Here is a 144,179-nt window from a genome sequence, read left to right on the forward strand (position 1 = left end):
ATTGACGTAGCTGGATTTGAGCAGAGTTCAGTACTTGAACACCTGACTCCTCAATATGAGTCAATTTATGAGTATGATCTATATTCTTTGTTAATTGGTAGATTTATTCCGCAAAGATCCTAAAAGGGGTGGGACTATGCTGGCACAATTTCTCCAAAATGTAGTGAAATAAAGAGTCACAATTTCGTAGACAGTAGTTCAAGGCTTTATGAGTTTGGCGATCTATCAAAAAATTTAAAAGAATTATCTTTACCCATTTAAAAATGTCACTATTTTTAAGACTTTTTTATCTCATACCATTGTATGTAGTGCCACTTAGTGTTAGACTTAATTTTTGCAAGCCTGGAATTCTTACAATGGTTTAAATATTTTGTCAAATGACAATAAAATTAACTATGTGGTGCCTCAAAACCAGACCCATTTTGTGCGAATAGTGCATTATTTTCACTGCTGTAGTCTTTTGAAATAAAAAGATTTGTCTCGGTTTTATTATATAAAAGTTGGGATTTTTATTTATTACTTAATCAGTACATTGCGTATAAAAAGAGAGTTTTTTTTTACTTTTTATAATAGTAAGTCGTATAATTAAATTTACTGGATCATATGTATAAAAAGTATAATTATATTTTATTTTAATTCATGCATCTAATTAAAAGCGGGGTCTTTAATTATCATTACAAAAAAAATCCATCTCAAAAAGGTGTTATTTCTTTTCATTGCAATTCAAATTGGACTAAAAACTAAAAATTGTATAAAAGAAAAGCACCTTAATTTTGCTATGTATCCTCCTCCAAAAGTTTGGAGGAAAAAAACTTGGAGTTTTCTATCGTGGTGTTTTGTAGACTTACTTACACACTAAATTATTACACTATGGAATTCCAAAGACATTAATACAAAGTCGAATATAAAATAAAGGAAAAGCAAAATGTAAATTTGGGAAAATATTTTGATACAAAATTATTTCGAAATTTACATTTTTACTTTTAAAAAAATTACAGTTAGTGTTGTGGCCACATTTGAAAGGGGTAGAGATTTTTTAAAATAAAATAGCGTAGATAGTGAAATAAATAAATTCAATAAATAGGTAAAGCTAAGAAAAATCTAAACTAAATTGTTTTTGTTATATAATACCTGCGTTTATATTTCTTTAATTGTTTTTTTTTTTGGACACAATGCTGGGTTTTAAAAAGCAATTTATAAGGAATTTGAAAAAAAATCTTAAGAAAAATATTCGGTCAAGTTTCTATTTTTGATGGTTTTATGGAAGTTTTTTTTTTCGTTTTCAAGTTCTCCCAAAATCGCTTTTAAAAGCCGGCATTGTTATAAGAAATTAAATTTGTGTTTTGTTTTTCATTTAATTTAAAAATTCTTTTTCCTCACTACATATATATAAAAAGACAATTCTAAATTATTTCCTATTATTTACTAGATATATGTGTTTTCTTGTATTATATAAATGTCGTTTTTTTTTCCTAAAAACTAAAATCCGTATAAAAATATTTTATCATTTATATATTAGTTATAGTCGTAGAAAGAGTCTCTTAATTAAAATTTTTTTAAAATTTTTTCATTCTTCCCCTAGATTGCAAGAGTTTGAAAATTTTTTCCTTTTTTTATAATTTCAAAAAAAAAATTTAATGATTTTTCCCTATTATAGATTTTAGCACCCTAGGTTTTACTTAATATTGCTGTCCATAACGTCCACTCATTCCACTATCATAGAGTTTTCCCAATGTATCACTGGCTTTACCCTGTTGACCATGTGATGAACTGTGCTGTAGATGTGCATTTCCGTACACCATTGTGGGAGCACCATAGTTAACCGATGATGGTGCAGAGTCTTGTTGATATAGGTAACGTTCTTTCTTGGAGCGTTTTTGTACAGTTTTCCAGATTACAAACACAGAGAGTTGAGCCAAAAGGAAGACGGCACCAGCAATAATAAGACCTGAAAACGAAAACAAGTAACGTTGTTAAATATAGGATGTTAATCAATTGGAAAAGTTTGATTTTTTTCTTTAACATAATAAAATATTTAATAATTAAATACTATTTTTTTGGATATTTACTAAGCAATGTTTATACCTCTTCTGTCTAGATCAATGATCAAGATCAATCAATTTTGAAATATTTTCTTTGAAAAAAATAATTCGATTTTTGAAACAAAAATTTTTACTATTTCCTAAGTTTAAAGGTTTGTGCGTCAAAAGGTTTTGAGTACGTATAACCCCTTTACGATAGAACTGTCAGTTGACAAACTGCAGTACTAGGGTTGCCCAATCCCACCAAAAAATGCAACTCTCATAAAGCATCCAATCATGCTCAATTTTGGTTTGTCGAGTTCCAACGTCAGTGCAATTTCTGCTTAGATGGCCTAAAGGGTAAATGGTACAAATAACCTAATTAGGGGCTAATTACGAAAAGGAGCTCGATGTATGAGTTTCACACGAATTACCACAGAAAAGGCACATGTATCGAATTTCTACCGGCAAGTCATGTGAAAACGGTCGAGATCGGAATACTGTGAGCCAGCTGAAACAGACAATATTGATGGTGAAGAAGGTTTTACTTTGTGTTTGGAGGAATTTGCGGAGATTTTTATGGAAGAAGCGGCTCCCATACAGCAAAACTATAAAATCAGTATGAAGAAAGCAGTCGATCAGATGCGACCTATGGGAAAGCGATTTTGTATCTACAGGACAAAGCCCGGTCGCACATATCAGTAGTAACTAGGACTGTCATTCGGGATCGATTTTTAAAAATCCCGGGATTCGGGATTTCAAAATTTAAAATCCCGGGATTTTCCTGGATTTTTTTTCGGGATCCCGATATTTTCGGGATTCTCTAAAAATTTTACGTAATAACAATCTAAACCTATTTAGTTGAATACAATTTTATTAACATAAAAAAAAACAACAAAAGAACATAAGAGTAAATTGAAATGACAAATATAAATAAAAATCATTTCATATCGCTATCTTACTCAGCAAAACATTTTAAGAATTAGGTTAGATTGGGGGTGTTTTGTACACTTGTGATAATCCTTTTGTACTTCGATTTAAGTAAAAATATCAAGGCAACAACATTTTTATCACTTAAAAGCGATTTTGTTTCGACGAACCTTTTATCACTGCTTTTTATTTTATTTATGTGGCAAGAATTCCATTTCATATGAACTCAGTATTCAAAGGACCTTATCGTTTACTTCGATTTTTGATGAAATTGTGCTGTTTAGTATACCTCATGTATAATAAATTCTTACTCAATGTGTATGAAATCTAAAGGCCGTTTACACTGAGTGAAGTCTCTAATTTATTAATAAACAATAAAAACCAATGAAAACCAAAACAGACAATAAAACCCACAATTTTAGCAAATTGGAATTATTTTTTCGGGATTCCGAAAAATTCCGTGATTCAAAATAAAAAATCCCGGGTGACAGCTAGACGTTCTTGGAGGCTTGGTACGGAGGTTCTTATGGGCCAATCTTATATATAGACCGGACCTGACACAAAGTATTTATCATTTGTTCCTGTCCAACATCTATAAGGCATAATGAAGCTGCTTTTAATGACTGCACACATGGAGGATATTGCCAGATTACTGTAGAAAATATCAACCAAATGAGACGATGTATCCATATTACAAATATCAATTATCATGTTCTTTCAATCTAGCATTTAAATTACTCTATTAAAATTTTTTTGAATATTAGAAAAAAAATGAAATGCACACTTGTATGTCGCTTTAAGTTTTGAAAACTCTAATCCAAAGGCTTCTGAATAATTTTTACGGTTTTTTCACATCAATTTTAATTAATTAGTAAGCAATTCAAGAAATTTTTTATAAGTATTTTTAAGCATTTAATAAATCTAGACAATACAAAAAAAGTACTAAGGGAAATAAAAGCGATCATTTGAATTGAATGATGTATGACTAACTTGAATAATTTTATGGTAAAAAAAATTAATACCAATATTTAAATACATATTAATTTAATAATATAGATACTCTGGATTTTATTTTTTGATTTGAAGTCCAGTGTTTTCTTTTAAAGATGTGGCCTTTATTTTCGTGAAATAGATTTGACCCAAATTGTTGAAAATATGGGGTTTTATCTTCAACCACTCCTACATAAATGTCTACGTGCTCCTTTTTTTTCTATTTATAAATTCTTGCCATAGTAATGACTAATAGAAAAAACATTTTCAATTTCATAAAATAAAGAAAAAAAACCTTTATGACCGCAAATTAACAAAATAACTTTGTTGAATTGTGGTAAAGAAAATATTTTGTAAACCATGCCAAGAAAAATGTTTCAATTTTCATTAAGTTTAATAGTGTGTGTACATATTATTGATAATCTATCGAAATTTTTCTTATTATGAGACTGTGTGTGTGTGTGTGAATATTTCAAAGTTTAAGGCTTTTGGCAAAACACCAAATACTCCTCCAAAACAATTGGATGACGAGAATGAGAGAGAGAGTTCGTGATCAGGTCAGTAGTTCAGTGGTTTGAACATGATATGTTGTTGTTGTGGTTACTAATCGTGCCATGGATAAAACAAATGTCTTTTTTCCATCATTTTTTGATTCTTGTGGCTTTTGCAATGTTAAGCCATATTTTCCTCATTTCTTTGAAGAAAACCCCCCCAAAAAAAACCTGACATCTAGTAGTGAAGAACAAAAATCTCTACAGATGACTAAAACTAAACCATAAAATGAAAACAAACTATAGCCGCCAACAAAGACAAGAGCTAGATTTTTTTCCCAAAAATAGCAGAAGCTTCAAACAGCAGCAATATCATCAGCTCAAATAGCAACACATGGCGATGCCAAAAAAAACCGACAACCACATCACACAGCATCCATCCATATTGCTATAGAAAATCTACCATCTATGCCAGTAATGGCCAAAAGCTCTACCACCTGTTGTGTGACTGAACTTCGTATGAATGTATGTTAGCCTTAAAGCAGACTTCTGGTTTAGAACCACAAATATTTTGTTGTGTTTTTTGTAAATTTTCCAGGTTGAATAATTTATTAACATAAGAAAAGAAGTGGAAAATTAAGATTGATGTATATACGTGGGTGTAGAAAATAGAAAATTTATCCCCCTTATAGAAGAGATATAAAATTTTGTTTTTGAGAATTATAGTAAAAAAAATAGTTTTTTGTAGAGGCTGGTTAAATCACTGATTTAGTTGGGCGTTAAAATTGGATAGATATACGTTACAGTATACTAAGCTAAGGTGGACATTTTTTATGGAATTATAATTTGGGTGGTAAGAATTTAGAGTAAAATCTTGATATGTCACTTTAGTGAAATTTAGGATGATGTAATAATCTTCGTTTGTTGGCAGAGTCCGGGGGCCACGCAACAGTTGAAACAGTTTTCATTGGGCAAGCGTGCTCCGAAGACGGCGAAGACTGTTCCACAGGTCGGAAAGTAGTTTCTAGTCTTTATCGATTACCGAATCGAGTTTCTACGTATTTTTCAGACTAATAATAAATCGCCAGATTTCTAAAGGTATGGTAAAGAGTTAATTACCTTCAGTGATGGAAATGGTTAGCAAAGTAGTTACGTACGCTTCTAAAAGAATCATTTACGGAAATGAGAACGGCGTCAACATATCGTATATTTAAGACAATAATAAATCACTACTTTTCGAAAAGTAGTGTAGAGAGTGGATCATCTTAAGAGATATAAAGAGTTTACAAAAAAAGCAGACTCCAATTTAAGGCAAATCGAAAAGGGTTAGCAGAACAGCTTCATAATCCTCGATTTATAAAACCATTCTATAATTTTTCCCCAGACCAATAATTTTTTTTATTCGCAAAATGTCCCAAAAATTTTATGAATTAAACATTGGTATAAAATTGATGTAAACTTCAAAATACTATATTGCAACCCAGGAAAACGGTGCCACCAAAAAAATAGTGCAAATATTTTTGTTGGATCCGGAAGTGGTGCAAAATTGGCGCGAAACGATGAATTTGACATGGGCTTGTCATAGGACGGATTTCCACCATTTCAACAGCCTTTGATTTGAATTTGCATCACTTCTTATGGTGTGATCCGAATTCGGTGTTTTGGATGTGAATTTAAATATTTTGAGATATTTTGCAAAATAATTAATTTTTATAATTTTTATGGATTTTAACGCTTGTCTCAAAAATTCGCAATTTTTCTAGAATGGACTTAACATTTTTTTTTTCGACAAAATTTAAACAATTTGTACCACTTTATTTATTCTTACTCTGTTTATAACTAATTTGAAAACAAAACAAGTAAGGAAAGTCTAAAGTCGGGCGGGGCTGACTATATTATACCCTGCGCCACTTTGTAAATCCACATTTTCGATACTATATCAAATGTGTTGGGTGCTATATATAAGGTTTGTCCCAAATACATACATTTAAATATCACTCGATCTGGACAGAATTTGATATACTTCTATAAAATCTATAGACTCAAAATTTAAGTTGGCTAATGCACTAGGGTGGAACACAATTTTAGTAAAAAAAAAATATGGGAAACATTTAAATCTGAAGCAATTTTAAGGAAACATCGCAAAAGTTTATTTATGATTTATAGCTCGATATATATGTATTAGAAGTGTAGGAAAATTAGAGTCATTTTTACAACTTTCCGACTAAGCAGTGGCGATTTAACAAGGAAAATGTTGGTATTTTGACCATTTTTGTCGAAATCAGAAAAACATATATATGGGAGCTATATCTAAATCTGAACCGATTTCAATCAAATTTTGCACACTTGACTTTACAACTAATTGTACTCCTAGTGCAAAATTTCAACCAAATTCGGCCAAAAATCTGGCTTCTGGGTCCATATAAGTCCACATCGGGCGAAAGATATATATGGGAGCTATATCTAAATGTTAACCGATTTCAATCAAATTTTGCACACTTGACTATACGACTAAGTGTTATGTTTATGCAAAATTTCAAGCAAATCAGGGTAAAACTCTGGCTTCTGGGTCCATATAAGTGCATATCGGGCGACAGATATATATGGGAGCTATATCTAAATGAACCGATTTCTTCCAAAATCAATAGGGTTCTATTCTGACCCAAAACACGAACTTGTGTCAAATTTGAAGGTGATTGACTTAAGCTGCGACCTAGACTTTGATCACAAAAATGTGTTCACAGACAGACGGACGGACAGACGGACATGGCTAGATCGACTCAGGGACCCACCCTGAACATTATTGCCAAAGACACCATGTGTCTATCTCGTCTCCTTCTGGGTGTTGCAAACATATGCACTAACTTATAATACCCTGTTCCACAGTGTGGCGCAGGTTATAAAAAGATAAAAGCGAGTTATAAAAAATTGAATTAAAATAATTTCCTGTGTGGTTAAAATAAAAAAATAAATAAAACATCTTTGGAAGTGTTTTTAAAGTTGTGCCTTTAGAACAACTTCCAAATTTTTTTTGCTGGGAAAAAATAATTATTTTTAAAAAATTTTCTTAAATTTGTAGAAAAGTATTTACTCGTTTTTGTCATATTGGCGTTTATAATATAGTTAAGTTAAAAATCCCTCACATTCATCTACGTTTTCTTTTCTTGTGGGTTCACTTGAGTATAATATTGAACATTTTTGTTACTAACCGTTATGCCATTAAAACCTTTGTTTGAACAAACCAAACAAAACTCCTCAATAAACGTTCATATTACGAGTATTACCACTAAATGTAACAAATTAGTTTATATATACTGGTAGTATTTTTAAAGTTAAACATTTTCTCCGTGGTTAACCACAAATGGTGCCGCCGTTTAGACGAATCAACCCACTTGATGGTAGTATTTTTATATTTTTTTTTTTCACAAAATTCATATCATTTACCACATGTTGCTTTAATGGCGCATGCAATTGAATCTTTCAGCATTTGTTGAAGCATTTCCCAATGGAGTACTTGAACAATAACGTGGAATTTTGTGATAGAAAACCCAAAACAAAAATAAGTAGAACAAACGACCTTATCATTATGTTACCATTTAAGCAAATAAATATACGAAAAAACGCTAAGAGATGAAAATAAATTTTCATCCAACGCCTTTTTTCTAGGTTTTAGAAATGTATGTGAACATCTGTTGAATTGTATTTCTTTTGAAGATCATGGAAGTCTTTTGTGGTTGTCTAATGCTTATTTGATGATCATAATATATTCATGCATGCATTCCTACATGCATCCCATACGGGTATCTTTAATGGTGGTGATGGTGGATGGACAATGAATTTGGTTGCATCTTTGGTCAAGATCATAAGTGTTTTATGTAGGCTTAGTCAAACATAATGGTCATAAACAAATAACATATCTATGGACAGCCAAGATTTAAACACTTTCTCTCTCTCTTTTTCGTTGTGCTAGCTTTTGTGATCAAGGTGACCGTAGAAAATTTGTATTCTTTTCTTGTAGTCTATAATCGATTGTCGTAGGCTGACATATGAGTAGAATTTGTGAGAATAGTGTCACCAGAAATATTTATGTATTTTTCTTTCAAAGAATAGGTTTTGCTTTTTGCAAAGAAAAGTGATGTTCATGCGAATGAAAATTAGATATTGTAGTAACTTGTTGGTATATCGGTAGGTTTGTTACACTGATGTGTATTTAGAAATTATGGTTTTACTTTAAATGACTTTTTCTTGTATTGAGTACAAAGAGATTTCGTCTAGACAAAACAAAAAAAAAAATCAATGGCCAAGCTAAGGAATGCTGGAGAAAAAAATGTCATCTCACACAACTCTTTTCACTAAAATAAAGAAATTTCTCTTAACTTACCATAGCCATTTAGACAAGTGAATGATTCTTCTGTTGTACCAGTGAAGATTTTTTCATGTTCTTCCGATGAATTCAAAGCATTTGTTTCCTCTTGATTGAAACCGAATTTATCTGTAATTTGAATAGATTGCACCAATAGGATATTGTCTTCGGCAGATTTGTGGCTAACATCACGTTGTTGACGACCATGGCGGAAGCGAGATGTAGAAACCATGAATTCAGCTGCAATAAAAATCAAATAAATAGTTAAAATATTTTTCCAAAAAATACAAAAGTTTCATTAGTAACTTACCACCATCTGTTCCATTGACAATGGATCTCTTGCGACGACCATAGGAAACCAAAGATTTCAATTCACCACTCACAGAATCTTCATTGTCGCAAATAACGGGTTCACATCTAGGTATACAAGGGGTAACCAAAGCACGGAATTGCACCACTTCGGATGAGGGGAATTTAAAGGCATCAAATTGTGAGACAAGAATTTTACGATTTTGTGACATTTTCTGAACAGCTCCCATAATATATTGATCGGTGGGACAACCATGGGCATCGATGAGTGTAATCTCAGCATTATCAGTACCATCCATAGCAACCAATTCACGAACGAAAATCTCATAGGGGCTATTTTGATCGGTAATTTCGAATTTCAAAGCCAGGGGATCACCAACTTCAGCAATACGTTTCATGTCACTGCCATCACGAGATGTGATCTTCATGATAATATTGGGTGAATCAATAATGATTTCTTCGCTCAACGATGACTCAATTTCTCCGGTAACACCCAAATCAACATCATTCGATACGGTTTTATTGGTCAAATCGTATTGGCATGAAACGGCTAAACCCAAATCGGACGAAGTAACAATCATATCGTGATGTTGAATAACAATATCATTCATATAACGACCATAGGCAGATTGTCTGACATTACATTCCAAATCATTGTATCCCATACGGAAATCAAATTCCAAAGAGTTATTCACATTAACCGAGCATGATTTGGGAGCACCCTTGGCATACACTTTACCATCGAATAATTTGGATGTGCGAATTTTAGTAATCATTTCACCAGATTTACATTCAATTGAAACATTATAGCAAGAAGACAATTCATAGGTGGCCGCCTCTGGAACATCCAAATAGGGATCCAAAACATCAGTCAATGTGGAACGGGAGTGATGAGACAAACGGCAGACCATATCACCAGTGTCATTGTAGTCGTACGAATGGCATCTATTAGAATGGATAATGAATGAAGAAATCATACAATCAATGTTGTGCAAAGAAGAGAAGTATATATCACAATATATCATTTCATAAAGTACTTTCTTTAAACTCTCTAAACTTTTTTTATTTGCTTTTAAATATAATTTTTTGTGTCAAAAGAAATTTTTGTTATCTAAAATTTCGTTCCTCAGAAACTCTTCTTTCAGTGAAATTGAAGAATTTTTCATTTATTTTACTATAAATTTGTATAATTTGATTTTAGTTAGAGAATATATTGGTCATCCATTTCATTGTTGAATAATAAAAGAGAAATATATGACACTACCCTTTTAATGTTCAATTGTTGAACAATAAAAGTCCAATTGACTAATAATAAAATCTTATAATGGCATGGTCGAGGTATATTTCCCTATTATATAAATAATGTCTCCCATATGTCATTGAAATTCATTAGAGAAAAATTTTGCCATTAACTTTATTACTGAAAAGTGTTAGAGAAATATTACCCTCTATTGTGTAGTTAAATTTTTGAATAAATAAATATCCTCTAAACTAATATATTTAAGTCTTTACTTTTCACGATACTACTAAACTCCTGTTTAACACTAATCTTATTGTTAAATAATCATCAAAACCATTTGTCTGGTGTTTATTTTATTTTCTGCAATAAATCCTTCGAAGATTTATAACTATACTTTATATTAAAAAAAAATAGTTTCCACTATTCAAGTAAACATTTGAGCAATTTACGTTGTTACACGTTTCATATATTGTTATTTACATAATGCCCAATATTACCTGTAGGGTGAGTTCAAACACAAATCTCTGCATTCTTCAATGGAATTAATATCCTGATAAACGGAATCAACTGTCTTTAAGATTTTTCCAGAAATCCTTTTGAATTCACACAATTTGCTGGGTTCTTCGGCACAATTGTTCTCCAAATAGTCGGCACCATCATAAGCTTCAACATTGTTTGATCCAGACAAAGTAATACGATCCATATCACTCAATTCACAGAGTCCAGAATGACGATAATAATTGGCAGATCTAAATTCGAAATAAACGTTTTTTTTTCGGAACCATACACAGAAGAATTGAAGAGATATGAAGTGAGATAGATGTCAGCATGAAAGGAAGAGATAATAGAAAAGGAAATATTTTCAGAAAGAAATAAAATAACAGAAGATAGGGGATAGATTTTTCGAATAATAAAATTGGTGTAATTAATTTGTTTTGGAATGTTATGGTTATGTTGAAATGTTTATGATTAGTGTAATGTAGTATTATTTCTTAATGTATTGTTTTAGGAAAATTAAATGAATTACAATAAGCTACATAGAATAAAGCAATGGGAAAATAAATACTGCAATAAGCTTTTGGTTAGACAATAAATAATTAAGAAATGAATAATTAATATCTAATAATGCAATTTCGGCATGCATAATTATTGAGAAAATTCATGATAGGTTAGGTTAGGGGGCAGCCCGATGTATCAGGCTTGCTTAGACTATTCAGTCCATTGTGATACCATATGGTGAACTTCTCTCTTATCACTGAGTGCTTTCCGATTCCATGTTGAGCTCAATGACAAGGGACCTCCTTTTTATAGCCGAGTCCGAACGGCGTTCCACATTGCAGTGAAACCACTTAGAGAAGCTTTGAAACCCTCATAAATGTCACCAGCATTACTGAGGTGAGATAATGCACCGCGGAAAAACTTTTTGGTGTTCGGGCGAAGCAGGAAGCCGGGCATGCTAACCATTACACCACGGCGGCTCTCCCAATTCAAGATAGCAACTGCATTTGTTAATAAATTTGAAAACCAAAAAATAATTTAATGATTTTCTAATTTTTGAGGGAACAGAAAATTCACTTCAAAGAATTGACAAAGCATGCGATCGCACTAATCGGACTTTGTTTTTAAAATTTCAAATGATTTAAAAATTTTTTTCTGGGTCGGTTAATTGCGTTTTTATGAATCACATTAACTAATTGAATTATCATGAACTTCAACGACTTCGATATGTAAAATTGCAATTTTCATTTTAAGAAAAACTATTCTAAACAAAGAATTTCTTTAAACAATCAGTACAAAAAACAATTATTAATTTGATAGTACTAGGTACGGAAGAGCACCTGGTATTCAGATTTACATCAGAGAAGATCGAGAATATGATGTAATGGCATGTGGTCTAATATGCGGTTTATTGATATTATTAAAAAGTGCAATAATTTACTGGTAGAAGACCGTGTTATCAAAGTGTGAAAATAAGAGTCGTTTAGCTAAGAGACCTGACCAGACCCGTTCCGGCTACGATCTGTTCCAGCTATGATCTCTATAAAAGAGGATAACTTCATGCATGTCTCTTGATTATCTTAAGCTATTAAATAAATGAAAGATCAAGTTGATGGTTTGATTTGTTTTAAAATTACGTGTAGATGAACTAATATGTTAAAATTTTCTTTTTTTTAATTTGGGATGCAGTATAGAACCTTAAACGTGTTTATTTTGCTTCCCATATTATTAAAAAGCATATTCAAATAGTTCATACATATTATAGTATAGATATGTGAGAACTTGTGATGATTTTAATAAAGCCGAAGGCAGGAACTAAAAAAAATAAATGTTTGTGTCTTAAGTCTTTTGTTTTAAAATTTTACCATCACCTTTATGACTAATAAAAAGACATGTAATTTTTGAAACAATGAAAAAAAAAATGATAAAAAATAATAATGGTACATTTTAAGTAATGAAGAAAGTGCGTATGATAGGATTTAAGTGTATGTATTGCGTGAATAAAGCCAAAGTTTTAATGTTTATCATAACTAACTCTTTTTTAAAATAAAACATAATCACCTTGATTGATTTTTATTTGATTATATGTGTTTAAATTTGTTTACCAATTTGGCACGTATTTAATTTATTTATGTAGATAAAATATAATTAATAAACAAAAATAATTGTGTAATAAAATTGTCTAACCCAAACACAAACTTGAATTTCTCAAGATCAATTTTTTTCAGTAGTTTGAATTATTTTTTTTTCTTCTGTCTACTCTCTTAAGAGTGCGTGTGTTTTGAGTGTTTTTGTTTTTGTAAATGTGGGGCTATTTTTTTAATTGGAATTTTACTTTCATTTCGTGTGAAATCTCATACAGTCAATGAATAAAAAATCCATCGAGTAAAAAAAAAATAAAAAATGTGTAAGCTCCTATAGATCTATGAATATTGAAACTTACCTGCATGTAAATTCAGTTTCACCCAAACACAATTCCAAGCAATCGCGTCTTGAATAGACAGTTTGACTGGTCTTAACATGATCCACTAAACGATAGTTTTGTACACGATCAATGCACCAGGCCTTGGAACAAGGACGTACACCCAAACAAGATTTCTGTGCGTAAATCGTAAAAACGGGGAATTGCGAACGAGAAAGTGAACCTAAAAGAAGGAGAAACCAAAAAACGCAACACACAGATTTAGTTATACGAAAACGAAAAAGGAGAAGAAAATGCACAAAAAACTCCATATATCACAAAATATGGAAGATCATGATGATGATGTTGGTTTTTGAGGATGATGAGAATAAAGATTAACTTTCATTGGTAGTTGTGGCTTTGATTTCGATCATGATCATTTATGCTACGCACTTCAGGAATCAACATAAAAAGGAACCACCACTCGTTGGTCCATTGCATTCGCTTATAACTGTACTGTGTGTAAGGGAAGTCAGTCAAGTTAAGTTTATGTTCTAAAAACTCAGAATCTGGTTAACCATATCGTTTCCCGCTCTACCTTTCACGCTCTTTGCCACAAATATTCTGTGTGAATCAACAGCCTCCGGTTTGGTGATTCTGGTTCTGACTGCTTCTGGGGGAACTTGCAACCACCATATAGGCATATTTTCAACACGCACTTGTTGTTGCAGTGTCGTAAAAAAATTAACAGGCGTTAAGAAATACGAAAAAAGGCTCACAACATAGGCTGGCGGCTGTTTTAACATTTTGCGAGTTTGGCTCAAAAAAAGGCCTCCACCATTTGCAAAACTTAACTACACAGATATGCTTTCAGCTGGTTGACTCTTCATGTCCCTCTGGGGTCCTAGCATTTAAAGTTTTTATTTCACACAAAGTGCGTCGCGGTCGTTGTCGTCATTCAAAGGCGTTGGCATAAAAATGATTTTGTTACTTGATTTTTTCGTGTCCCTCTTTTTTCTTTACTATGTTTGCTGTGAGTATGCCGAAAACCTGTTATTAAAAACAGGCCTATGGTAGTTGCTTGCATTAAACTCATTTTTCATTTTTGTTTAGTTCCTTGTGGCAAGTTCGCACACATACGATTTTGTCTTGGGGTTTTACTTTGTGTTTCTTAACAGGCGCATTTTGTTTCCAGCAGCCGTAGTGAGTTAAACAAGGACAAGTTTATGGGGACAAATGTAGGCCGTCAAAAATAAGGGGCTTGGCAATGGTGTTTTTGTGACACCATATATGCTAAATAGCATTTTGTTCCTTGTCATTAGTTTCAATAAAAATCGTCTAGAACGTAGAGACAAAGAGGTAGGATCGGGTTTTCATGTGGTCATTCGAAAGATTTATCTGGTTAAAGTGTTGCAAGTTAGAATACTCATATATGGGTCGGTAAAGAAAACATAAGACCCAAGAATTCATATAGGGCACATCATGGAGAGAATCCGGCATGCGTGGAGAGGGTTGTACCAGATTCGGAGAAAAGCAATTCACGCTGAAGAAATATTTTGGAGGTGCGTATACTTTCGAAATATTCCCTAATACTTCAGTTTCGCTAAACTTTTTTAGACTGGGGAACAAAGAAACCAGTTTTGCAACACTTCACACAAATTTTTTTCTGGTTCTATCACGAAATTAATTTCGTCCAATTAAATTTTTAATTGGAATTGCTTGAATCACGAAAGTGATAGTATCATAGAATTAGTTCGAAATAACAAATATATTTGATTTGAAAAAATCAACTGATTTTTTCGGTAATTTATTTGATACAATTTCCCAGCAAAAAAAAATTGGAAGTTCTTCCAAAGGCATAACTTTAAACGCACTTCCAAAAGATGTACTCTCAATGATGTTCTTTATTTTAACTACACGGGAAGTTCTTTTCATTCAATTTTTTATAACATGCTTTTTTCATATTTTTAATGAGCAATTTTAACTTTTTTTGTTTCAAATTGGTTAAAAACTGTTTAAGAATTCATAAAATGGTACAAATTATTTAAATTTTGTCGACAAAAATGCTAAATATAATCTGAAAAAATTTTTAAAATATTTGAGTTCAAACTTTTCTGACAAGCATTAAATCCATTAAAAATTATCCAAAGTTATAAAAATTATTTACTTGACAAAATGTCACAGACTTTTTTAATTTATATCCAAAACATTGAATTCGGATTACTCCAAAAGAAGTGATGCAAATTCAGTGCACCGGCTGTTGAAATGGAGGACTTCCGCCCCATGACAAGCCCATGTTAAATTCATCGCTTCTGCGTCAATTTTGCGCCACTTCCGGATCCAAAAAGAAAATTTTCATTACTTTTTTGGCGACGCTTTTTTTGCTGGGTTAGTGATTCAATTAAAAACTTTCCAAAAGATTACAAAAGTGGATATGAATTCTCAAATAGGTTCCTAAGGTTTGTTCCGAACTGATTCATGAGGTTATGGGCTAGTCCTACCAAACTGTCCCAGGACATGTTGTTTGGAATGAATCAAAGTCGTATCTAAATGTTTAAATTTTCTCCGTTAATAATAAAGCAATGATGAAGTGACCGTTCTCTTCCATAAGCTTTGACCCGAAATGGGACTAGTACATAAACACCAGGACTAGTCCTTTACCGGTCCTGGGGTTGATCCCTTAACCTAGGGTATCTTACTTAAAAAGTCTGGGAATATGAGATGTGACTTAGATATCATTAATAGTCCAGCTATCTCAAGAAAAACGATCTACTTCGAAGTGTAAATCCCGCAAAATTTGAAAATTTGATCTTCATCTCAATTTTGGCTCACATTAGAATTTCAGAAGCTAATTTAAATGCTTGGATTTAACACGAGACCACTGAGTGTTTATTGCAGGCATGTAACCATTTTGAACGCAACCAATTAGCCTTCCCATTAATGGAAAAAATTAGACCCGTAAAACATTAATCCACAAAAATACATTTATAATTTTTTTTAATATTATTTTCATAAATTATATTGTCAAACAAATAAAATTGATGAGTCTTAATGAAGCACAAGAATAGAATCAATCAGGCAATTGACATTCCACCATCGTAAATCTAAACTTTCAAGCCGTCATGAAAAGAGATCATTTATCATTTTCATTTCAAAGTTTTGTATCCAGTTATATGCACCCAGTAAATTTCATTCTATTCTGCGTGGTATTCTCATATTTTCGTTGGTCCCGTAAAAATTGCTATAGTGTTTAATAGCCTTGATTTTACGCTTGATTCATGGTTTGGTTTGTTTTACTCAACGGTAGTTAAACTTACCTGGTGTTTTGTCCGCAGTTGTCTTGAATAAAACACATAGTCCGGTTTCATAATTAACTGCGCTGCATGATTCATTTATTTGGCAGGCCTCCAGGCAATCGGTCAACATAAGTGTACCAGGCAGTGTGTCAAGTAATTTTGATGGCGCCGATAATACATAACTGTGTAAAAAATAGTAAAAGAAAAAAAAGCACCATAAAGAAAAATTGCATGAGTAAATATAACTTGAAGTATATAAAGCATCAAAGCTGTGTTGAAGCATTTAAAAGCCATGCATTTAGGTTGTGTGGTGTGTCTTAGGCTTATTAACCGTAGAATATGAAAAAGAAAATTTGTTTGGAGGGAATAAAATCCTAACAGTTGCATAAGATCTTATTGTTTTTTTTTTTTTTGTTTTCTTTTTTTTTGATGGTTCACTTGAAGCTCTATAATAGCAAATTTAAAGGAGGGAACAAGGAATTTGCTTATGCTTGTGAGCTATGATTTATCATATGATCCTCTAACATAATGCGTGGGTTTTAAAGGAGTGAATAAAAGTTTTATTTTGCTACGAGTTACGACGATATGCTAAAGCTCTACTGCTCTCAGCAACTAAAAATTTATTATATTAAGTTTTTACATGAAGTTGGCTTAATGGGAGAAGGAATTGTTCTAAGCAAGTGGAATTTACAGTTAATAGTGTTGACAAAAGAATTTTTATAGTCTGTGCTAGGATATGAAAATTCCTCGACAGTTAGGTTGTTTCAATTTTTTTCTCTAGAAGTATGCCTATTTTAACTTGAATCTAGATAAACATATTCATAGCACAAGCAGTTTTCCGGGGAGATATGGTTATGATGACGATATGGTTTGTGGGTTAAAAATTCATGAACATATTTTAAACTGGCAAGTAAAGCACTGAGTGCACTCCATCATAAATCTGACTGAAATTGATATTCATTTAAAGATAAAATCTAGATAATACCCAATTAAACATATTCCCATAACAAGCGTATTTTCTGGGAGATATGATTATGACGAGAACATGTTTTCAGGTTAAAAATTCATGAATTAATTTAAGCAGGTAAGAATGGCATTGAGTGCACTTGACTAAATTAACTATTAATATAAAGTTCGAATGAAAAACCTTATAATTATTATAAATAAATTTAAAGTTCTGACTACGAAACTATCAAACCACACATTTCGGCAAAGGTTGGATTCCAAATACAAATTTCTCTTTGAAGTGAATATTCCAATAGGGCACCTTCCTAAGGATAGTCGAGTCCAAGCGGAGTGAGAAAAGAAAATTCCTACTTCGAAGTAAATATTCCAATGGGGCACTTTCCTAATGATAGTCGAGTCCAAGCGGAGTGAGTCATATAATGTGAAACGATGAACCACAGCTGATTATGTTTTTGTAGGCGACTGCAATTTCGGATTAAAAATATGCAAATGGGAATAAAAAATCGACTTTTGGATTTTGAAAAAAATATATATTATTAAAAAGACGATTTGTGGCCTCGCATTATTCGTCTTTTCGAATAAATTTTAATATAAATTATATAATTTAATATAAATGAATTTCCTTTTTAATTAAAATTCGATTACTCGACTCTTTGTGGTAAGAGTCGATTAGTACACTGAAAAAAAGCATACTCGGTTCCAAAGATTTTGTCTTTACTTTAAAAAATTTGGTATTGATTCCGAGCCAAAGAAGCGGAGAATACAAGTAAGGATACTTTTAAGACACAATTCTCTTTTAAATTTCGGTTTTGTGTACTTGCTTCTAGGAAGCAAATTTTAATTTATCGCTTTCTCAGCTTTTTTTCTTCATATACTATCAAAGACCTTTAAAAACGAGTTAACGGCAACTTTATTTTCCAAATTAGGACTCGACTTCCAGTATAAATTATGCTATGTTTCAAGTAAAAAACTCCTTTAAAATAAAGTTTTGAAAAACATGTCCTATATTTGAACGATTTTTTGCTTTGTAGTCAAGATGCAAAAAGACAACAAATTTAAAGACAATTTCTTTAAATTTAAAGAATTTTTCTGAATTATTAAAGTCAAGTTGACCTTAGCCTATAAATTTTTTCTTTCATGTTAAGATACCCATTTTTAAGCCAAATCACTTAATTATAAGGACAATACGACTTCATTGAAAAGTTTATCTTACTTTTGGACAAGGAAAATAACTTTATTTTAGAGAAATGCGTCTTCTATGCTAAGCAAAATTTGTATTCGTATTTTAAAGACATGAAATCTTTGACCTCACGACAATATTTTTTTCAGTGTAGATTCTAACTAAAATCAAATGTTGATATTGGAGATTAAAAAAAATCTACTTTGACTTTTTTTTACAAAACTCGACGGGTCATGGGCTATTGAACTGTGGAAGCCAAATAAATATTGGATATCATAACTTGATGTAATTTTCGACTTTATTTTCGGAAAATAATAAGTTGGTGTGTGTGAAAACATTTATGATTGAACTATCTTTTTAGAGTTTGAAAGCATACAAATTGATAAGTTAAATAGTTAAAATCATATTTTTTCGGTTTTAAGCCAAATCAAAGTCAATCAATTGAATGTTGAAAATTCGATTAATTTAATATTTGTACTATAAACCAGTAGTTATTAAAAAAACATTATTTTTGTTTTATCTTATTGAATTTTTATTTAATAAAAAATTTTAAATATTTGTACCATAAACAAATATTTATTTCAAAAACATTATTTTTGTTTTATTTGATGGAAATTTTAATTAATAAAAAAATTTTGAATATTTGTACTATAAACCAATATTAATTAAAAAAAACATTATTTTTGTTTTGATTTACTTTTCACGCAAAATTTCAACCCCATTAGAAAGCAATATCACTTTTAAGATCTTTCTATTTCATTCATGTTTTTTCATTTTTATTTAAATAGCGTAAAATCAAAGTCAACCTATTAACCACATTGCTTACTCTAAATCAATATATTTCTCCCCCAAAAGAAAGCCATATCTCGTTTAAAATCTTTTTAATTCACTTATCTTTGGTCGTAGTTTATGGCTATTCATTCAGTTTCATTTAAACAATCAAACATCTAATAAAAATTCCCACGCTAAGATAATAATATAAATACCCCCCCATCGCATATATAATACGATAATTTTTAGTTATTAAAGATTTATTTTGGTTAATTATATATTATGAGAACCTCACAAAAAAACATTTACAATAATTTGGCAAAATAAATTTCTTTATAACATGCTTCATTAAGTGACCCAAAATTTTTGTTAATCATATAATTAAAGACCATATGTACGATTAATAGCAAACGTATCAAAAAGAAATAATTAAAGAAATTATTAAAATTATCCAAAAACCCACATCCGACTTTATGCCACACACAGACACAGTTCGTTAAAATTCTCTCATATATTTCCGACATCTCATGGTGGTTAGAAATTTAACGCCTTAATTTGTTCTAATTTCATATGAACACACTAATCACATAATACCTGTAGATTATGTTTAACTTTCATATGAGATATATGTGTGAGATTAATATGCCGTTTAACAATGAAAACGAAATGTGAGCACACGAAAAGGTAAGCGTGAAAACATCATCTATGAGTGAGGGGGGGTTTGCCCGGATAGGTGACGGTGCGTTAAAGTTGAGATTTTGCGCTTCAAATGTTATAGCGTTTATCTTTATTTGTTCGTAGTTTTTGTTTTTTGTTGATATTTTTTTTCTTCTATGATAGAAAATGAAAGTTCAATGACTATGATTTTTTAGTAATATTAATATTTCTTTTGGTTTTTCATCTTGTGATGAAAACAATAAGTATAACGACTTAACTGAGTTTTTGTCTATCCCGCAGAATATGTTAAAAAATTTTGTTTGTTTTTTTGTTTAGCTCTCAAATTTAAATGAACATATTAAAGATTTTTATATATGTTAGATGTTGACAAGGCATGACAATAGACAAAAAATTTTACATATGATGCAGTTAATATTTTTATTTGCATTAAAATGGATACCGGGGCGGGGGTTTTTGTATAAAACTTTTGAGTTGAATTGATGAAAGTAAAAGTTTGCGTAATACCTGTTTAGCTTAAATGAAGACTTTTAAAACTTTTTGAATTTTTAATAAATAAAAGACTTAAGACACAAACATATCATTGTCTTAATAACATCAGAATGTTCGAGTTATTGAAGATAAGATTATAATATTCCACAAACATATTGTCAAATTAAACAAAAAATAAAACAAAAACTATTAGCTACCATTCAAAACACTTTCTACTTACGAGTAGATTGTTTTCCATCAAATATTTGATGATATAGAAATCCATCTTTTTGTTTGCCTTTTAAATGAAAAAATTGTTTACCATGGAGCATAAAGTGACAAAAATAAATGATCTGGCTTTCACAGACCACCAATTGAAGATAATTGAGAGAACTGAGAGAGTAGTCTCTTTAAATGGCTGCTGGGCACATATATCAGTTTATTCAGGAAATCATCAAAGCCACAGAGACCAAGGGAAATTGGTAATTTTCAGAAGTGGTAATATATTGGGACGAGTTTTTTTTTTGGAGTTTTAATGGTATTTTCGTAGTAATCTTTACCCGTTTTGTTCTAATTAATTAAATTTTGTCTCCTCTTGCTAATCAAAATATCGAAACCAATTCACTTAAACTTTTATGGGAAATAAGAGGGAGTTTTTGAGCAGAGAATATTGCGAACCTCAATTTTTTGTATCAGAATAAGTGGACTAAGTTATTTTGAAAGAGCACTGAACATCTAAGAAGTTTGTATATTGATCAAAGGGAAACCGAGTCAGTGTCAACGTAGCCAGAAGCCACTCTATGACAAGAATTTTGAAAAAGTGATCTCACCAAATAACAGGTTGGCTGATAAGTCCCCGGTCTGACACATAGATGGCGTCGCTAGTATTAAATGCATATTATTTTTATATAGAACCAACCTTCAAATGATTCGTGTCAAAATTTGACGTCTATAAGTCAATTAGTTTGCGAGATAGAGCGTCTTTTGTGAAACAACTTTGTTATTGTGAAAAAAAAATGGAAAAAAGGAATTTCGTGTTTTGATAAAATACTGTTTTCTGAAGGAAAAAAATACGGTGGAAGCAAAAACTTGGCTTGATAATGAGTTTCCGGACTCTGCCCCAGGAAATCAACAATAATTGATTGGTATGCAAAATTCAAGCGTGGCGAAATGAGCATGGAGGACGGTGAACGCAGTGGACACCCGAAAGAGGTGGTTACCGACGAAAACATAAAAAAAAATCCACAAAATGATTTTGAATGACCGTAAAATGAAGTTGATCGAGTTAGCAGATGCCTTAAAGATATCAAAGGAACGTGTTGGTCATATCATTCATCAATATTTGGATATGCGGAAGACACCAAGACAACGCACCGTGCCACAAGTCATTGAGAACGATTGCAAAAATTCATGAATTGGGCTTCGAATTGCTTCCCCACCCACCGTATTCTCCAGATTTGGCCCCCAGCGACTTTTTCTTGTTCTCAGACCTCAAAAGGATGCTCGCAGGGAAAAAAATTTGCCTGCAATGAAGAGGTGATCGCCGAAACTGAGGCCTATTTTGAGGCAAAACCGAAGGAGTACTACCAAAATGGTATCAAAAAATTGGAAGGTCGTTATAATCGTTGTATCGCTCTTGAAGAGAACTATGTTGAATAATAAAAACGATCTTTGTTAGACCGGGGACTTATCAGCCAACCTGTTATTTCTTTCATATTGAATAAAGATTTAAATGGACAAATTGTAACATTTTATACTCCCACCTCAGTAATGCTGGTGACATTTCTGAGGGTTTCAAAGCTTCTCTAAGTGGTTTCACTGGAATGTGGAACGCCGTTCGGACTCGGCTATAAAAAGGAGGTCCCTTGTCATTGAGCTTAACATGGAATCGGGCAGCACTCAGTGATAAGAGAGAAGTTCACCACTGTGGTATCACAATGGACTGAATAGTCTAAGTGAGCCTGATACATCGGGCTGCCACAAAACCTAACCTAACCTAACATTTTATACTGGGCAGTATAAAAAATTCCTCGGAGAAAATTTTAAATTTATTTTTTATTGGTTGGTATCTCTTTTAATATTATACTAATTGAATTATACGGGTGTATTTCATACAATTTTACTATATTGTCTAGAATTTATACTACAATAGCTACATTGAGACTCAAGCCAACTTGGGGAATAACCAAAAAACAAAAGACTTATGACAGAAGTTCTCGTAGTAGGGCTTTATTCGATTATTTAATTTCTCCTCAAAGTGTTGTGACAATAATATTTTATGTAACAATTGAATTATATAAGTGTACTTTATGCCACTCTATTCTGTTATTTAATAATTCTACTTCAATGATTACATTTACACTCACATCAACTGAGTGAGCATAACCAACCAATCGAAAGACTGAAGACACAAACACTAACTAGCTGGAGAAAAAAAGAAAAATTCTAAGGCGGCTTGTTTTATTCATTGGCATTGTTTGCTCCATATAATTATGATTATCATTGTTTTTTCTCTCATTGCACTTACCCCGTTATAATTTCAAAGCCAATCATATCCGGATCACATTCTTCCTCTATCATACCACTTTCCACCATTGGTTTGTCTGTCTTTGATTCTTGCGGCATTGCAGCATTTCCGTTGCTATTCAATGCTGACACATCCAATGGTTTTGGCAATTCGCTGTCACTTTGTAAAGGACCATTTCCGGGCGAATCAGCTTCCTCAATACTAATATTTTCCGTTTTAATGTGTGGGGCTGATGTTGTTGTCGAGCTGGTCGATGTTACGGCCTGTTGTGTGGTGGTAGTGGTAGTCGTGGTACTAGTAGTGCTGGCAGCTTGTGGTGAAGGTGTTACATTTGTGCGGGGAAATGTTTTGGCCGGCTTAACAGGACGTTTGTTTTTACGAGCTGCTGTTGCAGAGCTGATAACCAGGAAAATCATTAAGAATACTAAACTTTTACGCAGAAACATGGTGGTCGTTAGATGTGATTTTTTCCTACAAAGAAAAGAAGACATGTGGTTAAGTTTTATTCAATTGCAGATATATAATTAATGTGCTATAAAGATAGATGCTAATGGAGTTTCTATGACTATGAGGAAAACAAAACAAGTTTCTATTTTATTGGCACAAGATTTTCTAGTGTTAATATAATTAAATCGTCGCTCTGTGGTTATTGGCTGTTTTTCTTCATTGTTTTGTAGAAAATGCGTATAAATTGATATGTTGTATTTGTTCACCGATTACCATTTGGTTTTAATTTTTCTCTTTCTCTCAATTTATTAGGTTTTATGTTGCGGATAACTGTTATTAACATGTTCAATTATCATAATTGTCTGTGTTAATGTGTCAGCAGGCAAATAGAAAGAGTTATTGTAAAGAAAAAAAATTTAATCATGAATTTTTTTGCATTTATACATAAGCTGGTAACTTGTAAAAATACAATCTTAAATTTTCCCATTTAAATACTTTTTGGCATACGCAACGGATTGAGGTAGAATAATGAGATAGGTGGTTGTTTGTTGTTGTCAGACTTAGTGTAGAAATTTGTCGATTTTCGAATACGGGTTTTTAAGTAAAAAATCGAAAAATTGAAATGTTCAGCCGTTTTGATAAGTTAGATGAAATCTTTAAGAATATAAAAATCCAAAAAGTGCAACAACAAAAAGAAAATAGAAAAACTTCGCATATAATTCGCATATAATAAGTTCGCATATAATAAGTTGCCACTGACGGACCTATAACAAGACTGGTACCGGTGATCCAGTTTGTCGCAGTTTTTAAATAGTAATAATTTAATGATGTCCATACTCTCTCGATAAAATAAAAAAATTGAATAAAAATCTTATTGGATCTACACATTTTATGAAGTAGAATTACCAAAATAACCTATTGTTCAACATATTTCAAAAGTTTTTCATTTCTGGTGCGATTCGGATAACCAAAATTCCATATCGATTCGTAATTATTTGTAGACTTAACTTAACTTTTGGTCCAATATGAACGTATGGACTAACTCACAATTTAGAAAACGATTGTGGTATCTTAAAACTTCTTAACAAGTTTTAAGAAACCACAACCCAAGTAATTCGATTGTGGATGACAGTCTTTCGTAGAAGTTTCTACGCAATCCATGGTGGAGGGTACATAAGATTCGGCCTGGCCGAACTTACGGCCGTATATACTTGTTTTTATTTTATTTTCTATATGGAATTAATAAAGTATATGATACTCTACAACAGTTTCATATGCAGTACAATAGCATTTCTTCTAAAACTTAGAATCGTTTAATTAAAGCCAAACCTATAAAGCTTCTATTCTGAACCATAGAAATCACATGTTGTAAAATGAAAGAATTTCTCAATTCAGTTTTCGCCTAAATTCTGGTGCGATTCGGATAACCAAAATGAAACCGATTCCTAAGACTTTGTCCGAGACTGGTTCATGAGGACCTGTCTATGGAGTGCTACTATTAAAATGTCCCAGGACATGGCCTTAGGAACGAGTCCAAGATGTGTCCTAAATTATAAATTTACCCCGTCAATGACAAACCCATGTTAAAGTGACCGGTCCCTTCCATACGTCTTGACCAGTACTAGGATTGGTCTATACACACCAGGGACTAGTCCTGTAATGGTCCTGTGGTTAATCCATTTCCCCTAGGGTATGTACTCATCACCTATATGCTATTTCAGTGCACACTTAATATTATTTTATTATACCCTCCACCATAGGATGGGGGGTATATTAACTTTGTCATTCCGTTTGTAACACATCGAAATAATGCTCTAAGACCCCATAAAGTATATATATTCTGGGTCGTGGTGAAATTCTGAGTCGATCTGAGCATGTCCGTCCGTCCGTACGTCCGTCTGTTGAAATCACGCTAACTTCCGAACGAAACAAGCTATCGACTTGATATTAATGTAGGTCGGATGGTATTGCAAATGGGCCATATCGGTCCACTTTTACGTATAGCCCCCATATAAACGGACCCCCAAATTTGGCTTGCGAGGCCTCTAAGAGAAGCGGCTGAAATTTGGTACATGGTGTTAGTATATGGTCTCTAACAACCATGCAAAAATTGGTCCACATCGGTCCATAATTATATAGCCCCCATATAAACCGATCCCCCGATTTGGCTTGCGAGGCCTCTAAGAGAAGGAAATTTCATCCGATCCGGCTGAAATTTGGTACATGGTGTTAGTATATGGTTTTTAACAACCATGCAAAAATTGGTCCACATCGGTCCATAATTATATATAGCCCCCATATAAACCGATCCCCCGATTTGACATGCGATGCCGCTAAGAGAAGAAACTTTCATCCGATCCGGTTGAAATTTGGTACATGGTGTTAGTATATGGTCTCTAATAATCATGCAAAAATTGGTCCACATCGGTCCATAATTATATATAGCCCCCATATAAACCGATCACCAGATTTGACCTCCGGAGCCTCTTGGAAGACCAAAATTCATCTGATTCAATTGAAATTTGGTACGTGTTGTTAATATATGGCCTCAAACTCCCATGCAAAAATTGGTCGATGTCGGTCCATAATTATTATAGGCCCCATATAAACCGATCCCCAGATTTGACCTCCAGAGCCCCTTGGAAGAGCAAAATTCTTCCCATTCGGTTGAAATTTGGTACGTGATGTTAGTATATGGTATCCAACAACCATGCAGGAATTGGTTCTTATCAGTCCATAATTATATATAGCTCCCATATAAACCGATCCCCAGATTTGACCTCCGGTACCTTTTTGAGAAGCAAAATTCATCCGATCTGCTTGAAATTTGGTACGTGGTGGTAGTATATAATATTTAACGACCATGCCAAAATGGTCCATATCAGTCCATAATCATACATAGCCCCATATAAACCGATCCCTAGATTTGGTTTTGGAGCCTCTTGGAGGAGCAAATTTCATCCGAGTGAGTTGAAATTTGGTACATTGTGCTAGTATATGGTCGTTAGCAACCATGCCTAACTAGGTCCATATCCCCCATATAAGCGACCCCCATATTTCAATTCTGGCTCTCTACGTACCGTGCAAAAATTCCATGTCGATTCGTAATTATTTGTAGACTTAACTTAACTTTTGGTCCAATATGAACGTATGGACTAACTCACAATTTAGAAAACGATTGTGGTATCTTAAAACTTCTTAACAAGTTTTAAGAAACCACAACCCAAGTAATTCGATTGTGGATGACAGTCTTTCGTAGAAGTTTCTACGCAATCCATGGTGGAGGGTACATAAGATTCGGCCTGGCCGAACTTACGGCCGTATATACTTGTTTTTATTTTATTTTCTATATGGAATTAATAAAGTATATGATACTCTACAACAGTTTCATATGCAGTACAATAGCATTTTTTCTAAAACTTAGAATCGTTTAATTAAAGCCAAACCTATAAAGCTTCTCTTCTGAACCATAGAAATCACATGTTGTAAAATAAAAGAATTTCTCAATTCAGTTTTGGCCTAAATCCATAATCGGAATCCGCAAAAACGATCGACGATCGATCATTCTCTAGTTTGAAATTTTAAATGTTAACTCTGTCACAGGCCTCTAGTCGATTTTAGCGAACATCGGAAGTCTTATATGTTATGAACTAAAATTGGGAGTAAAGTTCAATGACCGTACACATAAGTTGAAGAAAATTTTCGTACGATTCCCAAAAATAGTAAGAACGAACTACAGTATGGTTAAAATGACCAATGATTTTGTTTTTTTACTTTTAGTTCAGTTTTTCTTCTATGAGAGGGTGCAACGTCGTGAATTGTACAAAAGTACACCAGGACATTAAATTTTACTGGTTTTAACAATGCTTTGTGGAAATCGCAAAATGTCGAGTATAATTTAGTTCAATTTTCACACGGGTTGGTTCATTCTTGCTATAAAACAATTTACTATTTTTTATGTGTATGAGATTTTCTTATTCATAAATTTATTTTATTTTTCACCAATTTGACCTTTTTGGCCCCCTCTCGTAAAATATAATTCCTTCAAATTGTAAAACCTAATTGTTCGTATACAACAAAATAATCTCTCATAAATTTTCCTTAAGTGCATAATTTTATTTCCCTACAATAAAATCTTCAACATCAGTTCCTTGTTTCTCAAAAAATAAAAAAAAAATAATAAAATAAATACAACACCCACAAAACTTAATTGCCTTACACGCCAAGTTATCATTGCCCTATAATCACTACAACCCATACTGCAAAAACAATATTCAGTTTTTTTTTGAATTCCCATCTAATTACATTGGAAAAAATCCAATGAATATTTTCTGCACTTAGTGTTAGTACTTTTAGATCTATGGGTATGTACTAAAATTTATGTATAAAGACAGACGTCTATGAGAATTAAAGCAAATGCTCATCTTTGGCTAACACCAAGTATGATGAGAATTTCTAGCACAATGTTAAGTTAAAGGCTGCATGCATATATCATAAAAAATTGGGTGTTTCCAACTCTCATCCCATATTTATTTTGTAATTATAATAGTGAATGAAAAAAAATGGTTATGTTTAAACACAAAGAGAAACATAGAAAAGGCAGTATTCGGTAGCAAAATCTAATTAGCCTATTATGATTTCTATGGAAAGGGTTTGTTTTTCTATGGTTTTTTGTTGTTGTTTGGAATGTTAGTATTCTCCCCGTTATCTGTAAACAGAAGCTTATATTAATTAAGGGTTTTGTAGCTTTGCCTAATTTTTAAATTTTTTTCGAAAAAAAGAAAGAATTAAAAAGAAGAATGAATATAACTGTAATTTTTTGTTTTATTAAACCTTTTCGGTGGATTTTTATATAGTATACGAAAAAAACAAAACCTATCTAAAAAATATTTCAAAATTAAACATTCTTTTCATCAATAAAGTTTTTGGTTTGTTATTGATTGTTTTATGAAAATATCTATTCATCAGTAAAAATAGTGTGGAGAATTGAAATTATATGGGATCGAATTATAATTTTTAGATTTTCGAAAATATTTGGATAAGACAAGGAAAATGTAATGACGTTGTTTTCGAATTAACTACCATCTCGAAATTACTACTTTTCATAAAATAAAAATAAAAAATCACTAAAATTATGAAAATTTGTATAAATCATGTTATTCTTACTATTTTTCAATTTTATATGAAGATGTTGTTCTGTTCTACTTCCCGTTGAACTTTTGCGTATTTTCATTTCACATTTGGAGTATAGAAATTTGAGAGAAAACAATTTTATATTAAATTAAAACTATAATCATTCTAAAATTATAAATAAATTTCGTTTAATGTAGCATCAGTCTATGGGATTTTCTTTCTGCTTAATACATAATTTTACGATGGGTATTAAAATCTAAAAATGAAGAGCAATTGGTTGAATACCAATTCCACCAAATAAATATTATGAAGTTTCTGAGAATTATGTGAATTTTTTTATATGGATCTAAAGAGATCTTAACTAACTATCTGAATAAATATAAACTTAATATCTAAATTAGTATACATCTTACGTACATAGTTATTCTAGATCTGCGATATATTTTAAATTCACCGCACGTTGATGGTGTGACCATAGTAATTATTTGCTTTACTTAATGTCTATCTTTGATTACGAATCTAATAACAGAATTTTTGTTTAGGCCAGCAATGAATAAGATTTATGAATGCAAGTGTATGTATAACCTTAATTACGATTAAAATGCATAAAGAACTTCTCATACAACTTTGTGCCACCCTATTTTGGTACAATGTACATATTTACTACAATAATCACTTTTTTTAATTATTATCCATACATATATAGATGCGTAAGCATGGGTAACGATGGCGTCTACTCTCATAGAACTAATGGTATATTACGGTAGTTCTTAATGACTATATTTCTTGTAACTTTTAATTTAAGCTTTTGGATGATATTTTATTATGCTACTCGTATTATATCATATCTACATGTGTTCTTTCATTTCTCTTTTGTGGTAATTATATTTTTTTAAATGACATAATTTGTTCTCTATGGTCTGTTGAGGGATTTCCTACAGTTATTCATATGTGTGTGAGTGTATTAGTTTAACACGATGCAACTTGTAGCTGTTGTTACTCTTTCTCTTTCTCAGCCACTTGTAATAGTTCAAGTTTATTGCTTAAGTCTTTTGTTTTTGTTTGTAAATCTAATACGTTATGAGCTTAAATTATAGGCTTATCATTTAATTATATATATCATGTGAAAAAATTTCCCATTAAATATGCAAGCATTATCAAGCCTATTGTTTATTTTTTAAATTATTAAACATTATAACATTGTATTAGTGTAAATATAATTATTTGTAGATTTACTTGCAATTACCCCGCGAAAAAAGCGTCGCAAAAAAGTAATGAAAATGTTCTTTTTGGATCCGGACGTGGTGCCAAATTGACGCAGAAGCGATGAATTTAACATGGGCTTGCCATAGGACGGAAGTCCTCCATTTCAACAGCCGTTGCACTGAATTTGCATCACTTCTTTAGGTGTGATCCGAATTCAATATTTTGGATGTGAATTAAAAAATTTTGTGATATTTTGAAAAATAAATAATTTTTATAATTTGTTATAATTTTTAATGGATTCTAACGCTTGTCGGAAACGTTTGACCTCAAATATTTTAAAAAATTCACAATTTTTTCAGATTGGATTTAGAATTTTTTCGACAAAATTTAAATAATGTGTACCATATTATGAATTCTTAAATTGTTGAAACAACCATTAAAAGTATGAAAAAACCAAACTATAAAAAAATTAAATAAAAGAACTTCCTGGATCGTTAAAATAAAGAACATGATTGGGAGTGCATCTTCTGAAAGTGCTTTTAAAGTTGTGCCTTTGGAAGAACTTCCAAATTTTTTGCTGGGTATACCTTAAAATTTCAAATGTTAATTTTTACATAATTAATTATTGTAATGCCCATATTAAAACGTGTTTTATTTATAGATTAAATATTTTTTTTAAATACCCAGCAAAAAAAGCGTTGCCAAAAAAGTAGTGAAAATGTTCTTTTTGGATCCGGAAGTGGTGCCAAATTGACGCAGAAGCGATGAATTTAACATGGGCTTGCCATAGGATGGATGTCCACCATTTCAACAACCGCCGCACTGAATTTGCATCACTTCTTAAGGTGTGAGACGAATTCAATGTTTTGGATGTGAATTAAGAAATTTTGTGATATTTTGACAAATAAATAATTTTTAAATTTTTTTATGATTTTTAATGCATTATAACGCTTGTCTGGAACTTTTGTTATCCAATATGTTCAAAAATTCGAAATTTTTCTACAAAGAATTTATCATTTTTTCGGCTAAATTTAAATAATTTGTACCCTTTTATTAATTCTTAATCTGTTTTTAACCTATTTGAAACACAAACAAAATAAATTTCCCATTAAAAATATGAAAAAGCGAGTTATAAAAAAATTGACTCAAATTAACTTCCTGAGCATTTAAAATAAAGAACATCTTTGAAAGAGCATTGTTGGAAGTTCTTTTAAAGTTGTGCTTTGAGAAGAATTTCCAAATTTTTTTGCTGGGTATAGATTAAAAATGTGAAATTTCTTTATAACTTCTCAGCAAACAAATTAGAAGTTCTCCCCTAGTCATTACTTTTAATGTACTTCTCAAAGTAGTCTTTAGGCTTATGCCTTTGATCACAGATCCAAAACCGCCGATGTCATAAAAATAAGTAAATATTTTTCGACAAATTCAAGAAAATTTATTAGACATACACCTATGTTCCGATATCCACTTTAATTCCACTTCCACTTTTCACGTCAAATCCACGAACGTGAAAGTTTGGTGTTCTTAATTCCACGCTCTTTTTTGAACTTTACTGTAACCAACTGGGTTGCACAAATCACCCAAAAATTCACTAAGGCGGAAATCAAAATAAGTGGAATCAATAGACTTATTATAATTTATTATTTTTTTAATTAAAAATAACGCAGTTTTAATAAAACTCATGTACTAAATATAAAACATTTCATATTTTTTACGCGAGTACTTTTTTTAGCCGGAAATACATCCATGTTGGACATAATTCAACTTTCACCAAGACTTTTGCAAGTGAATTGATTTCACGAAAATTCCGGGGAAAGTGGATTGTTCACATTCACCTGGAAGTGGATTTGGGAACATGGGCAATAATTAAGTTTTTTCATTTGTTAAAGAAATGTTTGTACTTTGAAGGAAAAAATTGGAGTTCAAAATTGCAAGAATGTCTTTAGTGACATACAAAGTTCATGATGAACGCATTTGTAGTAAAATTTACAAATTTAAATAAATATTTAACTATTTTGTGGAAGCCACGAATTTAGTTAATCTTTATCCTTCATTTGTGTATATTTTTTTCCTCGGTTTTAGTTAATTTAACTAACGTTCACAAAAAAATTATTAGAGTAGAAGAAACTTTCTCCAAACATAATAACTCCATGAACTAAAATAAAGCTAAATTGGCTTTAGTGAAATAGAGAATTCACTTTTTTTTGAGTGTAGGCATATATTATGGGCCTTCACCAGTAACCAAAGGGTGATTGTTAGCTATAATATTTTTGGCAACGCTGGTTTAAAGAGATGAAACACATTTAATTTTTTGTTTTCATTATCAAACATTTTAATTTTGGTCTATATTTTAAGTATGAATCTTACAAACGAACAACGCTTGTTAATCATTTCATTCTATTATTTAATGAGTAATCTGTTAAGAAAGTTTATCGCGCGTTTCTCATCAAAAAATTGTGCTCAGCAAGCAATGGGCGCAGCCGTGAAATGATTTCCAAATAGTTTTGCCCAAAATCCAAAAGCTTGGCATTGCATGACATGTGGTGTCTGGACGGTCAATTGGCCACCTTCAGACTATTTTTACTATTTTTAAATACCTAATATCAAGCCAAAAAAATTTGGAAGTTCTTCTAAAGGCACAACTTTAAAAGCACTTCCAGAAGATGCACTCCCAATGATGTTCTTTATTTTAACTACCCAGACAGTTCTTTTATTTCAATTTTTTATAACCTGGTTTTTTCATACTTTTAATGGGTAGTTTTAACTTTTTTTGTTTCAAATAGGTTAAAAACAGAGAGAATTCATAAAATGGTACAAATCATTTAAATTTTGTCAAAAAAATGCTAAATCCATTCTGAAAAAATTGTGAATTTTTGAAAATACTTGAGGTCAAACGTTTCCAACAAGCGTTAGAATCCATTAAAAATTATAAAAATTATTTATTTGACAAATTTTCACAGAATTTTTTAATTAACACCCAAAACATTGAATCCGGATCACACCTAAGGAAGTGATGCAAATTCAGTGCAACGACTGTTGAAATGGAGGACTTCCATCCTATGACAAGTCCATGTTAAATTCATCGCTTCTGCGTCAATTTTGCACCACTTCCGGTTCCAAAAAGAACATTTTCATTAATTTTTTGGCGACGCTTTTTTTGCTGGGATATCATATAACATCAACAATGCAATTGATCCAATAAAATATAATTCATATAAAAAATACTTTTTCATAAAGGCGTTTGGGCAACTTTAAATTTAATGTTTTACAACTGAAAATCCATGTCATAAATAATGTCATCAACATTGGCACAATACCAAAAAATATAAAATTTCCCGAAATGTGTTTTACATTAAGCAGAAGACTTGTCAAATGTAAGAAGTCGAATATAAGTAATACAATTTTTTTTATATGGACACTGTTATTATTCTAAACTGGGGTTTTAAATTTTTATTCTAACAGTCTTTATGATTTACTATTAAATATGCTCTAAATCTCAACGTAATTCGCTCGAAAGTAGTGTCACAAAAAATGTATGGGAATTTATCTGAAAGAAAATGTATGGGAATTTATCTGGGTGCGTCGTCATAAATCATTTTCAAAGTTGAGATCAAAAAGTGTTTTCAGACAGTTTATCAATAGAAATAATTCTAGTTTTCAGTTATCAATCACTACAATCACATATCTTTGGTCAGCTATTTTTTGCTGAACGTATTTCCTGCAATAGCTATAAAAATGAGAAACTATACCATTAAGATGCCTCATCTTCAGCATGACAAATTATATTGCTTAGAAAATTCCACCAAGTAAACCAAAAACCAGAAATTATTAAATTCGAACAAAAAAACTCCATTCGAAACACCAAGAAATTCATAGAGATGTAAGTAGTAATTGCCACTATAAAAATGCAACTGCTACATGCAACATGCTCGAATGCGTCTACGTTCAACAATTTCGCCATCAATCGAAAAATCATGGGATTGGACAACAATCTAGAGAGATGGTAGTATACAACTTAATCATATTATAAATAATATCTATGAACACCTTACCTGGCTTTTTTCCCTATATAATAATAAATGAACTAAATTGAATAGTAACTAAAGGAATACTGTATACAATTGGTGATTGGTTGCATCATGAACAAAAGGAAAATTTTGCAATTTGGTTAAGTTTTACCACAACGACAAAGCATGACCAATGCTATGGATTGATTTTCTTTCGTTCATTTAAATTAAGTAACCGCCGAATTGGCGAAATTCTAATAATCAACGCCTATAAAAGATATATGAAAAATTGAGAAAGGCTTTCGTTGGGGCGGAGTTAAACACAAATAAAAAACAATCAACCAATTCAAAAACCTTAAGGCTAATACTCTCTACTCAATGGTGCTTAATAATCTCAGACAGAGACTGTAAGGGTCCATAGAAATTGATACACGTATTGGCGAATAGCATAATAAAGGAGCGGAGACTTGACCATTTTCCATGTGTATAATGCGAATTGTTATATTCTAAAATACCTACAAAATATTTATTTCAAACACACAATGGGTTTAAAAGAGTTTTGGTTTTGAGACAAATTTGATGTACTCTTTACAAGGTAGAGTCTATCAAAAGGAGGCATGTGAAATGTTTGTGATTTATTCTGATATCGTTAAAGAAACAAATATAGCCAAATATCTTATATGGGCTTGTTTTTGTTTGGTACTGGAGGAATTAAAAGATAAGAAGAGGAAACCAGAGGAAAATAAGTGAACTTTTTTATTACTAATGAACAAAATGTTCAACTAGTAATGATTAGTTGTGGCAATTGATTGCTTTCAGTTTCATATGACTAAGGAATATTAATAACAATAAAAAGCAATTATGAAACTCAACTTGCCAATATTGGTGAGACTTGCACTGATGAGATAGCTTTTACAAAGATTTCATGTTATTAAAATACGAAAGTGAAATTTGCATACAAGACACATTTTGTTGATGTAAAGTTTTCTCCCTATCCAAAAGACTTAACTTTTCAATGAAGTCGTTTTGTCCTTATAGTTACGTGATTCGAGTTAAAACTGGATAAATAAAATGTGACTAAGGGTATCGTGAATCCTTCCTTCAGTTCTACGCTTTTTTCGCTAGGAATCAATACCAAATTGAAATAAATTAGGGAGCCACCGTGGTGCAATAGTTAGCATGTCCGCCTTCCATACACAAGGTCGTGGGTTTGATTCCTGCTTCGACCGAACACCAAAAATTTGTCAGAGGTGGATTATCCCACCTCAGTAATTCTGGTGACATTTCTGAGGGTTTAAAAGCTTCTCTGAGTGGTTTTACTGCAATGTGGATCGCCGTTCAGACTCGGATATAAAAAGGAGGTCCCTTGTCATTGGGCTTAACATGGAATTGGGCAGCACTCAGTGATAAGAGAGAATTTCACCAACGTGGTATCACAATGGACTGAATAGTCTAAGTGAGCCTGATACATCGGGCTCCCACCTAACCTAACCTAATACCAAATTAATCATTAGTGTAAATACAAAATTTATGGAATCGGACATTCTTTTCTTCAATGTATAACCTCAATATAACTTAATTTTATAAAGGGGAGTAACCATGGGCGTAGTCAGAGGTCCATGAATTTTTCATTTGGCCTGAGAAATTTTGATCCTAGTTTAGTACTCTGGAGAGAAAATTTCTACATACACCATTCTTAAGGGACACATCGAGCTGGGAACACATTGGTGAGTAATAGGTGAGCAACTGGATTTTATGGCACTACCCGTGTCATTGGCCTGTTTTCACAAGGGTCTTGTTTGTTAGGAGATAATTAGAACCAATCTGTTTGCAGCAGAATATGTTTCATTAGAGATGAACTGTGGAGACGGTCTTGTGAATTGGATTAAAATTGTTCTACAAAAAAGTTTTTTCTCGCATATTTGAAAGCAAACAAAATATTCCATAAATTCTCCTTTTATTCTATACCCATTGTGCAACGATTTCGTAAAACTCAATAATTGTTATTGCTTCTTCTCGGAACTATACTTCATGGTCAACATGGTAATATGGACACCTTAACTTCGCCCCAAAAGCGAAAAAATAATCAGTCACTTGCAAATTTCCTATGGACTTTCCATCCGCAACCAATGAATACAACCATCTGACATACAAACACACAATATACCTCAATTTTTGCTGAGGTGCTTGTTATTTAAGGCCATTCAAAAAACATTTCTACTACACCACAATTCTAGTCACAAACAAAAAAAAAAAAGAAATAGTTACGCTCAATGCCAAACACCGCTAGATGTACGAATTACGGTATGCAGAGTTGGGTGAGCTTAAATGACCTGCTTTAAACAATTGTCCGCCGCAACCATGTGTCCCCTTCCAGCTCCCCCCCCTATGCATTTCAAATATTTTCATCAAATTGATATTAATGCATTTTTACATTTCGCTTTAATAGCCATGGGTATTGCTAAATAGATTTTCTTGTGGCTAAATAAATTTTCTTTTTATGATTTTGGTAGCTAAGGTATAGGCTGGACTGTAACAAAGAGATTTTCTTTGGTGAACCACAAAGAGGGAAATGATGGTTGAGTACGAAAAAAAAAAGTTTTGAGGGCAGTTAAATTTGAGTTGGAAATTATTGATGTTTAAACCTAAAATATATGTTTATGATATACATTGGAGATGGGAGAAAATTACTTTATTTAAACAATGAAATTGAAAATTATAAAATTTTTTTCGGGAGAAAAATGTTTTAAAAACAAAAGACTCAAGGCACGAACTTCGTTGAAATTGAAGGTCATTGAACGATATTGTGGGAATGAACACTTTCTACAGTTCTTTTGGAAAAAACTGGAATGTTTTGTTCGAATCAGTAGATCAGTGAAAAATAATCAAACAAATATAAATATGTTATTAAAGTAGGTAAAAAAGGCATCGAATATTACAGAACATTATCCTCATATCTTAAATATGAAAATTTTTTTAAAATACAAATTTTGTATAACGAGAGACTCTTAAAAATAGTGAACCAGGAAAGAGAATGTAGATTAATTTTCTACAATTTAAACTAAACTTTTTATGTTTTATGTTGTAAAGGGTGATACGGTCAAAATTTAGTCAATATAAACTTGACGTATTTCTTTCAATTTTGCATTTAAAAAAACCTGAACACCCCTCATTTTGAAGGTGTGTGTGTAGAATGTTGCTCCTATTTTGATTTTTGAATTCACTCTTCAGTTGTCAAAATGCCGTACAAGCAAGAAGAGCAGCGTATCAAAATTTTACTCGCGCATCGCGAAAATCCGAGCTACTCGCACGCAAAGCTGGCAACATCGCTAAAAGTTGCCAAATCAACCGTTAAAAATGTAAGTACAGTGTTTGGGGAACGTTTGTCGACAGCCAGGAAGTCTGGATCGGGGGGAAATCGAAAACCGGAAGCCGCTGAGACGACAAAGAGAGTTGCCGGTAGTTTCAAGCGAAATCCTAACCTCTCTCTCCGAGATGCCGCAAATAAGCTGGGTGTATCGTCTACAACAGTGCATCGAGCCAAAAAACGAGCCGGACTATCGACTTAAAGAAGGTAGTGACTCCAAATCGCGATGATAAACAAAATACGACGGCCAATGCGCGATCCCGGAGGCTGTACACGACGATGCTGACGAAGTTTGACTGACAGATATTTTCAAGCACATAAAACTGTCAAAGTTCGCAAAGAAATATCTGGTTAGGCAAGCCATCTGTACCTGTGGCTCGAAAAGCAGCATTTTCATAGCTTCCGGGACTGTCAACCAAGAAATTTACGTAAAAGAGTGTTTGAATAAACGTCTGCTGCCTTTCCTGAAGAAACACGGTTGTTCCGTACTGTTTTGGGCGGATTTGGCATCTTGCCATTACGGTAAAAAGGCCATGGAGTGGTACGCCGCCAACAACGTGCAGGTGGTTCCCAAGGACAAGAACCCTCCCAACACGCCAGAGCTCCGCCCAATTGAGAAATACTGGGCTATTGTCAAGCGGAACCTAAAGAAGACCAAAAAAACTGCTAAGGACGAGCAGAAGTTCAAGGCAAACTGGCTTTCTGCGGCGAAGAAGGTGGACAAGGTGGCTGTACAAAATCTGATGGCAGGTGTCAAGCGTGAGGCCCGGCAATTCGGATTTGGAAAAGCGAAAGCCTAACTGAATATTTTTCCTGAATTTTATACTAATTGAACTTGAAAAAGAAATTTAATTTGATTTTTTAAATAAACGATTTCACCGATTTACACGCGTTTTCCCTTAACCAAATTTTCCCTTGACCAAATTTTTACATTACAAACGCCGTTGTCGAAAAAAAGTAAGTAAATATTTTTCGGCACATTCAAGAAAATTTTTTATCAAATAATTAATTGTTAGCTTCTTAAAAAAAATTTCGTAGGATAAACGAAAAAAAATTGGAGTTCAATTTTGTAAAAATATCTTTGGCATTATGTGAATTTCATTATGAGCGCATTTGTGGTAAAATTTGCAAAAAATTTAAATTTTAAGAAATTCTGAAATATTTTTTGGTGGGAGATACGAATTAAGTAAATCTAAATAATTCGTTTTTGTAAATATTCTCCTTTTTTAGTCCATTCAACTTACGCACGTACACAAATAATTATTAAAGTCAAAGAAACTGTCTCATAGTGGAAAATTTTTTACTAAAACATGATAATTGCCATGAACTAAAATTAAGTTAAATTGGCTTTAGTGCCTTGAAAAGTCGACTTGTTTGTGTAGTACCCAGCAAAACTTACCAGCGTAATAAAGCCAAATACGGATCTGGGTCAACTGTAAACTCTCGAAATGCTGATTTTTTATTGTAGACAACTCATCAATTAATTCAAATTGAATAGAAGATTTCGTCTAAAAATTACAAAATATGCCCACCATCTATCTACGCACGATCTCATAATTTTTCAGAATGATTGATTAAAAAGCAATGTATTATGATACCAAGTCTTCTCACCACTTCCTTTAAAGACATCCCTCACAGACACATTTATTGTCAACATATGAAATACCATTAATTGTGAAGCTATTGAATGCGGATTTGCAAGTATTCCATGTATTATCCAAGTATTCCAAGATACCATTTAAGCTTGTTGTCTAGATATTTTATATGGTGTCAAGATCATTTAGCTCACCAATCAATAACATTTTAAGAAATGTTAGACTAAAACCAAGTTTACTTTTGTATGGGTTAACCGTTAAAAGCAATACCTTCTTTTTTTGTACAATGCATCCAAAGAATTGAGTATTTATCCTTAATCCGTTAAAGCTTTGATTAATCATTGAAAATGATGAAATCATAAGAAAACAGAAAAGCCACCTTCAAAACACCTTTAATAGAAAAAAATCGTCTATCTAAACTGGACAATAAATCACCACAAGCATCATGATTAAATCCTAGGCAGTGAAATATTTAAAAAAATCACAATTCATCGCCTCACTTAATCACTATCGACACATAACTGGCCACCACAAAAGCAGGCTTCTTCATCATTACTTTACAGCTGCCATCTGGCGACTAGGAGATCTTTACAGTTTTATGCATTTTTGATTTTCTAGATCAAACTGGCAATTCTTTTTTTGCGTTCCTATCTCTTCTCTTTAAATTTGGAAAGTTTATCAATATAAACTTGAAAATCTAGATCACTTCAATGTAATGCCATAGTCATTGCACTAGAGTAACAGTTGAAAATTGCTAGAGAAAAAAAAACTAAATCTTGTTTCAGCTATTGTGTTATATAATATTGAACATCAAAATGAAAAATGATGAAAAAATGGTAATGCTTTCAATTACAAATCATTAAATCACCTCTACAATTTCCAATATCTTTTTTTCGTTCGATGTTTGAGTTTGTTCGAAAACGTGTCTGTATCAAATCAAAATTATATGCAATTTACATTTCTATTCTAGCTAGAAGTCAATGACTTTTTCGATTGAAGATATTATGTAAATACAGATGTTAAATTGACGTTGAATTGAATGGAAATTCAATGAACCAGAATTTCAAGTTTGTGTCCTAAGTCTTTTGTTTCTCATATAGAATATATGTCAATTTATACATGTCTAGAAACTCTTGGCAGTTCTTATTCTTTTATAGGAAATTATGATTTATTTTTTCAAATATAATGAATTTTTAAGTCAAGCCTATTTCTGAAATATTTTGTTTTTATTATTTTAATTATGCGGTAGAAAATATGAGAATTGTTTTTACTGCCAGTTCCTTTATCCTATGGTTTAATTAAAAGCCTGGAATCTCTTCAAGAATTAGCTGAAAAAGAGTAAAGTACATTACGGGAAAAATGAACTATCACGTGCGAAAATTGAATTAAATTGTATTCCAAATTTTGAGATTAATTTAATTAACGAAAATTTTCCGACATTTGTTTTTTGATTTTTAGCTACCATTAACGAAATGCATCTTCCTCAAAAATTAACTAAAATTGAAGAAAAAATCTTAGGCGCCAGATCATTCCATTTTAACCACGCTGTAGTTCATTCTATCTATTTTTGAGAAGTGTACGAAAAACTTATTCTGTTGTAGTTAGAATTGAACTAATTTGTATGTCATTGAAATTTTACTGACATTTAGTTCATAAAATTTTTGAGATATACTTGGAATAAAGAAAAAATCTTTTGGGATGGGCAAAATTTCTTGCAAAATTTTAAAAATAAACTGAAACAAAATAAAATTATTACAATAAATATTAGTTCATTTTAACATCACTTTTACAACAGACTTTTTTTCAGGGTTCATAAACCTTATAAATTATTACTTCAATATACTTATTTAATTCTTTTCTCGCAAATTTAGTGTCTGCCGATTATGGAATTAGGAAAAATAATGATATCCATCGGAGACACGGTGACCCTTCTCCTTCGATTACTAACGTCGGATTGAATTGCCGGAAACCATCGAGGTCTTCTCGAAAGATGTTACCTCGGAAGAAACAGTAACAAAATTCCACGCTCTCTTAGCTGATAGGCATTTGCATGAAGATCTGACGTACCAATCGTCATAGTTTCGTGCGAAATTTATTGTGCGACTCAGCAAACGTGGTCAATATAGACTACCAGCAGATGTCTGCATGATCACGTCAAATTATTGGTCCCTTTTAATGATTATACATTTTTATCAAACAAATTAAAATTTTCAACCGACTAATGCTTTAGCTAGTTGTGATTATTATGAATTGATGCCTTCGCTTGGTTTGGTTTCATCCCGATTCCATTAGTGTTCAATGGTAAAAATTTTCAACACTCGTAATAGGTAAAAAGGGTTGTACCTAATACTACCGCATTCAAATCTCGGCTTGCATAAGGCAAATGTCATACAAATACCCCCGAGGACCTAAATTAATTATGCTGGCTTAAAACGCAGTACTTTTTCTTTAAAAAAATACAATATTTAAATATATTTAAATATCATTCCAAAGCCACAATTTATTCGTAAAAAATAGTTTCCATCAGATTTTCTATATTTTTTCTTTAAAAATATTGTGGTCCACTTAAACAAAGCGAAAGTACTTTCAATGTTTCTTCACCTTAAGTTTTTTTTTGGGAAAAATCTTAAGCACAAAAAATCACTTTAGGAAATAGGCATTGATTTGCCATTAGCTAACTGTCACATGTGACACTCATCACTTTTCTCAAAACAAAAATGTGTCAAAAAATTATCTAGATCACATTTTAAATTGCTCTTCCCAAAACTCTACGCCTCATGCTGATTGAAAAACGTAGTACAGGTCTTCTTTCTATAGCACATTTGACACATGTCCCACCAACTTTTTTTTTAACAAAACGAAAATTTGTTGCTGACAATGAAATGCAATTGACAATGAACTATGATGAGATGATGCTTCATGTATTGGATGACATTGGAACAGATGTGAAAGTAAATTGAATGCATAGGAAAAAAGCATTTTTTACGGACGTATGCTTTGGCTTTAAAATGCTGAACTAAGGAGGCTAGATGACGATTGCGGCTCTCTATATGATTGTGTTTTGGTTTTGCCATTTAATGATGAACATGACATTGTTCAGGGAGAACACGACAAAAAACAAAATACATGGCAACCAACGGTAGTGGCAGTTTTACAGTAAAGGTTGTTGCAATGCATGGATGTTGGTAAATGCATCAAGCAATCATAAATCACTTAACAATTGTAATAACTTTAACAATTGATGACGACTATGATGATGATGGGCTTAACGAATGACAATGGAACTTCAATTGTTGTCTGTACTGTGATTTGCTCTGATTTGTTCGTTCGTTATGTTTATCTTCCTCCTTATTGTTGGTTTACTTTCAATTTTAGTTGTAAAATTTATAGAAAAAAAAAAAACAAACGAAAATTGTGGACAAAAGTGAAATTTGTATATGTAAAGTTAAGGCAAGTTTGTTGCTTAAGTCTTTCGATTTAAGTACTTTTTTATTTCTTTAATTTTTTGTATTTCTTTGACAAATTTCCCTTTTAGAATCGCAAAAGTGTTTCTGGTTGTCACGCTTCTTGTACACACATCAAGGTTATATTCTCTTTATTAACAAGTCTGTATCATAAAACGACTCAGCAGTTTTGTTTCCAATTTGTCTTCATGCGGCATTTTATGATATCTTTATACACTTTTGTACATTAAACAATTTTTGCTACTCATTTTTGTTTTTGTAGTTTTGTTCTGAACTAAATTACTTGATGTTATTGTTGACATTAGAAAAACAAACGTGAGTTGACACTTTCTTTTTCTATACAGACGACATTCTTTTGTTTGAAGTTTCTTTCTCCCTGGACTTGAAATCTAGTTTACCTTGAAACTTTTACCTGTGCGAGTGGCAAAAAAAAAAAAACTCATGACTAGAATTTTATTTAGGCTTAATTCAATTCTATTTCATTTGTATTTTGTCTTCTCGTCCATTTGTCATTCAATTGTGATTTTCTTTTCAAGATTATGTGTCCAATGTCACCATATTAAAATGTCTTTTGATATTGATGTTTTCAGTCACATTTACTTTAAGCTTGCGCGATTTATTTATCGTGTCTAGTGTTGAAAGTTTAATTAAATACAATTAACCAAAAGAGAAATTCATGTTACTCGGGTTCTATACTTCATTCAATGGAAAATGTTGATCAGATTTTATGCACTATCGTTTGTTATTCGATTCATTTCTATTGAGTTTCGTTTGGGGGAAAAACTTTACCAACTTTCCTTAGATATCACGTAAAATGTTTTGGCATTCGATTTCGACTACAGTGCCAGATGTAATTTTTCCTGTGATTAATTATTGGAGGGACAATTTTCCACATACTGATTAATGACTAGCGGTGGAGTATTTTTTCTTTTGTTTTGGGAAACTTTCTTACCTTTGATTCGAATATGTATTCTGAAATGGAAGTAAAAAAGAAATACGTTAAATTGGAATGGCTTAGAGGAAATTAATTATTTTTTTTTTTTTCAATTTTGTTATATTCTTGATAACAAACAAATTTAAATACGATTTTGTTATGTCCGTTAGAACATCTGTCTCTTGAGAAAGCATTAAATTATAGCCAGATTTGTCTTTTTGACAAAATGATAGAATAAAAATCTATATGACCAATATTAGTTTAAACGGTCATAGTGCACGAATTATAATTTTTGTACCCTTCATCATAGAATTGGGGGTATATTAACTTTGTCATTCCGTTTGTAACACATCGAAATATTGCTCTAAGACCCCAGAAAGTATATATATTCTGGGTCGTGGTGAAATTCTGAGTCGATCTAAGCATGTCCGTCCGTCTGTCTGTTGAAATCACGATAACTTCCGAACGAAACAAGCTATCGACTTGAAACTTGGCACAAGTAGTTTTTATTGATGTAGGCCAGACGGTATTACAAATGGGCCATATCGGTCCACTTTTACGTATAGCCACCATATAAAGGGACCCTCAGATTTGGCTTGCGGAGCCTCTAAGAGAAGCAAATTTCATCCGATTCGGTTCAAATTTGGTACATGGTGTTGGTATATGGTATCTAACAACCGTGCAGAAATTGTTCCACATCGGTTCATAATTATATATAGCCCCCATATAAACCGATCCCCAGATTTGGCTTGCGGAGCCTCTAAGAGAAGCAAATTTCATCCGATTCGGTTGAAATTTGGTATATGGTTTTGGTATATGGTCTCTAATAACCATGCAAAAATTGGTCCATATCGGTCCATAATTATATATAGCCCCCATATAAACCGTTCTCCAGATTTGACCTCCGGAGCCTCTTGGAGGAGCAAAATTCACCCGATCCGGTTCAAATGTGCAACGTGGTGTTAGTATATGGTCTCTAACATCCATGCAAAAATTGATCCACATAGGTTCACAATTATATATAGCCCCCATATAAACCGATCCCCAGATTTGACCTGCGGATCCTCTAAGAGAAGCCTATTTCATCCGATCCGGTTGAAATTTAGAACATAGTGTTAGTATATTGTCTCTAACAACCGTGACGGAATTGGTCCATATCGGTGCATAATTATATATAGCCCCCATATAAACCATTCTCCACATTTGACCTCCGGAGCCTCTTGGAGGAGCAAAATTCATCTGATCCGGTTCAATTCGATTGTGGATGGCAGTGTTTAGAGGAAATTTCTACACAATGGGAGGGTACATAAACTTCGACCTGGCCGAACTTACGGTCTTATATACTTGTTTCAATTAATTAATTGGAAAAATATTAAGATTATAATTGAATTTATTTATTCAAATCACACAAATTAAGTTTTTTTTTAAGTAGCCTCAGGTATTTAAAAAAATCGCATGTGTCAATCCTGCACAAAATTGTGAATATGACAAACTCATGCACGATTTACATGAACGAGACCCTCAAGGAAGCCACCGTGGTGCAATGGTTAACATGCCCGCCTTGCATACACAAGGACGTGAGTTCGATTCCTGCTTCGACCGAACACCAAAAAGTTTTTCAGCGGAGGATTATCCCACCTCAGTAATGCTGGAGACATTTCGGAGGGTTTCAAAGCTTCTCTAAGTTCACTGCAATGTGGAACGCCGTTCGGACTCGGCTATAAAAAGGAGGTCCCTTGTCATTGAGCTTTATCATGGAATCGGGCAGCACTCAGTGATAAGAGAGAATTTCACCAATGTAGTATCACAATGGACTGAATATGTTAGTCTAAGTGAGCATAATACGTCGGGCTGCCACCTAACCTAACCTGTGCACGAGACCCAAAAAAGTGAAGTCGCACATGGAAAGGTTAAGACTAACGTTTTCTGGGATTCCCAAATATTATGCATATAGACTACCTAGAGTAGGATCGCAGGACTGTACTATAATACATTATAAGGTGAAATCAATACTCGAGGCAACTTTACAAATAAAATAAATCTTTTTGGTCTAAAATTTCGTTTCGGAGAAAATAAATATATTTTTGTCTTTAATGTCTTTATTCCGGAAGTAGTGCGAACTTGGATCATCTCCAATGAATTTTACATGGGCTTGTCATAGGTCGGAAGTACTCCATTTTTGGATCCTTTGTAAGTTGTGCCTTGGATGAAGTAATTTAAGAAAACATTTTTTTTTCAAATTCACTTTTTATCTTTATCTCTTTTGTTACACTTCTATTTTCTTATTATCTAATTTTTCACTTCTTCACTTCTACTGTGGGTTGATCCTGGGTTTGTTGACACCATAACAAAACGCCTTAGCACACTCAGCCACCAACGCCCTTGAACACGATGTATCAAAACGTCTATTCAATGTCCGTGATATGAACCTAATGTGACACCACTGCATGAAATTCTAACTACTCCCTGAGATGTTCTTTATTATTATGAATGAAAAAATAAAGAACGCTGGTTCAAATCTCACAAGCGGCAATTTTTTTTTTATTAAAAATTTTTCTAAAAAATTATTTCTTTATGTTATACATAGTTTTTACTTTTTTTTTTCATCATGTATATTTGGATAAATATATTTTTTCCATTAAAAATCAATAAAAAAAAAATTAAAAATTATTGTAATTTGCAAAATCTTCTTAAAAGAACTTCAACGGATGTGAAAAGTCAACGGCACAGGTTAAATTTTTTATTATTTTTTTTTTTACTTTTTTATGCGAAAATTTAAATTTTTGCGAAATTTAACTGTCAAAAACTTACATTTTCACTTAAATCGGCCTAATTCTGAACTTTCTAAGACTTGTCCCAAAGTACTGCATCAGAAGTGGAAACAAATCGATAGGGGATCCCGGGATGTGCTGTTAAAGAAATGTTTGTGGACTTTTCCAAAGGACTGCATTAGAAGGGGAAAAACCTATATTCTCTGTAGGGCAGTGCTTTAATGTTTATTATAGCATTTAAAATTGTAATAATAAATAAATAAACATTTTTATGTTTTTCCATTCAGTTATTTTAGGCTAACTTAGGCTATTTAATCCATTGTGATGCCACAGTGGTAAAATGCTCATATAAACGTTTTAATAACATACTTATATTAAAACGTTTATATTCCTACGCCACTAAATAGTAATTAAACAATATTTCCTATTAATTATCTATCATTTATATGCAAAATTATATAATTTCGTCACACCATCCACTATTTTGAAAAGTCTATACAGTTTTCTTGACAATAACAATTTAGAACAATTACATAAAGTGTTCATCCTTATATAAATACAATATAATTAAATAAAAATATATATGCGAGTACATACATAAATAAATTCTTAACTGAATCGACTTAGTTACCAAACAAAATTATATGAGGAACAAGTCTTTCATCACTTTGCTCTCTGGTATGGTAAAGAAAGTTCTATTTTTGCCTTAATTTATGCATAAGCATGCATAAGAAATGGTGAAACTATTTCAAGGAGATATGCCGAGATGAAGAACAACAACAACAAACAAACAAACAAACAAAATATATGCAACAGCCTGTAATAACAATACCAAATGATCGTGGAAAGCTCACATAATACACCGGCTACAACACTACCAACACCGACCGACAGATAATAGAAGACCCAATTCCAATGCCACCGTTTGTTGGTCGCATTTGAAAGAAAGAAAGGAGTTGAAGTTGCAACATAACTGTATAAAATAATAAAACTCAAACGGACCACTCACTACAACACTTCAGTCATGATGGGTTGGAGCAACAAGACAATCAATATTAAGATGAGAAGGATGAGGACAATACATTCAACTTCATCGTCATCGTCATTCAATTCAACCACCTTCAATACCAATACACTGAGAGATAAGAAAGTTTTATTTCAGGAACATACCTTCAACTACCTATACACATTCATATACACTTGTGAAGTGATATTTTTTGAAGGAATAAATGTTTAAAATTATTATAATTTTGTTCAAAATAGATAAAGGAAACCATTATTTTATTCCTCTCTGATTTTTATAACATTGATCTGCCAAAAAATGTGCCTACCAAAAATATTGATTTTAGACCCCATAAAATATATACCGATCGGCTCAGAATCCTCTCCTGAGTCGATCTAGCGCTTGGTGTCCGTCCGTCCATCCGTCTGTCCACGTATTTGTTGTTCACGGTTGCATTTATTAACCGATTTTGATTAAATTTGGTACAGGGAGTTTTTTTGGGTACAAGGAGGAACGCTATTGAATTTGGAAGAAATCGGATCAAATTTAGATATAGCTCCAGATTTTGATAAATTTGGCCATAAACCCGTTATTTATCAATCGATCTTACTCAAATTTGGCTTACTCTAATCTTCTATAGTACTGACCATATGCGCAAAATATCATCCAAATCGGTTGAGAGTTAGATATAGCTCCCATATATATATATAGCGCCCGATTTTGAAAAATTCTCCCCCCTATAACCTTATTTTTGACCATAGTGGCATAATTTATTAACCGATCCTACTCACACTTAGCACAAGGTAGTTTCCTGTAATATAAACCAAACCTGCAAAGTTTAATCCAAATTGGCTCAGTTTTAGATATAGCTCCCATATATATGTATCACCCGTTTTTCAAAAATGTAACTTTATTTCTGATCATAATTATCCTATTAATAACCAATCTTACTTAAATTTAGCACACGGTAACCTTCTGTTATATCAACCAATTCTGGATTTCATCCATATCGGCTCAGATTTAGATATAGTTCCAATATATATGCATCGCTCGATTTTCCCAAATTTGGCCATAATAATCTTATTTATTAACCAATGTTATTCAAAATTCAAATTTTGAAATATTAGCCGAACGCATTTAGACTTATATGTAACTCTTACATAAATATATTTCCCGAGTTTCACAAATTTGAATTTATTACCCACACTACTTGAGCGATTTCCTCTTTTTTAATAATGGACTCAATATTAGTTGCATACTAACTCTGTAGGTTCAGAATCAACTATAGCTCCTTACATCAGAAATTTTTGTTCAGATTGTGATAAAACTCCCATAACCATTAATGTTCTTAAATATGGAAATGCGGTTTATCTCCCAAACCTATACCATTGATACCCGACAAACAATGTTTACTAAATCAGTAGGGGTGATTTAGGGTATCATATAGTCGGCCCCGCCCGACTTTCTAATTTAATTAATTGTTTTTTTTTTTAATATTCATTTTTCTATAGGAATCTTAGTCAAATTTTATCTTCTATAGCAAATTTTGTCAAAATCTCATTCCTATTGGGAAATTTCTCAAAACTTCATTACTATATGAAATCCTTTGTCAAAATTTTATTTCTATGGGAAATTTTTTTAAAATTTCATGTTTTCAGAAATTTTGTCAAAATTTCATTTCTTTAGTAAATTTTGTCAAAATTTCTTTTCTATAGGAAATTTTGTCAAAAATTCATTACTATAGGACATTTTGTCAAAATTGCATTATTATAGGAAATTTTATAAAAATTTCATTTCTATACGAAATTTTGTTAATATTTCATTTCTATAGGAAATTTTGTCAAAAATTCATTTGTTTAAGAAATTTTGTCAAAATTTCATTTTTATAGGGAATTTTGTCAAAATTTCATTTCTATAGGAAATTTTGTCTATAAAACAAAGAGAATTTTGTCAAAATTTATTTCTATAGGAAAATTTCTCAAAACTTTATTCCTATAGGAAATTTTCTCAAAATTTCATTCCTACACGAAATTATGTAAAAATTTCAATTCTTCAGGAAATTTTCGTCAAAATTTAATTTCTATCGGAAGTTTTGTCATAACATCATTTCTATAGCAAATTTTGTCAAAATTTCTATAAAAAATGTATCCATATTTTCTATAGCAAATTTTGTCAAAATTTCGTTTCTATAAATATCAAAATTTCGTTTTCAATAGGAAATTTTGTTAATATTTCATTTCTATAGGAAATGTTGTCAAAAATTCATTTGTTTAAGAAATTTTGTCAAAATTTCATTTTTATACGGAATTTTGTCAAAATTTCATTTCTATAGGAAATTTTGTCTATAAAACAAAGAGAATTTTGTCAAAATTTATTTCTATAGGAAAATTTCTCAAAATTTTATTCATATAGGAAATTTTCTCAAAATTTCATTCCTACACGAAATTATGCAAAAATTTCAATTCTTCAGGAAATTTTCGTCAAAATTTAATTTCTATCGGAAGTTTTGTCATAATATCATTTCTATAGCAAATTTTGCCAAAATTTTTATAAAAAAATGTATCCATATTTTCTATAGCAAATTTTGTCAAAATTTCGTTTCTATAAATATCAAAATTTCGCTTTCAATGGAAAATTTAATTAATATTTCATTTCTATAGGAAATGTTGTCAAAAATTCATTTGTTTAAGAAATTTTGTCAAAATTTCATTTTTATAGGGAATTTTGTCAAAATTTCATTTCTATAGGAAATTTTGTCTATAAAACAAAGAAAATTTTGTCAAAATTTATTTCTATAGGAAAATTTCACAAAATGTTATTCCTATAGGAAATTTTCTCAAAATTTCATTCCTACACGAAATTATGTAAAAATTTCAATTCTTCAGGAAATTTTCGTCAAAATTTAATTTCTATCGGAAGTTTTGTCATAACATCATTTCTATAGCAAATTTTGTCAAAATTCCTATAAAAAAATGTATCCATTTTTTTTTTCTAAACGAAACTTTGTTAAAATTTGGAAAAATTTTATTTGTAGGGGAAATTTTGCCAAAATTTCATTTCTATAGGAAATTTTATCAAAATATAATTTTTATAAGAAAATTTGTTAAAATTTTATTTCTATATTCTTTTTTCTTTTTCTTTTTTTTTTGTTAAAATTTCATTTCTATCGGAAGTTTCCCATTAGGAATATAAATATTCCCATTTTCCTAAGTGTAACAATTTCGAAAAACTTTGATCACTGTTGACACCAAGAAATTAAAAAGAAAACAACAACAATCCACAATATTCCTGACACAAGATTGGCAAAACTACAACCGAAAGCCAACTTTAAAGATATGTGGACAAAACATGTTATAATTGTTGTTTATAAATTTTGAGCAAACAGAAACTGTCTTTCACTTTAAAAGAACCAATATCATTGTCCACAAAAGAGACATCAGAGGAGGACCTAAATCATTAAATGAGAAATGTACAACAGAACAGAGAAAAGATGAATACAAAATTAATCTAATAATACACATGATGTAAGAATGTGGTTTTCCTCGAACATGTTAACAGGTATTGTGGAGCAATACACCAACAATTGCCATCAAACTACAACATCATCAGGAGTTACAAAAACACTATTGAAACCATTTCTCTTAACTGTTGCAACAGTTTTGGTCTAACATTTGCTAATAATTGACTATGTTCGTGTATGCTTAAACATGGTGGAATTGGTCAATGTTGTGGTGAGCTTTCTTTGCCAGTCCTTCTTACCTCTTGTTACTTCTATAAATCGAAACTTCCTTCTTTATATTTTACTCCTTCTCGTATCAGTGATTAGTTTGAGTTTCTTTGACTAGCAATGATTGTTCAGTTTATCGTTTTTAAACATTGTTTAAACAAACGTGAAACAATGGGTGAAATGGGAAATTTTGGAGAATATTTTTTGATATTCTAAAAAATAGGTTACAAATTTTATATCGGGGAATCTAATCAGCAATAAAGTTGGAAGTTCTTTCAAAAGCACAACTTTAAAAGCACTTCCAGAAGATGCATTCCCAATGATGTTCTTTATTTTAACTACCCAGGAAGTTCTTTTAATTAAATTTTTTAGAACTTGGGTTTTTCATACTTTTGATGGATAATTCTAACTTTTTTGTTTCAAATAGGTTAAAAATAGAGTACGAATTCATAAAATGGTACAAATCATTTAAATTTTGTCGAAAAAATGCTAAATCCAATCTAAAAAAATTTTGAATTTTTGAAAATATTTGAGGTCAAACGTTTTCGACAAGCGTTAGAATCCATTTAAAATTATAAAAAAATTATAAAAAATATTTATTTCACAAAATATCACAGAATTTTTTAATTTACATCCAAAACATTGAATTCGGATCACACCTAAAGAAGTGATGCAAATTCAGTGCAACGGCTGTTGAAATGGAGGACTGCCGTTCTATGACAAGCCCATGTTAAATTCATCGCTTCTGCGTCAATTTTGCACCACTTCCGGATCCAAAAGGAACATTTTCATTACTTTCTTGGCGACTCTTTTTTTGCTGGGTAGATCTTAAACTTGGCCCCTTTGGATATCACCAGATATACTCACATATGGTGAGATAGAATTATATATAAATGTATATGTTTTCATACATGACCAGATTTAACATCTGATTCAATTATATATAGGGACAGATATAATTATATATAAGACATTAAATGTAGGCCAATATTAAAATTTGATCAAATCTATCTATTTTCCCAACCTACTCATATCTAGTTGTATCAACTTAGATCTATCAATTTTGACTCGGGATGTCACTTTATCTGTATATGTGTATTTATAAATTTTATATGATTTGAAGATCTCTTGAAAATATGAACCACTAATAAAAAAAATAAAAAACAGATACGAGTGTTTTTTTTATTAAATATGTATCTTCTTGAGCTTCAAAAACAATTTATTTTTTTGTTCTATATAAACCACAACAAATTTGAGATATTATCTAAAAATCTACTCTTTCAAGACATTTCAATTATAGAAATATATTTATACTATGCACAAATTACTATTTCCCTCCACTGTATTTTCATTGTAACATTCGATGGTCATGGATTCAATGAATTTCATTGCATTGTGTTACGGCGGCCAGTGTAAAGAAGTCGGTGAAAAATAACTGGGCTATTAACCTATATTTACAGTCTTTGAATGTTCCTCTTTATGGAAGCTATGTTCCTTTTAAGCTCGCTCAAAATAAAATAGAAAGAAATCGATGATTTTCCTTATACATTGGAGGCCATCTTTAAACGAACATACACTAAATTGCCTGTCATATGGTGCAGGGTGTTTGGGGGCTGTTGGCAGTTTCGCTGGTTGATTGTGAATTTGTGAAAACTGAGCAGCACAACACTTGTTACTTCCACCAACACAACTATCGCAATCTAGCGGGCATCTTTAGTTTATGACCAAGTTTTAGTGAAGAATTGAGTTCTTCACATAGCCCTCTTCATCGCATTTTTCCTGAAAATTCATACAACACCTTCACTGGCAGAACATTTGGTTGAGCTTCACATATGGCTGTAACATTTTTACACACATACATCATTGGTGTTTCTTGTTTGGATATGCAAACGTATCTAGCATTGGTAATGTGGTTTGGTTTTTTTATTTTTTTTTTTTTTCAATATTCATTCATTGATATGTCTCGTGTGAGGAGAAATTCATTGGCAATTTTTTGTCTCGCTTTTTGGTTAAGACCTAGTCTTACTTTATATGGCAGTTTTTTTTGTAAGCAGATGTTTGTACACCTTCCCTATATAATACAAGACAGTAAGTTGGTTAGTGGTGGTAAAAGAAATGTAGACATGCGTCTGTTTTTTTCCTAGTGTCATAAATGTCAAGTATTAACAAAATTTTTTTAATAAATCACTAAATATAGAAATGAGAAAATTTGCCAATATTCACTTTTTACAAATAATAACAAGTAGCATTTTAAATGCTTTGAGACCTGACCTTTATCTTGAAGTTTTATTTTCCGATAATATTTTCAGATTAGTCGATTTGTGTATTGCCTGCTGGTTAGAAAGTTTCTCCATCCTAGGGATATAAAAGACTAAATCGACTTTAAAACGGAAAGTGGAATGCGATATAGATCTCTTTATATTGAAGACACAGTTAGAAACAAATTATTTGTTATGTTTACAAGTTGAACCGTTAATCATATAATCAACGTTTTACCCTAAAATCGAAAAGTCGATATTGAGGAAAAGGGAATGTGACTAAAATCTTTTCGTATTGGCTATTCATAAAAATCGAAATAGCGCGACTACAAAAATCAATCAATTCCAATAATCGGAAATGATGAAAGTCTAGCTTTATATAATTTAAAATGGAAATATAACAGAATCTGAGGAAAGTTCTACTAAAGACTGTCATCCACAATCGAATTACTTGGTTTAGGGTAACAATTACCAGTAGAAAATCTTATTAAACCTTCTTAACATTGTCTTCTAAATTATATGTTAGTCCATATTGATACTTGGTTAGATAAAAAAGGCCGAATAAATACCTATATAAACTTCTTTAGTTCTTGATCGTTTTATACAGAGGAGTCTAAATATAATTACGAACCGATATGAACCAATTTTCACATGGTAATTAGAGGGATAAATTTCAACCGGATCAGTTGAAATTTGTTCCCTCATGAGGCCTCCGAAATTAAATCTTGGAGGTTCAGTTGGGCGTTAACATCACGTATCAAATTTTAAGGGGATCGGATGAAATTTGCTCTTCCAATATGCTCTGTGAAAAAAATCTGGAGATCAGTTTATATGAAGACTATATATATTTTTCCAAATTTCAAACAGTTCGAATGAAATTTATTCTTCCAAGAAGTTCCGTAGGTAAGATCTTGGGATCTATTTATATTGGGGCTATATATAATTATAGACCGATATGGACCAATTTTTGCATGGTTGTTAAACACGTGATTGTTAACATCACGTACACAGTTTCAACCGGACCGGATGATATTTACTTCTCCGAGAGAATATCAAATTTGGGGATCTATTTATATTGGGGCTATACATAAACGTGTTTAGATATGGCCCATCTGCAAACCATCCTACATCAATAACAATTACCTGTACCAAGTATCAGGTCGATAGCATATTTCGTTCGGAAGTTAGGGTGATTGCAACGGACCGACATCTATAGATCGACTACTGAGACCTGAGACCAATATTTGTATACAAACAGAATGAAAAAATCAGTGTACCTCAATGGCGGAGTGTATAAAAAATTACTTGCTCAAATGTATAAAAAAATTGGAATCGGATGTCGAAATTGTCATATTTTGAAAAGATCAATTTTTGATCTTAATTACAATCCTCGGTTATATAGTCATTTCATTTCTTTGACCAATGGCCAGCTATAAATAAGTGATTTCACCTACTTACTTTATGTTGTCTATATAGTTGTCTTACCAAAACAAAGATAGTTCGTATTTGTATTACCTGCAAATAAAAGAAGAAAAAATTAGCATTTGTATCCAAATAAAATCAGTTTTAAAAGGCTTTCATCTTATGTTAAAATTCCTCCTTATATAAAAAATAATTAAATAATAGTAAAAGACGATAAAACCAATAGATAATGAAAACATTGACAACAATAGTAGACACCTAACTGTATATGAATTCAACTTTTACATAATAATCTTCAGGGATATTTGGGTATGAGAAAAACTGTGTAAAGCCGCCAATTGGATCCGAAAGTTGAGCAAAATCGGAAAAGTAGCAATGCATTTTATATGGGCTTGTTACAAGAGAGAAGTTCACCAATGTGGTATCACAATGGACTGAATAGTCTAAGTGAGCCCGATACATTGGGCTGCCACCTAACCTAACCTACAAGCTGGAATAAAATCAAATTATGTACAAAGATAATTTGTGTTCGAAAGTATCTTCCCTTAGAATATCAAAAAATCATCTTAATATAATCGACTTATTAAATTGGAAGAGAGTAAAAACAAACCATACCGATGAAAAATAGTCAATCAAAATAAAAAATTGTGAAAAATAAGAAATTCTATGTTTACATTGCAGACTAAGGCTATATTAGATTTTCCTACTTTTATGCTATTAAAACAAACGCAAAATTATAACGTTTAAATATAGTCAATCAAAATTTAAAAAAAGGAGAAAAATATGAAAATGGTTGTTTACATTGCAGCCTAAGGCTAAGTTATAATTTCCTATTTGTATTTTTTTTTGCTGCAATAACTTTATATTAAAAAAACGCAAAACTAGAACAACATGCAACTTTGTCTATGGATGTTCTCTTTATGTTTGCAATTTTCACTGGCTACTTTGTACATCTATTCCACGGCGGCATTTTCATTCATTTTCTTGCATTTTGACATAATTTAAAATGTGCTAAGTTTAAGACATCTTTATTTATTATAATTCTAATTTTTTCTTTCCATTCTATTTCAAAGACCTGATTCTTGTGGCCTCTTTTATATGGGTTATGACTATGCATAAATGATGCCATCCTAAGATATATGTGTGTTAATGTAATTATTATTATTATTATACTTTTATCATGTATTTCTTATTTATTCTCATCCTAAGAATTAAAGAGACTCGAACAGTATATGGATGTATATTAGTTGGCACGAAAATCTATGATCTTCTTTTGAAGGCTTGTTATACTCTTTCCTTAGTCGGTGAAAATTTATGCTGAATATAATTAAGACCAATTTTATACAATTTATGACTTTAACGCGCGATTGTCTAACATTGTGAGTGAAGTATATGCTTATACAGCAGTGATGGTTATTTGTGCTTAAATAGAAATATGTAAAATTTATCTTAAATAATGTACATTGCAAGCACCTAATGAATTTGCAAAAAAACATTAGGATTGTGTGAAATTGATGCATGTTCTACAAAGATTACCAGTGATGAGAATTATGTCAGTATTTATAAAAAAATGTATATATTATGCAGGGTAATGAAAGAGAAGAGAATAGTGTATTTATTCTATTGAGGAAAAAATAAAAGCTATCAAATGCCGGGTCTAAACGAATATACTATACTCTAAACAATTATTGAGACCGTAATATAAGAATATATAAAGTTTGAAAGGAGGAGCTAAATATTAGGCTTATTCGCCCTGAATAGCCGTTTTAGCTATATTCATTTTTTTATTCTGGAGAATATTCCCTAACATATTATCCTGTTTGTTTTCAAATCGAATAGTAAGGTTCTACTACTACTACTACTGCCACTAGTTTCCTGAAGATAAAAATATCAGTAAGATATTCATATTCTGTAAAGATGTACCCACAGAATGAGTTTGCACTAAAGTCATGAATTAAAATCAAAGTACAAAAGCTCACCGATGCACATGAGCAAAGGAGTTGCTTCGCTTGCACGAAAGTGGCCAGTTACCAAATTAGTTTTTCACGGATGATCGGGTTTACTTGCCAAAGAGGTCAGCTCAAAATTAGCACCTTCGGTTGGCCTCAAACGATGGTAACGGTGTGGGCCGCCACAATGGCCATTGGTCGCTATTCGCTCGTATTCATCGCGTGTGGGGTTAAAATAATGCCGTATATTTTCGAGAAAATTGTTAAAGACATTATTGATGCCTGGGAAAACTTTCGGCCGCAGACCATGGACGTTCAAACCAAGCATCAACTAAGAATGGATTAAAAAGGAGGTCCCTCGCTTCATGTAAACCTCATAATGGTCATCAAAATTTCCGGAGCTCAATCCGTGGGATATTTGTGCCTGAGGCAATTTCGAGATTAAGGTTGACACGACGCTTCGCCAGAAACGGCTCAAAATATCACAGAACCACTTTCGTACAACTTCTGATGGTTGTGTTGGCCGTTTCAAGACCATAATTTGTTTGAAAGATAACCAATTCTATCAAATTTCAAGTGATTCTAATATCTAGTGCTGTTTCCTACATTTTTTATTTTTGAACAAAAAAATTTTAGCGTTTTAGTTTGTTGCATTCGGTATCAGTCACCCTGTCGATACCAGTGACTACAAGATGAAGGGGGAAAATTATGACACAACTGTACTATGCTGAATTATTTGATGCATAATACTACCCCACATGGCGAAGAAGGAAGTTATGATAACAAAAACATCTCGCATCACCAGCCTAACACAGTCAAAGTTGGCTTTGAATTTTCGACTCCGGCCGGCTTCTCTTTATTTACAAACTTAAAGAGTTCCCACAGTGGGCACAAATATTAGTCAAATGAGGATCTGAATGTTGGCGTGAAAATATTTCTTTTTCATTAAGGAGGGAGTCACCGTGGTGCAATGGTTAGCATGCCCGCCTTGCATACACAAGGTCGTGGGTTCGATTTCTGCTTCGACCGAACACCAAAAAGTTTTTCAGCGGTAGATTATCCCACCTCAGTAATGCTGGTGACATTTCTGAGGGTTTCAAAGCTTCTCTAAGTGGTTTCACTGCAATGTGGAACGCCGTTCGGACTCGGCTATAAAAAGGAGGACCCTTGTCATTGAGCTTAACATGGAATCGGGCAGTAATCAGTGATAAGAGAGAAGTTCACCTATGTGTTATCACAATGGACTGAATAGTCTAAGTGAGCCTTATACATCGGGCTGCCACCTAACCTAACCTAACCTAACCTAACTAACCTTTATTAAATGAGGCCATTTTTAAAACTTAAATGCATGGTTTACAAAATTTTTGTTTTTTTCTGTAGACTTAGACTTATTGGACTATCCTCGTAATACTGAAACTATATTTCTAATTTCTAATGCTTCTTTCAGCAATATTCGTAAAAAAAATCCCAATATTACCTCGAGTGAGACTGACATATATATTTTGATCATTTAATGAGTCTGGTGGGTAGGCAATCATGTCTGAAGTTTGGAAAACATTGGGTAAGAAACTATGCTACTGTTGTCGTATTTTTGAAGAGTGAGTCACATGGACATTTTATCTGAATCTGAAGAGATACTTTAGAGGAATTTAATGGATTTTGTGAGAAACTTTTTAAATCTAATATAATCTTTTGGTGTTTAAATCATGTCGTTAAATCTTATATAAAAACTTATATATTGCTTATGGACTATATTTCATATATATGGTAAGAATGTCTATTTGTGGACCAAACAGTTGAGGAACAAACGGACCAGCAGGGTAAGATCTGCAAAATCTTTTCATAACAAGGACCTGCAAAAATTACTTTTGCGAGAAATATGTCCTGATACGGAACATTTCCTATACCCAAGCCATGTACATTCTACATTCATGTAGAAGCAATGGAAACAGAAATTTCTTCCTACATTTGTTTTTCCACAACTCGTTTCACCACGTGAAGTTACTATAAAGAATTTCACATGAACAATATATTGCACTCCTAGTGAAGTATTTATTTTCCAATTATCAAGAGAATAGATGCATTGATTTATAGCTAAGTAAGAAGTCATGTTAAATTCAATCATTGTCTATTAATGTATGAACTTCTTCAGTAATTAATAGCATTTAACTAACAAGTATTTAATATACAATACTCTGAGCATATCATGTACAACAGAGTTTATACCAGATGTATGGCCAATTAGAAATGGGATGTTGCATATCGAAACAGGTTTTATGATTTCAATTGATTGACAGCAGACATTTATTGTGGTAATTAACACCGATTTAACAAATAGTAAAAGTGATGAGAACTGTTCAAGGTTTCAAACAAGAACAATTTCCCATGGTAAATATTTTTTAGAGGCATATCAAAAAGGAGGAAAATTCCAGTTTATGTACCTTCTTAAAAATATATTTAAAAAATATTAAGAAAAATATGACAATTGAATCAAATTGTTGTTTCTATAATAATTGAGAAATAAATGAGATCCTATTACAGAATGTAATTCAACACTAAATAATCGAATAAAAAAACTGACGAATTCAGAATTAGGAGTTGACATGTTTGGGAAGTAACCGTTTTTTCGTTCATAGTGGGAGCCACTGCTTGCAGTGGTTGGTGTACCTGTCTTGCATATAAAGGATAGTTGGTGCGAACGACATTTCTGAGTGTTTCAAAGCTTCTCTAAGAGGTTTCACTGTAATTTGGAACGTTTAGAAAATGAGGTAACCATAGAACGCCACAGTGCTCTTTGATAAAAGAAAAGTTCACCACCTGTGGGTGGTATCACAATGGAGCGAATAGTTTAAATTAGCTTAAAATATCGGGCTGCTATTATAACCTAACCTTGAACTGCGTGAACATTGGTCTATCATACAACGGGGTTCCTATTCTCAAAATCTCCTTCCAGGCACTTTCCGTCTGTTTGTTAATATACAATATTTGTTATATGCTAGTCTATCCGTCGTCGGCCTGTCAACATAGATAATGGTTGTAATTTTTCTCCACTCTTCATGACTTTTTATGCGGTTAAGCCATTAAAATTCACTCTATGCAAAAATACATATGGCCTCTCCTTGTCTATTTCTAAAACAATACTGGTTAACCTCTTAATATGTCTTCCGACTGCTCTTTGCAATTTAGCAATTTGTGGCGTAATCCATTGAAAACACCAACATTTGAATTAAAGAAGCCTAAAACTTTCTTTGCGATGATGATTCAAAAAAAAAGCTAATTGAATTTTAACTCTACATCATTTCATTTATATTTCGGCAATTAAAAATACATTACAATTCTGGCTAGATATGTAATAGTTTGAGCAAGTTTTCCACTTTTCTGTCTTTATAAATGAAACATTTAATCATTCATAATATTTTCACTTTTGTGATATTATAGCTGTCGTCTCCTAACCATGTTAGAGTTTGAAAACGTCAATTATTTGTAGATTTCCTTTTAAAGCCACCAAATAATGATTGTAATCTATTACAATTCATTTGAATATCAGTCATTATTTAACCTAAAAAGAGCATTTAGTTATTTAAAGATAGAATTCGTATATTGATATACAAAAAATATAGCTGCAAGGCATTTGTTATCCGATAAAGAAATGTACAATGAAAATCTAGTTAACACTTTCCTTAAAAAAAAAAAAAAACCGACAACAATCTTTAACACAATCGTGATCAAATGCTGGAGACAAACACAGAAAATAAAAACAATCAAGGTGAAATTTTTAGCCGCCAGAAAATATAAATAAAAAAGAGATAAAAACAATTGAAATATTTTCTTGTACTATTGCAACAAGAAAACAGCTGGTGTAAAGGAAATTGCGGATTTTTTGCATTTATTCGTGTTTAATGTGGAAGCTTAGAAGGTGTTGCAAAAACAAAAAGGAAATAGAGGCTTATGAATATAAATTATATTTTTATTATGTGTGTAATGCTCTTAGTGAAATGAAATAGAGAGCAACAATAATAAATACCATTAATCTTTGGCCTCTGCTATAATTTCATGGTTGACCAAAACAAAAGACTTAAGAGGCAAACTCAAAAATTCAAAAAGTGTAGTTCCTGTCTACAATCTAGCAATAAATTTTCATTTGCTTCAAAATTTAATTGTAATTGTTTATAAATTCTAAATAAACAAGTTTACGCTAAAAGAAAATCTATAAGTATATATTTTAATTTTCTCGGGCTTTCGATTTATTTTTACAATATTAACAAAAAAAAAATTTAATTCAATTATCGATATTTACACATATATGACGCGTGAATTTTCCACTCGAAAAAAGAGGGAATAATCCCCTTTTAAATAGCCCAATTATATTTTCATCTAAGAATCTATTTCATTTAAATTGGGTTCCACACAGTAAGAGACAAACATTTTATAGGGAATTATTCAGTATAAAACCTTAAATATGAAATATTTTTATGGCTACCGGTATCATATAAATTAAATTCGATTATAATTCATTTAAACAGGGCTGTCACTGGGATATATGATGCAAGAGTTGGTGTATAGATGTACACACATAGTCCCTTATTACCTACTGCTAAAAAAAATATTAGCACAGACATTCCTTCTACTCTTTTGAGAGTAATCGTGATTTTCCAGGCAGATAAAGAAGCTTTGCGAATATATCTGTAGGATGACCGTATAAGAATCAAAGAAATTTATATCCTTTTTATACCTTCTAAAGAATTTCTCTTTTTCATTTCTTAAAATGGTATAGACCCCATGCACATCCATGCTAGTAGTTTTAAAGACTTTACCTACTACCATTCTCTTAAGTAACTTGTAATTTTCATTTTATATGAAAGATTTAGTATCACCTTCCATTCCATTAAATTCAATTTAATTATATTTATTTATTTTCTCTGAACTCCAACAAGAATGTAGTATTTTGGCATTTAACATCGAAGAAAAAGAACAAGAAACAAAAAACTTTCTTTCATATAGCATTTGTTGACCATATAGCTTTAATAGAGCATAACCATTGTGTATCGTTAAATGTAATCTCTTTAAGACTGTTTAGCCATAAACGTGATTACGATAATTGCTATTTAAGAAAAGAAGGCCATATAGTAAAATACTATACCAGCAAACACTAAATGCTATTAGTAATCACAAAGTGTTTTTAAATGAAGCATACCAAAAGAAAATAAAATACCAAATAAAAAACATAAATCGTTCTAAATTTTACAACGTCGACATATGCTAAAGTAAATTTAATAAGCTTCACAAAGTTACATGCATGTTCATTGAAAAATAAGTGAGCAGAAAAACAGAAATTGTTTAAAGATGACCGAGGGCTACCACCACCACCGAAAATCTGATAATATTTTCAAAGCACGCATTTTGGAGTTTCGTTGAAACATACCAGGGCAAATGATGCGTGCTGGCCATAATAAAACATGCTAGGGGTAAGTATGAAAAAAAAATAATGAGAACAAAACGTGATTTATAACAACCGAAAAGCTTTTGATAAAAAAAAAACTTTCATGACTGCATTCTTTGTCCGTCTAAGCTGTAAGAAAATTCCAAAATTTTTAAACGTTTAAAATGCTATGGTACGATAAAAATCTATACAAAAAGTTTATAGCAAATTGTAACAATTTTCTCTATTGTTTATAATATGATTTAATTGATTACCATAAGCTAAGAGTATACATGGCTTGAGATTAAGCTTTTTTATTCATTGCAGTTTAAATATCTAACGTTTCTCTAACCTTCGTGGTCAAAATGGTAAGGAGTTGGTATAGAGCTGCTTTCCCATAGATATGCCTTTATGTCCATGGAACTGGAGTAAATAAGTCATATGACAAAGTTTTTTTTCTTCGATTTTTTCATTCAGTTCTAATGCAGTTCTCCAATCGCTGTTGAAAAACCAAGTGACCATTTTCAGTTATTTTCTATAATGTGTCCACTATTTGACCATGGGACAAGCTTAAATCTGTAATACAAGCATTTAACCAATCCATTGTTTGTAAATCCTTTTTTTTGCGCTCTGACCACTATACAAGCTTCTGTTTTTATTTTTATTAATCTAGAGCATTAGTTTATTTTTTCCTAGACTTCATTTAGTAAAATAAATCTTGTATTCTTAGAGAAAAAAAAGCCTTTGTGATGGAATTTAAAAGATTTATTGGTCTAAAATAAGACATCTATAAACAATGGCTGTGTTCGTTAGACTAGCATTCATTTTTTTGTGGTAGGTAAAAAATACACAGGAACTGTTAAAAAGCTGAAAACCCAACGTTTAATGATATGGATGGAATTTACTTTGGCTAGTTGCATTTTCAATTAAGTTAATTACACTATTTTTAAGCGGTGTCTCATCTAAAAAGTGGGAATAAAAATCTTCAATTACGAACGAAAGACTTAAGACACAAACTTTGGAAATATTTCTTACGAAATATTCCATACAATCAATTACACAAAAAACAGCATTAAAGTTATCCATGCATACTCTTGTCTCTTTCATCCGCTCCAACATGGTTTTAAACGATGACAGTATATATTTTATGTGGATATTAAATATATTTGATATTCGCCCAATTTTGATAAAATTTTCGATTTTGACAAAATAGAAAGCGATTTCCAAATAAAATCTCAATTTATATTTGGTTAAAATGTTTAAGGTGTGGTAGAAACTTTTTTTATTGAAAAAATATCGTCAGAAAAATGTTTCCCATATCCAATTATGTGTAGTATTTGTAAAGAATTTTTTCTAGGGTCGACGTTGAATAATCGGTCCTAATCGCAAAAAAAAAAATGCATGAAAAAACATGTATAGTTAAAAAGTCATGACGTCCGTCTCTTCATCTTTTAAAATCGGTCGCAAAGGTGAAAAAGTCGATGTCGTTTAATGATTCGAACTTGAAACAAATCTTTATTATTATTATTATTATTTATTTTTTTTTTTTGAAGATATAGAAAAGTTTTTCCGACTGTTTTGCATCACAACTACTATGAGCCACCGTGGTGCAATGGTTAGCATGCCCGCCTTGCATACACAAGGTCGTGGGTTCGATTCCTGCTTCGACCGAACACCAAAAAGTTTTTCAGCGGTGGATTATCCCACCTCAGTAATGCTGGTGAAATTTCTGAGGGTTTCAAAGCTTCTCTAAGTGGTTTCACTGCAATGTGGAACGCCGTTCGGACTCGACTATAAAAAGGAGGTCCCTTGTCATTGAGCTTAACATGGAATCGTGCAGCACTCAGTGATAAGAGAGAGTTCACCAAGGTGGTATCACAATGGACTGAATAGTCTAAGTGAGCCCGATACATCGGGCTGCCACCTAACCTAACCTAACCTACTATGAGCCTGCCTCATCAAAAATAGAGAAGGATCGATTGAAAAATATCTAGATTTATTAACAATGTCCGCTTGTTCACTATAGGCTCATGAATCGTCATCCTGGAATTTTTGGAGAGAAAAATCTAGTAGGCGAAGATTGACTTTTTAAGAATTTGATTTAAATTAAAAAAAAATTCTACTAGACTTTATAGAACATTAGAGGATCATGAAAAGTCATTTTGGAATTGGAGCTAAAATTGTGGCAGCCGAAAATCGAAGTTTTCCCAATTTTGAAATTTTAAAGAGAAGTAGAGGATCATGACACGCCATTCTGGATTTGTGGAGAAAAAAATCTAGTCGTCGAAAAACAATTTTTTAAGATTTTGAATTTTTGGTAGACAGAAACAGTAAAGCTCCCCTTAGTGAAATGTGAATTTGTATTCTATATTTAGATAAATTGAGATAAGTTTTGGTTTTTAAAGGGTATAGTTTTGATGTATTCACCAAAGTTGTTTGATATATTGTACATCCCAGCAAAGAAAGCGTCGCCAAAAAAGTAGTGAAAATGTTTTTTTTTTTTTTGGATCTGTAAGTGGTGCAAAATTGGGGCAGAAGCGATGAATTTAACATGGGCTTGTCATAGGACGGATGTCCACATTTTAACAGCGGTTACACTGAATTTTGATCACTTCTTATGGTGTGATGAGAATTCAGTGTTTTGGATGTGAATTAAAAAATGTTATATTTTGACGAATAAATATTTTTTACAAATTTTTATGAGTTTTAATGCATTCTTACGCTTGTGTGGAATATTTTTAAAAATTCGCAATTTTTCTAGAATGGATTTGGCATTTTTTCGGCAAAATTTAAATAACTTTTACCATTTTCTTAAATCTTTATCTATTTTTAAGATATTTGAAACAAAAAATTTTAAATTTTCCATTAAATATATTGAAAAATTTACTCAAAAGAACTTCCGGTGCAGCTAAAATAAAGAACTTCTTTGGGAGGACATTTTTGGAAGTGCTTTTAAAGTTGTGCCTTTAGAAGAACTTCGATATTTTTTTTCTGAGATAATCTTCGCTAAATGTATAATATTTTGCACTTGCAATAAAACAAAGAATTTTAAGACATCAGATTACAAAATGTGGGTTGTATGGGTAGATATTAACCCTCTAATGTCCAAACCCGCCTTTAGACGTTCTTCGATAAAACGAGAAATTTTTAATAAAACACACCTAAAGACAGCAAAAATATGTAAAACAAAACTTAGTCAAAGCCCTACAAGGGACTTTGCAGCATATACTGGATTTTACCGTATTGACCTTCCTTGTCTCGTTTTCTTGCATTTGTGGATTTTACCGTATTGACCTTCCTTGTTTCGTTTTCTTGCATTTGTATCGTAAACCTGGACTATTTTATCACCTGGCAGAAAAAAAATGGGGCATTAGAGGGTTAAATGCAGCGTTAGTCAATTTGATTTAATGAACTAATTGCTTTTTTTTATGTGTACATATTCTAAATATATTTTTATATTAAGGAATTCCTAATAAGAAGTGTTCGAGAATTTTTTTCAAAACAAAAAGTAACATTTTTCTAATTTTAAACTCCCAATATTACATTGGCCACATTCGCGAGGGAAAACACAATAAACAAACGACATGAGCAAGGCTCCGGCAATGAGTTCCATTAGCTACATCAATTGTTACGAGAAATATCAAAATTCGTTACGTATTCGGAAAAGACTATCCTGGGTGAACATGTGCTCTACAACCATAACAAGTGCGTGGGAATAGCAAGTCATGTCAAAGTTTGAGAGTGAATTTCACTAAAAAAGCATCCAAGGTCACTGGTCAATTTTGAATAATTCAAGGAAATTTCTCATGGAAATGATTCATTACGAAATTTCACAAAAGACAAAAAATATCTTACATATCACAGTATTATTGTAAGCACAACATTTGTAAAAATTAATAATCTCATAGTTTTTTGAACCTCCAAATATTCTCATGTACATCTAAAACTTATCTGGAATTTTTGATTTATTTCAAAATTAGTTTTGCTTATCCAAGAAATTGAATTGACGCAATAACAAACGAAAATTGATGAGTGGCCGTTTTCTTAATTGATTTCACTTCACCATGAGTAATCTTCGACGTCAGTTCTTCTAAACGGGTGGGTGTTTTATAAACACATTTCGATCATAGATTGAGATTCTTGTAGTGAATGAACTGAAACTGCTACCCATACAATATGTCCACATAGACAAAAGAGAAATTTATTTTTTTTTTTTATATTCACACAAGAAGCTTACCTTATTTAGATGATTAAAAGCGTTTAAAGTTGAGGTGGGTCTGATGAAAGAAACTGAAAGTAAAATAAAGAATAATGAAAAAATTAACAAAATGAGCCATATGAAAAGAACTCACATAAAAGGTAAACGTGACTTAGTTGTTAAAACAATTAACAACGTCTTTTTGGGAATGTATCATAAAAAGAAGAAAATGTTTTAAATAGGAAAGAAAAAAAACAAACGAAACTATACGGAATAAATTAATAGAAGTTTAGTTCATTCAAATTAAATTTATTTTATTCTTCGATATGTTGAGACAAAGTATCTTTAAGAAAATTGTACAAAGTTAATTACTTTCAAATACACAGAAAAAAAATCCGCTAACGCAAAATTTAACTTATTTTTACTGCAAAAAAAATGGTTTGTTTGTAGTTAAACTTTTTCATTAATTTTGGAATTTTCCACAGCTTAATGAAATCTTTCTTTGGGTATATAGTTCAATGACCATACACATAAGTTCAATATGAATTAAAACAAAAGAAAATTTTCATACGGTTCCTAAAAATAGTAAGAATGAACTACTGCATGTTTAAAATGGTCATGATTTGGGGCCAATTATTTTCTTTTTTACTTCTAGTTTATTATTTCTTCTATTGGAGGGTGTACTTTCATGAACAGCAGTTTAAAAGTACAACAGGGAAATAAATGTTCAAGGTTTCCGCTTTGTGGAAATCTCAAAATGAGGGGCACAATTTAGTTCAATCTTTGCACGAGTTAGTCCATTCTTCCTATAAAAGAGTTTAGGTTATGTTAAATTGGCGTCCCGATTAAGTTTCAGGCTCACTTACACTACTCAGTCCATTGTGATACCACATTTAACTAAAAGTACCTATTACATATGGGCACTTCTAGTTTTAACCACTGAACCTTCTTTATTATTTTCTTTTGTTGAACCAACCAGATTGTTCCGAAAACATTAACAGACTGCTTAAGTTAACGTTTTCCAGGTCCGCCAGTAATCTAAAGCTAAATGCTCCTAAAATTCGATTACGCCTTACACAAAATGCAGGACACTCACACAAGAGGTATTTAATTGATTCCTTTTCCTCCGCATCATGACAGCTCTTACAATAGTCATTATACTTCGCACCAATAGTTTTTGCAAATTCGCCTATCAGGCAGCGATCCATTATAGCAGATATCAGGAGTGATATCTGACGTCTTGAGAACTCTAGCATATCTAGTGTGCGGTTCAAGTTTAAATGGGGCCATATTTGCTTGGTGTCGTTACAACCCTTGCAATTCTCCCATCGAACATTTTCCATCATGACAGCCTTCTCACGCAGTAAGAGCTTGGAGGTTGCCAGAGACATACCAACAGATTCTAGTTCACCTGGAATATGTAAGGTAGTTCCTAGCCTTGCTAGCTCATCTGCTTCGCAGTTCCCCGGTATGTTGCTATGGCTAGGCACCCATATTAGGTGAATATTGTGTTGCTCAGCCATCTCATTGAGAGATTTGCGACAGTCGATGGCCGTTTTCGAGTTTAGGAACACAGAGTCCAAGGATTTTATTGCAGGTTGACTGTCTTAGTAAAGGGTGGTTAAATTGTAAGGGCCGATGTTGAATGTGAACCACACCTAAACGCCAAGTCTTTTTTTGACATTTCTCTATTTCAGACTTACTCAATTTGAACCATGGAGAGATACACAATCCAACAACGTTTTAAATGGTACCAAGAAATGGCAACAATGTATGATCAATTTTCGAAGAAAATCATCTTCAGTGATGAGGCACATTTTCACCTCAGTGGATTCGTCAATAAACAGAATTGCCGCATTTGGGCGAATGAGAATCCAAGAGTGATTGTCGAAAAACCATTGCACCCACAAAGAGTGACTGTTTGGTGCGGTTTATGGGCTGGCGGCATCATCGGCCCGTATTTTTTCCAAAATGAGGCCGGTCAGTTAGTTACTGTGAATGGTGTTCGCTATCGTGAGATGTTAACGAACTTTTTATGGCCCGAATTGGAAGATATGGATGTGGACGATATGTGGTTTCAGCAGGACGGTGCGACTTGCCACACAGCTAGCAAAACAATGGCTCTTTTGCGCAACAAATTCAATGGCCGTGTTATCTCACGTAATGGCGATGTCAATTGGCCGCCAAGATCATGTGATTTGACACCGTTGGACTTTTTTCTTTGGGGTTATTTGAAAGAAAAAGTGTACGTCGATAAGCCAGCAACAATTCAAGAGCTAAAGGATGAGATAATTCGGCACATTAACGGCATAGAACCTCCATTATGCCTCAGCGTCATCGAAAATTTGGACCATCGGATGAAGGTGTGTCACTGAGGTCGCGGAGCCTATTTGGCCGATATTTTATTCCATACATAATTGAGTAATACCAATATATTATAATAAAATAAAATTACAATAATTTCCTAAATAGTTTGTGTTTTATTCAAAATCAACATCGGCCCTTGAAATTTTAATCATCCTTTATGTATTAATGCCAACATTTTATAGTTTATAGATTTTGTGTATCACGTCTTCGAAAAACACTTATTTTTCTCAAATATATTTGAACATTTATTTTGGGAATGTCTACTATTCTAGTTACAAAATTAATTCAACTGTGTATCGATTGTTTAATCAACATCTTCCATGATGTCGTTTTGTAAAAATTTAACAAATATTAAATTGCTGTAACTGTAGATAAATCTTGCCTTATTGCAAACAAATTATAATCCATAGATTTTAAACTAGTACCTAACTAGGTGAGAATACCATATTTGTTTAATAGACAAATCTCAAATTATAATTTAAAATGAAACTCCTCTTTATTACCATTCACCAGTACCATAAACTTAGCTCAACTCTACACTTCTTCTTTTTCACAATAATCAACATTTGTCTTTCAGCGCAAAATCTAACAAGAATAACAAAACGACAGCAAATTTCATCTCTATTAGCCATTTATGGATTTTTCTTGAGACATTTATGCAAATTATTATTGTTGTAATGCGAATCGCAACAAAAATGGTATATTTTCTGCGAGATCTACAAACAATTCAAGAAATGCCCACCAACGAAAAAAAAACCTTTCAACTACATTTGGTAGGCTATGCATTGAAAATAATGCTGATGTTATTCTTAAGACTTGTTTTACATTTCTTTTTTGTTTTATAGAAATTCAGACCTGTCGTACATTTTTTACATTTCTTTTGTTGTGAAAATTGTTTTTGGCTGGCCCACAACTCTGGGTCAACTTTCGCTTGTCGTTGAATATTTCGCTTTTACGTTTTTCCATGAAGATCAGCCGCTATTGCCTTGTTGCGGCTTCTGCAACTGAATACGAAAATACAAAATCTTGCCAGGAAAAACAAGAATTCTATTCCATTGGTTGTTGGTTAATGCTTTCTATGACCAACCAAAATATAAAAGGCAATATTCATTTTCTAACTGAAGTAATTGTGAAGTTAGCAAAAGTCATTTTAGTAGCAACAAACTAATATACGTGTATAGTCAACAGTAGCACACGTTATTAATTTAATTTGTGTTTATTTAATAACAATCATGTCAGCCTTGGACATGGAACAAGGGTCATGACCATGAAAGCTTTACTAATATCAGCTTGTAGAGGAATTATTTAAATTTAAAAATAAAGTGAATTAATCAGTACGATTAACATTTAACATGTATTATTTATAAACATTTATTTTAGAAAAAAATTGCATGCTATTGAGGTTTTAGCCGAATATACATTTTATAGCTACAATTCATTTTTACGCGGTAACCATTTTAAGTTTGGCGAGAAAACAATATTTTTTTCGTGCCATTCTGGATTTTTAAACAAACTAACGATTAGTCGATTTTCGATTCCCTACAAGAGATAACATTTTTTTTTGATGCCATTATAATAAAATTTTGCTTTAAATCTAATTTTACAAATAATTTTGCTTTAATTTATCCTGCACTCAAGAAAAGATAACCCTCGAGGACACTTACGAAAATTAGTTATATTTATGTTTTACTAAAAAATCCTTCAACATGAGAAAGTTGCCTTGACTTTAGTAATGTCTGTAAAATGAACTAAAAAGGTGGAAATTATACAAAAATGAACCATAAAGATTCAATATATTTGCATTTCCGATAAAATAGATACAAATTTCTTAAACTTTTGTAAATTTTACCACAAATGCGCACACTTCGTATGCTGCTATGGGAGTATATACTACTTGCACTATTTAAACTTTACATTTAAAAATAATTTTTCATCTAGTTTTCTATGCTTTGATTTTTAGAAATAGAAAAATTATTTTAACAGCTAATGTAAAACTTTTCAAGTTTGTCATAATTTTTCTGTACACTAGATATATTGAATAAATAAATTTTGTAATATAAAAAGGAAACGCACAATTTGTTTCCTTCTTTGGTGACCCGCGAGTATTTGAGAACAATGCCAGATGATATGAATTAAATTCCAACAATTTCACGTGTTGCGGTAAAAGTTCCGCCGTTTTGGAAGGCGAACCCAAAATTTTGGTTTAGCCAGATGGGGTGTTAATTTGTAAACGTCGGGATTTCTCAAGATTCCACCAAATACCATACGGTGGTTGGATCGATAGAAAGCAACATCCTTAATGCGGTAAGCCACATCATCGAGAATCCGGCAGAGCGAGATGTGTACAATACCCTGAAAAACGCGCAGCTTGCGTAGTTTCAAGATTCGGTGGAAACACGTCTGTAGAAGCTCATGAAAAATATGGATTAAGGTGATAGAAAACCTTCAGGGATGCTACGCGAAATCCGCCAATTATCATCTGGAAAAGTATCCGAAGGAATGCTACGATCTTTATGATTCCAACGGTTTTCAGCAACGATAAAATCTGTTCTTTCCATGAGTACTGACATATTAGATAAACTAGCGGCCATGGCAGATAAAATAAACGACAATCTCGGAAGTGTATCAATAAATCAAGTATGTAAATCTGACCCTGTATCAAGATTAGATAATCTTGAAGGGCAAATTAATGAATTTATACGGAAAGTTGACGAGCTGCGAACAACACATTCATTTTTTTTTATTTATATATTCATCTTTATTTACCATTTGTTCAGACAATATATACAAGGTTACGAGATTTTATATAATATATTATAGCGAGTGAGACTTTAATACGAGATTAAATTTCTTTTTATTGGATGTAATGTTCTTAAAGGAAAAATTAGGGAAAAAACCTTTATTTGGTTATAAAAACACAATGAACAACACAACGTGCCCATAGTGCATCCAGAAAATGTAGGGAAAGTAAGACTCGGTCCCTGGTAAATTTTCCGTAACAAGTGAAAAGATTTAATTATGTCTCATAACACAGTGACGCAATATTCAATATATTATATTGAACGCAATATATTATATTGAACGATGAGAGGGCAAAAGTAATTTCTAGATTTTGTTAGATTGGTTGCAGCCTCTATAGGTATTTCACCAAATTCATTTTTGGACATTTTTTTTTAATTTTCTTCTATTTTTCGCATGACCATAGCTCGGAAAATGCTGTGAATTTTTTCACAGTCTTCAGCTTTTTACTCGGCCAACAAAAAAGCTGAATAAAAAAATTTCATCTTCATGCTCAAAATCTCAAAAATGTCGGAAATAATGCCACTTTTTTCACCGATTTTTCTCGTTTTTCGACTACAGCTCATAAAAAACGAACAACAACCAATCTAGCATAATCCAGACTAATTTCAGCTTGGCTAAGGGATTGCCAAAATTTTACAACTAAATGGTTGCACTAAAAATTTTATATTGTCGTCTTGAAAAAATATTTAATAACACCAAATTTATGTTTGAATACAAAAATCGCATATATGTACTCGTAAGTCTCGTTTGTGCACTTAAACTATTCACATTAACTGCCGGAAAATCAAACTGAAATAGCGAAATTTTTATTTATGTTACAATTGATACTTTGTTATCAACAATGACTATTTGTTTATATTTTCTCACCAACAACTTTCTTAAATTGCAAACATTTTGTTACTCTTACAATTTCAAAATCAGAAAAAAAAACTGAATACCTTCTTGATAATGTGAGTAATTTAAAAGAAATGTCGACAAGAAAGTAACACTTTGACATATGTTCTACAAACAAAAGACTTAGAACACAAATACCCATTTGCTTGTATTCAATAGAAAATCGCGTCTGGAGAAAAAAATTCTTGTTTTCTTTTCTTTCGCTATAATCAAACAAAATACTTTAAAATACAAGTATGAATTGTTGGCACTTTTACAAATCTAAGCAAAACTATTGCCGCCAATCATTGAGAGAGAGACTGAAGGCTACGACAGGCAATGACAAATCACCTAATCGATTAACTTTAAGATTTATGGACAATTCACATTGAGTGATGACAAGAAACCCATACGGTTGCTTTTATAATATTTCCTTGGCACTTGATATAAACTATTGGACAAGAATCATCATGAGGAATTTCTTTATATTACTAAAATGTCAATGACTTTTGGTTGAAGAATTTATCGGAAATACTCGTATGTTTGTAATGCGATTTATGTCTTATTTTTTCTGAGCAGCATTTTCATAGATTATTCAACATCTATGAAAATGATGAAACATGTTTTTCAATAAGACATTTTACTAGGGGGTAATAAAGGCAAATTTTAATTTTTTCCCCATAGATGTAATAATTAGCTGAAATTTTTTTATTTATTTAAAGTGAACTCTCTAGGTCCCTAAAGCCAATTTAATTCTATTTTAGTTCATTAAATTCTGCTTTGGGAAACTTTCCTTGGCTTTAATAACTTTTTGGGAACGTTAGGTAAATTAACTAAAATAGGGTAAAAAATACGACCATCGTGAACTTTTTATGGTGCTAAAGACATTTTTGCAAATTTTGAACGCCAATATTTCCCTCAAACAACAAAGTTATCTCTAACAAGTGAAAAATTAAATTAATGACGTCCACTAAGTATTTTTGAATTTGTCGAAAAATATGATATCAACGTGTAATCGAAGTTAATTTATTTTAGTTAAAATTTTGGAAAATAACACAGAATTTTCCTCCCTGGTGGGTTCACTGTTATATGAGTATAGGATTAATAAAAAACCACGGATAGTTTTCCTATAACAATTTAGTAAAATTTTCATCGAAAAATCGATTTTTGGAATTTTGCTTTCCACTTGCATGTTAGTCCCATTAAACCAATAACCATATCCAATTTGACCAATATTCGATATTGGTATTTTCTTAAAATTCTAAAAACGAAATTTTTGAATTTTTTAAAAATGGATCCCTTTTACTCGAACGGCATTCTTGTTCGTCTACCCTCAGAGAACATGGTAAATACCAACAGACTATTATGGTTAACTTTTATATTTTCAACTGCCAATGTCGTCTTCATTTTTCCTTAAGCTAAGAAAACATTTTCTATAATATAATGGTCCATCTATGTGTTTTACTAATGAAGCTAAATCTTCAATATATTGCTCATATGAATCTATATCTATGTCGTACATAGTTTTCTTTAAGCATAAATGCATTTGTGGTTTGCACAAAAAGACATTGAACTGCAGCCCCACTTTCTATTGGGGCCACAGACAATGTACTTGTTTATATATTTGCCGCGTCTGCGTGAACAACAAATAATTGCCAGAAGACTAAGGTTCGTGCAAAAAATAAAAATAAAAAACCAACTAAACTTCAAAGCCATACCAAAGCTTTGGCCATACAAAAAAAAAAAAAAAAAAACATAATGCACGGAACGAAAAATACACATTCCACTTTAATTTACAACAACCACACCATATATTCCGGTCGCAGGTATTGTATGTCTACCGCCTGCAACAAATATAGGAAACTAAAACGTTGCCGGCAATATAATGTGAATTGTATGTTAGGTGTCGGCGACTGAGTTTATTTTTGTTTTCTTTTTCTTCTATTTGCAAATATTTAACAATGTATTGAAAACAACATGACTTATGAATACATAAAAGCCTATGACAAAAAACTAAATCATAACGTTATCTAGTATACAAAATGAAAATACAAAGTGTTACCAATATGATCGAAGTTATCTGACAAACCAATAACTGGAGGTGGAAGACTATTTGCTTCAGTTTCATTATCTGCATATGAATTATTAGAAATTCTCTGACAATAATTTAGTTCATTAGAAAAATGTCACATGTAGGATTGAAATGAATGAATGAAGAAAAATGTCATGCCAAATAGAAATTGCATGTTCGATGGCAAATACTTTCCCTTGGAAACAATAGACTTAAGAAACGAACGTGATTTGTTCCCTTGAAAAAGGGAAAGACTCAAGAAACAGACGTGATTTGTTTGCCATTAGAGAATTGTTTCATAGTGAAATGAATTATCTAAGTTAAAGTGAGAAAGTGGTTTATCCACATAAGTGTTATTATGATGATCTCTAATAAAATCTCGATGGGATCTCGATGATCTGTGATCTCGATTTTAGTTATAATTTACGAAGATTTAAAAATATTTTAATTTATATTTTTAGATATTATTTATTTTTAGCCAGTAGTCTGAAAGGATGTACTATTCCATAGACGAAATGAATAAATAAAATAAAAACTAAAAACATCGGCATAATATAAACTATAAATGTCACAAAAAGTCAAAACAAAATGCATAACATCTACTTGTCAATATTTGCAGATATTGTAAAGTCCAAAGTCGAAATTTTTAAAAAGCCATATATTATTTTTCCTGAGACGAAAGACTTAAGAAACGAACGTGATTAGATGATCCAAGATGTAGAATGAACGTTATTTATTAAAAAGGGTAGGCATTATGATGTCCCAAGATACAAAATAGCTAATACATTATTCGAAAATCATAAAACTAGAAATGGAAATTTGTTGTACAAATAAAATCTACAAGTCAATGGTCGACATTTCCCAAAAATTGCAAACTTAATCATAGCAGTAAGGGAAATTTAAGAAATAACAATATCTGTCATATCGGACTGATATCTCAGATTTTTACCCATTCGGAAAGGAAAATATCCGCTACATTTACAAAAGTGGTAAGGCAATTAACGGAACTAAAATGGAAAGACAATACGCATCTCAAGAGACTCTTATCTTTTGATGGCAGGTATTGAAGTTTTATCTAACGACCTTCAATATGGCCGTAGTTTGCTTTTCGTTTATTGTTAAGTAACAGAGAAACCACCTACACGTGTCGAAACCACAATATTGTACTGCCGTACTTGTCTATGAAAATTCGCAATATAGACGAAACAATTCGCATTTCTAAATAATGAGTTGGTCATATACTGCACGAATTTTGGGCATAAGGAAACCGTCGGCACTATTACTACTACATTTGATAACGCTTGTGATCGGATGAAGGCGCGGACTAATTTGTCATCTTTTACAAAGGTTTGCAAGGGGTGGTTATTTTTCAAAATATTGGATGATTTAGACAAAAACAAGTCCCTTCTTGGCGAAGAAAATCCGTATTATTCCGAATAAGCATAATAATAAAATAATAATGGGCCACTAATTTCCATGTACTTTTTTATTTATTTTTTTTGGGAGACATCGTGGTGCTATGGTTAGCATGCCCGCCTTGCATACACAAGGTCGTGGGTTCGATTACTGTTTCGACCGAACACCAAAAAAGTTTGTCAGCGGTGGATTATCCCACCTCAGTAATACTGGTGACATTTCTGAGGGTTTTCAAAGCTCCTCTAAGTGGTTTCACTGCAATGTGGAATGCCATTCGGACTCGGCTATAAAAAGGAGGTCCCTTGTCATTGAACTTAACATGGAATCGGGCAGCACTCAGTGATAAGAGTGAAGTTCACCATTGTGGTATCACAATGGACTGAATAGTCTAAGTGAGCATGATACATCGGGCTGCCACCTAACCTAACCTACCTACTTTTTATTTGCCAAATTTGAAAAAAGTCAATCACTGAACAGAAATATAAGTTAAATAATAAGCAAGTAGCGTAATCAAGTAGACCTATTTTGACGACTTCTTAAAAACGTTTATTGAAGTGAAACATCGCTGTACCCATTTGTCAAGATTGTTTGTTACTATCTATGGTAGACTCGTTACTTTTCCGATATTATATAGGGGAAAACCTTCACTTTCTTTTTGTTAGCTTCTACCATAATATTATTAATCCTCCACACCTAATTAGCATTTTTACCTAATTCATTATTAAAATGCAAATTTGTATCTAGTTAATTTGGAAAACTTGACCCCCCCAAGTTTAGTGACATAAAGTCCTTTTATAGCCAAATAACTTTCTACATCAATGAGAAGAAAATCGTATAATATTTTCAATTTTTTTTTCGCAAAAGCTTAGTTTCTTTAATTAATGCAAATTCATAAACATTAACTTGACACATGTGATCCTTGTGACTGTTTAACATTTTTCAAATTCACGATCAATAGACGCAGTTTGTGCTTTTGCAAAGTCACCAAAAAGATAACCAATGAAATTCACTTTCCTGCTAGAAACCCAGACTTGCAAAATGAGGAGGACAAAGTCGTTTGCATCATGGAGAATATCAATGAACCCCAAAAATGAAAAATAAATAAGAAAAAAAAAATATAAATATATTTTTTTTGTTTGTTTTCAAATCAGAGATGATTTCACTGGTAAACGTGATGTTACCAAACAACATTGGCATAAGAAATTTATCCAATAGAGCACTATGCTAAGGCTAAGGAAAAATAGTATGTCTAGCCAGATGTGGGAAAATTGAAGAGTAGTACTCTTTGAGGGGATAGAGGATACAATTTTTGTTAAATTTTTCCCAAATGTGTAGAAAACTATAAATAATTGCAAATGCTGGAAATAATAGTAGGGGTAATAAATTTTAAAATGGTTTGCTTAAAAAAAAGTGTAATTCTCTTAGTCAAATGTTTTCGTTCGATAGGAGGGTACAGCTTCAACCATTTAGCTTTACAATGAGGAAAATTACAACAAATTTATGGTCTTTTAAGGAAAATGTGTTTAAATAAACTTTGACACTTTCCTTGACTAGTAAAGCACATTCATGTCCAATGGAGCTCAATGCGAAAAAATAACTTGCTTTAATAAAATGGCAGTAGGCAGATGCTTTCAACACGATAATAAATTACCTTTACCAAGAAAATATGTAAGGTGTTTAATTTACTTCACCTAATCCTCCACACCAGAGAAGAAGAGGAAGAAAAACGAAATGCTGGCAGAAACGAACTTTGGAAAGCAATGGAGGAGTTACATAAAGGTGAAAAAGTCAAAATATTAGACACATGCTAGGGCTTGCTCTGGCAAACGAAAGATATTTAAGCATTTGACTTTGTTTTCGTATTTCAACTAAGTAACTAAGTTCGTGAATTCTTGTTAAAGATTTTTTCTTCTTCATTGCAGGGAAGAAAAAAATTCCTAACAAGTGTTTTTGATATTTTTCATGTTGCTTTTTTGTACTGATAGCCTAATGGTATTGTGGGGGAAATGTCATTAAATTAACCTTAATTGTTGTAACTGCTATTGTTATGACCTCTGTGCCAGTTAACCCACTAAACTAATTCCTTTCCATGGTTGGTGGTCTCAGCAGCACATTCCAAAAACCGTAGAAGTTCAGGAAGGTAAAACAAAAAAATTAAACGCATTTTTTTTCGTGGTAAAAAACAGAATTGCCCATTTAGTAGGATCATTTAACAAATGAAAATAGGAACCCCTAATCTATGGTCATTGGAAAATGACCGTTTAATGAGTTTTAAACCGTAACTACAAAAATACCCTCAATTAAGTTTTTCTTTACCACAAAGAAAAGTGAAAATATCCCCTAGCTACCAAAGATAACATTTGGGAATTGGGTGAGATTCCAAAAACAAAAGACTTAAGACAAAAACTTGAAATGTTTCTTTGCTTTGGATTTTGATCAAGGCAAATACAAAAAATCAGAGCAACATTTTCAATGCCTCAAGTTTTCTTCAGCTCTTTTCAGCTTTTATAGAAAAAAGAAAAACAAAACAAATTCAAGACGCTTCAATGTTTATTTTTCTTCTGTGGAGAATTGACTTAATCCCCTTTGATATTTTCCTTTTTGGCTTCTCATGCCATAGCTTTAGTTTACTCCGTTTAGCAAATCTGTAACAGTGTCACATTGACTTTATTTCAGTTTTCTTTCACAATGTCATTCCATAGATGCTTATCTTTTTGTAAGATAAAAAAACATTCATCCGCATATATTCGTTTTGCAAAGGGGCCATAGACATGGCTAAGTGATAAGATTGTAGAAAAAAATCAGAAAGACAGATAGTTGAGAAAAGTGGAATAAATGTGGTGCTAGCAAAAAATCATTACGCAAAAATGTAGGTGAACTTTTGCATAGAATGAGTGAATGGAATAAATAAAAATGGTTCAACTATCAAGGCCATCCTAGTTGGAAATTGAATAAAATAGAATTAGGCCAAGTTTTAGAGCAGAGGTCAAAGACTTCGTATTGGCCAATGCGACGCTGATTTGAAGAGAGGACGATCCATCTTGGAGGAAAACAAAGTGTTTTTTTACGATGATTATACATCGGTACACACCTTAAAGTTGTTTAAAGTTGATTCTATATTGGGGATATAAAAGATGAAAATCGACTTTATGGTAAATACCACGTCAAAATGTTGGAATCGACTTTGTTAGTCTTCAAACCAGAATTTGGACTTTTTTAAAATTGAGATAAACTTGGCAATTCACACAAATATCTTTCAAATAGGGAAGTAGTCGCCTCCACTGTGACTCCACTTTTTCAGGGAAGGTGCACGCAAAAAAATAATTCTCTCTTCCCAAACGAAATTTAAGACAAACAAAGTTCGTTTCTCATTTGCTTTTCGCTGTAAGGAAGTTTATTTGTTTATTCTTATTCTTTTTTCTTTTTGTGATAAACGTTTATTCTTTTCCAGGATGTAAAACAATTTCAAATCAAAAAAAAAAAAATCTTTTCTGACTAATGTCATTTTCCCTCACAATTTTCTCACTTACATGAGGTTTTATAGTTCTTAGCATTCTTTTCTGTAATACAAACAATGTAGAAGAAATTATTCGATATTTTACAGTTTTTAAATTTTACCTTTCGCCGGACGGAGAATCGAACCGCGGACCATGTAATTTGTAAGCCAACACACTATCCACTGAGCTATGTTGATGTTATTGTCATCAGTAGACAATTATCCATATAAGTTATATTTATATAGCATAGCTTGCGGCGCATACGAGCCGATTAAACAAACTTTAGTTAAGAGAAACATACATTTACTTGGGCAACATGGAACAGTGGTCGAATACCAAAAGGTGTTTTTTTTTTACATATATTCCAGATATGTTCGGAAGATTCCGAAAAGATGTTCAACTGTACAATATGTCTTATTAAAGACTTAGAGTCAGAAAAGAACAGTGCTTGATATAAACGATATGGACTGTGTTGTTGGTTCAAAAATAATTTTTTTTATTGAAAAAATAAAAATTTTGTAATAAACGATTTTTTTTTTGGTGATAAAAGTTTAAAATTTTCGAAGCAATTCAAAAAACTCTAACAAAAGAAAAACGTTTTCGGTACACGTTTTCCAAACGTTGTTTTTTCTTTGCGTGTGTTTTTTAAACGATTTGACCTAGATAAAAGAATAAATTGCCACTTTTCCGCAATGTTTATTATTTTATGTGGTTAACTATATATCGCACCAACTTGGTAGATTATTATTGCAAGTGTTCAGTTTGTAGATTTTTTAAACACTTTCAATTGTGAAAAAATGAGAAATAAGAAATTCTTGATTGTATAAACTCAACTATTAAATTTTCTTAATCTTTTTTTCTATAATTTATGAATGCTAAAATACATCCAAAATTTTGATTTATATAGAAAGAAAAACCTTATTATAAATAAAATTAATATGCTTCATTATTTTTCCCCTCATATATTCCATCATTTTATTCGAAATAATTCCCAATTTTGTCTTTAAAACATTAGCTTATATCAAAAAGGAAACTCGTGACAAAAACTTCAAAATCCATTTTTTTATATCATTCCTTTAAAGAAATCTTGGAAAAAACTAAATTTGAAAATAAGATGCGCATCAAATTAACTTTTTTTTGGGTGAAAAAAAAAATAATTTTTTTCACCGCAACACCATATTGGCAATCAACTACAGTGGCCTTAGATGCACCGGGTAAATCAAATTGGAAGAAAAACTCTAAGGCATAATAGAAAAAGAAAATCAAATCATATAGATTCGAAAACTTTGTCAGACCGTCAATATGTCATGGTATTGGTTGTGTTTGTGTATAGACTTGACCTTACAATTTTTCCCCCATTTTGCCATGCCGCAAACAACGGTGAACTAAGTAACAAATACTATTGACAGTTAATGGCCAAAAGCAGTTTAAACTTAAATCTCGTTGGCCATCTACTTTGGTTGGTGTTTGTCTGTCTGTCTGTCGGTCTGTTCATCCATCTCAATGGAAAAATCGATTTTTTTCTTATTTGGCTTCCCATTGTCTTTATAATGAAATGGAAAACATTTGGTTTTTTTTTCTCTTCTGTCTCGTCAAAGCAACACTTTCGTTTTCTTTTGAATTTTGGGTGGTGGTAATGTGAAGTTCATCGTTACCACACTTGATAGTGAATGATTTGGTGGCTGAATGTCTGCCACTCCATTTGCTCATGGTGAGAAAAATCATCATTGTAATTGATAGCCGAAATAATTGGCTAATTTAAAGTATTTTATATAGGATGCATTGCATGATGTTCAAATGGAATGTGTAATCATTGAACCAATGGTGTATGAGAAACGGTGAAGGAGTACATTGTGAATGACCGAAATACTAACATATTAAGCAGATGCCAATGCTGTGACATATGCAATAAAAGTTTCTCCTTTGGTTTCTCAACGAACTAAATGACCTTTAATTGGATTGTTACTAAATTAGGTGTTTAAATCTAATTGATAAAAGGGGAACTTAAAAAATGTTCATATATTAAGACTATAGTTTAATTTGTTTTTATATTTTGATTATTATTTATGCTATAATAATTTTAATAATTTCGGAATTTAAAACATAATAAATTTAGATTAAAATTCTCCAAAACAACTATGAAAATCTATAACATATTACGATATTATATTAATTATATCAATTATTCTGCCATGTCGTTTTAAATTTATTTATCTAAACGGAACAATAGATGTGGGGGAGCTATGAATAAATTTAAATCATATAAATTTAAGTCCAGATAATGGGGCAATTGCGCAGAATGTCAATTAGTATTAAGTGAATTTGCGATATCTGATCGTTATGTGTGTACATTTAAATCTCAATTGAATTTATGTACACGCAGAGAAGGAATATGATCACCTCAAACATGTTTCAAGAGCAAAATATTATTTTTGTATGGTGACATGTTTGTCACTAAAATGTTATTTTATCGTCAAATATAACCTGCTTGCCGAAATCAGAAACATGATTTCCGAGAAAATAACATGGTTGAGAAAACCATGTTACATGGTCACCACACAAAAATAACATTTTGCTCTTAAAACATGTTCGAGGTGATCATATTCCTTCTCTGGGTGTAGATAGATTCATCAATGACACAAAGCCAATATATGTTCCTAGTTTCTCATGAATTGAAGCCAAAAAATGGCCATTAATTGAAGCTAAAAAATTTCCCAATTGGCGAAAAAAAAAACAACTCATACCTCTTTAATGTCTAATCCAAAGTATTCTTATAATTTAGCTCCTATTGGTTTTTATACCCTGCGCCACACTGTGGAACAGGGTATTATAAGTTAGTTCATATGTTTGCAACACCCAGAAGGAGACGAGATAGACACATGCGTCTTTGGCAAAAATGCTCAGGGTGGGCTCCTGAGTCAATATAGCCACGTCCGTCTGTCCGTGAACACATTTTTGTAATCAAAGTCTAGGTCGCGGTTTTAGTCCAATCGACTTCAAGTTTGGCACAAGTATGTGCTTTGGCTCAGAATAGAACCCTATTGATTTTGGAAGAAATCGGTTCAGATTTAGATATAGCTCCCATATATATATTTCGCCCGATATGGACTTATATGGCCCCAGAAGTCAGAGTTTTACCCTAATTTGATTACAATTTTGCACAAGAAGAACAATTAGTACTATAGTCAAGTGTGCCAAATTTTATTGAAATCGGTTCAGGTTTAGATATAGCTCCCATATATATCTTTCGCCCGATATGGACTAATACGGTCCCAGAAGCCAGAGTTTTACCCCAATTTGGTTGAAATTTTGCACTAGGAGTACAATTAGTAGTGAAGTCAAGTGTGCCAAATTTAATTGAAATCGGTTCAGATTTAGATATAGCCCATATATATCGTTCGCCCGATTTACACTCATATGACCACAGTGGCCAATCTTTTACTTTGCATAGGGAGTATAATTAGCATTGTAGCTATGCGTGCCAAATTTTGTGGAAATCGGTTCAGATTTAGATATAGCTCCCTTATATATGTTTTTCTGATATGGTCAAAATACCAACATTTTCCTTGTAAAATCGCCACTGCTTAGTCGAAAAGTGGTAAAAATGACTCTAATTTTCCTAAACTTCTAATACATATATATCGAGCGATAAACCATAAATAAACTTTTGCGAAGTTTCCTTAAAATTGCTTCAGATTTAAATGTTTCCTATATTTTTTTACTAACATTGCGTTCCACCCTAGTGCATTAGCCTACTTAAATTTTGAGTCTATAGATTTTGTAGAAGTCTATCAAATTCTGTTCAGATCGAGTGATATTTAAATGTATGTATTTGGAACAAACCTTTATATATAGCCCCCAACACATTTGACGGATGTGTTATGGTATCGAAAATTTAGATCTACAAAGTGGGTATAATAAAGTCGGCCCCGCCCGACTTTGGACTTTCCTTTCTTGTTCTAAACTATAAAAAGTCAATCGTCGAGCAGAAATATCATGCACAGAACAAAATATCACCAAAATATTTCAAAAAAGTTTTCAGATTCAATCAACTTTTTATTGTAGCTAAAACCTTTTTTCCCGTGAAACAATTAAGTCAATGAGTGAAAGAGTTAAGAGTTTAATTCAAAAATTAATTGATAGAATAAACTTTTTGATCAGATACTTTCTTAAAAACATAAAATCAGTTAAGAAAGTGTCACTTAAAAAAATATTTAAAAATAAAATAAAATACAATTATGTTACCGATAATTTGTTATCAATTGAATTTGAAAATATTTTAAAAAATTTTAAATATTCAAAATACAATCACGCCGATTTCACAAAAATGCCCCTGGCTTTAGAATAGCTTACATATATATGATAAAATATGAAACTCCAAACAAAAGACTTAAGACACATATTTAATTTTCTACAAAACCAAAAGCTGCATATAAACATATATCAGTTAAACTTTCCCATTTGCAACTTTACCTCCATCTGACATTTAAATTATCAATCAAATCTCCTTCAACAAAATGAATGCATTGACAAAACCAAACCAAAAAAAATGGATGAATGAAAAAAACAAAAATACTAACAGCACCAGGTGTTAGGTGCTATTAAGTGCCAGATAATCAGGTGTTTAAAGATTTCCAACAACAAATAAATGAAGAGGAGATGAAGTAGAAACCAATAAAACGTCATTGACTTCTGTTAAGCATCAATAGATTGGCCGTATGGTACCATCGTTAAAAGACAATGGCAAACTTGATGCCACCATCATCACGACTTGTATGAAAGACCACCAAGTTGGTTTATGAAAAATTTGGAAATTCATAATAGTTTATTATCAATATCTATGAATATTTTCTTGCAATGACAGACAAATAAAACGAAGGAATGTCCACGCCAAATTGGTTGCATTGTTTACAGTTTTTGTTTTTTTTTTGTTATACTCCAAAATTTTTGTGAGAATTAATCAGAAAGCATCATAAGTTAGATATAGTAAGCAATTATGCTGAATATGGTTTTTATTTGCATTTCATTACATAGTTCAATATCCTCCTTCACTGTAATGTAACACATGGTCGATTTCTTTTGTGAATAAATGACAATGTGAGCCAGTGTTTGTCCCTGTTGCTTGCAATAGGAAACTGTGACAACATTTCAAACAACTTGTCTTGCATTTCTCCTCTTCATAGGTATATGCGAATATATAAGCATTTAACATAAATGATGTTAGTTAAGGCTTTGATTATGGATGAAAATGGTTACACATAGAAAATATAAGAAGAATGACGAAAAACAAAAATTCAAATGTTTTCTTTTATTCCTTATTATAATTTGGAAGTAAAAATGATTCAATTTTTTTCAGTGCTTAGTCAATTGCTTAAACATAAACGCTCAAAATTTCCTCTCAAAGAGGTTTTGGTGGCGTTGGAGTAAATGTCTCTGGAAATGAAGTTTATAAAGCTGCACAAACTTTCTTTCGAGATAAGCTGAGGCCAAAAGGAATTTCTAAAACATATCTTGGTTAAATTTTATCTTCATGATGCTTACCAAATATGCATGATTTTGTCCATGCAATTTGGTTATAGTGGGCACTTGCACTTAAAAATTAATTTGAATAAATTTTGAACCAATCTATTCACGCTTTCCTCCTTAAGGTAGAGTAATTTCTATTAAACCTAAGCTAACCAAAAAAATTCAATCCAAATGACATTATTGTTCGGTCAAAAGATACAATACTGCCAAGCCATATTTCAGTTTTTGTTTGCTTTTTTTTTATTCCTGGCTGGTGGTAGCAGCTTAAGATTTTTATAATTGATAAAATATAATAATATATTGTTTGTCTAAAGTTTATCTTGGTTAGCGGATTGGTGTATTTGTTTATTTTTTTCCTGTTAAAACAATAAAATACCCGAGAAAAAAAAAACAATTTCTCCTGTGAAAGCTTGAAAGACAATTTTTGTTTTGTTTGTTATTTCCAGCGGCTGTTCAAGGCATTTAAGTAGTTGGTGGATGCCAGTTACAATTGCCTGTTTGTAATTGAACACATCCTCTTTGAGCTAAAACAGAAGATGATCTTTGGAAGATGCAACAACCCCACATTGAGCAGAGGCAACAGCTGGGGACAACGTAACAGAGTTTTATTGCAACCAAATGCCATTTGGCATTTTCGAAAAAGTGTTGTGATGGTCTACCTTGAATTTTTAGTTTTGTGTTGTTTTTGGTCACCTTTTCTGGTCACTGCGGTCAAATGAAAGAGAAATGGTCGTTCATGTCTTTCGAGTAAACTCATATTTATTGCATGTGACATATCAAGTTCTGTTTTGTATTTTTTTGTTTGTTTTTTGCAGGAGGTCACTTTTCAAAAAAACTGTTTCTTTTCGTTTTCATTGGCCTTTGTTGCCTTGAAAATTTTGCTGGTTGTATATCCAAGTGAGGGCATTTGTGAAATCATGTAAACTTTTGTTATTTATTACCACAAAATGATATTTATTGCAGTTATTAAAGTAGAGTTATGATTGGAATTCAGCTACAATTTAAGGAAAATAGAAAAGCCAAAACAAAAGACTTAAGACACATACACTCAAACACAACTTGGTTAAACCCAATGGCCTTTTTGTTTTTAAACGATTCATTGTAATCATTTATATTCTTTTATAATTTTAATGCGTTTTAAATGGCATTGAAGACCTTTCTTATTAACCCTAACAAATTTTATATGTTTTTCAATAAAATTGTTTCATAATTTTTAGTAATATCCCTACGGGAAATTGTTGCAAATTGCTACTAAAGGACCTATCACAGGACTGGCATCCGTGCTCCAGTTTGTTGCAACTTTTAAATTTTTATATAATTTATTGATTTCTATACTCTCTAAATATGAACATCTTATTGGATCCACCCATTTTCTGAAATACAAATATCATAATAAGCTATTGTTCCATATATTCCAATAGTTTTTACTTTATGGTGGAGAGTTTGTCCCAGATTAGTTCATAAGGGCCTGTCTATAGTGTAATCCTACTAAGTAGTCCTAGGACGCGTCCTTTGGAATGATTCCAAGACGTGTTCTAAAGTGTAAATTTACCCCGTCAATGACAAATTCATGTTAGTGACCGGTAATTTCCATACATTTTGACCAGAACTGGGACTGGTCCATATACACCAGGGACTAGTTCTGTACTGGTCCTAGGGTTGATCCATTTCCCGTAGTGATGTAATAGGTTATTATTTCAAAACCCCCATAAGGAAGTTTATTTACATTCTTCATTGCATTTTTTTTTATTGGAGATCTCTTATATCTAAAGTAATCTATATAGAAACAACCCTATTTTATATTGGTAGATCAGTTGGGAATGCATTCCAGTCCTATTTGGATACACCCGGATATATAGCATACATATAATTGTTTCATATCCCAAAATTTCACCAATTACATTGTTTTATGAACGACAGTGCCAAGCTGGTCTTTCTTAAGGTAAACGGACTCAAGTTTTTTCACCATCATTGTGCTGATTTAACCTACAAATGGTTAATTTTGCTCGTTCGAAGACCATTTGTCCATCTAACTATTACTTTGTAATAATTATGTATTAAAACAACAACTTTCATTAAACAAACAAGCAAAAACACAAAACAGTAACAGTAGCTATTTAGAAATCTTCGTGAAGAATAAAAAAAAGTCTTTCTTAATCGTTTTATACTCAAAGGCGATGAAGATGATCATAGCAATGGTTGTTGTTTTTCCTTTCGTCACAAAATTCATTGAATTAAGGAAAACATGAAGTATGTTTTTTCCAACGAATATCAAAATAAAAAAATAAATAAAAAAACGCCATACAGCCACATTAGCCAACTGACCCAATTCTTAAAAGACCTGAACCGCTATTCCTCTATTCTAAATATTTGTTTAGTCGTTTTGTTTTTGTTGCCTATGTTTTTACCTTAAAGACTTCTTGGTGTTCTTGTCGGCCCAGACTGCTGATTGTTTAAGGTAATTATTTCCCGCCCCAGAATTTGATGATGGGGAAACAAGCTAAGATGTGCCAGACCTTTGTCTAGCTATCAAGAAGAAGATCACAATGATGTTGGCACAATGATGATCACCATGTTAAAAGCATCGAGATGTCGATTAACTGAAGACTCTATCGTCTAGAGATTAGCATTTAAACCTAATTGTTGTCGGTGGATTGTATTTCTTGTATGCTTAAGCTGTTAGCCATGCTTCTTGGTGTTTAAATTGGCTTTAGTTTTCTTGAGTGTTTTTCCTTCCTTTGTCATCCGTATTTAGGTTCATTTCGTTAACAGACTCTAATGTAATTAGGGTAGCTTCATTATTGTAGTAGTATCGGGGATTGGATCCCAGCAAATATGTATGTGAACTAGTTTCCATTTGTTTGGGGGGCCCAGCAATTAAGGTTGTTGTAATTAGAAAAGTGTGATTTTCCTCAATGGCCTAAAGTTTCATATGGCATACATGTATCTTGGCATATATTCCGTTATAAAATCCATTGATTAAGTCATGGCTTAACCTTGAGGTTATTTTTAGATTTTGTAGAAGAAAAAAATGTCTGTTTACTATACGAAAGACTTGTATGTTTGTTTTATGTAATTAGAAAATGTATTTGATTGTGTGATGTGACAACTATAAGACATAAAAACACATTAGGGAGTAGATCTAGAAGCTTATTTCGATAATTGTTTAGCCTCAACGTCTTATGTTGTAGTTACGCATGGGCATTTTACTATAGCTGAGTAAATTTTCGTAAGTACATCTACTGTCAAAAATTGGTCGAAGTCTGTTTTCGATAAGCCACATAGTAGGTTAGGTATTAGGGCTGCCCGTAATTTTCGTCTCATTTCGTCTCTGAATAGTCCAGTCCATTGTGATACAACAGGTGGTAAATATCTCTCGTATCCTTTTTATAGCCGAGTCCGAACGAAGATTGAAACTAAATACAAATTGAACTTCTAGGGCCGGACGGACGGCCCATTAGTGTCCTCAGATTAGATTATGAGTCGACCGGTATAATGTTAGTTCAATTGGCAACATTGCAGTAACGACATTTTCAAGTATATCAGAGATTAAACCATGATTACATTATAGGCTAAGGGTTCCATAAAACACATATCTCTGCAAAATAATAGCATCATTGATCGTTATAGGTTGATCTGGTATTTTACCTCTAGACCCATTTTAAGTTAGTGCTCAATAGACCGACACAGAAAAAATATCTAAAAATATCATTAAAATATTTCCAATTAAAAAGTTAATTGAAGCTGAAAACTTTTTCAATCAATTCAATGGTTGATACAATTGAATTAAAATCGAAAGACTAAGTCAAGTAAAAACAAGTATATACGGCCGTAAGTTCGGCCAGGCCGAATCTTATGTACCCTCCAGCATGGATTGTATAGAAACTTGTACTAAAGACTGTCATCCACAATCGAATTACTTGGGTTTCGGTAACACTTGCCGATGGCAAGGTATCTTAAAACTTCTTAACACCGTCTTCTCAATTGTAAGTTAGTCCATACGGGGTATATATTAAACAAAAAAAAGGCCGATAAAAAAATTCAGTTTGCCAAAATTTTCTATAGAAATAATATTTTGACAAAATTTTCTATAGAAATAAAATTTTGACAAAATTTTTTATAGAAATAAAATTTGGACAAAATTTTCTATAGAAATAAAATTTGACAAAATTTTCTATCGAAATAACATTTCGACAAAATTTTCTATAGAAATAAAATTTTGACAAAATTTTCTATAGAAATAAAATTTGACAAAATTTTCTATCGAAACAACATTTCGACAAAATTTTCTATAGAAGTAAAATCTTGACAAAATTTTCTATAGTAATAAAATTTTGACAAAATTTTTTATAGAAATAAAATTTTGACAAAATTTTTTATAGAAATAAAATCTTGACAAAATTTTCTATGGTAATAAAATTTTGACAAAATTTTCTATAGAAATAAAATTTTGGTACATTATTTTTGGGGATCGGCTATAAATAACTATAGACCGATATGGACCAATTTTTGCATGGTTGTTAGAGACCATTTACCTACACCACGTACCAAGTTCCAACCGGATCCGGTCAAATCGGTTCATAATTATATGGGGGCTCTATATAGTTATGAGCCGATATGGACAGAAAATATCTTTAACAGCAAATTTATAAACTATTAAGATGATTACAGAAAATATCTTTAACCCCCCAAAGAATTACTGTATTGGTGATGGTAAACCATCGTTTTCGTTTTTTTTTTTTTTTTTATTTTTGCTTTTACCACTTGTACCATGGCCCACAAAATTTTGTTTAGTAAAGAAGTGAGCCAACCATAAAACTTCATGGAAATTATAATAAATAAAACAACAGTTAACTTCTGACATGATGGACTCATCTTCAATTTTGTTTGGCTATTATATGGTGTGTTTTCTTTTCGGTTACTTGGTTTGGTTTTTTTTTGGCTTAGTTTGGTTTGCTTTCTGGACACAATAATATGGTCATAAAAATTTGATGATAATCACCGGCACGTAGATAGTTTTAAGAGTGAGAGTTTCCATAAAACTAAGCTAATGCCTCAAAGATGATGACAATACTGACACAATGTGAATGTAAAGGTAATAATGTCCATAATAATGATCATTACATGGATATTTATTTCCTCTCTATGAGAAGAAAGAAAAATTACTTCCAATGAAGCTGTTTAGTTGTCTGTACATCTCTTGCTGTCAGCCTGTCATTCAATATTTTTCAAAAAGAAAAATTATACAAAAATTTAAATTTTTACGCATATTTTTTTTCCAACCAAATGTTAAGCAAATCGTTATTATGTTTTGGAAGCTACCGTCAAAGTTGTACCAGTAAGATGGATGGATGGATGGTTCAGACGGCGTGCTTTTATGGCCATATCAAAAACCAATTTACCAGCTAAGAGCTGGTAGCATATTTTTTTATGACTCGACATCAAGTGTTTTGACGTGATTTTTATTTTGATAATTTTTTATAGCTCTTTGGCCGAGTAAACTTTCCTAGAGTGTTCAAAAACAAAACAAAAAAACATGAATGAACAGAGGTGGTGGTATTGTTTTTTTTTTGGCTTCTTCCTTTGCTGTTAATAATTAATTAAGCAAACTATTGCTGAACATGATATGCTATTTGATATGGATATTCTTTGACTTTTAAGCCATATAATATTGGTGTCAATTACATTTGATTATAATTATTTGGATAACTTTTTTTCGACGGTTGCTATATTGTAGATGTGCTACCGCATCAATTATTTGAAAGTAAGCTAAAGCAAAAAAAAATTGAATTGTTTTTATATTGACAGAAGGTAATAGTGATGATACTCATCGAATTGTCCAATTGAGGAATTTTTTCAAGAGTTATTTCATGAAAGTAATTTTGCATTTCAATTGAAATGAAAGTCAAAACAATTAATGAAAACACTCAAAATAAACATTGTAATTTTGATATGAAAATTGGATTTGATTTATTACAGAAACGTGATTAAAATTTTATTGTTTGATAATAACAATTATATGATTGTGGAGCAATAAACTCAAGAAATCAATATTAGACAAAGACAATCGAAAATTTAGGGGAAATCTTGTATAATTTAAATGCCCTGAATTTATGTGGAAACTTTAATGCTGATGTTGAAAATTGCCATTAAAAACCGCAAATATTTTCATAAATTTATAATCCATAATTACCTTTTCTGCAGAAAAAGTTCAGAAGAAATATACCGTTCTTTCAAGTTGCATGTGATAGCTTCGGGAATTTTTCTGAAATAAAATAAAATAAAAAAAAAATAATAAAGTATTAAATAATGCACAATGTATAACAAAAAATTTAATGTAATTTGCAAAATTTTCCCATTCTTTTTAAACAAATCATATTTTATGAGTCCCAAAGCATTTGGCATATTCTTCCCTAAATTTACAACGGTAGACTTCAGAACCTCCCGTAGGGCCAACGCTTTCTTAAGCACCGCGGATACAACGCCCAATTGAAGCATGAGCCCGAGATTCGGGTTATCGGGTTTCGAAACGAGTACAAAGTCGATGTGAGAAAGTCCCACCTTCATTTTTATTTTTTTTTTTTTGGGTCTTAAGTCTTTTGATTAGGCCCTAACGTTAACGTGAGTTAATTTAAGATTCAGTCCACAAATGATTTAAAAATGAAAATATTTGGTGATCGAAATCCAAATTTTACAACTAATAACATCTATCTCTAAAAATCGCAATAAATTATAATTAATCCTTTGCCTTTTTATCTTTAATCTAATTTCTCGATTGTTAATACTTTTCTATGATTTATTCTGAGGTTTTATTTCATCTTCTTTCTGTTCATTCAAATTTATATCTTGGTTAAGATAATATTTCGGGATTCTTTTGTAATAGACCGTTAATCATTTGCTTCCTATCATAACCCGACCACAATTAGATCCATTTCATTTTTGCTTTCTCTGATGGTCTGCTTAAAAAGAATATAAAAAACTAAATCAAAAATCCCCACAGAAATTCTTTTACCAAGCTTGGGGTTTTTTGCAACTACAAAAGTGGGAGGTAATCTTTGTATGAATAGCTCTTGTCTGTTTATGATGTTTAATGACCACTGATTAATAACTCATAAAATAATTGCTGGTTATTGTTCGGACTTTTTTGGTTTAATATTTGCGGTACCGGTACAATGACATGAAGGCCAACAAGACTAGAATCTAGAATCAAGAAATAAAAGAAGAAAAGGCCACCTAGAAAAAACATAAATGGTATTTGATACCCTCGGGACAAAAGACTTTCCTTTGGTGCAGCTACTAAGATTGGCTAACTCGCCAATCTACTCAAAATGATTGGGGTTTGGTTATTTAGCCCAAAGGGTTTTTTCCTCATAACATGAATGCTTTGCTTTTAAGGCAAAAACGGTGGTGACATGATGGATCCTATAATGGGATAGAAAGATGTTGTTCTAACAATTGTTACATAAATTCAGGACCCCATTCTTAGTGACAATTTGAGAGGCAAAACGTATAGCATCTGAGAAAGCAGCACAGCATTTTTTTGAGTTACTGACCAATCACTATTCTCTACGAAAAAGGCTAGATTTTGGTCTGGTGATATTCAAGAATTTTTCTACTTCTATCATCTTCATCTTGGACATTTTTAATTTCATGTAATTGCTCTAAAGTGTTGTAAATACAGAAAAATGTTAGTTGTAACATTATGGCTGTCTGTTGTCTATATCGTTGTATTGGTGGATTGTTTGCTTGTTAGATTTATTTTATAGCTGGTAAATGCTTGTTTTATGTCTTTATGCAATAAAGCCTCAGACATATGTTGAAGTTTGCAATATGTCTAGAGCCATTTGGTTGCATAACAGTGCACGTTACGTGGTGCAAGTACTCACAACATTTCACAAAACATGATGTGTTGATGACGTGGTTGATGCTAAAACTCAAATCAACCAAAAAAAAACCTAAGGCATACGCAGTAAAAATTGTATCATCCTTGTAAAAGTGAAGACGTGCAGAATCGAACGAATACAATAAAAGTGTAAGATTTACAATGTAGAATGTGCCATAGGCTAACGAGCAAAAGAGGATAACATGCAAAATGCAGGAATGAATGAGTGGCATGCGAAGAGGATGATAAACTTATCTTCAGAAGATGCAATAGATTTAGTTGCGAAAATTGTGTATATATCATATGCAAAATTATTTGCTGACGTAATTAGAGTTTACAAATAAAATTATTTATACCCCTTTATCAAATCATCATCCAATCACAAGCAAATTCAATTTGTGGTGATAAAAAAGTGAAATGCGTAGCTTCTTTTACCTGGAGTCTATGTTGTGTTGTGGACTAAAACATATACCTAATGTCATTTTACAATTTCTAGCATATTGAATGAAATATATACCTCCAGGATCAAATATATACCTCAAAAATCAAAACAAGAAATCGATTTTAATCATATCATATATCAGATTAACATTTTCGGGCTATTTTTTGGTCAATTGTTTCTTCTACATGTACTTTGGCAAAATTTCCAGTTTGCTGAATTTCTATGACTTTGATTGGAAAAATTTTCGTGAAAATTGTTCTATGTATGCTTTCGAATGGAAAAGATTGTGGTAAACGAACTTTTGTACTAGTATAACAAATGCCTGCGTTATCAGAGGTAATTTTCTAAAGATGTTGTTTATTACATACAACGAGTTCGTTTCTTAAGTCTTTTGTCTTTTTTATAGAACACACAAATTCAAACTTATTAAAACATGTCTTTGACATTCTTCGTTTGTTAAATAATTCCTAGAAACAACAAAATGATGTATTTTTTAGTACATACTACTGTGGGCAAAAAAAAAAATAGTAAGACTTTAATGAAAATTTTGAGTCGAAATCCACGCATCTTAATGTTGATTTGATCCACATCAAAATAATTAATGTACATTAGTCTTTCTGAAGTACATTCATCGCCTTTTACAAAGTGTGAAACGAACGAAGTGATTGCACTCACTTTTGTACGTCGTGATCAAGTGTTTTCGATTGGTACAAATTATTTAAAGAGATTCGAGAACGGTTTGACAGTCAATATTTCAATAAGCATACGAAAATGAATGATTAACGATCAGAGAACTATGCTAATAGTTTAAACATTGGATGAATTATTGAATCCCATTTTAATATATCATTGGAAATTTGCGTCCCTCAATCAAAGTCGTTTAAAGTAGGACACATTTTGTGTTTTAAAGAAATCATTTTTAAATTAAATTATATAGATATTGAATCTTTGCATTAAAAACAAAATGGTTCCAAATGTAGCCTACAACACTCAGAGAAGGAATATGATCACCTCAAACATGTTTCAACAACACCATATTACTTTTTCACAGCGACCATGTAGCATTTTTGTCGCAAAAATATTCCTTTCTCGTCAAACATAACATGCTTTCCGAAATCACATACATAATCTCCGAGAAAAGAACATGGTTTCGACAAACTTGCTACATGTTTTCCGTGATAAAGTAACATTTTGCTCTTGGTACATGGTTGGCATCCCAACATCATATTCCTTCTCTGCGTGTTTACGACTTATTTCGACGATTTTTCGTTATTGATTCGATGGGTTTTTGAAATAAAGACAACATTTTTTATTTTGAAGTATTTGTAATATAATTTGGATTTCCAAATTGTTTTTTTTATACTAATATATTACAAAAATATAAAATATAACCCAGATTTTAATTTAAACAAGTATATACGGCCGTAAGTTCGGCCAGGCCGAATCTTATGTACCTTTCACCATGGGTTGCGTAGAAACTTCTACGAAAGACTGTCATCCACAAATTTCAACTCACTCGGATGAAATTTGCTCCTCCAAGAGGCTCCAAAACCAAATCTCGGGATCGGTTTATATGGGGGCTATAAATGATTATGGACTGATATGGACCACTTTTGGCAGGGTTGTTAAATATCATATACTACCACCACGTACCAAATTTCAACCAGATCGGATGAATTTTGCTTCTCCAAAAGGCACCGGAGGTCAAATCTGGCGATCGGTTTATATGGGAGCTATATATAATTATGGACTGATAGGAACCAATTCCTGCATGGTTGTTGGATACCATATACTAACATCACGTACCAAATTTCAACCGAATGGGAAGAATTTTGCTCTTCCAAGATGCTCCGGAGGTCAAATCTGGGATCGGTTTATATGGGGCCTATATATAATTATGGACCGATATCGACCAATTTTTGCATGGGTGTTTGAGGCCATATATTAACATCACGTATCTAATTTCAACTGAATTAGATGAATTTTGGTCTTCCAAGAGGCTCCGGAGGTCAAATCTGGTGATCGGTTTATATGGGGGCTATATATAATTATGAACCGATATGGACCAACTTTTGCATGGTCATTAGAGACCATATACTAACATCATGTACCAAAATTTCTGCCGGATCGGATGAAATTTGTTTGTCTTAGAGGCTCTGCAAGCCAAATCGGAGGATCGGTTTATATGGGTGCTATATATAATTATGGACCGATGTGAACCAATTTTTGCATGGTTGTTAGAGACCATATACTAACACCATGTACCAAATTTCAGCCGGATCGGATGAAATTTGCTTCTCTTAGTGGCCTCGCAAGCCAAATTTTGGGGGTCCGTTTATATGGGGGCTATACGTAAAGGTGGACCGATATGGCCCATTTGCAATACCATCCGACCTACATCAATAACAACTACTTGTGCCAAGTTTCAAGTCGATAGCTTGCTTCTTTCGGAAGTTAGCGTGATTTCAACAGACGGACGGACGGACATGCTTAGACCGACTCAGAATTTCACCACGACCCAGAATATATATGCTTTATGGGGTCTTAGATCAATATTTCGATGTGTTACAAACGGAATGACAAAGTTAATATACCCCCCCATCCTATGGTGGAGGGTATAAAAAGCCTAGATCTAAAGCTTTATAGCTCCCATAAAAGTCTTATTGTAAAGATGCCGCATATTTGCCTCGGAATCAATACCAAACTACTTAAGCGAAGGGCAAAATCTTTAGATCCAAGTAAGTTGTTTTGATTTGGGAGCGTGATGTTAACACGCAAACAAACTGACAATTTGAATAGGCTTTAACATTATTATCCTTATCCTAGATTCATTATTTCAAACCGAGTTGAAGTCATAAGATATCCTTGACGAAAACATGGTATACTAAGTGGTAAAATTGTTAACTCTATTCGAAAATAAAAATGTCGTGGCAAATAGAGATTGTTGCCATGGTCATATTTAATAGAATTTCCAACTTCCTCTTCCAGGCTTCGTTTACGATTCAATCAACCAATAAATTCGATTTATTTTTGTGTCACCAGTTTATTTGCTAAGACTTTTATTCAATTTCAATGGTTGAACACAAAAAATGTTATATTTTCAATAGTTTAATCTACTTCCGGAATCATTTTAAAATCATTCTCAACCAATAAATTCGATTTATTTTCTTGTGGCTTATGCATATAAGCTGATTTGCACTGAAGCATAGCTTAATCACAAACCTATTTGTTAGAATCCTAAGACGAAATAAAAGTAAAAACAACAAAGCGAAGAGCATCTTAAAAGTGAAGAGACATTTGCAGGAAGTGCTTGTGGCACGTGATTGTATGCTGCAATTGCCATATAATTTGATTTGCTTTGTGTTTTTATTTTCACTATTCCAACCACCGCATGATCTCCATCTGCCATGGATCACAAGAATCTCATAAGCTCATAAGATGGTGTCTATGGCATAGGGTATGAATAGTTTGTTGGGTGTCTTGACTATCGCAATGTCTTTTCAACCATATGTCTGTCTGTCTGTCTGTCGGTCTATCAGTCTGTCCTGTTTGTTTCACTGACTAGGTGTCCTGGTGTTTGTAACAAATGTTGTTATTTATTGTGTTTACTTTCGGCCCAGTGTTAAAACGAATAAATCGAACAACAATATAGGTGCTGCTTGTTGAGATGGTTATGCTGTTACTTTACCTAGCTAAAGTACCTTGTGATAGACAAAGTTAAAATGTGCAACCAGAAGTTGCACAATAATTTTTCTTTCCGTCATCATCAATGTTGCGATGTATTGGAAATATTGTTACCATTTGTTAGTGATAGCTTATGCCATCGAGAGAGTATTCGCACTAGAAGGGTTATGAATACAGGAAAAATGTATTTGAAGTGAATTAAAAGGATGATGTAGAGGACGAAGCTTTAATAGGAACTGGGCGAAATAGACTTAAGACAGTTACATAGTGAAAGGAAATACTTATTTAAAATTAAATTCTTTAAATGTGACGCCATTTTGATATAGTATATGATTGGCCTGAACCCAACGGTATTAAGACATTGGATGTATTGACAAAAAATGATCTCTTGTTGATGAAGCAGAGACTGTAGGCATGGGTGAGTTTGTAAGTTTGGCTATGAAGAAGCTGTCAGTACCACAGGCAAAACTCTGAGTCCATCACATAGCCGTATTTAAGAATGACCCAGGGATTTTCCCCAATCACCCTATAATCTCGCCATGACATCCCTAATATATCACTTTATTGTATTAGAAATCCTATTGTGGTGATTTATAGTGTTTTACTTTAAAAAATATATTTATGGCAAAAATGTTTTTAAGATTTTATTCTCTTCCGATCATGGCAGAATCACTTGAAAAGCTTTTGTCTTTCAATGATTGTTATTCTCTGGATTCAATGTCTAGTATTTGAACGACAAATTGTCGATATGGCAGATTCTTTTATGTAAAATGCCTTTCATTTTTCCCTCTGGACGGGCTGGAATGTATGGGTATAACCAAGTATTTAACTCATATATCGAGTTAAATAATGGCATATAGCATTGCTAGAAGGAGGAAAGCAACAGAAGGGACGACTAGTCTCCATGAAGCTTCTGGTCTAGCTTCTATTGCAATAGCAATTTATTATATAACCTTAATATTTATTACCAGACTTGTGGAAAATGATGTAATATTGCTGTTAACTAAACCTGAGTTAAATTGACAATGGAAAAACTACCGGAGTGTACAGAAATGATTTATGGATTATTTTGGCTATAGGCACAAAAAAAAAATTAAGTAAAAGCTAGCTTCTTTCTCATGAAAGACATACATAATGGATAATTGATTCAGGGGGGGAGGGGGGAAGACGAGTTAGGTAAATGCGCGTTATGATATATATTTTTTTATAATTTCCATCAAAAGTATGGGGGTGGTGGCACTTGTGTCATTAATAATCACCAAATTAGATGTAACCAATGAGGGAAATGCCTTGTGGGAAAATGAACGGTATATAGGGGAGTTTCCACAGATTCATGGTTATGTAATGTAATCGTTTGAGTATTTTTCGTTGTCTCTCTCAGGGGGGAAGATTAACGGACTACTAAGCTCTAATGAGTTTTAAGACTTTTTCTGTAATTGTTAAATGTAAAAAGTGCAGTGCTTATATAATTAATAGAAATTCAATAAATGAAATTAATCTAACGGCTATAGATATTGGCCTTAGGCGACACTAAGAATATGGGGGATAAGCCTTCATGCTATAAGAAAACAAAAAAATTGGTATTTTTTTTAAGAAAAACAATTTAATGATTTTTTTTTGTGAACTTATGCGTAGAATATGTGGTGTACCAACACTGAAAAAAAATATTGTCGTGAGGCCACAGATTTCATGTCCTTAAAATACGAATGCAAATTTTGCTTAGCATAGAATACGCATTTCTCTAATATAAAGTTTTTTTTCCTTGTCCAAAAGTCGATAAACTTTTCAATGAAGTTGTATTTTCCTTATAATTAAGTGATTTGACTTAAAAATAGGTATCATAACATGAAAGAAATTTTTTTTGGGGTAAGGTCTACTTGACTGTAATAATTAAGAAAAATCCTTAAAATTAATGAAATTGTCTTTAAATTTGTTGTCTCTTTGTATCTTGACTACAAAGCAAAAATCGTTAAAAAAAAAAGAGAACATGTTTTTCAACATTTTATTTTAATGACGTTTTTTACTTGAAACATAGCATAAATTGAAGTCGAGTCTGAATTTGGAAAATAAAGTTGTCGTTAACTCGTTTTTATAGGACTTTGTTGGCATATGAAGAAAAAAAGCTGAAACAATGAAGAATTCAAATTTGCTTCCTAGAAGCAAGTACACAAAACGCAAATTTAAAAGAGAATTGTGTCTTAAAAGTATCCTTATTGGATTCTCCGCTTCTTTGGCTCGGAATCAATACCAAAATTGTTAAGGTAAAGACAAAAAACAGGGCATACTTTTTTTCAGTGAAATGATCGTCTTCAAAAAATTTCTCCTTAACTGTAATAATTTTTATACCCTGCGCCACAATGTGGAACAGGGTATTATAAGTTATTGCATATGTTTGCAACACCCAGAAGGAGACGAGATAGACACATGGTGGCTTTGGCAAAAATGCTCAGGGTGGGCTCCTGAGTCGATATAGCCATGTCCGTCTGTCCGTGAACATATTTTTGTAATCAAAGTCTAGGTCGCAGTTTTAGTCCAATCGACTTCAAATTTGGCACAAGTATGGGTTTTGGCTCGGAATAGAACCCTATTGATTTTAGAAGAAATCGGTTCAGATTTAGATATAGCTCCCATATATATCTTTCGCCCGATATGGACTAATATGGTCCCAGAAGCCAGAGTTTTACTCCAATTTGGTTGAAAATTTGCACTAGGAGTACAATTAGTAGTGTACTCAAATGTGCCAAATTTAATTGAAATCGGTTCAGATTTAGATATAGCTCCCATATATATCGTTCGCCCGATTTACACTCATATGACGACAGTGGCCAATCTTTTACTCCGATTTAATTATATTTTGCACAGGGAGTAGAATTAACATTGTATCTATGCGTGCCAAATTTGGTTGAAATCGATTCAGATTTAGATATATCTCCCATATATAGCTTTCGCCCGATTTACACTCATATGACCACAAAGGCCAATTTTTAACTCCGATTTTGTTGAAATTTTGCACAGGGAGTAGAATTAGCATTGTAGCTATGCGTGCCAAATTTGTTTGAAATCGGTTCAGATTTAGATATAGCTCCCATATATATGTTTTTCTGATTTCGACAAAAATGGTCAAAATATCAACATTTTCATTGTAAAATCCCCACTGCTTAGTCGAAAAATTGTAAAACTGACTCTAATTTCCCTTAACTTCTAATACATATATATCGAGCGATAAATCATAAATAAACTTTTGCGAAGTTTCCTTAAAATTGCTTAAGATTTAAATGTTTCCCATATTTTTTTACTAGCATGTTCCACCCTAGTGCATTAGCCGACTTAAGTTTGGAGTCTATAGATTTTGTAGAAGTCTATCAAATTCTGTTCGAGTGCTATTTAAATTTAAATGTATGTATTTGGGACAAACCTTTATATATAGCCCCCAACATATTTGACGGATGTGATATGGAATCGAAAATTTAGATCTTGAAAATGGTGCAGGGTATAATATGGTCGGCCCCGCCCGACTTTAGACTTTCCTTACTTGTTTTGTGTACGTTACTTAAATGAACCCAAAAATAAAAATATTCAAATAAAGGTTAAAAAATTTATTAAAATTTTGTCTTCCCGCAAATCGTTAAGAAGAATTTTGTTAATTTTATGAAGCTAAAGACATTGACTAGCACTATTAAGAATACAAAAGTCAAAAATTTAAATTTAACTTTACAAAGCTCAAAAGTTAATGACCAGCATGCTATAATGTGAACGTAAGCAATTTTCGCAGATGAAAATTAATCAATCAATATTCAAAATTAACTTTAAGAGTTTGTTTGATATCAATAGATTTTATTGAGTTGTATAGATAGTGGCACGTATACAGTGAGCAGCTTCGATTTAGTGGTCATTTCTCAGAACACACTTAAGCCTCATTGTAGTGCTTATTTTTAATTAACTTATTCACATATAAATATATAATAAAAAATTGTCATGGATACCAATGGCCTTTTCTGCTCCATGTGTATGCTTTTTTTATTTATTTATTTATTTATTTATTTATTTATATATTTACAGTCATAATGAATTATGAAAATAAACGGGTAATATAGGTGCTAACAACATAGGTTTTCGACCTGATGCTTTTTTTTGTCGCAATGGATCAAAATATTTCCCAGAAAAATGTCATAAAACAATTTTACGAATTGCTTTAATTGTGTAATTTAACAAATATTTCCTTATTGCAGCCGTAAACATTTCTGAATTTTTACTTCTTCTATTATTATTATTAATATAATATTTTTTTATGTGTTACATAAAAAAACATTTCTCTTTGATCTTGTTTCTTTATGGTCACATAATTTAATGGACAAGTTAATTTTTTTGTGCGAAAACATTAACCTAAGTAAAATTTTTATGTTATACATGCAAAACAGATAAAATAATCTTAATGTCTTACATGTATAGATGTGCATATTGTTGATGTGAGACATTATCATTGCGATGGTCGTAATACAGTTTCACCTGCTTTAATGTTTATGTGCAAATATTAATTTTAATATTTGACAAAAAGAAAAAACGAAACTAAATAAACAACTCTATGGGAAATGGATCTATGAATCCAGAAGACCAAAAGAAAATTTGAATGTATTTACAATGCAAGATGAAACATTATTCACTATCATAATTTTGTCGTTAGTGTTAATAAAATGTATATGGCCATGTAAAACTGGTAGTCATAGATATTAATTTGTGAGACATATACTGGTATTCATAGATATGATTTGGTGGGTCATGTATACATAAATGAGAAAATCTATAATCGACTACAGTCGACAAAAAACTTTATAAAATAATATTTCCCTATAAACATTGGTAGACAGGATACTTTTTTATTGGTCTTTTTATATGACTTTCATAGAACAATAGCAAATGTTTATGCAATATATTCCATATAAATTTAATAAAGCATCCGAGCATATGAAAAAACAAATTTGTGAACTAAAAAGTTCAAAAATTATTTAAATAATACGATAAAAAAAAAACTAACAAACATTAAATTCTTAATAATTTGTTTATCTCCCGAATGAATAAACAATTGAAAACTAGATATAAACTATGCACTAACTTATAATACCCTGTTCCACAGTGTGGAGCAGGGTATAAAAATATAATTTAAAGATTCCGCTAGAATTTGTAATACGATACAGATCTGTATTATCAAGACTTCTTGAAATTCGTTAATTTGAGTACCAAATAGTTCAAAAACGGTATAAATGGTACAATAGAAAAAATACAAACATTAAATTCTTAACGATTTATTCATCAGCCCATAAAAATTAACAAATTATTTTGGAGCCAGATATAAAAAATTATAATTTATATTGCGATAGAATTCTGTAGAATTTGGTAGTTTGATAGAGATCTCTCTTATCAGTAACCAGATATAACAAATTATAACTTAAACTCCGCTAGAATTTGGTAGTTCGATACAGATCTCTCTTATCAGTCATTGCTACTCGATTCATTGACATCGTTATTATAGGTGAGGTTGAATGGAGTGTCACATAATATGTGCCACATTTAGTGAAACTTTCAAAGAAATATCATGAAAATTAGTGAAAGGAAAGGAACTAACACTGAAAAGACCTTTTGGCGTTTAGCCATTGTCAAGTCATGAACAGTGAATTGAATTTTTTTTAGGATTTAAATGGTTGCTAGGTAGGTAAGACAAAATTTAACTTATTCGAAGGTCGAATCTTTTAACAGTAAATACAGAATATCTTCAATAAAGTTTGTAGATTTTATTTAAAAATTTTTGGTGGACGGACAGGAAATCTTTGAACTTAGTAGAATACATTTTGAGTGTACGACTAATCTAAATCACACTTTTGACACAACTAACAACTTTAAGACGAGGGTATGACTCTTAATGTTAACACTTTGGATATGACACCCACACTGAAAAAAATATTGTCGTGAGGTCAAAGATTTCATGTCTTTAAAATACGAATGCAAATTTTGCTTAGCATAGAAGACGCATTTCTCTAATATAAAGTTTTTTTCCTTGTCTAAAAGTCGATAAACTTTTCAATGAAGTCGTATTGTCCTTATAATTAAGTGATTTGATTTAAAAATGCGTATCATAAGATGAAAGAAAAAATGTTTTGGCTAAGGTCAAATTGAATTTAATAATTCAGAAAAATTCTTTAAAATAATGAAATTGTCTTTAAATTTGTTGTCTTTTTGCAAAAAATCGTTCAAATATAGGATATGTTTTTCAACACTTTATTTCAAAGACGTTTTTACTTGAAACATAGCATAATTTCTAGTGGAAGTCGAGTCTTAATTTGGAAAATAAAGTTGCCGTTAGTTCGTTTTTAAAGGACTTTGAAGAAAAAAAAGCTGAAAAAGCGAAAAATTAAAATTTGCTTCCTAGAAGCAAGTACACAAAACCCAAATTTAAAAGAGAATTGTGTCTTAAAAGTATCCTTGCTAATATTCTCCGCTTCTTTGGCTCGGAATCAATACCAAAATTTTTAAAGTAAAGACAAAATCTTTGCAACCAGACATGCTTTTTTTCAGTGCAAAATTGTGTGATTTGCGTTTCGATGCAATAATCTCATTTATTTTAACATTCTCGAGTTAAAGACTGCGAAAAAAATTGTAAAATAACAATCAAACAAAGTTTACTTTTACCAAAATTACTTGCATTCAAATATTTTGACTTTCCCTCAAGGTTTTTGAAATTGATTCCGAGCTAAAGATGTTCATTCTTTAAATTTAAATTTGTAAGGATCCTATCTTTATATCTGGGATTAATAAAATTAAAAATTATAGATCTCATTTATAGAATGTTTATTCTATTTTTGCCATCTTATATTCTGTTAGCGATTCACGTATAAACAAATATTAATTTAAGATTCCTAATTATAACAGATATTTAAAAAAAATACCTTTTCTTAATTCAAAAAAAATCTTTAAACCAAATATGCAAAATCTTCAAAATAAAAAATGAAGCGTTTTTTTACTCTAAATCTGAAGATTCAATATACCAGCTAATTTCAAGACGATTTATTTAAATCAAAAATATTTTTCTTTACTTTAAGGAAAAATTTAATGAAGGCACACCTGTTTTCTAGATCCGTGACCTAAATTTAATGGAAAAGACAAAGATTATATACTTTCTTTTAGTACAAATTTCATTAAATTAAAGAAATTTGTCCTTAATATTGTTTGAATTCCGGAGGAGGGACGCTTGCTTTCAAGACTTGTGACCTAAAATTTAATGCAAAAGGCAAAGATTTTACACTTTCTTTTAATCCAAATATCATTAAATTAAAGAAATTTGTCATTAATATTGTATGAATTGCGTATCCTAAACTTTAGGCTGCATAATCTTTCTTATTACATTCATATTTTTTTCAGTGTACAGCCTGTTAAATTTGATTGGACGATGCTTTGATTTCTCCATAAAATGTCCTTCGTACATACTGTGACTTGCTTTTATCTTTTAAAGTAAACTGATCTTTGGGGAAAAATTAACTTCCTCGATCTAAAATTGTACAATTTTGTACCAAACTTTTTGAGGTTTCTGCTTTGCTAACACAAAGAAAATGTAATGACCTTGTATATATTAAAAAATAAAGAAAAAATAATTGGCGCCAAATAATGACAATTTTCATGTTTACTGTTTCCTGGAATCGTAGCAAAATTTTCTTGTGCTTTAGTTTACATTGAATTTATTCGTACGGTCATTGTACCCACATATTTTTTGCACATACTTTGGATAAGGAAAATTTCGAAAAAAAAATTCAATAGAGTGTAATAAATTTCATATTAAAAAAAATTAATTATTTAAATCAGTTTTGTAATAAAATATTTTTTTTTTAAGAAATATCTGCTTTCTATAGATCCTTATTAGTTCAACATAAATTTTTTGGAGTAGGTTTTTGATAAAGTAAGTATGTTTTTAGAGGTTGCAGTAATTTCTACAAATATTTTCGAAGTCTCAAGAATTTTTATTCATATTTCATAACTTCCAAACTGATATTTTTGTTTTAAATAATATTTCTATTTTACCCTTACTATCTTAAGGATATAAGGGTTTCGTATCAAATTTACGAAACCGTTATATGAAAGTGCACACACATAACCAGCCGTAAGAAAGGACCAAACATTGCATAACACTAATGACAATTTTCATTGGATATAAAATAGTGGAAATTTCGTACTCTTTATAAATATATTTTTTTGTCGTGGAAAAAAAAATCGTTTAGCCACATATTTTTTTCCAAATTTGCATTTATAAACATAAATGTCCTCTTAGAATAAAATATAAGCAATTTATATTTTATACACATCAAAATACTAAGTAAAATATTCTCATCTTTTTTGTAGAAATTTATTGCTTCAAAAATTGTATTTGATTTGTATTAGCAAAGTAATTAGTTCTTGACAAGACTCAAAGGATTGTGAATATTTGAACTTCTTTTGCAAACTGTCTTGTTGAAGTATTTGCTTTTTTCAATTCTTTTAAAACTATTTTAGATTTCAAATTCTTTTCCAAAGATATTTAGCTTTATACAGTATCCTCAAAAATTTTTTTAACTTCACATTTTTTTGTTTCCAGTTTATTAGTTGTGTTCATACAATCTCCATATAGGGATAAAATTGCATATATAATTTTTATTTTTGTTTTTTAAATTTGTTAATTTTTTTCACTCACAATTTTGAATATTTTCTCAATTTATCACACAGCTTCTGCAGCAAATAATCCAATGTTTATTCCTTGAATTAATTCAATCGAATTTGTATCCTTGCTCTATTGATTTTGAAATGTTTTGTAGTATGGTATTTAAACTTGTTCGTTCTTGTTTTTAATAAATATTGCACTTATTTTATTTATTCTTTATTCAATACTGAAGAATGTTTAAAGCTCGTTTTTGCTATTCTGATATTCTCTTTCACTTGCTTATATGTTTATAAATTAGGATAGATTTCCTGTTTTTTCTGTTCTCGAGTATTTGAGTTATATTATCCACAAATTGATGCTTGGTATTCTCAATCGTTATTAAGGGTCTCCTTTTTGAAATTTAATTTTTTTTTCACAAAAAACTGTATGCTTTTTTTTGGGAAGGAAAGCGAACTTGACCGTAGAAAGGTGACCGTATAACTAAAGTATTCTTTCAACCTCACTGTCGTTATATAAGACTGCAATATTTTGCCTTGGACCAATATGAACCCCTCCGTCCGAAAAAAGAAAGAAAAGAAAGACTTTTCTCGTGTGCGCTCTGCGCTCTTTAATTTTGCAGAATTTACGAAAAACTCTCAAATTTGCTCACGGTGGTGGGCTGAATGAAGATGCCGCTTTTGTTACAGATATTCACTGTCGCTGCTGCTGATGTTGGCCCTGCTGCTGCTTCGAATTCGAATACTGATGATGGTTGCTAGCTGTCGATTGCTACGTTACTTGCAATCATGCGCGTTGACTGTGCGATCACCTTGACAATGGCAATGCTTATGAATGCCAAACATAACTCTTTCCAGCCAAAGTCAACCAGCCAGCCAGCGAAAGAAGAAATCGGCCCAAAACGTCCAAACAACGGCAGTGGCAGCAGCACAAGCCGCTTCAAACTCTCATCAGCCATCAAGCTTTGGCCAAGGCTGGCTAGCTGGCGCACATGCGCACACTCTTACAAACTCTCACATTGGTCCAAATGTCTGACATGAATTTTAATGGTGAGAGGGTACATGAAATAGAAATAACAAACAATTGTCTGTTTGGGTTGGGGCAGGAGGATGTAAGGAAAACCAAATCAACACCAGAGTTGTTGGTAACAGCAATGCCATTGAGTTTGGACCATCTTCATTCATTGAAGAAAATATTGGTGGTATAACCCCCCACGGTCTCTGGGGAAATGAAAGAGAAAAACTACTCAAGAGTAAATAATAGAGAGATAACAAATATCTACTGTCAAATATAAGAGAGCGTAATTTCTCCAAATAAAAAGAGTAAATTAGATAGGTTGAGTTAGTGTTTACAGTAAACTCAAACATGGTTTGGTTACTCTTTAGTTGGTGGTCTTAATTTTGATCTAATACTTAATAATCAGTTGCAGCGAAAGGTGATCTTGACTGGCAATACTATTGGATTAAAAAAAAGCAAAATTCGAAAAACAATTTTTGGAGATTTGTATAGCAAATGAGTGTTTTGGAAATCAGGCCTAGAATTTAACTATACGCAGTTTAAAAAAAAGATAAATTCAATCGGCTCCACATTACATTGGTTTCGAATTTTTGGTAATTTTTGTTTTAAACTCGAGTGTTTAGTATTGCTTCGATTGTTTGAATTTGACCAAAATTTACTTAACAACATTTATAATATGATTCACAATCATTGTTCCTCCACTGAAAAAACAGTGAACCCACCAGGAAGAAAACTTGTGGTTAATTTTAGAAAATTTTTAATATATGTAGAAAATTTTAACTAAACAGTATTACAAACGTTGGCATCACGCCGATGTCATAAAAATAAGTAAATATTTTTCGACAAATTCAAGAAAAATTTTTAGACATAACTAAGTTCTTTCACTTGTTAAAGAAAATTTTGTAGTTTGAAGGAAAAACTTGGAGTTAAAAATTGCAAGAATGTCTTTAGTGACATACGAACTTCATGATGGGCGCATTTTTGGTAAAATTTACAAATTTAAAGAAATTCTAAACTATTTTGCGGAAGACACGAATTTAGTTAATCTTTATGCTTCATTTGAGTATATTTTTTCCTCTGTTGTAGTTAATTTAACTAACGTACATAAAAAATTATTAGAGTAAAGGAAACTTTCTCCAAACATAATAATTCCATGAACTAAAATAAAGTTAAATTGGCTTTAGTGAAATAGAGAGTTCACTTTTTGTCCAGTTCACTAAACCCAAAGTGAACCACACTTGAACCTTCCGTACAAACATATCTCTTTTCCTTTGTACGAATTTATTTCGGCATAAGCCGGCTATCGTAAACCATACCGGGGAAATGCGAAGCGGATGAGTTGGCAAGGCTAGGAACTACCTTACATATTCCAGGGGAACTAGAATCTGTTGGTATGCCCCTGGCTACCTGCAAGCTCATGCTGCGTGAGAATGCTGTTATGATGGCAAATGTTCGATGGGAGAATTGCAAGGACTGTAACGACACCAAGCAAATATGGCCCCATTTAAACTTAAACCGCACACTAGATATGCTAGTGTTCTCGAGACGTCAGATATCACTCCTGATATCTGCTATAACGGGTCGCTGCCTGATAGGCGATTTTGCAAAAACTATAGGCACGAAGTATAATGACTATTGTATGAGCTGTCATGATGCGGAGGAAAAGGAATCAATTAAACACCTCTTGTGTGAGTGTCCTGCATTTTGTGTAAAACGCAAGCAACTTTTAGGAGCATATAGCTTCAGATTACTGGCGGATCTGGAAAACGTTAACTTAAGCATTCTGCTAATGTTTTTGGAACAATCTGGTTGGTTCAACAAAGAAAAATAATCAAGAAGGTTTAGTGGTTAAAACTAGAAGTGCACATATGTAATAGGTAATTTTAGTTAATGTCGTATCACAATGGACTGAATAGTCTAAGTAAGCCTGAATCTTAATCGGGCTGCCACTTTAACCTAACCTAACCTAACCATCGTAAACCTTTTTTCGGAAGGTTGAAGTCTGGTTTACTTTCAGTTTAGTGAACTGTCTGAAGTTATTCTGATAATTAGTAGATAGTTTTGCTGCAAGTAGAAGATGCTGATGAGGAATGTGGTAATTCCGAAACGTGCGCCCATCCAACCATCTAGCAGTCTATAGGGATTTGCCAAAATAAATTTGACAAACATTCTTTTACTCTGTTGGTTAAGCTACACTTGTAGTTTACTCAATGCATGGTTTTAAGCTGACATCAAAAACAACAACAATAATGATAGAAGAATAAACCAACAATAAGAAAACAAAACGGATTTAAAGAAACTATTTTCGGCCATGATAAAATCTGCCAATTTTAGTATAAAATATGAAATCACAAGATACTCAACGTCATCAAATAATAATTTTAGAAAAATCTTCAATATACGAGTAAACATACATTCTCCCTTCCTACAAGGAAATACCTATCATTCAATTCATTCATGTGCGAGTGTGTAAAGCACCAGCTATTTCATATTCCACTCATGTTCATCAATATAGATCACACACAGGGCTAATAACATCTACAGTATCACGTGAAGATAACCGTAGAATATAGTAGTAGCATCATCAACACCACAGCGGTATAAGCAGTAAGTAAGTAACCAAACTCGTAATCACATTGCGAATGGCTATAATAAAATCAAGTTCAAAAGCACCGATGAAAGCTTCATATTCATTTCCAAAACATGGAAGAAGATAGGTGTTTACAACTTAACTAATATGAATATGAAGACTGCCCTTGCCACTTGATTACCGCGTGCAAGAAAATAACACCAGGAGCCTGGAGCGTCTATATATGCAAGTATTGTAGTCAAGCCATTAAATATGATTAAATGAGTGTGCAATTGCAAATGTAGCACGTGAACGATAAACAAACGCTTAGAAATTAAAATGACAGAATATCATCTGACCGATTATAGAGGAGGGGGTTCTATACAGATTGGGTAAGCTAATGATGAGCACAATGCAATCAAAGCGAAGAACAAAGAGCACGTGAAATAAATACGAAATAAAACAAATGGGTATTATATAATTAGGTTTGAAAATATGCTCCAGCACTAAATATTTGTTAAAACGTTCTTTCTTTAAAATTCAAATTTTCAATTAATTAAAATTTCAATTTTCAAAATCAATATTATTTTCTTCAAATTGAGAGCAATAATTTCATGTTTAAAGATTATTTCATGCGAATATTGACCGCGACCAATTTTGGAATTCTCTTTGCAACATTTTGGCCAGTATCTCACGAATAAATGCTTCAATATTGTCTCCTAATGCGTCAATTGAAGGCAGCTTATCTGTAGATGAGCAGATAAAATAAGAAACCAATCTTACTGAATTAGTAAAAATTAGCCTTGGTGGGCTATTATTAATACAAGATAAATCGTATATCCGTATTTAACCAAATTACGTGTTTTTGGGAGCTTCATATAAATCTGAACGGAAATATTTCTTAAATTCTAGAGTTGTTGAAAGGTATTAGCCTGTACTATATTTTTATAATATCGGTTTATACATGAGGGTATTGTAAAAAGTTTCTTGGTAATATGGCGACCCATATACATGGAAGCAATGTATATCTAATTCAGCACCGATATAAGCTATACTTTACGGGGGTGTCTTATATAAATGATATTTAGCAATATGTTCGGTAATGTGGCTATGCTCCCCAAAGTCTTACCACTATGTGGTTTAGGGTATAAAGAGATGAAAATGCTCAATTTCAAGTAATGTACACAGAAAAAAATATCACGAAAATTTTTTCAATTAAAATTTTAATTGGGTTTTAAAAAATATTCAATAAAAATTTAATTGATTCAGCAATTTTTTAATTGAAACAAAAATCAATCACAAACATTAATAGTATCAATTAATTTTTTAATTGGATCAGTTAATGTTTTAATTGACCTTCAATTAATTTTTTAATTGATACTATCATTTCTGTGATTGAAGACATTTCAATTAAAAAATTAATTGGATCCATTAATTTCGTGATTGAACCAGAAAGATTTTTGTTTGTGTGTGGTCAAATATACTTATGTAAGAAGTTAATCAAAATCTTAATTAGATCGGTTTTGCAAATCTGAGTGTTAAATTTGAGTACGATTGGTAAATCAATAAGGATATTATGCCCAAATTTTGGAAAATCGGGTCAACCTAAACATTGAAGCTATATGAATAATGTGTTACGGTTTATAAGTTTGGAGCTAAAGCTCGATATGAAAACTGAGGTTTTCAACTTGATAAACGATAGGGAAGAGTGGGGAACTCAAGTTCCATGGGATTATTCAAAGATTGTTGGAACTTAGGTTCCTGGAATAATAGGTCACTTTGTAGGATCACACTACTACCACAAATATTTACATAGGTGATAATATGTCGGAACGAGAGAAAAAGAGACGAAAATGTGTTTGTTATATGAGATGACAAATATTTTATTGAGAGATAGAGATCCTTTATTGTCGGCAGTTGGATGAAGAAAGAGGCCGGAAACTTAGACTAGATTTGACAGGTGAATTCAGAGCTTCAGAAAAGAAGAAAGAGGAAAGCAAATAGAAAACAGAGTTGCTACTTAAAATCATGACAGCTTAAAACTCTAATCTATTACATGCTAACGGCTAGTCTAAAAAATGAAATTCATTTAACTTATCTTAACAATAGGAATTCAATATTAATTCAAATTTCAATTCAATAATTCAAAATTCATATCCAATATATTTTCAAGCTACATTAAACACTATATATTAACCTGAAGCAACAAGGGTGATATTTTTCAGGTTAGGAAGTACTAGAGAAGACAACAGTGTACCAACTTTGAGTAAGATCGATTATAAATAAGATTATCCCACCTTAGTAATGCTGGTGAAATTTCTGAGAGTTTCAAAGCTTCTCTAAGTGGTTTCACTGAAATGTGAAACGCCGTTCGGACTCTGCTATAAAAAGGAGGTCCCTTGTCATTGGGCTTAACATAGAATCGGGTAGTATTCAGTGATAAGAGAGAAGTTCACCACTGTGGTATCACAAATAAGTGAGCCAGAAATATCGGGCTGCCACTATACCTAACCTAACCACTTACCCAATTTTGGAAAATCGGGCTACAATTAAAAATGACACAAAAAATTACGCAAAAAATCTTCAAAATCGGTTTATGATTGGGACAAGAATCTTGAGACCAAAAAATGCATGGGCAGGCGAATGGACGAACATCAATGACTATATCGATTCAGGAGGTAATTCTGAGTCGATTGGGTTCAAAAATCTATATTTCTGGTGGACAAATCAAAGTTATTATACTCTAACCACTATGTGGTTTAGAGTATATAATTGACTGCTATACCCTAAACCTCATCCTATATGGCTCTGAAGCCATTTTAATTATATTAAAATTAATTGAACTATTATCTTTTGAGAAAGTTTACTTGGCTTGAATAATTTTTTTGTGTACGTTAGTTAAATTAACTAAAAAATTAAAATTATACATGAATGAAGCATAACGATTCGCTAAAATGGCGTCTCCCATAAAATTGTTAAAAAATTCTTAAAATTTTTAAAATTTAGCAATAACGCGCCCATCTCCAACTTCGTATGAAATTCAAGTCATTTTGCAATTGTGAACTCCATTTTATATTGCAAACTACGAAATTTTCTTTTACAATTACCAAAAATAATTATGTCTAATAACACTAATTTACACTGAAAATGGACACTTGATGAGAGTCGACTTTTCTTATGCATTTTGACCTGCTGAATTCAAAAAAAAAATGTTTAATAATACACGATTATTCGTCATCTTAATACCCTTCATTTAAGTACCAATAACGATATAATCGCACAGAAAAAAATTTCCGTAGTTAAAATAACGCTAAATTTAACTTTTTTTTGGAAAAAAATTATTTGCTTGTAGATAAATTTTATTATTTTTATCGAAATCTTCCACAGCTTAATGAAATCTTACTTATTTTAAGTATGTCTCAAAAATTTTATGAACTAAACGTGAGTATAAAGTTCAATGACCGTATACATAAATTCAATATGAACTAAAACAAATGAAAATTTTCGTATGATTCCCAAAAAAAGTAAGAATGAACTACTATTTCTCTAAAATGGTCATGATTTGGCGCCAATGGTTTTCTTCTTTACTTTTAGTTAATTTTTTCTTCTATGAGATGATGTAATTTCGTATCGTACAAAGTACAACCGGGCATAAAATTTCCCGGTTTTAACAACGCTTTGTGGAAATCTCAAAATGTGGAGTAAAATTTATTTCAATTTTCGTGTGTGGCATTTCATTCTTTCTATAAAACAGTTCACTTTTTTTCGGTGCGGACATTTCTAACTCGAGATATAATTTGTTTAGTGAAAAAAGAGCGAAAAAATAACAGGATATCTCAAAAACTGTTACATAACAAAATGTTTTAATTTTTGTTCGATTTCAGCAGATCAAAATACATAAGGAAAAATGTCCCTCATCAAGTGTACATGAAAAAAAAATATATTTTTGGAGACTAGTGTAATTTTTTTGAATTTGTTGAAAATTATTTCCTTACTTTACTTCCTTGTTTTTCGAGTGTATGTTTCCGCTAGACGATTTATCTTAGACCTTATCTTATACGTGGCCTAGGAAAGAAGTCCCAACACTCACAGAAAAAGTCTGCTAAAAACAGCAGTCTATAGGTTAGGTTAGGTTAGGAGGCAGCCCGATGTATCAGGCTCACTTAGACTATTCAGTCCATTGTGATACCACATTGGTGAACTTCTCTCTTATCACTGAGTGCTGCCCGATTCTATGTTAAGCTCCATTACAACGGACCTCCTTTTTATAGCCGAGTCCGAACGGCGTTCCACATTGCAGTGAAATCACTTAGAGAAGCTTTGAAACCCAGAATTGTCACCAGCATTAGGTGGGTGAGGTGGGATAATCCACCGCTGAAAAACTTTTTGGTGTTCGATCGAAGCAGGAATCGAACCCACGACCTTGTGTACGCAATGCGGGCATGCTAACCATTGCACCACGGTGGCTCCCCAGCAGTCTATGTCTGTAGAGGCTTTAATCTAAATAAGCTATATATATTTTCCCTATTGGTGAGCACAACAATGCGTTTTTATAAACTTCTTTAACAATAAACAAAAAATACGAAAATTTGGGACTATTTTCTTACTGTATGTCTCTAATAAGTGGACATTCATACAAAAGCTATAGCTGATATTGTTTTGGGTTCGTTTTTTTATTTTTTCACACTCCGAAAGATATTATGGCCAAATAGCGTTTATTTTCGTAAGTTTATTTGGTCACAATTCAAAAATCAACTTTTCAGAACAAACTCATATTGCACTTGATATAATTAAGGTAGGTCCTCCGAATGATAATTTTTGTTCTAACATACATGCTGTTAGTTCAAGTAAACACAGAAGAATAATTCATGTTTTAACATTTATTTCGATAGTGAAAGGGTTAAAGAATTTTTTTCTTATCATAGGGTAAATTTTGTATCCTAACATCTAAGTTTCTTAGATTATGCATTTCAATATTTGTGAATGTATTCTCTATTTATATATTTCTTACTTCCGAATTCCCGCAACTATAAACTTGATGAATAATTTTATAAATTTGATGTAAATTAGTTTTAACAGACTTTGGCTTAATATATGATTGTGGTAAATTAGCCTATTATATTTTTTAAATAACAACACAACTATGAACCATAATACAAAATTAATGACTATATCTTTTAATTTAATATAATTTTAGATAAAAATGAAAATGTTGATTAATACATACATTCGATGTTACAATTCAATTGCCTTAGGCAAAATCACATTAAGCGGGGGGTGTTACCTTATTCACTAAATAGCGGTAGCCAAAATCTATCAATAGCTAATTAATCTATTCAACAGTTTCTGTCAATAGATCCTATAATTAAATAATTAGAAATTATAAAAATGGTATTTATGAGATCACACAAAACTCTTTTGGCCATTAAGCCAAATGATTTCATTCAAATAGTAAATCAAAAGAAAGTTTTGTTTTTATGTGGAACAACAACGGTGGCTAAACGCAATGGTAAATACATCGTTTTCTACAAATCATCCATATTAGTAAATTTTTGAAATATTTTTACAATATTGCAAACAATTAGTTCTAAGTTGGCATGGTAGTTTCAGAAATCATGCATGGGGAAAAGTATATAGAAACACACTTTGAATAGCCGCAAGAAGATGTGGTATTTATGGCACACTTAAGCAAAGAAAAAATCTAACATCAGCAGTTAGGCCATGAGTGTTTGGTTGGTTAGCTCAAGTTTGTTTCTTAAATCTTTTGTTTAGACACCTTTGTGTTTTATTTGCTTGTTTGTTGCACATTATGTTATAATCTAATTAACATGATTTTTATGGTACTAAATCAATAACACTCATGAATTTCTATAAATTTCTTATTTCTTTTTAACAAAATGCTCATGCCAAACTCATCACTAGCAATTTTCCGCTTTTTCCTCATAAGCTCAGAACGTTTCTTTTTCTTTGGGAATTATTTTTTTTTTTGACCAAGATAGTTTTAAATTTCACTTCCAGCCTTGTGTTTAAGCATAAGCAATAACAAATGAAATTGAAACAAATCTAATGGAAAATAATAAAAGAAAAAATATGAAATTATGTTTTTGAGACCACCTTATAATCGTTGATGGTCACGATTGTCTACTCGTACATCATTGAAGTATAAACTATATGCACGGTAGACAAATTGGAACTCATCCATGCATTCACTAATTCGTCCAACTTTCTGAGTAACCACCATTTATTATGGTACCTTTGCAATGCTCCCGTTCTACCTTATATTTAAAATTTGTGGCTTACAAGTGCAGTGGTCCAAAAAATCATTGGTTGAAGAATTAGTATTTCTGGAACAAATACTTGTCACGAAGTATGTTAAAGTAAACCCTTTACACTGGCCTCATTAGAACATTTTAGCATGTGATAACAGATATATATCTGTACATATATATTAGTTGAAACTTTAAATTCAAGCAAACTATTAAGCGTTGTTCTAGAGAAGCCCTTGCAAAAATATGACAACAAAATACAAAGGGTGAAAATTGAATTGGATCCAGCCCCCCTCTCAGTACTAATAACAGAAGATTAAAATTTTTGGTTATAGACATTTTCTTTTTGAGGTTCTATGACAAAGTCAAAACTCTCAAAAATATTTTTTCCTAAATCTTCAATCACCCGAATAATTACGAAAGATTAAATGTAAGTTTCTCACAGAAAATTAGGGTTCAATCATACGTAAAAACAAAAAAATGTGTTCTTTTCATATATTTTATTATGTCGTTACCAGATTTCAAGTAAGGTCTCTGGGGAGGGCTTAGCATCCTCCAGAAAAAAATTAGCCTAGAATGTGAAAACCTACACCTTCAAAAAAAATCGCTTCTTTAACATATGTTCCAAACATATTTTGCAGGAAGCACATATATTATTGGATACTGCCGAAACATTAATATGTTTGTTCTATGTGAACATATTATATGTTTGGAAGCATTTTGAGGCCAAAAATATTATGTGCTTGGAAGAATTTTTCCCAAAGACGATTGTGCTCATTCCCTAACATACTCGTAATTTTCACTTCCACGAAATATTTTAGTTCTTGGCACCTTTTTCTGTAATACAAATAATGTTGAAGAAATTATTCACTTTTATAATTTTTTTTAATTTTTACCTTTCGCCTGCACGGAGAATCGAACCGAGGACCATACAGTTTGTAAGCCAACACACTATCCACTGGGCTACGTAGCTGTTATAGTCACCAGTAGATAATTATCGTTATAAGTTACATTTATATAGCATAGTTTGCAGCGCCCACGAGCCCATGCAAACACAATATTATTTAAAAGAAACATACATTTGTTTGCCACGTGGAGCAGTGGTCAGCATGTCTGCCTTGCATGCAAAGGGTCGTGGGTTCAATCCCTGCTCGGACCGAACACTTTGTTTTTTTTTTTAATTTACACATTTATATTTATACTATATAAAATTTTTATAATGAAACTTCGAAATGTGGGTTATTAAAGATTTATAGTCAGTAACAGTGCTTGATATAAACGAAATTGACTGATTTTTGGATAAAATATTATTTTTTTATCGCAAAAATAACAATTTTGTAACAAAAAACTGTTTTTGGTACAAAACTTTAAAATTTGGAAGGAATTCTAAAACTCTAACAAAAGAAGAACGTGGAGTCGAGTATAAACATACATAAATAATTTTATAATATAAATTTATTTAGTCGTGAACAGTTTTTTACTAGCATTTAACACCATCGCTCTAAAATGCCTTTTATTTTTCTTTAATAATTCATTTTAAAGAAAATAAATTTTTTAAATTGTTTTAGCTGCAAAACTCGAACCTAATGCCCGCTTTTATATTTGAAGGTGTCCGTCAACTCCTCGTGGACTACTTATTAATAAAGAGGAACTAAACTTTGTTTTTATACATTTTACTGTGTAATATTTCACTATTTCCTCCTTATTTCATTTTACTGTCCCAACTCTAAAAAGAGTATAGTGCCCTTTCGTTATTTTTATGAAGACCCCTGATTTCTTTTAACGAACCAAGAAAAAAATTGTGCCCATAATGCCAAAATGATAAACAAAACACATGTCCACATATATACAAAATGCTGCTCTCAAGGCGAAAGCATATGCTGTTTGTTTTTCAAATGTCTATTCTCTTGGTTCCGAATGTCTATTCTCTTTATTCAAATTAAATAATATTTAGACTTAAGCATATCAAATTTTTGGCCTTATCATAAAACAGTTTTCCGAAACAACATACAAGCATACAATTGTTCTCTTTTGATTCTTTTGCTGTGTTATGTTGATATCTTTTGTCAACTCTCCCGATTTACATCTCTATTTCTTTCTCTATACTCTCTCTGTCGCTTTGAATAAAATATCACAACATATGTATGTTTAGTCGAAATTTGTAAATTTATATATGTTTGCATTCACACATATGATTTTTATGAAACATTCATGCCCCAAACATAATATATTCTAACATATTAACATAGATGTCCCAAAGATTTAGTGTTAGTTTAGGAACATTACATGTTTGCACTTAAATATATTGTGTTTTAAAATTGTGCCCGAAACACATTTTGTTTACATCAGAACATATGAAAAACATATTTTTCTAACAGTGTATATATGACTTTCCATTATATATTGTTACAGTAGTATAGATAGAGGGGCTATAGCCCCCCTAGTTAAAAATGTCTAGATACTGCAATTTTATTTGCATAAACTCATGACCTTGAAAGCCTGACTAGAAATTCTAGAAATCATAAAAAACGAAACAAAATATCGAATTCCGGCTATAGAAAGTATATATTCTTCGATCAGGGAGAAATTCTAAAACGATGTCCGTCTGTCTGTTGTTATTGTTGTTGTTATTTTGCATAGACTTGTTGTTTATCTGCAGGCAGATCAAATTCAAAGGTGGACCATATCTATCCTGAAATTAGAAATCCTAAGGTATTAAAGTTCCACAAACATGTGTGGCGAATATGGTGTGTATCGGCTCATGTTTTGGCATAGTCCGATCTCCCGATTTGACTTCTTGGGTTTCAAGAAATCCCAATATGTAGGTCACCAAATATGGGTGCCATACATGGTTTGTATCGGTCCATGTTTTGGTAGAGTCCCTCAATTTTTACCCGATATGCCTGAAATTGGAAATCCAGTGGGAAATCTACATGTGTTGTAGGCCCACAAATAATGTTTTGGTATATACCCGGTATGGACCGACTTGACTTCTTAAGCTTTTACAAATCACAATATGAGAGACCTTCTTTCATAGGATTTTCTTGCTCGCTTAGACGAAATGTTTAAGATTCCTCTAAAACTCAAACCAAAATGGTTCTTACAAATCCGATAAGATTTGTTTTCATTTGTATAACTTTAAATTTAACTTCGGCAAGCGTACTAGTTGAACCGATCTGTTTGGGAAAGTGTTTGTTATCACACCCCTGCAATTCTATATATTTTCAAGTAACCCGCTACGTCGAAGAATTATTCATGGTTGTAGGTATTTAAAATTTGGCCCAACCAATCTTAAGGCCTTATACTCTTTTTTCATGTCGAAATTATGGTATGTTTCAAGTAAAAAACGTCTTTAAAATAAAGTGTTGAAAAACATGTCCTATATTTGAACGATTTTTTACTTTGCAAAAAGAGAACAAATTTAAAGACAATTTCATTAATTCTAAAGAAATTGTCTGAATTATTAAAGTCAAGTTGTCCTTAGCCCAAAAATTTTTTCTTTCATGTTATGAAGTCCATTTTTAAGTGAAAGCACTTAATTATAAGGACAATTCGACTACATTGAAAAGTATATCAACTTTTGGACAAGGAAAAAAAACTTCATATTAGAGAAATGCGTCTTCTACGCTAAGCAAAATTTGCATTCGTATTTTAAGGACATGAAATCTTTGGCCTTACGACAATATTTTGTTCAGTGTATATTTAGATTTGAACTGAAATAGAGCAATTTTTGTGTGGATTCTAAAATTTTTAATTTTCGGAGAACAATCCTAGGACGCTCACGACCATTCCCAGTTCTGGTCGAAACGTATGTAAGGAACCGGTCACCTTAACGTGGTTTTGACATTGACAGGTTACATTTATACTTACATTTACACATCACTTGGACACATCCAAGGCCAGTAGGACCAACCTCATGAAATAGTTTGAGACAAATGAATCGCAATTAAATTAGAGGGAAACTGAAGTCGTATTAATTTACAGACTAAACTAGTTGTACACCCAAAGAAAAAAAAAAACACTTTCCTCCGGAACGATATTTTAGACAAACGAAATTCCCTTTTAATATAAAGAATTTTCCTTAGGAGCAAATACATCCGAATTGATGACAAACGATTCAACGATTGTCTTTAGTAAGTTTTATTTGCTGTTAAAAAAATGTAGCGTCAAAAGAAAACATTGCCTGTCTAAAATTTCGTTCTTCTTTCAGTGTGGTTTATTTAAAACTTCTTTATATTGGTTTTCAAATGGATCTTCTTCTTCAAATGGTTAAATGCGTAAATTACCAAGACATCTAATTGCGAGTATTCATGAATATCAGCAACCATAATAACTATTTTGCTACGCCGAAGCTCCAAATACATGGTCTGTTACCAATGAAGCTCAGAAATCTAATGCCAAACCGTTGCTTACAGCCAAGCACAAAGATCACTGGACACAAGTGCTAAAGGCAACACTCAGGAAAATAAGAACATAGTTTAAGTAAAAAAATCAAAATGCTCTTAGCTCTTTAATGAGGAAACTAACTCTATGTCATAAAAATCAAGAGAATGGGGAAACTGAGAAATTTCTTTTCGAGTGAAATTCTCTCATTGAGTTTAAACTCAAAAAGAAAGTTAATATTTTCTCTTCTCACATACTCTCTTTGAACCAAGAGTTATAGTTTTCTGTTCTTTACTCACAATCCATTAGAGTTTATGCTCGTGTAAATCTTTTATGGGATTTATGTGAACAATTGCTTCTCTGGTATTTGGAAATTCTCGCAGTTTATTTGGTACACCTGTACGTTTAGTTTTACCAAACAACTATTTGGAGATTCATTTCTCAAATTTTCTATGCGCTTTCCGGAGTAACGTGTGTTTCTTCCATGTAGTTCTGTGGTTAAGTATTGTGGTTATTTGGTTTTTTGCCTTTATTTCAGCTACGCTCCCCAAAGAAATATTTGAAGCAATGCTTTTGCTGCATGTTAAACATTCACCAGTAATGTATTGAGGTATTGAATATGTGCTACACGTGCGGAATTTTAATGTTTGTTCAGTATTGCTAAGAATATCCTTTCAGTTATGCGTGCAAGTTAGAACAAAAAATGGTTTCTTCTTTCTATCGAATGGATAGAACTGATTACTTTTTCAATTAGACCTCTCTTTTAACAATTCTTTAAAGAGTTTTGCATATTTTTTATAGTCTTTATTATTGAATATGACATTGTTTAGCAACATAAACTTCTTTATAATAATAACGGTTTTATTTGGAGTATTTTGAATAATTAAATAATTGTTTAATTCACTGGTAAATTCACTGGTAAATTGGTAAAAGTTTCAATGACGTAATTGGTTTTGCATTTGTAAAGTGCAATCCAAAGTTAATTTCCAATATACACAAAAAAAAATATTATCGTAAGACAAAAGATTAATTGTCCTTAAAACACGAATGCGAAATTTGCTTCCATCTGATACAAAGTTTTTTTTTCCTTTTGCCAAAAACTGATAAACTTTTCAATGAATTCATTTTGTCTTTAGTGGCTTTAATAAAACTGTTCTACTTCTTACAGCCAGTTGTATTAAACCCACATAGACTATTCACATTTATATCCTTAATGTAGTTACTAGCTTTTTTGATTCGGGATCAAAACCATAATAATTAACCCTTTGATGCGCACTGTATATTTTAAGATACAACCAGAAAAAAAATCTTACGTCTTAAAATTTTGACCGAATTCCATGAAATTAAGTTTTAAACATCATTTCTAAAATATTTTCTAAAAATATGTTTTTCCGGAAAGTTTGTAGTATTTTTGAGGCATCTGCAGCCAAAATTGAAAATGAAATTAAAAAAATCAAAAAACTACAAATTGGAAGATAAATAATATTTACTAGATATGATATAAGTTGGTTACTTGTAATTAATGCGCACTGTATTTTTATATCCTAAACCACATAGTGGTTAGGGTATAATAACTTTGATCTGCCAAAAACTGTGCCTACCAGAAATATTGACTTTAGACCCCATAAAATATATACCGATCGACTCACCTCCGGAGTCGATCTAGCGCTTGTTGTCCGTCCGTCCGTCCATGTATTTTTTGTTCGCAGGATTCCGGTCGCAATTATTAACCGATTTTGATAAAATTAGGTATGCGACGTTTTTTGGTACGAGGACGAATGCTATTGAATTTGGAAAAATCGGATCAAATTTAGATATAGCTCCCATATATATGAATCGCCCGATTTCGATAAATGGCGTCAGATTGCGTTCATGTACTAATCGATCGGCTTCAAATTTTCCACAAAGTAATCCAATAGACCGACCTTTAAGTGTGCCAAATGTCATCGAAGTCGGTTCAGAATTAGATATAGCTCCCATATATACGTATCGCCCGATTTTCCAAAATTTGGCCATAAGTCCCTTATTTATCAACCGATCTGATTCAAAGTTGGCCAAATGTAATTTTCTATAACACTTTCTATATTTCAGATTTAGCTATAGCTCCCATATATGTATCGCCCGATTTTGAGAAATTATTTATCAAATTTGGCTTACTATAATGTTCTATAGTACTGGCTATATGTGCAAAATATCATCCAAATTGGTTCAGATTTAGATATAGCTCCTATTTTATGTAGCGCCCAATTTTCAAAAATTTGTCCCTTATTTTTGACCTTAGTTGCCTCATTTATAAACCGATTTTACTCAAATTTAGGTAATCTCCTGTAATATCAACAAAACCTACAAAATATAATCCAAATAGGTTCAGATTTAGATATAGCTCCCATATATATGTATCGCCCGTTTTTGAAAAAATTACCCCTTACAAGTTTACTTCTGACCATAATAACATTATTTGGTACCCGATCTTACTCTAACTTAGCACAAGGTAACCTTCTGTGGTATCAACCATATCTGGGAAATATCATCGAAATCGGTTCAGATTAAGATATATCTCCAATATATATGCATCGATCGATTTTCCCAAATTTGGTCATAATACTCTTATTTATTAGCCAATGTTGCTCAAATTTCAAATGTACATGTATGAGCTGATCGTATTTACATGTAGCTCTTACATAAATCTATTATCCTATTTTCAGAAATTTGGCTTTATTACCCACACTAATTGAGCGATTTCATCTTTTTTTAATAATGGACTCAATATTAATGCCATACTAACTCTGTAGGTTCAGAATCAACTATCGCTCCTAATATCAGACATTTCTGTTCAGATTGTGATAAAACTCCCATGTACCCCTTAATGTTCTTATATGTGAAAATGCGGTTTTTCCCCAAACCTATACCATTGATACCCCACAAACAATGTTTACAAATTCAGTAGGGGTGGTTTAGGGTATGATATAGTCGGCTCCGCCCGACTTTCTGCTTTACTCACTTGTTTAAGATCCAACCATTATTTTTTTAATTTAAAACAAGTGTATACGGTCGTAAGTTCGGTAGGGCCGAATCTTATATACCCTCCACCATGGATTGCGTAGAAACTTCTACGAAAGACTGTCATCTACAGTTACGAATTACTTGGGTTGTGGTAATACTTACCGATGGCAAGGTATCTTAAAACTTCATAACATCGTTTTCTAAATTGTGAGTTAATCCATACGTGGTATATATTAGACAAAGAGGTATATGGACGATATGGACTTTTGCACGGTACGTAGAGAGCCAGAATTGAAATATGGGGGTCGCTTATATGCGGGCTATATAAAATTATGAACTTGATATGGACCAATTTTTGTGTGATTGGGGATCGATTTACCTGAGGGCTATATTAACTATTGACCGATATGGACCTACACGCTCACAAAAAATCGCTTCTGTAACATATACTCCCAAACATATTTTGCTTCAAGCATATACATTTTTGGGTATTGCCCAAACATTTATATGTTTGATCTCTTCCAATATATAATATGTTTGAAAGCATATTGGTCTAAACAATATATGTTTGGGTAGCCTAAGTTCCAAACATTTTGTATTTTTGCATCCAAATTCAATAATGTTGTCTTCCAAAACAACAATATGTTATTATATGAACATATAATATGTTTGGAAGCATTTTGCACCCAAAATTATTATATGCTTAAAAAAAAAATTCTCAAAATTTTATTTATTTATTTATATATTTACAATCATAATGAATTATGAAAATAAACAGGTAATATAGGTGCTGACAACATAGGTTTTCGACCTGAATGCTCAAAATTTTGTTTCTGCCCAATTGTATATTCCCCCACATCTTTCGCACTTCCACGAGATTTTTTAGTTCTTAGCACCTTTTTCTGTAATACAAACATTGTAGAAGAAATTATTCAATTGTATGATTTTTTTATTTTAATTTTACCTTTTGCCGGACGGGGATTCGAACAGCGGACCACACAGTTTGTAAGGATCAAAGAAGTAGCTGATCAATTGCCCAAGGAAAAATAAAATGTTAATTTTGTAATAACAAGCAACAACCACCAACTTAATTCAATATCGCTCCCTGTTAAATAGCGCTCCAAGCTACTAAACACATATATGTTTATAGGCTATTTCTAAATTAATATATGTTTGCATCCAAGCATATTATATTTACAAACATTTTATGTCCCAAACATAATATGTTCTAACATATTAACATATATGTCCCAAACATGTTATGCTAGTTTATGAACATTATATGCTTGCACTCAAAAATATTGTGTTTAAAAATTTGTGTTCCAAACATATAATGTTTATAGCCAAACATATGAAAAACAGTCTTTTTCAACCGTGTAGTTAGGCATGGTTGTTAGCGGCCATATACTAGCACTATGTACCAAATTTCAACTGACTCGAATGAAATTTGCTCTTCCACGAGGGTCGAAAACCAAATCTCGGGATAGGTTTATATGGGGGTTATATATTATTATGGACTGATATGGACCATTTTTCGCATGGTTGTTAAATATCATATACTAACACCACGTACCAAATTTCAACCAGATCGGATGAATTTTGCTTCTCCAAAAAGCACCGGGGGGCTTTATATAATTACGGACTGATATGGACCAATTCCTGCATGGTTTTTATGTACCATATACTAATACCACGTACTAAATTTCAATCAGTTCGGATGAATTTTGCTTCTCAAAAAGGCACCGGAGGTCAAATCTCAGGATCGGTTTATATGGGGGCTATATATAATTATGGACCGATATGAACCAATTCCTGCATTGTTGTTAGAGACCATATACTAACATCACGTACCAAATTTCAGCCGGATCGGATGAAATTTGCTTTTTTTAGAGGCTCAGCAAGCCAAATCTGGGGATCGGTTTATATGGGGGCTATATATAATTATGGACCGATGTGGACCAATTTTTATATGATTGTTAGAGACCATATACTAACACCATGTTCCAAATTTCAGCCGGATCGGATGAAATTTGCTTTTTTTAGAGGCTCAGCAAGGCAAATCTGGGGATCGGTTAAAATTGGGGCTATATATAATTATGAACCGATATGGACCAATTTTTGCATGATTGTTAGATACCATATACTAACACCATGTTCCAAATTTCAGTCGGATCGGATGAAATTTGCTTCTCTTAGATGCTCCGCAAGCCAAATCTGGGAGTTCGTTTATATGGGGGTTATACGTAAAATTGGACCGATATGGCCCATTTGCAATACCTTCCGACCTACATCAATAATAACTTTTTGTGCCAAGTTTCAAGTCGATAGCTTGTTTCGTTCGGAAGTTAACGTGATTTCAACAGACGGACGGACGGACATGCTTAGATCGACTCAAAATTTCACCACAACCCAGAATATATATATACTTTATGGGGTCTTAGAGCAATATTTCGATGTATTACAAACAAAGTTAATATACCCCCGATCCTATGGTGGAGGGTATAAAAAAAAATATATATATATGGAGTGCAGATGTTCTTTTTTACCATTATGCATATTATATGTTCTTTTCGGAGGAATCGGTGATCTTGTGCATTTAAGGGTTAAAGTAGACATAAAATCTTTGAAAATGAGTAAGCTTGTAGCTCTTCCTCCAACTCCGTGTAAATCTTCATCCAACTTCGTCCGTCTTTCTATCTCTTTGTTACCAATTTGGTACATGATAGTTTTTGCAGTACGAAACAATACTGAATTCGTAAATTGGACTAAATTTGGATATATCTACAGCTTCTTTCTCATCCTCCTCCTCTGGGTTCATTCATCTCGAAAATGTTTCGATAAATATTTAGCGTCACCATTTGATGCAACATTATCGAAAAAGCACTTTATTATCGTATTCTACATTGTAGTAAAAGTCTAATATTAACTTTTCTACAATATTTATTCAATTAAACACCCGAGGTATCCGTGCAGATTCTAGAATAAGGTAATAAGAGCAATACCTGTCTGCGATTTGGTTCATAATACTTTCAGTGGAGTTAAACGACATTTGCTCACAGAGAAGGAATATGATCACCACAAACATGTTTTAAGAACAAAATTTTATTTTTGGACGGCGAACATGAAACTTCATTTAAATTTTAAAAATGTGTCTATGCTTTATTCCCCTATCTCATACAAAAGCTATCCTTCACATTTAAAACGAAAGAAACTTAATTTGTTTTTTCTATTTCGAAAGACAAATCATTTCGTATTTTGCTGTCCAGTAGGAACGTATTGTACTCGATGTGCCAGATAATCCGATTCTCTTAACAAATTTGCTCTGAAATCTACCATGAAAAAAAAATATAACCAAATTATAGTGTGCACCTTTAAGAATTTTTATTTATTCTCCCATTGGAAGGAAGTTCAAAACCGCAAAGATATTGAATTCCATCTTAAGTAATAATTAAATAAAACCACATTCTCTTTTTCGAAGTAATTATATTCCCTTTCTTCGAGTTATTTTTATTGTCCAACATCACTTAAGTTACACGATTTTGTTTCTATCGAAAACCGTTGTAAAAAAAGTCTATAAATTTTCAACATTTCAAAAGGTCTGTAAAATATCAATTGCATGTCAACAACATTTCATTGATGTTTGTGATCTGAAAAAGGTGTTTTGTTGGTTATTGGATTTTTCACATGTATTTTATGAGCTCTCAAAAAAAATTAGGCTCAATGCACTTGTAGCGGCTATGCAATTAATATTTCAGGCTTTCTTTTGTTGGTCCCTCTTTGGCATTGACAGAAAACAAATTTAATTATAGAACCCTTTTCAATTCGAAAGTGATTTCATGATGTGGGGTAGAGTGGGGGGGTTGTTATTGTTCAATTCGGAAATGATCAAACAAGGGTAAGGGCTTGTTTTTGGCTGGCTATCTCTACTACCGTTTCATGATGTTAACAAGTGTTGGCTTAACTCACATACCATAACATCACTCGACCTTTATTGTGGTTTGGGATCTTCTTCTCAATGTCAATTTACTTTGAGATCAATGGAAGAACTCAATAATGTGACTGAGATTTGTATGTCACTTATGTGCCATGTTCATTCGAATATTATTAAAGCCCACCTAGATATTTTCAAAAAGCGGTACTTTAAATATTTATCAATGGGAAATTTTCTGTGTTTGATTGAATTTTTTCCCTGCATTTTCCCTTTTGCTTTTAATTGATAGATCTTAATTCTAGAGAAAGTTTTGGGCGATGCGTCAATATTTATTCAAATGGTAGCACGAGTACATTTGATTATCTTTACAGGGCCATCATCATCAGTGCCACGCATATTATACGCACACACGCATACCATGTATGTTTGTGTCTTAAGTCTTTCGTTTTGGTTACGCACGCCAAAGGAAATGGGATTGCGTGGTAACGCAACATCAACTTATGATCCCTTGTGATAGCTATAGACAGATCGATGGTGTGCGATGGTGGTACAATTCTGTCTACTAAATACTACATCTCGGAAAAAGACAATTGTCTGCAGACACTGTAGAAGAATTTCAAATGATCATTAATAGTGCAATAGGGAGGGAGGCAACCAGACATATGAACCACACTTTTGGATCATCGTCATTTTTATGTTTATTAAAAAAATATTTTCCTACAGTTTTGTTGAATTGAGATCGTCATACACATTCAAGGAAAGTAATTTCGGTCAATATTTGTTCATGTGGCTCATATCTATCGTAGATTTCATGTTTTGTGGGGCTTATGCCCGTTTTTTCTATTTGTTCTAAAGACAAAAAAGAATGAAGCTGCATGGGCTTTGTGGTTTCTGGTATTCCAAGTGTAAAGAAAGGTGACTTGTGGTTAGAATAGACGAAAAAGTGTTCTGAAGGTGTTAATGGAATGTTATCAATAATGTGATGACACTAATGTGACAATAATCAATAATGTTCTTTACCACTTGGCCATTGTATCCAATCAGAATATGACCTCCGTCCTTATTATTTGTAGGTTGTTGTTTGTGATACATGTTAATCCATTGTTATGTACCTTTTACCATAATGCATTACATTGTTTATTTATGGTGTATCGTAAATCATTGAGTGTTAACAAGATCCATTGGACCATCACCCTCTATTCATGTGCCTTTATTGTTGTGGGAAAATAATGCGATTGTGGGGAGAGGGTTTATTTCAAAGAATTGTCATTAGAGGTGTTAGAATTCCATTAGAATCATAAAATTGTTCTTGAGTAATTACCTGTCCATCAGAGAAGTTAATGTGATGGTTTTAAAATTTACATATTTTATTTGTGGTAACCGAGAAATATATTTAAATAAATGAGTTAATATTGGTAAAGGGAAGTCTACACAAGCCGGTATATATCATGCTAAATCCTTCACTGCAACGAGGTGCACTTTAGTCTAAGACTAGATTAGGTTAACAGCCCCCTATTCAGTCCACTCAGTCTTCTGCTTGAGTGCTGCAAGCAGAAGAGAGTATTTCGCATTAGCTAAGACTAAGATATTTGAACCTAGTTTTGTGGCCAGGATTTCGGATATCATTAAAAAAAATAAGAAAACCTTGAATATTTTTGGTCTTGGATATCTACCTCTATGTTAAGATGCTTTGAACAAACTAGCACATATTTTATGGCAAATCCCACGTCAGCCGATAAATGGATTGAACATATAGATTATTTTATTTTCTTCACAATATTTTATACCTGCACAACAACTTTTTACGAAGTGAAAATTAACTTTATCTCTAGAAGAGCTCTTGTTTATTGTATATCTCTAGAAAGTCACTTTTTCCGTAATGAAGGATGATTCTGAAAGAAAATGGTTGAATACATAATGTCCGAGGAAATGATAGGGTTGCGATAAATATTTCACATTTCACCATCCAAAAATAGTATTTTCCTTAATAAGGTGATAATATTCCTTCTTTGGGTGTAGCAATGGTCACAAGTTTGAATGAAGGATGATTCTAAAAAAATGGTTGAATATATAATGTCCGAGAAAATAATATGGTTGCGATAAATAGGTTACATTTCAGCATTCAAAAATAGTATTTTCCTCTAGAAGGTGATAATATTCCAATGGTCATAACTTTTGGGAAATTTGAGGATTTAAAAAAATTGTCCTACCAATAATTGTCAAAACTAATTCCATTAGAACGTAACGTGTTAAATGTTTGTTTTTAAGCTTTTGAATTCCCTCATAGATTAAATGATTTCTCGTTGAAAGATGTTAATACTCTCTAGTTTGGTATTAAAATGGACATCAATTTGGCCAATTGGATCCAATATACGACGATTTTAATATGTATACGATGCAATTGAGTGGAAAATATGTATGAAAGCATTAGCTTGGAACATTCCAAAATCGAGTCCAAATGCTTTTGAAAAGAGGTTTAATACAGATGTCCTGTTTCAAGACCACCATAATTGATATAGAATATTCATATTTAAATCAATGACGCCCTTTGTTATTAAAAGCAACAAAAAAATTGTTTTAAACAAAAGGAATCATTTAACAAGTGATTCAAAATTATATTCTTACCTTAAAATGATGAATTACAAAAAACTCGCAATGATTATTTGCTTGTTTTTCTTTATGATATAGAATAGAAAGCTGACGAAATACAAAGAATGAATGTGAATAAACCGCAATAAAACTATCACCCTACAAATGGTGAAAGAAAAAGGCAATATAATAATTTTGCATTGGATTCATCGTTGTCTTACCGGGTCAATGAAGCATTAATGACCTATAAAGTAGCTTCTATGCTGGTGATAAGATTGAATACAATGAATTTACAAAAAAGTTAACCATCCAAGATTAGGTGATACGGCGGATGCAACTGTAATCAGACGAGTGTAAACCATGAATAGCTTTGCTCATAAATTTCCAAAAAATAATAGAAAATTATACCATATATCTCCAAATTTCAATTTTATAGAATCTAAATTTAAAGTTTCTTTGTTTCCCTAAAATATCTTTAGTTAGAAGAAGTCGCAAGTGATCTAACAGTTTTCTTAACAAAGATTAGAGACACAACGACGACTTATAACCGCAATTGCCACAGTTTGTATAATTCTACCAAAATTGTTGATTTTTTACTGGTTTTTACAAAATACTCCTCTCAAACTCAGGGGTACTTCACAAATTTCAACTAAAATGCAATTTTGACAGTTTTTTCTATAAAAATAAATTTAACAAAATTTTCTATAGAAATAAAATTCTTCCAAATATTCTACAGAAATAAAATGTTGACAAAATTTTCTATACAAATAAAATTTTGACAAAATTGTCTACACAAATAAAATTTTAACAAAATTGTCTAAAAAAAATAACATTTTGAAAAAATTTTCTAGAGAAATAAAATTTTGACAAAATTTTCTAGAAAAATAAAATTTTGACAAAATTTTCTATAGCAATAAAATTTTGACAAAAATTTCTATAGCAATAAAATTTTAATTTCTATAGAAATAAAACATTTCTATAGAAATATAAATTTGACAAAATTTTCTATAGATATAAAATTTTGACAAATTTTTCTATAAAAATAAAATTTTGACAAAATTTTCTATAAAAATACAATTTTGAAAAAATTTCTATAGAAATAAAATTTTGACAAAATTTTCTATAGAAATACAATTTTGACAAAATTTTCTAGAAAAATTAAATTTTTAACAAAATTTTCTATACAAATAAAATTTTGACAAAATTTTCTATACAAATAAAATTTTAACAAAATTGCCTATAAAAATAAAATTTTGAAAAAATTTCTAGAAAAATAAAATGTTGACAAAATTTTCTATGGCAATAAAATTTTAATTTCTATAGAAATAAAACATTTCTATAGAAATATAAATTTGACAAAATTTTCTAGATATACAATTTTGAAAAATTTGAATAAAATTTCTATACAAATAAAATTTTAACAAAATTGCTTAAACAATTTTGGAAAAATTTCTAGAAAAATAAAATTTTGACAAAATTTTTTAGAAAAATAAAATTTTGATAAAATTTTCTATAGCAATAAAATTTTGACAACATTTTCTACAAAAAAAAAAAAATTGACAAAATTTTCTATAGAAATAAAAGTTTGACAAAATTTTCTATAGAAACAAACTTTTGACAAAATTTTCTATAGAAACAAAATTTTCTGTAGAAATAAAATTTTGACAAAATTTTCTATAGAAACAAAATTTTGACAAAATTTTCTATAGAAATAAAATTTTAACAAAATTGTCTATAAAAATAAAATTTAAAAAAAAATTTTCTAGAAAAAAAATTTTGACAAAATTTTCTATAGAAATAAAATTTTAACAAAATTTTCTATATAAATAAAATTTTGACAAAATTTTCTATACAAAAAAAAATTTGAGAAAAAATTTCTATAGAAATAAAATTTTTCTATAGAAATATAAATTTGACAAAATTTTTTATAGAAATAAAAATTTGAAAAAAATTTTCTATAGAAACAAAATTTTGACAAAATTTTCTATTGAAACAAAATTTTCTATAGAAATAAAATTTTGACAAAATTTTCTATAGAAATAAAATTTTGACAAAATTTTCTATAGAAATAAAATTTTGACAAAGATTTTATAGAAATAAAATTTTGACAAAGTTTACTATAGAAATAAAATTTTGACAAAATTTTCTATAGAAATAAAATTTTGACAAAATTTTCGATAGAAATAAATTTTTGACAAAATTTTCTATAGAAATAAAATTTTGACAAAATTTTCTATAGAAATAAAATGTTGACAAAACTTTTTTTTTGAGTAAAAAAGTGCAAAATAAGATTTATCGAGAAATATGTTGGGGAAATTTGAAAAGGATATTTTTAGAAAATAGAAATACGAATAAATAATAAATGGAAGCTTTATGATGCAGATTCCTGCATGGTATTATACATTACAAATTTTGTAGTGCCTTTTGTAATTCTACTTAAATCTATCTATCATAATTACATCAATTAGTAGACGTATTTTTGCCGTTTCAGATACGTTCCATATAAGACAATATTTTCCTATGTGAGTCTCATTATTGCTCAAATATTCCAATTATTTTCGTTTTTCATATTTACTTCGTTCCAATGAAGACATAAAATCTATTTCGATATACGAAATCATGGTGAATCTCCTACAGTTTATGATTTCATTAACAATAAACATAACTCGTTTCCTTCATCACTTTATGATAACTCATGTTAACTAAACTAATTGAATTATTTCAATTAGTTTGAGCAAATCTTTTCCACCTCCTTTAAGAAAAAGAAATAATAAACAAAACAAACGTGTAAACAAACTTAAATTGTAACAATGTTGCCAATAAATGTTGCTGAAACTGCATCGCGTTTTAAACTCTCATTAAACTAATAGCTTTTTCCATCGTTTTTTTTTTGCGTTATAAAAAGATAAGTTAATAAATTGTTTAAGTGTTTATAAACACAGTCAAATCGCATAGAAGTATCTTCAGCAATACGTTTCTGACCAGAATACTTGGCAGAAAATGGCAAGCCCATTTTCGAGGCTTGAGCCTTCGTTTGGTCATAGAAAACTCTGTGTGCATTTGATAGGCGTAGTGAATGCGGTAGAGGTTTTTAGTTTCCTCATTTTTTTCCAATAGAGATCATGAATGCCTTCAAACTAACTCTCCATAATGGTGCAATATTTAATAAATTAATGTGTATACATTTAGATAAAAGTCAAAAGTTTTAGTAATGCTTGAGTTACATGATCATCAACATAGAGTTGGAGATGTGAAGAGGATGTTCACATTGCAACGACTCATCACTTTAAGGCAATACAAACAGCATATTTTTGATAGGAGAGGAAAGATCAACAAATTTGATGATACTTAAGGCTATTTACACTTTTGTTAAATCAATTTTGATATTTCAATTTATTTTCTATGCTACAAACAAGTTTTTTCGAAAGTTTTTACACTGAAATAAATATTAAGCTACTAAGAAAACATAATGCAATTAATATGTAAATCATGTGATGTTTATTTTAGGATTTTTTCTTTAAAAGTGTAAGATATTATATCTCAAAAAGGTATGGGCATATTAGATCAATTGTAAGGGCTATATTCCTTAAATCCGCATTTAGGATGCATTTTTGGCCCAATTTTTGAGAAAGTAGAAACCAATGTCGTAAAGAATTTAATTTTATATATTTCAAAGTAATTAAAATTATATAAGCTCAATATTTAGATATTAATTTTGTTCAATTTTAAATTCTTGTCTCATGTAATCTGACTCGAATTTAATTATTTGAATTATACACATAATATTTAATTCGTATGTCCCCTGAAAAAAAATCCAAAAAAATTATTCCCATACCAATTTGACTAAAACGTTTCACGCTTCCTACTTACACGATAATTGGCATTAACAAAAGTGTCTCTAATTTTTAGAAGAGAAACACCAAAATTGCCCCGAAAAAAGTTTACTAACCTTTTGCATGATTTTGAAAATATTAATTTTTTCGCATTCAATAACTTTTGTGAAGATTATGTGTGGTTTAATAGAAAATAATTTGCTTTTAGGCTGATGCTTATCAATGCTATGGACAAGACCTCACCAACCAACCAACTAAAGTAACTGAAACTAGAAAACAAACAACAACAACAACAACAAAATTTGGCTGTACTACCTTTTTGTTTCATTTTTTTAGGTTTGTGTTTGTACTCTTCAGCATGTATAATAAGTTATTTGTGCTCTTTGTAACTAATGTATTGAGATGACACTATAATCGTCTGTCATAAATAAAGGTTTGAAATTTGATAGAGATTTGAAATATACGAGGCTTATATACCATCTTCTGTCATAAATAAAGATTTGAAATTTGATAGAGAATTGAAAGATCCGAGGATTGGAGGAACCTAGATCCATTAATATTTCGTTTTTATCGATTCATGTGTTGGTATAGCCCCGATCCCCCGATTTGACTTCTACACAATTTTTCGAATGGGGTGGTATCTTAGCTCCACAAAAAAGTATCGGATTTGCTGTACAGCTCAAAAAATTATATATATAAAGTTTTTGAGCATCTAGACACTGCATTTTTTATAGGTCATCCTGAAATTATAAATCTAGTGGTATATTAGAATCATAAAGTTTGGTTTATATCGAAAAGGATTCTACACAATCCTTATATACAACGGTCTCCCCATTTAACACCCTGATGCTGATCTATCCCGATTGCCACTCATGACAAAAATAATCTACTAAAATTTTAATAAAATTTTACCAGAACTGTTCCAAAAAAATTATAGCGAAGCATTTGATTAAGTGTGAATGATAAATATCCCTTGAAATGTATATGTGTCGAATTCAAAACAAATTAGGATTTTAGCATGCACCAACAAGTGAAAGTTACTATCTCTAGAAAAATTTTACATGGAAATGGAAGATCTTACTCATAATGGACTTTGAAACAACACGAAAATTAATTTTTTAAAGATATCGAATATATACAAATGGTTGTCAAAATTTTATTTAAATAAAAAATTTTCTCAAAAATTTATTTCTATAGAAAATTTTGTCAACAATTTATTTCTACACCCATAGAAAAATTATTACCATACGGGCTCAAATCGATACCGTACATTATTAATAGTTAGTCAACCCCGTATGGTACAATATCAACACCGAACGGTGCAGGCGGTACGCAAAGCATGAAAGTAACAAAAGGTATTATGAAAATACCAATATGGTATTAAAAATAATACTTAAGCGGTGTTAATACTTATACCATAAAGGTATTGATGTATAAAAAGTGTTGTATTACCATATAATACCAAAACCAAAATACCAATTTAATATATATCTGGAATTTATTAAATCATTTTAGTTTAATAAAACACACAAAGAATTTTTCCTTTAATGTATTAATAAAGTTATTCTCTAAATTCTATGTCCCATCGCAGGCACTGACTGAGGCATGCAGCAAAGTTGTTTATAGTGAGATTTGGAAAGCTTAGGTATGTCTCGCACATCTAATGAGATAAGTTTTCTGAATTAGCAAATATTAATAATGCTAACCATATTATACTTACCGATGCTTCGCTATGTTCACAAATTTACGTTTACGTCGATTTCCCATAAATATAATTTACTAGCCTAGTTGCTTTATGTGCAGAAAATAAACTACAAAGGCGACCAATTAGTTTTTTTTTTTTTTAACGGCGACATATCATATGTTACGGGGATGTGATAGTTAATCCCATAATAATACCGGATATAAATCATTTGATATAAAGTGGTATTAAAATTAATAGGTAACGTGAACCAGTCTATCAATACCCAACGGTAGTGGCCACGTACCGCCATTTTCTACCAGTGTATAGAAAATGCTATCAACATTTTATGTCAATACACAATTTTCTCAAAATTTAATTTCTATAGAAAATGCAGTCAGATTTTTATCTACAGTATTTTTTTATACATTTTTTTATACATTTGAACCAATCTGCTTGTATCTGTCATCAAACCCACCAGAAATTCAAGTGACCCGCTAGTTTTCAGAGGAAATTTTAATACTTTAAGCTGAGTACTATGTTCAGTTTCAAGCTGAAAACCAGCTTATTTTCAAGGTTACTTTTTTTAATCAATTAATTTCGAAACATTAAATTGTTCGCAATCAATACATTGGACCTTTTCCATCCATAATTTGAAGGGACTTGATAAACATGTTATCGTCTTCATATATATTTTTGCACTTTTAATTTAGTGTTTTGGTGAAAAACTCGAACGTAGTACTTACCTTTATTCATGGTGGTGGGTATTTAAGATTCGGCCGGGCCGAACATAATGCTGTACATACTTGTTTTAATAAGAAGCTTTGGCTATCTGATGATAAAACAATGATCTGGTAAAAAAAAAATACAGAACTCTTTGCATGGTTGTGAAAAATAAAAGGAAGTTTATTGTTTTGGTCATTGTACTACTAGTTTTCAATATCCAATAGAACAGAGCTAAGAAATAAAAAAAACAACCCGCCAAACAATTGAGTTTGATAAGAGAATAAAAGAAGTTTACTCCAGAAACAAAAAGTTACACAAAGGCAGCTAAACAAAAACAATTTTTCCAAAAACTTAAAAAAGTACACTTTAAAACGTGAGAATATGATATTCAAGTTAATTTTCAACTTCCAATATTGGTCGCAAGATTATGGCAGAATACCTTGGGTCTTTTTTCTACCCTGTTAATTTAAAACTCAACACCAACTATCAACTGTCTGCTATGGCTATTGTCGTTTTTGTTGTTGGCGATAATTGTTTAATCATTGCATACCTTGCCAATGTCCATCATGGGGAAGTGTGCGTAAACGTCCAAATGTCTCTCCCCATCCATGGGTGATGTGTGAAAAGTCGTGTGATTGTCTCTGATTGTTTTTGTCTGCAGAAAAAGATGACGAATAAACTGTATTTAATTCATTAAAATGAAAAATACTTAATTTGATAATAATTGTTATCACCGTCGTACCATACTATGGGACTCTTTTTCCGCATTGGGTTGCTTGTTTGAGAGAGGCTATATTCTACTAAATGCCTAACACTTTATGTTGTATGCGTTAGCTTTTGAATGATATCAAAATATTTTGACGCTTTTTTCATTTAATAATTTTTTAGTAAAGTCCAAGTCAGAGATTGGCATCTCACTTCATCATTTTGCAATTTTCTGTATTTACCCAGAGAAGCCTTCATGCCATAGGTCATTCAACTTTTAATTTTAATAATATTTTTCCCAAGAAATGAAATTATATAATTTGAGTGAAAGAATTTCTTTTGATTAGATGATGAATGAATAGGGGGAAATTACTAAAGAATGACCAACGCATACAAATATGCCAGTAGCGCATGTGTCTTAAATCTTTTGATATATGATTGAATGATGACTTGAATTAAATGTGAATTTAATTCCCAAGATTAAAGAGATATTAGTAGAATTCGCAATACATATTTAATTCGAAAACGGAAACTTGTATTAGTCAGTTGGATGTTATAAAGATTTGATAATAACGACAATTATTGCAATCAAATTCTTTAAAAGAATACAAACCAAAGGATTTAGCCCCAAGTATTTGTTAATACGTCGAAGCAAAAGCGTGAAGTCTATTGTAAAAATAAGCTTGATCACATTTGAATAGATTCCCAGCAAAAAATTTGGAAGTTAAGTAAACAACAACGGGATCCCACAAAAGAACGTTTTCACAACTTTTTTGGCGACGCTATTTATGCTGGGTCTTCCATGTCTGTAAATCTGACATTTTGCAAATACAGAAAAAACACCTATTACAAGGTATGAGTACAAGTATGTCTGCGCCAAATAGTTAACAACTTATCGTACAGCAGTAATACTTTTACATGGGCATGACACTGGTAGAAAGTACCTCGGTGCAAGCATACCAGCAGTCGAAAAATAAGTACTTTGTCGCAAGCATACCAGTACTCCAAAAATAATGGGTTTACCATAAATAGAATCAAAAAGAGCGAGTGTGTTGCTGCTCTAATATCTATTTATAGATTTTATTCTCTCTTATAAGTTAGTTTCGTATCCTCTTTGAAAATCTCTATGACGCCAGGAGAAATCGAACTCAGACCTGTTATTTTGTAATCCAACACACTATACCCTACTCATGGCATGGCTTTATTCAATGATGTAATTTTAAAATATAAATTATGTACTATACAACTTAAGAAAATTAATTAAAAATTTTCAACAAAAATTTAATGAAATAGTTTTTAATAAGAAAAAACAAAAAAAATTAAAATAGAGTTTCAGCAGGACTCGAACCCGGACCTCAAGATGTGATTTTAATTACTGGCATTAATAAAAGGAATCACTTTTGGTCTACACAGGAAAGTTATTATTTTTAAATCACAGGTAATACTACAAGTAGTAAGTTTTTGATTACCGGTATTACTGGAAGAATCACTACTGCTTACCCAGTTTTTGCAGGGTATTTTTGCTCAAAAGCAAAAATGTCGGACATTTTAGGATCAATTGTTCGAATTGACTTTTCACGAATTATGGCGTTCAAACGGCCGACAAACCCATCACACACTGTTCCAAAGTGAATATGCGGGAAGTTGGACCCATTCCCGGCCAAGTGCCTTCATGAGATAATCGACACCTTGGTATATTGTAGTCCCATCCTTTATCTCCAAAATACCCAGTGCGCAAAAGTCTAACGGATTGAGATCCAGAGATTTTGGGGGCCATTGTGAAGTAAAAATGAAGCGATTGGCCTACTCTTTAAGCCATTATTGGTTGCAGTGTGACCATAGAAATTCCAAACGGAGCAAGCTCCATCACACTCAGGGTACTGAGTAGTGTTGCAGGCGAAGCGTTTGTCAACCCAAGCCTTCAATACTGTCATTAGGACATATTCCCGTTAATATTCAACATTTACAGTGACTCCGCGTTCGATAAATACCATCTGCGGCACTTGAATTCTGGTGCACCCATAGAAAAAAAAAATCATGAACGGCATGAACGTTTCAAAACAATCCGTTTATGAAAATGAATTAATACATATGTGATGTCAAACGGAGAACAGACGGTGTCAATCTTATAACGATAAGATGACACCATGCGTTGTCAAAACAACAACCAGCGTTCAGAATGTGAAAACGTTACCTTGACTCGAACTTGAATTGTCTACTCCATACACGTTAACCGCCACTTTACACATTTCACCACCGACGAAGTTTCCATAAGAACGTTTAACGAATATTTCAGGACTTTTCATGGTCAAGGAAAAACGAAAGCTGTTTATGAAATCCTGAACGCCGGACGCTACAAAGGAGCATGGCTTTAAATTGATCAATATAACTTTATATTAAATATTAATATTTATCTAGTTAAATTTTTAGACCATATGAATTACACAATGAAGAATACAATACAAAAAACAAGTATATACGGCCGTAAGTTCGGCCAGGTCGAATCTTATGTACCCTGCACCATGGATTGCGTAGAAACTTCTACTAAAGACGGTCATCCACAATTCAATTACTTGGATTGCGGCCGATGGCAAGGCATTTTAAAACTTCTTAACATCATCTTCTGAATTGTAAGCTAGTCCATGCGGGATGTATAGTAGACAAAAGAAAGGTCGATTAACTTAAAGCCAGAATTGAAATATGGGGGTCGCTTTATCAGGAGGCTATATACAATTATGAACACGAGTCTACCAAAAATGGCAGATATTTTACTGGTTGGTAGATTTGTAGAATTTTTGATGTTTTGGAAGATTTTGCAAAATATTCCTCTCCAACAATGAAATGATTCATAAATTTTCTATAGAAATAACATTTTGACAAAATTTTCTTCAGAAATAAAATTCTGACAAAATTTTCCATAGAAATAAAATTTTGACAAAATTTTCTATAGAAATAAATTTTTGACAAAACTTTGTATAGAAATTATATTTTAACAAAATTTCCTAACGACATAAAATGTTGAAAAAATTTTCTATAGAAATAAAATTTTGACAAAATTTTCTATAGAAATATAACATTTTGACAAAGTTTCCTATGGCAACAAAATTTTGGTACATTATTTTGCTCGAGTGGCAATCGTGACTTTTCTGTGATTGAGGATCGAGGATGCGGACCAATTTTGGCATGGTTGTTATCGGTCATACACTAGAGAAATGTACCAAATTTCAACCGGATCGGATGAATTTTGCTCCTTCAAGAGGCTCCGGAGGTCAAATCAGGGGACCGATTTATATAGGGGCTATATATAATTATGAACCGATATGGACCAATTTTTGCATGGTTGTTAGAGACCATATACTAACACCACGTACTAAGTTTCAACCGGGTCGGATGAATTTTGCTCCTCCAAGAGGCTCCGGAGGTCAAATCTGGGGATCGGTAACAACATGTACCAAATTTCAACCGAATCGGATGAAATTTGCTTCTCTTAGAGGCTCCGCAAGCCAAATCTGGAAATCGGTTTATATGGGGGTTACATATATTTATGGACTGATATGAACCAATTTTTGCATGGTTGTTAGAGACCATAAACTAACACCATGTACTAAATTTCATCCGATCCGGCTCTTAGAGACTCCGCAAGCCAAATCTGGGGGTCCGTTTATATGGAGGCTATACGTAAAAGTGATCCGATATGGCCCATTTGAAGTACCATCCGACCTACATCAATAATAACTATTTGTGATAAGTTTCAAGTCGATACCTTGTTTCATTCGGAAGATAGCGTTATTTCAACAGACAGACGGGCATGCTTAGATCGACTCAGAATTTTACCACGAACCAGAATTTATATACTTTATGGGGTCTTAGAGCAATACTTCGATGTGTTACAAACGGAATGGCAAAGTTAATATACCCCTCATCCTATGGTGGAGGGTATACAAAGGCCCATCGATGAAATCGTGAATATACCATTCTAATTTTTCGTCAACGTTTCCGTTTCATTTTATTGCCATCCGTTTACGAATTTTGAACGTAACTGTTTTCTATTAGTGTGGTCAATCGAATGTGTACAGTTGCAGGTGAACTCTTTGGTAAGTAAACTCGAACATTTTGTTTGTTCACAAATTCGTCAATTTGGAATGACTAGAGATCGAAATTATGGTCTTAGACCCCATAAAATATACATACACATACATCAGTATGGAATTTGAACTCGAAATAGTCACCTCCATCTGTCCGTCTGTTGACATTAGTCTAACTTCCCAACAAAACAAGATAGGTGTGGTTTCATTTTCCTACTCCCAAAAAAAAAGCCAACGAATTTTGTTATATCCATTTTAACTTTATTTTAGTTCATGAAAATTTGTTGATTTTAGTAAAATTTTGAGGATTTTTTTATTTTAATTATTTTTTGTATACTTTAATGACGTCAACTAAAAATGAGAAAACAAGTTTTATACAAATGAAGTACACGGTTTTACTAAATTTGAAAAAAGTTTTTATTTTTCAAAAATCGGTGAAGTTTATTTAAATTAAGTTCATACGTTTCGCAAATGAGTACATTTTTCTTAAATTGTGTCTGTCTTGAACTGCATAAAGCGCTAAAGACATATTAAGAATTTTTAACTCCAATTTTCTTTTTCAAAATATGAAATTTTTTTATACACCAGAAGCAAAATTATTATTTTTAACAAATTGACAAAAATCATTAATTTATTTGTATCATGTTGCAATTACTAAATTTTTTTAGATCATGGTGGGTTCACTCTTTTCTGGCTGTACTTTCTTTAAAACAATGTTACCAATGCAAACGCATAAAATTCCTATGTTGCACATCGCTTCCTTTAAGGTCTCGTAGAATACCGACAAATATGATACACGCAGAGAAGGAATAAATATGATCACCTCAAACATGTTTCAAGAGCAAAATGTTATTTTTGTATGGTGATCATGTAACATGTTTGTCACTAAAATGTTTTTTCTCGTCAAATATAACCTGCTTGCCGAAATCAGATACATGATTTGCGAGAAAATAACATGGTTGCGAAAACCATGTTACATGGCCACCACTCAAAAATAACATTTTGCTCTTAAAGCATGTTTGAGGTGATCATATTCCTTCTCTGGGTGTAGAATTCGATTATTACGCTTTAGTAAGTATAGTGAGCCATTTATGTGTTCAGACCCTATTTTTCCTTCTGAATAGTGTCCGGTATCTATAAATCTTATAGTCAATTCTAAAAATTCAGATTTCTGTGTCGAGCTTCCTTTGAGTATTTAATCCTTGCACATACTGGCTAGGTTCATAACGTCATATCCGGGAATCTCAATCCCAAAAAATGTGCTTCTCCTTCAGAATATCGTATAGGCAACTTGCCCGTGTTAGTTCATTGCTCTCCTTATTTATGCAAATCATATTAGTCTCAAAAATTATTTGCGTCATAATTGTACATATTTATAAAAAATATTAATTAAGTTTATAGACACCAAAGCTTGTAGTTTAAAGACGAAGGGCACTCTTCCATACATACTAATGTTAAAATACCCTTACCGAACCAAAAACCTCTCTATCATCTGGTGATATTTTGGTTCAGGTGTTTATACATACCTGCATATTAGAGATATTAAATGGTCCATCAATTTATTTATGCGAGAAAATGATAACAAAACTAAACATTTCTAAATTTAGAAAAACAAAAATAAAAACTCTTCCAAGAAAAAATATTAATGAATAGTTCCGTTTTGCCATTGGTAACAGTTAACTTTCAACATTTCGCCAACTTAATGATCGGGGCTTAGCAGTAATATTTCTACCCACTTTCTTGCAATGGACTGACGAGAGCTGACGCAAATGATGCAAAGAAAGTAAGAGTTACATTGAAATCATCCACATAGAACGAATTTAAAGTCCACAAAAAATGCTTGTCTTTAATTTACATTTTTTTTAGTAAACTCCATAATGTTAATCATTAGGGGCAATTAGCTAATGATGTCATGTACACTAATAGGCCTAATAGATATGACTACAGATCACCGGCCAATGGACAAACAAACTAAATTCACTTTCTTTCACAGAGTGTGCTAAGAGTTCACACTATACGAGTCACTCATCGTATGTAATGGATACAAAAGGGTAACTTTTCTTATACACCAGTTACATAGAGAGAAAAAATAAGAGGGTGTAGATGAAATTCCTCTGACCACCAAGCTAATTTATTATTTATTTTCTGTATCAAGCAGATATAAACGTCGATTTTTTTTTGAAATCATACCGAGAAGGGCGACTCAATGAAAGTGGAATAAAAATCATAAAAAAATGTGGATGAATGCATTGCTCCAGAAATTATACAAATCCGGACTCATTTAGTTATTAAATTAAAAACTGAAAGCCAGACAATTGTTTTGACCGCATTCAATGTTCAAACAATAAAGATTATGAGCCATAATGCCCACATTATTGTAAATTTCTTGGTTGGCTTTGGTTTGTGGATGTTTGTGAGCAGAGGGGGGAATGCAACATTAAAGACAATAAAATTTAAATGTTGATTACATTAATTCTTTCAGTTTTTTTTTAGATACAGGCAGACACAACCACACACAAATGCACGTAGATTCTCCATTCACGTCTATGGCATCAGGCAAAGAAATTGTCAGGTGCTGACAGTGTTGCCAGAATTAAAAGATTTTGTAGATTTAATAGCATTTATAACGGTTTTCCAATAAAAATATTATCTTTTTAGATTAATGATCGAATGTTTATTTCATAAAAAAGAAGAAAATATGCCGTTAATAACGATAATCCATATTAGCCAAATAGACAAGAAGGACACGCTTGAAAGACCTGCAGAAAATTTTGCTCAACCAAATCATAAAGAGGCTGATCTCAATGGGATCAGGAATTCTATCTTTGGGGTCTAGAATCGACACTAACCTATTGGATTAGAACTACTCGCAAGGTAACCAATTCCGATCACTTAGTTTTACGAGCTATGACTGAAAGTTCAATTTTGTTTCAGAAAATTTCAAAGTCGAAGTCGAATTGTTGTAACCTTAGGGGAAATGGAAATGGATTAACCCCACCATAGGTAAAGGAATAGCCCCTGGGGTGAATGAACCATTTCCAGTTCTGGTCAAAACACATGGAAAGGACTGGTCATTTTTGCATGGGTTTATCATTGTCGTGGTAAATTTACGACTTTGACCCATTCCAAAGGACACGTTCTATGACAAATTAGTAGGACTGCCCCATATATAGATCCTCATGAACTAGTCTAGGACACACTCTTAGGAACCTGTTTCATTTTGAGCGTCCGAGTGGCACCAGATAGGAAAAAAATTGAATTATAATGAACAATATATAATTCAGATAATTATATATCAATAAATCAGATTTTAATATCAAGATGGTATAGAAATAAATAAGTTACATGCATTTTTAACAAGTAAGTAAAGTAGAAAGTCGGGCGGGGCCGACTATATTATACCCTAAACCACCCTTACTGAATTAGTAATCATAAGCATTTGTTGGGTAACATTGATATAGGTCTGGGAGATAAACCGCAGTTGCATATTTAAAAAAATTAAGGGGTACATGTTTATGGGTGCTTTGTCTCAATCTAACTATAGCTCATAGTCAATGTTGCCAGGGAAAATGTTCGGTTTACCCTACAAGGACAAAAACAGTTCCCTACTTTCCCATACATTCCCAAACAATTTTCCCTACAATATTTTTCGTTAAATTTAAACAAATTTTACAAAACAAAAATGGTTCTAAGTACTTTATTTTCTTAAAACGTAAAAATGTAACGTATATAACCTAGAAAATCAAAACCAATTCGTATTACCACCACGGTTGCCACAGTTGGTATAGTAATTTTTTTTGTTAAATCTCTATAGATTTTTTTTGAGAAATTTTTCTATAGACATAAAATTTTGATATTAAATTCCATACAAATAAAATTTTGAGAAAAATTTTTTATAGAAATAATATTTTGAAAAAATTTCTATAGAAATACAATTTTGACAAAATTTTCTATAGAAATAAAATGTTGACAACATTTTCTACAGGAATAAAGTTTTAACAAAAATTTCTATAGAAATATTTGTTTGGTAGATTTGTGATAATTTGTGGTAATCTTCAAATTTTGCTAGATTTTTTTTGGCGTGAGTGGTAGGTTAGATTAGGTTAGGTGGCAGCTCGATGTATCAGG

At 31.8% G+C, this 144,179-nt stretch overlaps 1 protein-coding gene across 2 annotated transcripts; it reads right to left on the reverse strand.

Moving 5' to 3' along the window:
- Positions 1-1,146: 1,146 nt before the first annotated feature.
- LOC142221994 (uncharacterized) lies at positions 1,147-106,077 on the reverse strand. 2 transcript variants are annotated; one of them, XM_075291940.1, is made up of 11 exons: positions 105,300-106,077; positions 90,775-90,846; positions 66,069-66,121; positions 43,301-43,320; positions 23,130-23,600; positions 16,561-16,721; positions 13,286-13,487; positions 10,842-11,093; positions 9,106-10,049; positions 8,814-9,035; positions 1,147-1,948 (listed from the first exon to the last, which is right to left on the reverse strand). In XM_075291940.1, exons 5-11 carry the CDS (start codon positions 23,573-23,575, stop codon positions 1,680-1,682), a joined length of 2,496 nt encoding a protein of 831 aa, XP_075148055.1. In that variant the 5' UTR covers positions 23,576-23,600; positions 43,301-43,320; positions 66,069-66,121; positions 90,775-90,846; positions 105,300-106,077; the 3' UTR covers positions 1,147-1,679. The 2 variants fall into 2 exon arrangements, with proteins under 2 accessions (XP_075148055.1, XP_075148130.1); XM_075292015.1 differs by lacking the exon at positions 43,301-43,320.
- Between the last annotated feature and the right edge of the window lie 38,102 nt (positions 106,078-144,179).

This window comes from Haematobia irritans, chromosome 1, assembly GCF_050003625.1.
Source record: "Haematobia irritans isolate KBUSLIRL chromosome 1, ASM5000362v1, whole genome shotgun sequence".
Taxonomy (NCBI): domain Eukaryota; kingdom Metazoa; phylum Arthropoda; class Insecta; order Diptera; family Muscidae; genus Haematobia; species Haematobia irritans.

Coding starts and splice junctions, on each gene's coding strand:
- LOC142221994 (XM_075292015.1), bottom strand. CDS start 23,575: ATGTTTCTGCGTAAAAGTTTAGTATTCTTAATGATTTTCCTGGTTATC. Junction 16,722..23,129: donor GGCTTTGAAATTATAACGGG/GTAAGTGCAATG, acceptor TTTTTTACACAG/TTATGTATTATCGGCGCCAT. Junction 10,050..10,841: donor TGTTTGAACTCACCCTACAG/GTAATATTGGGC, acceptor CCATTCTAATAG/ATGCCATTCGTACGACTACA.